The sequence below is a fragment of the Dendropsophus ebraccatus genome, chromosome 6 (genome assembly GCF_027789765.1).
Source record: "Dendropsophus ebraccatus isolate aDenEbr1 chromosome 6, aDenEbr1.pat, whole genome shotgun sequence".
Lineage (NCBI taxonomy): Eukaryota > Metazoa > Chordata > Amphibia > Anura > Hylidae > Dendropsophus > Dendropsophus ebraccatus.
This window is the reverse complement of record NC_091459.1, coordinates 108,839,027-108,967,463: the sequence shown is the minus strand read 5'-3', so window position 1 is coordinate 108,967,463 and position 128,437 is coordinate 108,839,027. Positions and strand designations below refer to the sequence as shown.

Below are 128,437 nucleotides of genomic sequence, written 5' to 3'. Positions count from 1 at the left end.
TAAGGGGCAATATGACAGTCACTGATCTGAGAAGTATGTCAGCGTTATGGTGGGCACTGTGAATATTAATGTCTGGGTTTGTCACATCATGTGATGATCATTGTGTTTTATTTCATTCATGTAACTTGTTTTATGTGTTTTAATTTACTGTTATATAGCTATGAGTAATGCTGCGTTTACATGGAACGATTATCGTTAGAATTTTTGCGATAACGATCGCATTTGAGCGATAATCGGCTCCTGTAAACACAGCGAAGGATCAAGCGACGAGCGAGAAATTGTTCATTTTGATCTTTCAACATGTTCTCAAATCGTCGTTGGTCGTTCTCAAAAAATTCGCAGATCGCTTCGTGTAAACAGTCTTTCACCGATTTACCCTATGTGTGAGATGGGCTAAAGTGATCTTAAAACGATGGCAATAACGATTTTTCCAAACGATATATAGTTCCGTCTAAACGCTGATTGTTATAAAAAACAAATTGTTACTTCAAAATCGTTAATCGTTCGATTGGGCGAATTACTTCTCAGTGTAAACTCAGCATCAGGATGACAGCGCTTAAAACATTGCTGACAGATGAAACCAATATAGTGACAGACGTCTTAACTGCTGCTGCCAGATTTTTCGATTCTTCTTTTGGATTTGCCTCTTTGCTTTTTTGGACCACAGGTTTATCCATACATTACGATAGTCCATTTTTGTATTCTTTTGAACCGTATGTAAACATATACAGCACTGTGCATATGTTTTAGGCAGGTGTGAAACCAATGCTACAAAGAAGGATGCCTTCCATCTAATTGGCTTAAAGTGTAACTGTTGTTAAAAATATTTTTGCAGAGGCTTGGTTTCACTGCGTTTGTAGCATGGTAAAGACGCTCTGAGACCATTATAGACCATTGCAGAAATCAATAGTACAAGCCTTTATTTGTTCATTCATTATCAGGCAAAGTCGTCTACTGTACAAAGAAACAAAGTGAAGACGGGTTCTGCTGCGTCCATTATAACCTATGGAGGGGGTAGGGCCGAGAGGGATAAGTGAGCAGGAAAAGGAGACAAACAGCCCTGGATTCACAAGACAGAAAGGAAAATGTGCTGTTTCGGGCTGCCTTTTCTCCTATCTGTGCTCACTCACCCCCATCAGCCCCTCCCCCCTCCATAGACCATAAGGGACTCAGAAATCCTGCTTCTTCTGGAGTGAGGGGGTAGGCTGCAAAACTGCTTTTTGAGTACAGAAGGAAACTCTATTGCTTAATAAAACCTATAACACAGTTTATTAAAATTGCTTGTACTACTGATACTTGATTGAAACGACTGATTTCTGAAAAGTTACATTTAAATGACAGTTACACTTTAAAATTTTATTCTGCAGCAGAACAACCACCCCAGATATCCAGCCAATGTCATTAAAGGGGTAGTGCGGCGCTAAGAAATTATTCACAGAATAACACACATTACAAAGTTACATACAACTTTGCAATAATGTATGTTATGTCTGTGAATCGCCCCCTTCCCTTCGTCCCTCCACCCCCGCACGTGTACCCGGAAGTGTGGTGCATTATACATACCTGTCACGTGCCGACCCCCGTCCCCGATCTTCTGTGCCACGACGCCATCAGCCGCGATTGGCTGAGCACAGTTATGCTCAGCCAATCGCGGCTGAGCATCTGATGACGCGGCAGAGGGCGGCCGGCAGAGGGCGGCCGGCACTCGGGACGATCCGAGAGCTTCGGCCGTGCGTCCGAAGATGACGTTGTGGCACAAGATGGCGGAGGGAGCGACACGGATCAGGTAATGTATAATGCACCACACTTCCGGGTACACGGGCGGGGGTGGGGGGACACAGGGAAGGGGGCGATTCACAGACATAACATACATTACAAAGTTATATAACTTTGTAATGTGTGTTATTCTGTGAATAATTTCTTAGCGCCGCACTACCCCTTTAAAGGGGCACTCTGGAGACAAAAAATGTTTTTAAATCAACTGGTATCAGAAAGTTACAAAGCTTTGTAAATTACTTTTATTTAATAATCTTAAGTCCTTCCAGTACTTATTAGCTGCTGTATGTCCGGTATTCTTTCCAAGCTGACACAGTGCTTTCTGCTGTCAGCTCTGTCAATGACGGGAACTGTCCAAATCAGTAGCAAATCCCCATAGAAGAGTTGGCAGCAGAGAGCACTGTGTCAGGTTGGGTTCAGGCTACGAATTCTGCGCGGATAAGTTCCGACAGATTCCATTGCTCGTACCCATTCACGATGGTGCACATATCCACAGGCTCCACAGACACCATTCTATGGCCGGGCGGATTCCACATTTCGCTGACAGAATTGACATCAATTCTTTCCGGAGAATGCGGAATACGCCTGGCAATAGAATGGTGTCTATGGAGCCTGCGGATATGTGCACCATTGTGAATGGGTACGAGCAACGGAATCTGTCGGAACTTATCTGCGCAGAATCTGTAATCTGAACCCAGCCTCAGACTGAAAAGAATACACCACTTCCTGCAGGACATACAGCTTCTAATAAATACTCGAAGGCTTGACATTTTTAAATAGAAGTCATTTATAGATCTGCAAAACTTTCTGATATTAGTTGATTTCAAAATAAATAAATAAATGAAAATTCTCCAGAATACCCCTTTAAAGGGGTACTCCGGCGGGGGGGCTTTTTTCGATCTGGCTGGGAAGGAGGTGGCTGAGGGCAACGAAGTCCACTCACCTCCCTGATTCCAGCGGTGGGTCCCATATCGTGGTGCTCCGATACCCGCTACCCGGCCGCTTCCTGGTCTCTGATGCAGGCTTGAGACGTGACGTTTCAAGTCCGCTCAGCCAGTCAGTGACTGAGGTGGGATCCCGCCGGAGTACCCCTTTAAGAACTATTATCAGTTTAAAGAAGAAATTAGATTAAATTAGAAAAGAAGAGATTATATGACCCCCATAGAGCCCTGATCTCAACATGCTGGAGTCTGGGATTACTTGAAGAGACAGAAGGACCTTCTCCAAGATGTTTGGAACAACCTCCTTGCAAGTTCCTTCATACTCTGTGTAAGTTACCTAGAACTGATGCTGTTCTAAAAGCAAAGGGCGGTCACACCAAAAATAATCTGATTTAGATTCTGTTCTATTCATTCATTTTTTTTTATACAAATTAAATTTTATTGTATCTGCCTAAACATTCTGCACAGCACTATACCATCATGCTTTTTACTACCTTCAAGTAAAAAGCATTTATATATCAATAGAAAGCTGTGGAAACGGTATGTCTTCCATAAAAAAAGACCCAAGATCTCCATCCTCCTTTCTATCCTTTGGATATGACCGGTGTTGAAGATGGTTCCTTATTCAAGCAGTTTCACATTCCCCGATGGAGTTAGTCATCTACATATTCGTCAGTCATCTTCTTAGTCAGTTTTAAGAAAAAAACGAAAGAAGAAAACATTGGCATTACCAGTAATGATCTGGTGACCAGGAGGTTGCAGGACACTTCCTAATGTCTTTAATACCAGGAAGTTGCATGATATAGGGACAGGGCTTCCGTCTGGGGGCAGGAGCACAGTACATGGGTCTTCTCATCAGTCAGTGACCTCTATGAGTCTGATTCACCTATAGAAACTAAGAGAAGGCAGATGGCTGTCATCTGCTGCTAAAAAAGGCTCACACTGTTCTATAGGCACAATTGTATTACTCAACTCGAGTACTCATGAATTGAGCAATGTTTTTCTGCTGATACATGACTGCCTGTTTCCAGTTATTTTTGTAGGGTACCGTAGCCCATTGCGCAATATTATAACATCACATAATTGGTGTATGGCAGTAATGCATCACTTTATGCAGTTACATGGGGCATTTGCAGTGATCTGGCGCACTAGTTGTAGGTGTTATGTGCAGTTGGTGAGCTCTGGTGTTTTGGCACAACTTGTCATGGTTGCCAGGAGTGGTAGCACCTACCCCCGGACACACCAGGCGGCAGAGATGACAGCACTTGAACAGGAGGTGAACTTTACTTAGGACAACTTCAGTGCAATACACAATACAATGGTAAAACTGCTCACAGGTGCTAGTGCAAAAATACAATACTTTAGATCCTTTGAGGAAGACTTGAGAGAGTAGGAAAAAGAGAAGACTTTTGTGCGAGGGTAGTAGTCCTTAGCAAATTAGTAAACAGTACTCTGCTTACTTCTCATACTCTCGTGTGTATATATATATATATATATATATATATATATATATATATATATATACGCCTTCTACCTACACAAGTCCAGAGACCACCATGTGAGTCCTATGCCTCCGTCTCTAGGTTGAGCTCCCACTGAAGATTTCCCTAAGTGGATGAGCGTGTATCAGTAAGGTGCTTCAGCTCTTAGCTTTTTTGCCTTAGGCCCCGTTCACACAGAGCAAGAGGGGCGGAATTCCCTGCCGCAGAATGCTGCCAGCCTCCGTGTCATAATGACATTCTATGGGAGGCACACACGATGCATCGCTCAGCGTATCTCAGCGCTGAAGAATGAACATGTTCATGTCATTATGACACGGAGGCTGGCAGAATTCTGCGGCACGGAATTACGCCCCTCTTGCTCTGTGTGAACTGGGCCTTACTGGGGATTAGTTTCTCTGCCTTTCCTTAGGGGGTGACTGTCTTGACTGAACAATTCTTAGCGTAGGCAAAGGTGGTCCTAGTCTTCCGGTTACCTCACCTCTAGTGTTTCGCACTGCCTTCTGACTGTTATGCTGCGTTTACACAAAACGATTATCATGCGAATTTGCACGATAGCGATCGAATTTGAACGATAATCGTACGTGTAAACGCAGCGAACGATCGAACGACGAGCGAGAAATCGTTCATTTTGATCTTTTAACTTGTTCTTAAATCGTCGTTCGTCGTTCGCAAAAAAATTGCAGATCGTTCCGTGTAAACAGTCGTTGTGCGAAAGTCCGGCCGCCCGCAACCCGGCCCCCGCCCACAGCCTGGCCCCCCGCTCATCCGCAGCCCCTGCGCCGGCTCGATCGCCACCCCCGCTGGCTCGATCGCCACCCCCGCCGCCCCGATCGTCACCCACGGCACCCCGATCGCCACCCCCGCCGCTCCGATCGCCGCCGCCGCTCTGATCGCCACCCCCGCTGCCGCCGCTCTGATCGCCACCCCCGCCGCTTGATTGGCTGAAGAAGGGAGCCGGGAATTTTAAATGGCTCCTCTTCAGCCAATCAGTGCACTGAAGAGCGGAGCCGGGGATTTCTAACACCTGCTACACGGAGCAGGTAAGGTATGCTCGTGGCCGGAGCGATCGGAGCGGTGGCAACGGCGATCAGAGCGGCGGGGGTGGCGATCAGGGTGGCACAGGGGGCTGCGGTTGACCGTGGGGCCGGGCTGCGGATGAGCAGGGGCCGGGCTGCCAACTGGGGGCCGGACTGCTGGCGGGCTGGGCTGCGGGTGCGCGATCTTAAAACGATCGCAAACCGATTTTTCCGTACGATATATCGTACCCTCTAAACGCTGATCGTTATGACAAAAAATCATTACTCCGACATTGTTAATCGTACGATCGGGCCAATTATCGTTTCGTGTAAACATAGCATTAGTCTAGCCTAGGGTACAGTGGAGGCACAACATACCCAAGCATTTACTCTGCAGCTGTGCACAGGAAGAAGTGAGACACCTAGTGGCTGGAGTGGAAACACAGCTTCCAGTACTTGGTGTGGCACCTGGGTTACATTTTTACAGGTGGTAAAAACTTAGTGACTCGTGTACTGGGACACTGCACATTGACACACTGGGGCTTATGCTTAGGTGACAGAGAAATCCTACTAATAGTGCCACCTGCAAGTGCCTTTCAGAGTTGCAGTCATAGATACCCCATAGTACCAGCCACCTATGACCTCAGTTAAGCCTAGTTCACAGATTTGGGTTTTTCTTTTTGTCCTATTTGTGTCTTTGTGTAGTACATTAGAGTCTATGGAAAATGCGCATATGTTATAAGCTGACTTACACACTGAGTGTTTGGGTGTCCACTTGGCAAATGAGGTTCAATGTGGATAAATGTAAAGTTATGGACCTGGTTACTAATAACCCACATGCATCAAATGTCCTACGGGGAGTTACTCTGGGGCAGTTGGTAGAGAAGGATCTGGGTGTACTTGTAGATAATAGACTACAGAACAGTACACAATGTCAGTCAGCTGCTTCTAAGGCCAGCAGGATATTGTCATGCATTAACACAGGCATGGACTCTCGGGACAGGGATATAATATTACCGCTTTATAAAGCTTTGGTGCGGCCTCATCTGGAGTATGCTGTCCAGTTTTGGAACCCGATTCATAGAAAGGATGTTCTAGAGCTGGAGATGGTACAAAGACGGGCAACTAAACTAATAGGGGGAATGGAGCATCTTAGTTATGAGGAGAGATTAAAAGAATTACATTTGTTTAGTCTTAAGAATTATTATATAAATAATGTTTTCATGGTCTACATATTTTTTTTTTACATTTTTTTCCATTTTTCTTTCTATATTATAAACTAATCCTGGTATTTTGCAGTTTTCATTCTCACCAGTGGGGATAAAACTCTAAATCATGTCCCCAAATTCCATGCAGTATGACAGGGCACATTTTTGTGCTGAAAGAGGCCCCTGCTATGAAAGAGGGTACCTGGTCTACAACAATATTTAGGTAGGTGGTACATGTCACAGAAACATCCAGTTACACATTGTGAGAGAGTTCCTACCATGTCATCTTCTGCTTGTTGCAATTTTTGTTGATGCTAGAGGACTGGATCCACGCCTGTTTTTTGCTTTGATCTGGCTTCGTGGTGTTACTGCTGATCCTTAATGGGCTTTCAGGTGCAATTTAGGCTATGTTCACACATGGCATTTACTTAGCGTTAATAAGCAATATTTTACCATGAATTGCGCAATTTGTGGCAAAATTGCCGTAGATAATGCTAATTAACCCCTTAAGGTCAAAGCCAATTTTCATTTTTGCGCTTTTGCTTTTTCATTTGTGCTGTCAAATTGAAAAAAAAAGGAATTTGTTTTCATTTCAGGGAGTTTCGTGTTTACGCCGCTCACCCCGGGGTAAAACTGACTTGTTATATATGTTCCTCAAGTCATTCCGATTACAATGTTATGTAACATGTATAACTTTTATATTATCTGATGGCCTGTAAAAAATTCAAACCCTTGTTAACAAAAATATGTTCCCTAAAATCGTTCTATTCCCAGGCTTATAGCGCTTTTATCCTTTGTCTATGGGGCTGATTGAGGCTGATTGATAAATTTTTTTATTACATTTTTTTCTGGATTTGATGCAACCAAAGATGCGATGCGATTACGTGCGCGGCAATACCAAATATGTCTGTTTATTTGTTTATTTATATTTATAAAATGGGAAAAGGGGGGTGACATTTATTAGGGGAGGGGATTTTTTTTATTAATAAAAAAAACATTTTTCTTTTTTTTTTTAACTTTAACTAGAAGGCCACAGCAGGCCATAGCAATCTATTGCCGAGCCGGGATTAGCGTCATTGCGACGCTGAGGCCCGACACGGGCAGAAGGACGGATGCGATCGCGGGGGGGAGATCCGACCCACTAGACACTAGGGATGCACTGAGCTAAGCCTCTAAATGCAGCTGCCAGGTTTGACAGCTGCATTTAGAGGCTTAATTAGCCGGCACAGCTAATTAGCCGGCTAATAGCGGCGCTCCCGGCTGCAGATCACAGCCGGGAGCGGCGCCGTTCAGAGCGGGGTCCCGCCGGGACCCCTCTCTGAACTCCCCCCGCGGCACCATGACGTATCAGATACGTCATGGGTAGCTAAGGGGTTAAACACTATGAGGGACATTAATTATGTGGCACACAGGCCATTTTCTGGAGCATAGGGCCCACCTGTGCATAAATCTATTCGCAAACGTTTGTTTTGTGAATAATTTATTCGCAAGTGGGCTCTTTGCACCACTTGCGCCAGAGGGGAGGGGGCATAACAGGGGGTGTGGCAGCACACAAAGGGGACACGGGGACACTGGAAAAATGTTAAGGAAACCTATTCCAGCTCTGAGTTGGCATAGATTTCACATTGAGAGCATGGACGGGCTCCGTTGCGTATAGGATTTATGTAGCAGCATTGCACCTCTACATAAATTCTTACTACCTTGGCACTGTGGGGACTTAAAAAATGTCCCCATAGGTGTGAACATATATAGTCTTTCTGCTTCCTTCTCTGTATCTGTCTGATTTTCTGTATGTTTATGTCGCACAGTTCAGCATGTAGTATTGGAAAGTGAATTATTTTTACTTTGTATTTTTCCCAGTGGATTTCAGTTTATTAAGTTCTCTGACCCTGGTGCCCTCAGCTTGTTCTCCTTTAGATAGTTTTGTCATGTTTCTCTGTTTCTCTTTCACTTTGTCCTCTATTTAACCAACCTGTGGACCACTACAATTTGTTCCTGTTAACTAGTGATCAGTTGCGATCTTGTACTATTGCTACTGACAATGAAACATACTTGTATGATTTTCATGTGCAACTCAATATCGACCAGCCTATTCTGCCCTACTATAATTCCTGAGGATATCTGAGTATCTGTGAGCCATCATTAGGAACAGAACATTGTGCAGAGTATCAACCTGCCTTTGTCTTCTTCCCAAAGTGCTTCCTGGCGCCATCTCTTCCTCAGGTATGCAACACACTCACACCCTGCCAACTACATATATAAAAGGAGACAGAATTCATCAGACCAGGCCATTATCTTATGTTGCGTTATGGTCCAGTTTTGAAGCTCATGTGTCCATTATAGTTACTTTACTAGGATCCACTGCAGACTGATAAGACCCCCCAAGACCTGCAATTTCTGAGATGCTATAACCTAGCTGTCTTGCCACTGCAAATTGGACCTTGACAATGTTGCAAAGATCCTTACGCTTGCCCATTGTTCCTGTTCCCAAAACATTAATGGAGAAGTCCGTCCAATTTTAAAATGTGGCAGTTGGCAGGGGGGGGGGGGGGGGGCGGGGGATTTTATCAGGAGTACGAACTTACCTCTCGGAAAGGCATTTTTGCCGGAAGGCATTTTTCCCTGAGTTGTAATGTCATGACTCGGGGGAAAATGCCTGTTCTGGCTGGGCTGATGGAATCAGTAGCTGGAGCGTTGTCCCGCCCAAGTCACTGAGTGGCTGAGCGGCCAGTCCATAAGCCAGGTCCTGACTTGTCAGCACCAGACATCTCAGAGCCCGGCGGGGGTCCAAAAGCCAGTCCCACCACTCACCGCGGGCATAGCAAGAGGTAAGTTCGTACTCTTGATCAAATTTCCCACTACCCGTCAGCTGCCAGATGTTAAAATCGACAATGGGGAATTCGGATGCGGACACGCACGGATGCGCCCGCATTTAAATTCAGCTGCAGTAAAGATCATCCGGCCTGTACTGCAGTATCGGCCAGGGTGATCTCTTCTGACACCGGCCGTTCCTTGGCCCGGCCGGGCCATGGAATGGCCGGTGTCTTACAGAGTGGGAACATAACCTAACTGACCAAGACATCCAGTTTCCACATTACACTACTGAAACTCCCTAGAGTGTCCATGTGATGTGTGGCAACTGTTTTTAACTGATCTGAAGGGGAATTCTCTCATTGTGGGAAAAGTTCAGTTCTGTTTTGATGTGTACGTTTCCTGGGCAAACACAGCTGGCTGGGTTCACACTATGTATATTTGAGGCTGTATTTGGTCCTCATGTCAGGTCCTCATAGCAACCAAAACCAGGAGTGGATTGAAAACACAGAAAGGTTCTGTTCACATAATGTTGTAATTGAGTGGATGGCCGCCATATAACGGCAAATAACTTCCATTTTTTCAATACAACAGCCGTTGTTTTAAAATAACAGCACATATTTGCCAATAAATGACGGCCATCCACTCAATTACAACATTATGTGAACAGAGCCTTTCTGTGTTTTCAATCCACTCCTTGTTTTGGTTGCTATACAGCCTCAAATATACAGCCTCAAATATACGTAGTGTGCGTTCACAGTAAAGGTAATGTTTATTGCTGATGGCTGATTCACTTTGGTGTAACCACAGTACTTCTCACTTGTCTCTCCAGCTGTGTACTGTGATTATTGTTTTATCGCAAAATATTATTTGTAGCAATAGAGAATTTCTTTATGTAGGGTGCGTTCACAAGTACAGGATCCACAGCAGATTTTATATCAATGTAACTAAATAACTGAACACAGCATTAAATCTGCACCATTAAATCTGATGCGGATCCTGTACGTGTGAACGCACCCTTAGGCTATGTTCACCCAACGTATGTTTTGTATAAATCACGGCCGTTGTTATAATTTGCAACAATAGCCGTGATTTATACAAAATGCACATAGTATACGCTCCGGCTTGGATTCCATCCGGCCACACGAAAAACTGACATGTCAGTTTTCTGCAGCGCTATTCATTGAATAGCGGCTGCACAGAACATGTCAGTTCCGGCCACACACTCCATTGTAAGCAGCGGTAAATTGGGATGCGGGTGCACACAGGTGCACCCACATCTGAATTCACCAGAAAGGAAGATTATCCTGCCGGTAGTGCAGTACGGTCACAGAACGGCCGATGTTATATGTAGTGTGAACCCGGCCTTAAGGGGTATTCGGGTATCAGAAAATGTAAATAAAACGATCACCTTAAGATCCCTAACTTACTAATATAGTGTTATTTCAAATAGTACTGACATCAGCGGCTTTTTCACGATTCACCCGACTAGAAGTTGAAAATAGAGGAACTACAAATTGCGAATTGTCTCCATCTCCCCATCTCCTCCTTCTCTCTGTAGACAAAACATCATCCTCTGATATCACAGGAGCCTTGGCTAGATCTTGCCTTTATTCAACAGGACCATTCACTGTTTGCAGTTGATAAAAGCTTATCCCGGTCACGTGATGAACATACCTCCATGGCTGATTGCAGTTAGGGCTTGGCAGCAGGTGATTTATTTAGGGGGTCTGTATAATTATGGTGTATAATTATGGGCTCAGTAAAGGGTCACAGATGTCTCTGCAGCGATCAGGTGAAGCTGCCACAAATGTCTGAGCTGGAGAGAGAACAGAAGTAAAGAAAACATCTACAATCACAGAAGACGTCACCTGTGAGTCACTATGTTAATACAATGTGCTGTCGGCATCCCTGACATGAGTCTTTTAGCAAACACCTGAATTATTCTCCATGGGATTACAAGTTGGGAGCATCTACTCCGTGTTGTGACATTAAGCCTATTTATGCTGGAAATGTCAAAATAACAGTATAAAAAAAGCTGAGACAAACAGGGGCAATGACAAGTGTAAACGACGGAGAAAAACTACAACATGGTATATACATTTTGTTGCTGTATACCTTCATTGAATAGTGCTGTACACGCTGACACTCATTTGCTCTTCCCGAAAATCCTCCCATTACCCTCTTTTTTTCCTCAGTCACATATTACTTGTGCTCTTCTAAAAATCTGTTTACTTGTCTTAGGGGTGTAATATGTCAGAGAGAAATTATTGTTGTTGCATACCTGGTAGGGGTGTCTGTGACCAGAGTTGCTGAGTTAGGGTATGTTCCCACTACCGAATATGCACAGAAACTTTTAAGTGAAGGCCATGCGGCAGACTCCGATAGAAGTTTCGCCTGTCCCATTGACTTTATAATATTAAAGTTTAATCCTTTGTGACATATCAACTCTTTGGGCGTACAGCGGATTGAGCTTCAGAATATCACTGAGTCATAGGAACAGGCGGAACTTAATTTTTTTTCAAAGAGTCTTCATAGCACACAATGGACAGTGCGTCTGGAGCTGCACTTTCCATTGTGTGAGCTGTCAGTGTTGTGCAGCTGCTATTTATGTCAGTTTTTCCTGGGGCCGCTAGGAATCCCGGCCAGAGTGTATACTATGTGTATATAATCCGTCCGGGATTCCCTGCAGTACAACATAAATTTTCTATAAATCATTGCCATTGTTGCAAATCGGCAACAATGGCCGTGATTAATAGAAAATTTACCTTGTGTGAACATAGACTAAGGGTCCTATTTCACGGGTCGAGGAGGGCCCGATCAACAATGTAAACGAGTGCCGATCTGCTAGATCGCTGCTCGTTTACTGGGCCTATTCCACGGCCCGATGATCGTTGAGCGAGGGATGCAGGGACATTGTTACCGATGTCCTTGCAGCATACATTACCTGTCAGGTCTTCTGCTCCGCTCTGTCCTCCTACCCGGGTCCGGTGCGCTCTATCTTCAGAATGGCCTGTGAGCTGACAGGCCACTCAGCCAATCACAGGCAGCGGGGGTCCCGGCCTGTGATTGGCTGAGCGCTCCGTCAGCTGACAGGCCATTCTGAAGCCAGAGCGAGCGGGACCCAGGGAGGAAGACAGAGCGGAGCAGAAGACCTGACAGGTAATGTATGCTGCTGCTTCTCAAATCGTCGGTCGCCCGCCATGCACCGCTATTCAACCGTAGCGATGCGCGTGGGGGAACGATGATTTTAGGTCTGGCCCTAAATGAACGATCAGCCGATGACACGATCATCGGCTGATCGTTCTCTCTATTTCACAGAGTGATAAACGGCCGAATAGGGCCGATCCGGCCGATTATCGTTACTGTGGAATAGGGCCCTAACAGCCAACCTTGATGCGAGGGACAGAAAAACACATCTGGTGTCCTTAAATTTTAACCTTCCAACAAAGCTACTTCTGTCTGAATATATTTTTTCCGTTTGCTGGTGTTTGCATCCTGAGTTTTGAAGGTTTGAACAATCCAGCGCCTAAGGCTACAAACCCACTTGGCGGGTCTGCAGTGAGTCCCCTTGCTGCGTATTTGCAGCGAGACTCGCTGCAGATCCCGGCCCTATACTTTTAATGGCAGACAAACACGCAGCAGGGATGTACATCCCTGCTGCGAGTTTGTCTGCAGCCCACCCCATTAATCCCCCGGCCGCCGAAGCTGATACTTCACCTGATCCCGGCTCTGGCGGTTCCCGATGTCTTCAGCAAGCCGGAGCGGGGACCAGGTGAAGTATATGCTCCAGCCAGCCGCCCGCAGGCCCGGCCGCGCGATTGCCCCCCCGCAGCACCGATCGCACGCCCCCCCCCCCGCAGCACCGATCGCACGCCCCCCCCCCCCCCCCGCAGCACCGATCGCACGCCCCCCCTGCAGCCCCGGCCGCTCGATCGCCCCCCGGCAGCACCGATCGCCCCCCTGCAGCCCCCATCGGGGGGGGGGGGGGGGGGGGGGGGTGATCGGGCGGCCGGGGCTGCAGGGGGGCGTGCGAGCGATCGGTGCTGCGGGGGGGGGGGGGAGATCGGGCGGCCGGGGCTGCGGGAGGTGTTAAAGGGGCTGCGGGCGGCTGGCTGGAGCATATAGTTCACCTGGTCCCCGCTCCGGCTTGCTGAAGACATCGGGAACCGCCGGAGCCGGGATCAGGTGAAGTATCAGTTCCGGCGGCCGGGGGGTTAATGGGGTGGGCTGCAGACAAACTCGCAGCAGGGATGTACATCCCTGCTGCGTGTTTGTCTGCCATTAAAAGTATAGGGCCGGGATCTGCAGCGAGTCTCGCTGCAAATATGCAGCAAGGGGACTCGCTGCAGACCCGCCAAGTGGGTTTGTAGCCTAAAACAGATTTTTTTTACAACGCAAGTAATAAACAGTTTATCAACAGTGATATAAGCTACAGGACTGAGAAAAAAGGAGTGCTACATGTGATGCCAGGTGTGTGAAGAACAGTTCAATTTGACCATGTAAACATAGGGGTGTTCCAGTTATTTAGTCGATCCCCTTTACACTGTAATAACAATTTTATTAAACTAGTTTCACACACATGGGTGGTGTCCGATGTGACCAACCATTGCACAACAAAATCACATGTGTTTTATTGGGATTTGCCCTGGTTTCCCAATACAGGTGAAATATGTTAAAAAGAGTTGAAAGAGAATGTACCACTAAGGATATTAAAAATTTCTTTTTACATAAACTGGTCAGTGCTAGTGCAGAGATCCCAATGGCATGGTCCATTTTTCAAATCATAGCCCAGTTCCCGCCATGTATGGTTTCAGTTTCTTTATATGCAAATTGAGCCTCTCTATGCACTAGAGGCGCCCCAGTACACAGATATCCCCTACCCTCGGTGAAACAGCCAGCCTTGATTATGAAGGAGGCGTGTCACTGAGGACAAGGGATATTGGTACACTGGGGGTGCTTGGCCCACCTCAAGAGCATAAGGCAGCACGGATGCCGGGAACCAGGCGGCCATTTGAAAAATGGCTCGCGCAACCAGGAACTCTGTGTTAGCGCCGACCAGATCATGTGAAAAATTTTTTTTATATCTTTAATAGTACATTTACTTAAACATTTACAAATCACTGAAAACTGCACTGCAACACTGTGACAAATTTCAGTAAAAAGCAAACTAACAAGGAAAAAGGGAAACTAACAAGAGAAGCATCTAACCTGCTGACATGTCCCTATAGTGCACAGGGTGCTGAGGATGAAGGTACTTTTCTTACCTTGATCCTCAGCAACATCTTCGAGAACTCTATAGTTTAGTGGATATGTAAATTAGGCGGTTTGGTGCACAGGGGGCGGGACTACCACCCTCAGTGCACTGATCCAACCTGTTTGGCCCGCCCCTTCTAATGAATATTTATCTGGTGCTCTACAGTGATGAGCACTGGAGTGAAATCACTGCAGAGCGACACCCCAATATTTATTAGGAAGGTATTGTATATATGTATTATATACATATATAATAAACTGCAAAGTTCCCCAAAACAGTGCAGAGGATAAAGGTAAGAAATCTTCTTTCATCCTATATAGGGATGGTCGTATGAACCCGAACGCTTGGCATCAGATTCCCTCTGTCTGCCCGCTCCGTGGAGCGGGTGGATACAGCGGGAGGACCGCCTGGAAAACTTGGATACAGCCTATGGCTATGGCTGTATCCCAGTTTTCCAGGCGGTCCTCCCGCTGGATCCGCCCGCTCCACGGAGCGGGCAGACAGCGGGAATCATTACCGAGAGTTCAGGTTCGTACGCACCCGAACCGAACTCGGTTCGGACCATCCCTAATCCTATAGAGAGATATCAACAGGTTAGCTGCTTCTAACCTGCTGATAGTTTCCCTTTAAGCAATGGTAATCAGATTTAAAGTTGACTAGGATAGGAAAAGAAGAAAGCTTTAAGAAATTCCACGACTGTTTAGTCTCTTTATGAGAAATGGAGACATAATAAAACAAGACAAAATGTAGGAAACAAATGAAAAAAATACTGACTAGTTAAAACAACATTTTATATTGTAATGGTCAAGACATTTTACTATTGCCACTAAAATCCTTTGCAGTGCTGAACAGAGTACTTTCTAGTGCTGTATTTTCATAGTGGTTGATATTTCAGGAATCTTCCAATACCATGGTCAATATGTTTTTTTCCTGTCTTGTCTTGTTGGATATGCAAATAGAAAACGGACATTCTCAGCTTAGGCCTCCAGGGCGAGATTTGGTCACCTGCAAGTCACTTTGAATTGTTACCACATATCACGCGTGACTACAATAAGAAATAAAATTACATGCAATTTGTGTTGCTCAACAAGAATTCCAAGTTGAAATTTGTTGTGAGTCCCCCCACCATAGCAAAACACTGTGTATGTGTTGTGGTAACGCTACCGTTTTTCTGTGATATGCAGACAACCAAACATTGCTGTGGAGCCCCAGCCCATCTAGGGACCATGACCCATGTGCAACAAAGTAAAGGCAGCATGCAATCACAGGAGAGACATGGTAGTGGCGTAATTTTACCATGATTTGCAAGTCACCAAATAAGAATAGTAGTGGTTAGAGTGTGTATTATGCATAAAAGTATAATAAAAACATTGTCAATAATCTGGAGCTTCATTATATAAACTTTCCTCAAAGTCTCTCTTACGTTCTTAGATACAAAAATAGGTCCCCTGAATGTTCTATGGTGCAGGGAAAGAAAAAATGTTATCGGCACTAGAACATGTGGCTAAGTGAAGCGTCCTATAAACCCTAAGATATAATCAAAAGTTGCAACTTAAAATACTGAACTACAAATCCCTTTATTAAAAACGTTGTTGTCTGATAGGGTGTTACAGTACCGGAAGGGAAATAGTTTTATGTAATTTGGAATGGGATTTCTGAATAAAATGTAGTGCGGTATTGTCAGTACTCCTAAAGAGATAGTGAGAGTGCTGTTTACCTTGCCTACACACAGTGATTGACAGCTTTCCCTGCATTAGTCTCTGTACAGAGAAGACTGTCAATCATGCAGTGTAGGTAGGGTAAGCAGGACACTCACAGTCTCTCCTTGGAGTCCTGTCATGTTTGCTCTGCTTTTTGCTCAGAAATCTTGCTATATATCACATCTTCTCTGTGTATATGGTATACAATATGGAAGCATAAATCACCTGACAGGTTCAATTTAAAGGAAGTTTATCGGTAGACTATGGTTCCCAAACCCTAGCTTCTCCTTACTGCCTGGCTCCTCTTGATTGACAGGTCTTGTGTATAGTGAAAGACCTGTCACTCAAGACAAGCTGGGTAGGGGAAGCTGGGGTGACCAACTCCTAAACTCTTCCCTGATGTCACGCTGTTATATTGAATTTTTTCCATTACACCCTCCTCTTCCTACTCTATAGCAAGCTCCCCACAGATCAAATAGCATGTTCATCATGACAGGTTTACATGGATAACTTGGCTTTACGTAAAAATTTATCCTCTTAAACCCTCAATGCCACTATTTTAGGATTAGGGTTAGGTTGTCTGGATAATTAGTTTTATGTTGACAAAATGTCATGGTGGATGGGAATACAAATAGTGGTACTTACCTGCCACTGATCCCCCACTGTGCTGGTCCCAACTGCGTAGCACATCCTGCTCACTACACATAGGACATTAGCCAATGACTGACTGAAGCAGGCCATGGTGATTGGCAGAGCAGGCATCTCCTATGTTTCAATATGGACAGCAGGAACCATTGAGCAACAGGAACTGGCACCGTAGTAATGCCATAAGCGGGGGATCAGCGGAAGGTGAGTATCGGCATTTGAGAACCTAAAATCTGCACTTTTAAACATAAAATTATACAGACAACGTATTTAAAACTATAGTCTCACCCCACTTCTAGCACCCCTCTGCTTTTAGAAACAGGGAACACAATAATTAAAGAAGGGGGCATTGGAATAGAAAGTGACCATCCCAAATTGGGGTCTGGCTTTATACAGGTGTCACAAACCTGGTGTTCACACAATAAAGCCTGAATTTCAAATCTCATAAACAAGGGAAGCCAAGGGATTTAAGGATTTGCTAAAATGTGCAAAAAAGCCTAGGCATAAAATATTAAAACACAAACAATGCAAAAAAGAAATATCCTTTGGTTGCATAGATAAAATTATCTTCCAATCTTTCTGATTCTTTCAGGCACAATCTTGAAAAAAAAAAATGCTGAAACAGTATTAACAACTAATACAACACCGTAGAATGTTATAGTCTAAACAAAGCATCCTATAAAGAAACAATGACAAGTAGTTACTTTGTGTTAACAGTATAATTCACTATAACATATTATGTGCGATTCCGATTTTGAAGATACACATAGTTCTCTCTTTAGTCTCGGCTGCAGTGAGCTGTTTCCTAAATAATTATACACTAAATACAATATAAAATATACTGTACAGTTTATACTAAATGTAGCATAATATATGGTATTAAAAGAAGCAGTCCACACAGTTATACCCTACAGGTAACAGCACTACGACATAAGAATGAGCTGGACGGCCGGGAGGAACTTACAGGAAAGTGCTGTCATTTAGTTTTGGTGCTACAGTCATCTCTATCCCACTATCACATAACATATACATAACAAGGAACATGGAAACCCCCAATTTGGTTTACAAAGTAAGAGAGGAAGGGGAATTTCTATGGGCTTTTATGGACCCAACACATTTATTGTGGGAAAAACACACTGACTGCTGCTTTAATAAACTTATATTATACTTTCATCTGCACAGAAGGTGGTACCTGGCAAACTGTTCTCAAAAACACATTATAAGCTGTTTTTTTTCTACACAGAACTGGTGCATGGATGTACAGCTCAGGAAAAATAACACATATTAACACTTAACTTTTTATTAACCTTGACTATTTTAACCATGGCTGCCTTGGCAGCAAGGGGGTTAACAAAATAGTTGCACTGCTTATTTTGAATTGTCCCGTCTCAACCCTTTACGGGACAAATGGGGTCTCAAAACTAGTCATTGTCTTTAATTCGGTGAAAGTTTTAGTACTCTCTTTTAAAGATGAATGATCAGAGTTCATGCTTTCCTCTAAGTTGTACTGTCTTGTTTTCCAGTGCTTCCAGCCCCTCGGGGCCTCGATCAGCACGCTGTTGTTTAATCCAGCTGGAGGTGGCGCTGGAGTCATGAAATGACTATCACTTTCTCCGATTTCATTTACATTCTCCACAAGGCTTGCAGCATTAACATTGTGGGGCATTACTTCTGTAACACCGTTGTTAAAAGACAACAACGGGGCTTCGCAGTCATCAAAGGATGGCGGAAAACTTTCAGGCACATTCAGGGAACTTCTTTCTTCAGCGATATTGGTTTCTTTGCTAGTACTACTGGCAACATTATTCCAGCCTGCTATTTCATCTGTAGATGGTGAAAAGTCTTTACGTTCTTTATGCTTTAGACCCTTGAGATAGTGCTTTTTTTGGTGCATCCCAAGAGCGGCAGCCGTTTTGCAGACTTTAGAGCAATGGAAACAAACAAATCCTTTAACACTCTGCTCTGCTAAATGTTTTTGCTCATGGTTCTTTTTTGTACAAAGGTATAAGAATTGCTGGGAGCAAAACTGACAGTCATAAGTTTTTTCTCTAGTGTGAATCCTCTCGTGCTTTTTCAGAGTTTCCTGTAACATGAATGACTTGCTGCAGTGCTGACACGTGAAGCTCTTCACTGTCTGGTGGATGCGTTCATGTTTGTTTAAGCTCCCTGAGAAGGAGAAGCATTTTCCACATGTCTTGCAGGGATAGGGCTTTTCCCCGGTGTGACAGCGCATGTGCACTTTTAACGTTGAAGGATTCCGAAAAGATTTTTGACACAGTTCACAAAAAAAGGGTTTGCTGTCCAGCTGCCACTGTGCAGTAGCCATTTCCACTCTATCTGTCTTCTCATGGTCTTTAAAATCTTCAGGCTCTGGAGATTCCTCCTGTTCATCTTCTTGATCTTTAACATCTTCCGAAGAGCATTTCATGTCCACTTCATCAACATCCTTTTCTACTTCAATGATATCCTCCTCGACTTCTCTAGGTCTACTGTGTTTTTTCTTTTTCTTAAGTTTCCTAAATTTCTTAAAGTGCTTAGATTTCTTTTTAGGTTTGTAGTTATAGTAAGGTCGCCAGGGTTTGTCGGACACGTCTTGGTCACTGGCATCATCGCACATCTCTTCCATTTGAATGCATTCTGATTTGCGAAGTCGATTGGAGCTCCTCTCTTTCCTGTCCTCATCGGAATCATGCCTAGTTTTCTCAGCTTTCTCAGAATATCTTGGTCTTCCATTTTTTCTGAAAAACAGAGATGAACCAGAGATCTGCCTTTTCACCAAAGCTTCGCTTCCGATTTTGACTGTGATCTGACAAAGAGGAGCAATGCCACTGTTTACTAGCGTTCCGGGTAATGCCGGTTTAGCTATATATGTTTCTGTTTTGTTTCCTTCCCGAATAACACTTTTGTTCTTTTTATATGAAGTGGCAGGTTGTATGAATTCTCGCCTCTCCTGATACGATTCTCCCGCCTTGCTCTTTTCTGACTGCTCTTCCTCACTTAAGGCCTTTGTCTGTGTAGCTTCAGCATTATTTCCCTGATAAGTATCTTCTCGTTCTGGTGATACAGTGGCTCTACTGTGATTCCATCCAATTCCATTTGTTGTTGTACCTGCGGTTACGGCATTTCCATGCACTATCACAGAAGATACCCTACTGCTGTGCATAATCACAGAAGGCGCTGACTTGGTAGTGTTAATAACAGAAGAAATATTTGAGTTATCAGTATAAGAAGGACAGGCTTCACTATCGGCCTCTTCTGGCATGGAGTCTAAGACTTCATTGGAAGAGCTCAAATTCTGAGTGGATAAAACATTTGCATTTTTATCGCACTGAATTATGTTAAATGGCCAAGAGTCCTGGTTTGTGGTTGTAGCATTTTGTGACGCTGGGTCTAGTGTACAAGAAAAGCTCTCCTGGTTTTCTAAAGGGATCGTATTAGAGATCACTGGATTTTGAACAACAGTGGCCATGCTAAATGAACTCTGTCCTTGGAAGTGGATGCTGGGGTGTTCCGCTGAGCCATTGCCCGAGCTACTGAGTGATGTTCTTTTACACTTCATTGGCAATAGTCGATATAGTTTGTAGGGATAGATACTAGATTTTAGACCTCTATTATTTGCTTTACTGCCAACCCCTAATCTTGGATCAATTCCATGAGAAGATTTTTGATGATTTTTAAGAATGTAATAAGTCATAAATGTTTCCAGGCAAAATATGCATTGATATCGCCGATCCCCTGTATGCCAAATTTCATGTTTAGTTCGATACTCTGCTAAGGCAAATACTTTGCTGCAATAATGGCAAGGATATGATTTCCTCCAGGAGTGGACATTAGAATGACGTCGAAGACTTGAAAGGGTAACATAATTTCTCTTGCATACAATGCAAACATAGAATATTTTACCATCCACTATTTTCACAAAATGATCTGATGCGGTTGAAGAGCCATTGGGAAGACCATTCTGGTCAGATGCTCCATCTGCCGAGGAAACCTGCGAAAGGCTGTTGGGTAACCTCATATCCTTTTCGGTGTGGACCACCTTGAAACAAATTTGTTCATGTCTCTGTAGGCGTTTAAAATGTGCAAACTCTTTACTGCAGTTTTTGCAGCTAAATGTCTCATGAGGCCTTTTAGGAAGCGGATAAAGTGCATTTTCACAGAAAGACTGGGGAGCAGGTGCGTTACTTGGAGGAAGTGGCAGTAGAAGACTTTCATTTTCCCTTTGGCTAAAGAAATCAGAAGGGTTGGCTGTTTGGTCAGTGGAACAGCTAACATTGGTCGTTGAAGAATTGCTCTGGGCTATAGTTTGGGGCATAAAACACTGAGGTTCCAGCACTGGCATGTTGCCAGCTGATGACGGCTCTTGGATACCGGGCACTGTGCCGGCTGTGGTGCTTTCACCATTCCCTAAATGATTAAGTTTATTGCTGTGATCAAACACAGAGTCTCTCTTGTATGGAGCATCCCCAGGAGACACTGCATAGGAATGCTCAGCCAAGGTGTTAACAGGCTCACCGTCACTGCAGACGCCATTATCACAATTACTTTTATCATTCTCTTCTTCAGAAGGGCCATTAGTCTTCTTAAAATTTGCTCTCAAGTCAAGAGGTGAAAATCCGTTGACTTCAGTTTCCAGAATGGAAAATGCATTGGTTATTCTTGGTCCATTAGCAACTGCAGGGTCTTCTCCCTTTTTATCTACAGTTTCTGATTTTAAACTATTCTCTCCTCGATAAAACACAGGTGGTAAGGTTCCCTCGGTTTCTGTTGAGCATTTGATGGATGAAAATTTTTTGGAAGTTTTTATATTTTCTAAAAAAGTTATTCCTAGTTTTTTACCTGCATCTGCGAGATCGGTCAGTGTCTCCTTTTTCTTCACCGCAATCTTAGAGCTGTAAATAAAATTCAGTATCTCTGTAAATGTATCTGCTTTAAAATCTGCAAGTTCCAACACATGTCCTTGTATTAAGATACTCTGGCTCCGAAACTGATTCCTAAAATAAAGACTTGAGGCGGCCAGTATATTTCTATGTGCTTTAAATTTGGTGTCTTCGACCACGATGGTGACATCACACAAGAAACCTTGCATACGCTGCTCATTTAGGCTGCAGAGAAGACTCTCTCCATGAAGACTATCTGCCAAGTCTTCTGAAGTGCACATTCTGATTTAGGCATAGAAATCTGTGAAGACAGAGATGAAATATTTTTAGATTCCATAAAAATGAATATTGACAAATTATTTGGTTAGTGTCTTAATAAAATGAAGCGTAATAGTTAACAAAAATTTAAATATAAATAAAATAGCTAAAAAAGCAACGACATGAATGATGCCGACACAGCTGCTCTTAGGACGGGCTTGCATACATTCAACAGCTATACATTACAAAAGTACAGACAGAAGACAAACAGAGTAAAGGCCTTGTTACACTGGCCAATCCACGCCTGTAAACTATAATCAACTATAATCACCAATAAACGACAATAATGTTGAATAAATTTCTGCACCAGGTGTCTATTGGGCTTTCATGCCCTTTTTCAATACTGTCAATAAAGGGGAAAAAACAATTAAGCAGCCAACAAACATTTTCTTCACTGGACCTTTGACATTTGGACGTTCACATATGGTGGGGCAAAATCATCACACAAATGGCAACATTTTTGCTATGTTTACCTAAATTGCGGTAAAAATGCAAAAAAAAAACAAAAACAACAACATATGATGTTTAAAGCCTACAGGCTTATTTCCTCATACCGTGAAAAACAGACGGCATGGACGTGGAAGCCATGTAGTGGAGTCTTTCTCTGCGCGGCATGATGTTTGAATATTTGTGTAGCTGTGTCATAACGCTGCAGCGAATATTTAAACACTTTGCCCCCTTCCGGCATAATGTATTGATAAATCAATCAGCGTGGGGAAAGACTCCACTACAGGGCTTCCATGTCGCTGTCATCCATGTTTCACAGAGTGTGGGAATAAGCCCTTAGGCGGTCTCAGCCAAAAACTGGCTTGTGCAAAGGGTCCTTGACCCCAAGCAATCCTTCCATGACTGTATGTAATTTGAGCCATGACAGCTAGGGCAAAATGCTCTAATTATGCTGTGCATAATGATGCCAGATATGTGTACATAATCTAACATTTGACGCCACTATACAACCAAAAACAAGGATCTCCTTTTACTGTTTACATACAGCCTCTACAAACAGTTCATATTAATCAAGGAACAAAAATGGCCTCTGTGCCAATCCACATTGTCTCCTGCTCCCTCTGCTCTCCCACCTTAGGATTCCATGCCTCTGTCTCACATTGTGTGTGTTTGCTGAGCACAGGCTGATGATGCAGTGAGGGGTCAGGGCGTGATGTAACAGGAGGCTTGGCTGGATCCCCCAATCCCCTGAGTGATCCACCATCTCTGAACGGCCAGAAGCAGGTGCTGCAGCCTCACTGATAAACAGCTGAGGGAAAGCAATGCATTCTGGAACCTGTAGTACTATGTACTACTCCTCAACCAGGAAGTACAGCCACACAATACAGAACAAAGACCCCCCAAACAAATGTATTTTTGGTAGTGTCAAAACTGGGTTAGACAGGTAAGTAATGCTATATGTTTCTTCAGCTAGTTTATTTTTTGTACCTCTACATGGAGTTCCCCTTTAAATTAATGCACTAAAATGTGCATGTACTAATAAATTAGCATCTAATGCTCATGCAGAACTCACCATCTTGCTGTAGTGCCTATAGTGCAACTCAGGCTCCCCATAGTTGAAGCATGTGAGATATGTAAATACTGCGAGCCGTAACTCGTATAAATGATGACAGTATCCACAGCTTCTTTAAAATTGTAGAAAACTTTTATTTGGCCTTCAACAGCAAACAGCACACAATTAAAAAACACACCGAAGCGTTGCGGAGATAGACTCCTTAATCATGACCACAGTTAAGGAGTCTATCTCCGCAAGGCCTCGGCATGTTTTTTAATTGTGTGCTGTTTGCTGTTGGATGCCAAATAAAAGTTTTTCTACAATGTTAAAGAAGCTGTGCATACCGTCTTCACTTTGGATTCTTTTTTAATGTATTAATTTATTTTATACTACTGTGCCAAATCCATAATAAAATTTTAACATGGTAAAAATAGTACAAGAATCAAAAGAAAGGGCATTAATGTTACATGCATAGATGAACAAATCTATAGCCCACATCAGAAACTGTCAGCACAGCAGAATAAGTCACTGAAGGACTTATTCTATTAGGACATCCTCCTTTCCATATGATATATTTGGACTGACTAAAACTGCAGTTTTTTTTCCCAATGGGGTCAGGGTGGCTTAAAAAATAAAAAAAATAATCCCTACTCACCTGCCCAATTCCAGGACCCAGGCACCATTGGAACAACAGCAGCTCAGCTGCCATTCATGTCAAGAGGAGCTGCAGTAACCTAGTACGGCCCTATACAATGTATGGATCTGTCTGTTTCCACCTTTGTCTACGGCTCTGGCAAACAGCTGATCATCGTAAATACTGGAAATTAGACCCCCGCCAATTGGATATCTGTGACCAATCATGAGGATAGGCCAACAACAATAAAAAAAAAAGTTCCTTTAATTTAAATAATATTATCAATGTTTTACTGTAGTAAATGTAGTTACAGGAACCCAACACTATATATATTATACATATATCAAGGTGTAGATTAATTCAGATGACTTGCATAAAGGAACGTACATACATTTTTCTATATCATGACAAGGGTAGACCACAACTTGAAAATACTAACTTGAAGCCAAAATGAAAGCTCCAGTAACTTGTACACTAGATGTTACCTGAGTGTGCACCTAATAATTACGTGCAGGACGCAGGCCCTACACTCACAGAGATTTATTTATTTATTTCTTGCATGGTGTACAGTTACATTGTGGTGAACAAAGGAGTTAAAACTGAAGAGTTGTACGTGCAACACCACAGTCCCTCCCCTGGGTGAATTAATCACGGTACAGGGTGTACACCCTGCTGATAAACCGGCTCCAGTCTCAAGCTATTGCTAGGGCTGACCTGATGCTGTTTTCTAACACTTTTCTTCGAATAGATGAAAGGAAACAGGTACTTTACACACCTTTTACATAGTTTACATACATGTAGTTTACATATATTTATACCCACATTAGAGATGAGCGAACCCTGTTTTCCAGGCAGCCTTAGGGCTGCATCCAACATCCAATAAAATGCAAAGTGTTCCATATCAGACAAACCCAAGCGTGCTCATGTTTCGCTCATCTCTAAACCATAGGATTTGCCATTATTTTTTTTTAATATACAATAAAAGCATTTAAATTGTCTCTGTGAAAAAGATTCCTTATTGCATCTTTTGTTTTTAAAGGGGTTGTCATTTTTATATCTATAACTGGAGGTGGTAAAAAAGAAAAAATGAAGATACTCCTAACCCGATCCCCGGCAACTTCCAGTCCCAGTTTTTCACCACTTCTCTGTGGTTCCTGTGATTTGTCACAGCCAATCAGTGGTCCCAGCAAAGTCTCATCTCGACCTGTGATTGGCTGAGCAGGTAGATCTTGCTTGGATTCCTTGCATAAGGATGAGACTAAATGCGAGAAACCAGCAGTAGTTGCAATGGGAATGGGGGACCAGGAAAGTTAAGTATCGCTTTTATTTTTACATCATTCCCAGTAACATATTATTTTGCTGGCATGTCCCTTTAAGGTTTTTTTTTTTTTTTTTTTACCCTGCTCTTAGCCTGTATGTTTTTTTAAACCACCGGAAAACCCCTTTAGGATATGGTGTGGTATAGTTCACACAACGGAGATCAGTTACAGGAAATCTAAAGCTAAAGAAAAGAATAATGTATTTAAAAATAATGCAAAGCCGATCCGCATTGTATGAACAACTACATCCTGGAACTCCAGGAGCGGAGCTGAACGTCAGGAAACATATAAAGGTAGGCCTTTTACCGCCCCCCTCATACCTATCCAAGGCTGCACACAAAACCTGCAAATACGAATCACTAAAAAATAAACCAGAACCGTCCAGTATGACTTTGTAGAGAGGTTATAATGGTGAATGCAAGCAGCACTGGAGGAAACGCCGACTAACAGGAATAAAAGGGTTAACTCCGGATCGAGGCCCAAAGATGGGCAGGACCTGCTGAGGATGAAGTATGGAGCGTGCAGTGCTGCCATGTCATGCCCCACTTCCTGACTGCGTATAATACGGAAGGCCTGGCGGAGAGATGGGAACCATAGCGCCCTCTATAACATCTATCCGGGATGCCTTCTCCATGAAAACATATGGAATATACTTACAGCAATGCATCTCACATATAATCCAGTGTCATACCCATCCCCAGTGCCACCCATCACCCACCCAGCTGCCATAGACTGACCTCTTCACATGCCATGCAGCAAGGCACCCTGACATATGGTCAGGGATGAGGTCTGACAACTTCTAAGCCACTAACATCTTGCACTTACCAAGCACAATACACAGCTACTGTAACTAGCACAGAAGTCAGCTGCAAAGCTTCCTCACAGCATCCCCAGCACGGAAAGCTGCCTGCAGGGTTCACTTTGCATTAGTTGTGACCCCTATTAACCCATTGTATGGTGGGACAAGGCCATGCTGAGCCTGGCTGAGCCTTACCTCCGTGCAGCCGGTGATGTTTACAGGCAGTGAGTTGTATGGAGCTGTGTGCGGCTCTCTGCCACCAGGTGGCGCTCGTGTACTGACTGGAGATGCTGTGCTGAGCGTCAAAGGCTCCTCCTCGCCTCCCAATGACCTAATGGCAGTGACATGCACGCTGAGGGGATGGATGGTGAGGGCCTGCTGGTGACGGTCTTATAAAGCCTCCATGATGGCTGGCCGAGGCTGTTAAAGGAGCCAAATACAGAAGCAAAACCTCAAGGTTATTTGAGACTATAGCTGGTAGTTGTAGTGGTTGCTGCGACTTGTAGTTCTGCAGTAGCTGTGTTGTATGTTATTTACCTGCTTTTTACTATCTTAGGCTATGTTCACACAACATATTTTTTGTCTATGTGTCTATGGGATCCTGGCTGGATCGTATACACATAGTATATACTCCGGCCGGGACCCCTAATAGCGGACGCAGAAAACCATGTCAGTGCACACTATAAAGCAAGCGGCTGCGGCCACATGCAGTGTGCTGTGGGAAGTTTTAATGCAGGCGCGAACGGATGCGCCCGCATCAGAAGTCCGTTACTGCAGTAAAGGCCGGGATGATCTTTTCAGAGACCGGCCACTCCGTGACCCAGCCGGGTCACGGAACAGCCGGTCTGTTACGCCATGTGAACATGGCCTTCATATGTACTGATACTAGTGCATAGTGTATGAGGTTGTAGTGCAAAGCATAGATCAAGAACGGGGAACCTTCGGCCCTCCAGCTGTTGCAAAACTACAATTCCCATCATGCCTGGACAGCCAAAGCTTTGCTTTGGCTCTCCAGGCATGATGGGAATTGTAGTTTTGCAACAGCTCGAGGGCAGAAGGTTTGCCATCCCTGGCATAGATGGATAGCACAGGTGAGGAAGGGCCGTGCACCCCTGGCTCTGGATCACTGAAGTCACAATAACACAGTTCAGACAAGTGCGGTTTTGTCCTGCAGATTGCTATCAGTTGTCAAAAGAACAGAATGTGAAATTGGGGGCTATACTAGAACATGCTGGGCCTTGTAGTCCAGCAAAGAATTCTGACAGTTAAAAGCGCATGGCTTTCCAGCTATAACCCCTAGAACTGGTTGGAGTCAGTGAAGCAGTAGCCCAGACACATCTTACTGTGAGGGTCACCTGGTCAGGGAGTATTCCTCTTATGCTTCACTGCACTCTGCGCCATTGTGGAGCCTATAGTAGCTACATGAATAGGCTGCAACCCCAGTATCATGGGCGAACAACCTGGGCGAGAAGACAGCTTATATTATATTACTGTAATTTGCATCTAAAGCCTTCCACTTATTAAAGGAACAGTGCATGCAAAATACAGGTACGATAATAAACTACAATAATATATCATAGATCTCAAACATTTACATTAATCCCAGGCCAAAGCTATAAAACATAGTCCCATGGCAGCAGTGAACTTGTATCCAACCATAAAGACTTGCTGGCGGCTAATCTGGGCCAGTGAAAAAGACAGTAAATTCCAGCCTAAGGGCCAAACAATACACATGATCTCCTAAAAGGGAGGAAACATTGTAAAACATTTAGGAGGGTGCCCTTACTATACAGCAGGCCCTACTCAGAAAGGATTCTAAAGAATAAAGGCTGGGTAGCGGCTGTCCCAGCAGACCAGATGGTACTGGTGGGTGGCACCAGGGGATAGGGCAAGTAGGCATAGTCAGCAGTCCAGGTCAGACACAGTGGTACACGAGAAACAGGTCAGTCACAGGTAAGAAGGGCGAGACAGGTGGCACAGGTTCTAAATCGACAATTATGGGTCGGTGACAGGAGGGAACAGACAGAGAAAGAACCAGAAACTTGGCAGAGGTCAATACAAAGGAAAGCAGAATTAAGAACAGAACACCTTCGGCAATAGACACTAAGAACACCAACAACACTCAAGCAGAAAGGAGCAGGCTTAAATAGGTTCTGCGGAACTGTGATAGGAAGGGGACATACTTTTGGTATGTGTATAGCAGGGGTCAGTGCTTGTGTACTACAGGCCAGGCTTGGAACTGCAGGAGGAAGAAGGAGCAACAGCATGGCAGGAGCACAGAGCGGGGCATGGAGCTATACCCAATCAGAGAGGTAAGTGACAGGACTTGGGCAGGAGCACAGGGCAGGATATGGAGCTATACCCAATCAGAGAGGTAAGTGAAAGGACTTAGACAGGAGCACAGGGCAGGACATGGAGCTATACCCAATCAGAGAGGTAAGTGACAGGACGTAGGCAGGAGCACAGAGGAGGGAAATGAAGCTTGACCCAGCAAAAGAGGTAAGAGATAGGACATAGGCAGGAGCACAGAGCGGGTCATGGAGCTGGAGCTGGAACCAGCAAGTGAGGTAAGTGACCTAGAGGTATGGGCCCTACAAGTGTAACTATATTCATTAAAATGGGAATAAGTTATTTCACATAATCTGATGCTAAATAGTACTGCTCAGTTTGTTATGCTGTGAATAAGCTTAATCCAGTAGGGCTCATCCGTGTCTGCCTACCAACATCGATTCTACAGGACATCATCGACTGAGAGTGATATTTCAAATCCTAAGTTAGAGCAGTGATTGCCATAACAATGGAAACATGGATTTTTTGGGGATTCTGATTTGGTATCTGCAGTGGAATTAGAAAAATTTGTAACAAATCCCCCTTCTGCACTTACCATGGGCTATTTGTAATACTGGTGTCTTGTTATGTGGGTTCCTTGCATAGCAAGAGTATGACTGGAATTCTATGCAGGGTTCCCCAATGCAGGGTTATCCAACCTGTGGTTCTGCAGCCGTTGCAAAACTACAAATCCCATCATGCCCTGACAGCCACAGCTCATTAGATCATATGCTTTGTATTGAACACAAGCCCACCACAAGCTCACCTAGAGGTCAATGTTGATTTCAAGTACAGCAAGGGAGATTAAGGGACACTTATAGTGTACCTGACGATATAACTTTAAATATCTAAATCAGCAGGGGATGTGACGAAAGCAAGTTTGCAATTTACATCAATTTTTTGTTGCTATCATGCTTTAAAGTGACTCTGTACCCACAACCTGCCCCCCCCCAACCCCCTTGTACCTTCAGGTAGCTGCTTTTAATTCAAGATCTGTCCTGGAGTCGGTTCGGCAGGTGATGCAGTTATTGTTCTAAAAATCAACTTTTAAACTGGCAGCACTGTGCCCAATGGCCGTGGCTTAGATTGTGTATGCATTAGGCTGGCACACCCTCTCTGTCCCTCCTCCCCGCCCTCCTCATCATTAGCAATGCTCCAGGCAGATTTTCTACTATTCCTCACCTGTGTCAGCACAGCACATGGGCTGGATTGTTAAGGCACCTTTGTAATGTTCAGACAAGAGAAAATGTTCTAGGGGCATTCCTAATGATGAAGAGGGTGGGGAGGAGGGACGGAGGGGTGGTGCAAAGTTAGGGCACAGAAATTTTAGGCCACGGCCATTGTTTTTTAGGACAATAACTGCATCACCTACTGAACGAACCCCAGGACAGATCTTGGATTAAAAGCAGCTATCTGAAGGTACAAATGGTTTGGGAGGGACAGATTGTGGGTCGCTTTAAAAGAAAGCTATACTTACCAGAAATCCATGTCTCCTGAAGCTTTTTAGTCTTGTTCTGGTTGAAAAAAGGAGACTAATTACTTGAAGTCTGGCCAGTACAGAGAGTCATGTAAATTGCAAACTTGCTTTATATCACACCTACTGTTAGTTTAGGCTTTGAAAGTTATAATGACAGTCACACTTTAAGGTGTTTTGGAAAAGCACAGCAAGAGATAGTTTTATGTGGTTCCCTAACTACCATGTAAAAATAATCTAGCTAAACACCCAAGTTACCAATACAACCACATCTAATGCCAAGGCTTGAATAGTTGCAGTGTGAAATGTGTGGGTATCTCGTAATATAGTGTCTGTGACTATACTATAACTAGCACAAATAAGAAGGGTAGATGTTAAAATCTGTCAGTAGTGCAGCCTCGGGCTTTCGGCCTGTAACCTCAAAAAATAATATCTCATTATAAAGAATACATGTAAATATATATATATATATATATATATATATATATATATAAAATTGCATTTCTGATGGGTTTTTGAATCCTTAATGAGATCTTCTTTAAGATGTCATAATTGGAAAAAAATAAAATAAATTAATTCTTTGCGTTCATTCATTGGTTTGTGGACACCAAAAAAAAGAATCCTGTACAGACAAATGAACAGCAAGCAGTACCAGGAAAGAGTACCGCTGCGATACATCTATGAGCTCTGAAGCCGTTGTTATTTTCCAGTCATTTGAAGACTGAACTCTAGAAGTACCTTGTAACTAATCTCCGTGTGTATGGCCGCTGTATACCAGCTATACGCAGATAAAGCAATGGCTCATAGCTAGAATATAGAATTACAGGCCTGCACTCAGCCGAGACGGGCCACAGTAAGCGAATCTGTGAATTTGGCATCTGACCAGATTGCTGAGATCAGCCTTGCAAAATATGACTGACCCACTTCCTGTCTTCTCAGAACAAGCTGTCTTGTGTGTATAGAATTTATTTCATGTAGCCCTGTACTGTACAATGACACTTAGTTTTGTGACATCAGTAAATCTACCCTATGTACAACATGTTTTAGTAAAATTCTAATGATTGTACAGTAGTACTATAAATAGAGGACAGTCTCCTTAAAGGGATTGTCCAGAAAAACATTTTTTTATTTAAAAAAGCAACACCACTAAAGTAAATGTACTAGACAATCTGAGGACAGGTATGGCACTGTGTCTTGGAAGGAAACTGCTATGTTTTTCTAAGTTCAGATAATCCCTTTAGCGGGGTTCCTGGATACTAAAGATGCAAAAAAAAAACTCAACCTGCACCCTCTGTGCTCAAAAAGTGACCTCAGGGACATTGCTGCAGAACTTCTTACAAAAGGCTGAAAGTTTTCCTGTAGTCATAACTATCTTACCAATGAGTAGACCGCACAGTGGAAACCCACACACAGCTCAGTGTTTCAGAGTGCCTGTTACCCGTCTTCTGTAGTGTAACGCCTGTATACACCAAATAGTCTGCCAATCCCGATGGAAACAGGAAAACTTTCCACATGTTGGAAAGCTTCCAAATCAACTTAATCAAATATGTATACAGTATATGTGAGCATACCCTAAAGAATTTGTCACCCTGATATAACTTCTCCATTGTGTCAACCCACACAGGCCAAAAGAAAAGCAACAGGTTCGGCCAGCTATATTGTAAAATGACTAACCACGAAAAGTACATCCCATAACGTTTCTTTATTTTTATTTTAAGTGTAAGGCTAAAACTAGTTGTAAGGTCAACACACCTGTGGTTCCACATCAGAGAGTATTGCTGGATGTGTATTTTTCCACTGTAGGAAAACTTTCTACATGTAGGAAAGTATTTTAATCGGGCGGACCGGCTATTCTATCTCTCAAGATTTATACTACATTTCAGGCATCATTATGGATGATGATAATATTCTTTATCACCAAAACAATTTTTTTTAGTTCTAGAGAAGACAAGGGATTGGGCAAAATATCATAGGATTGGGCCTACACGCTACTCTAGAAGGCGAAAACAGAACCTTTATGAGAACACATATGAATGGTCTAATGCCTACATACAAGATGCTCACTTGACATGGTTGTGTAACCTAGACAGTAAAGTTCTCCATTGGCCTTATACTTTTTTGGTGGTACCCACTGCTCGCATCGCTGGGGCATTCCTGACCACTGAGAGATTATGTCAGTATGGGCATGATGGAAAAATCACCGCTCAACCTCTTTGTTCTGAGCCGCAGTCAGAGCTCTTTGGCTGTGGCTTACCATTCCCCATAGAGAATGCTCGGCTGCGTTGAATGTTCCTGTGTATGGGGAGGACGGAGCCCGGATGGGAGAGATAATTTACTGCTGAAAGATAACTGGCTGCAGATTTGATACTGTGGATTTGATGAGTTCATCCACTTATTTATCTTGATCAATTTGTATGTGTGAATATACCCTAAGGAGGATTTGTCACACTGATACAGCTTTGACATTCTGTCCACCCACACAGGCCAAAAGGAACAGATGCAATGAGAACATTCAGAAATAGCAATAAAGGAGACAGAAAGTGAGCATATTCACTGATGTATTATCTGTACATATTATTTTGTCTGTGCCAATTACTAGCGTGTATATGCCATAACATATTGTATGCCAATTTACATAAATACCCTCTCATAAAGCAAGCAATAGCAGTAATCCAAGTGACGTGTGTCCTCCATGGATTGGACCTATTTTACTGACACATCCTATAGATGCTCAATTGGATTGAAATCTGGGGAATTTGGGGACCAAAGTTAACATCTTGAAGTCCTTGTTATGTTCCTCAAACCATTCCAGTAATATTTTAGCAGTGTTTAGAGCAGATTGACAGAAAAAAGACGGCTCACCTGGTCAGTGTAAACAGACCTCCAACACTGCAGGGAAAGCAGTATGAAGAAAAAATCCAGTCAGCATTTCCACCTTAAAACATCCTTTTATTGTAGAAATATTAAAATCCAAATGTGAACATCCGTCGAAAGTTTTCCTATGGATGTTCACATTTGGATTTTAATATATCTACAATAAAAGAATGTTTTAAGGTGGAAGTGCTGACTGGATTGTCCTGCTGAACAAGGCCACTGCCGTAAAGGAATGCTAGGACATAAAATTTGCCAGCAGAACATTGTCCAGAGCAACACACCACCTCCGCTAGCTTGCCATATTCCCAAAGTGGTCAAAATTAGTGCTACTCCTCAGATATACACCTAGGCACATCTGTCAGACTAACTAGCCTTCACTTCCTAAGTGCATCAGAGAACCTTTAGTGTTTATGACTCTGTCGCCATGTCCCTGGTTGTCCTTCTTTTGACCACTTTTGGTAGGTACCAACCATGCCTGCAACACCCCACAAGACCTGATGTTTTTAGAAAATGTTCTTACCCAGTTATCTAACCATCACAATCTAGCCCTTGTCAAAGTCACTCAGATCCTTAGGGTCTTTTTTTTTAGACACACGGATTTCTTGGCCGTGGGGGTCGCAGATGAGCACTGATCAGTGAAATGGGCACCTTGTGTGGGCTGTGCCTTTACACGGAATGATAAGCTGCATGAACGCTCCTTGTATCACTAGATAACAAGCAGCAGTCTATACTTACCAACCATGCTGGTTGTGATCCTGTATCTGGCTATCCATTGCTCTTGCAGGTGGTATCTTCAGGCTCCGCCTCCTCCCTTTGATGGCCTGAACTTATAGCAGCGGACAGAGAACCAGATGCTGGATTACAAGCAGCATGGCTGGTAAGTATAGACTGTGGTCTGGAAACTGACAGCACGCAAATATACATATCTGTTCTGTCAGTTTCTGTTTATCTTTCTTGGCCACCAAAACCATGTTTACACAGGCATATGTGTGGCCCATAAAGATAAATTTATAAGCAAAAGATGCGAACAGCCCTTTTGCTTCGACTGATCGCTGTCACTTTTACACGGGCTGATTATCGGCTGCAGGAGCGTTTCTAGCAACGTTACTGACCGATAATCAGCCCGTGTAAGGACAATTACTCTTGCTCATTTTTCCCACTTCCAATACATCAGCTAAAAGAACTGTCTGTTTACTTGCTGCATCATAAATCCCACTTCTTGACAGGTGCCATTGTCAGGAGATAATTCTTGTTATTCACTTGTCAGTGGTTTTAATGTTATATATGATTGGTGTATATTATAAATGATTGGATTTAGCAAATATGTAAGACGAAGCTTTGTCTCTAGCGTTCACTGAATAAAGCAAATAGGCTGTGAATTAAAAACCTTGTAAATGCATTACAGCATGATATACTTGTGTAATACCATATAGTCCCAAAAGATTGGATAAGTGACACTGCACAACACACTTCTTCTTGAGACATTAAAGATATACTGCATCTCACATAAAGATACAGCACATATTCTTGGGGTGTTATAGACTATGGCCATTCAGAATTTTTTTTTAACTCAAAGACCACCAATTACATTTAAAGGGGTTATCCACCTAAGAGCTAAAAAATTAAATGCTAGCTGCTCTTACTCACCAAGTCCTCTTGAGTATTTTGAGCCATCTCCTGTCTTTCTAGCTGCTGGCATTCCTGAGTTACAAGTTTTTCTAAAAAGCCAATCTATAACCATGATAGGAAACTACATTTCCCATCATCCATCTCCCTGATTGGTCCGTTTGCATACTTGCCCCCTTAGCTTTCTTTCCTGCCCACTGTTGTCATTACTATTGCACAGTAAACACAGGACTGTTTTTTTCACTGATTTTGTATCACATCACCCCAGTATGTATTCCATATTTGCTGATGATGTAGCAGAGCTGACGTGTGCATGGTGTAGCAGAGCTGATGCGCGCATGGTATAGCAGAGCTGATGCACGCATGGTGTAGCTATGCGCTTACATATTACAGAAACCTAGGCTCAGGGACACATGTAAGTCTATGGAAGCAGCACTTTCACTAGTGAACAGGTGCATGGAGATGATGTCTCCAAGTCAATAGACAGCCAACCCGGCCCCAGAGAGGAGATCACATGTCCTGTGACTACAAAGGGAGGGGGGAACAGGGAGCAATGTGTTGTCAGAGTGGACACAAAGGAGATGAATTTAGATCGGAGCGGATAAAAATGAGAAAAAAAACAGGGAAAGGTTGCAATATAGATTATACATGTATATTAGACATAGGGTGGTATTGGGAAGGGGGATTGTTTAGAATATTGTTTTAGTGACCTGGATAACCCCTTTAATAGCTGTACCTTCAGCAGAATTCTTAGGGTATGCTTACACACAGTTTAATTGCGTTAACAAAATAAAAATTCAATATTAATACTATTTTTTTTGGGGGGGGGGGGGGGAGAGCAAAATTCACCTGTTTTGTTTGTTTTTATTGTGCCTTTTTTTTTTTTTTTTTTTTAAAGAAACCAGGTTGATCTATAAGTAGATGGTATCAGGAAGAATGAGTGGTTGAAGCCAGATGTAATAGCAGAATTTAGGCTCCAGGAAGCAAGCTAAAGTATTGTAGTGTTTGTGGGCTGAAGGTCAGAACAGCTTGTACATCATGAGAGTCTAATGAGTAATGCGGTGTCAGGAGAGACTCTGAGTAATGGACCATCTAGTGTACTGTGAGGACCCATTGGTATTGTTGTATTACCAAGCACAGCCTGGAAATTGTCCTGCTTTACAGTAGTGGTCTGAGCAGGGCCGCTTTAACCAGAGGGCACATGGTGCACGTGCACCGGGACCACTGGTTAAAGGGGCCCCCCCCCGAGCAGGCCGGCCGTATCTATGTGCGACCAGTGCGGTCGCACAGGGCTCCGGCCACCAGCCTGTCAGGGGGAAGCGCCATGGATGTGTAATCTACTTACCCCTCCATGGCGCCCCCTGCAGCGCCCCCACGTCCGCCACTGCCCCCCTCCGCCCGCTGCGGCGCTTCAGCAGCAGTGATACTGACAGAGAGAGAGCCATTGGCTCCCTCCCTGTCAGTGACTCTTGTGGCCGCACTTTCTGCGGTCACAAGAGGCCGCACTCTCCCTATAGCGCCCGACGTCACTGGAGCGTCAGCGCGAGGGTAAGGGGAGTGCAGCCTCTTGTGACCGCAGGAAGTGCGGCCACAAGAGGGAAGAGAAGAGGAACGCGTGGACCTAGGTGAGTAAAAGTGTTTGTTTTTTTCAATGTTATATGGGAGGGGGAGCGCATTTACTATGGGGGGGCACAGGGGGTCTATATACTATGGGGGAGCACAGGGGGCTATATACTATGGGGGAACACAGGGGGGCTATATACTGTGGGGGAGCACAGGGGGCTATATACTATGGGGGAGCACAGGGGGCTATATACTATGGGGGAGCACAGGGGGGCTATATACTGTGGGGGAGCACAGGGGAGCTATATACTATTGGGGAGCACAGGGGGCTATATACTATGGGGGAGCACAGGGGGCTATATACTATGGGGGAGCACAGGGGGCTATATACTATTGGGAGCACAGGGGAGCTATATACTACTGGGGAGCACAGGGGGCTATATACTATTGGGGAGCACAGGGGGCTATATACTATTGGGGAGCACAGGGGGCTATATACTATCGGGGAGCACAGGGGGCTATATACTATGGGGGAGCACAGGGGAGCTATATACTATGGGGGAGCACAGGGGAGCTATATACTACTGGGGAGCACAGGGGGCTATATACTATTCGGGAGCACAGGGGAGCTATATACTATTGGGGAGCACAGGGGAGCTATATACTATTGGGGAGAACAGGGGAGCTATATACTATTGGGGAGCCATATACTATTGGGGAGCACAGGGGAGCTATATACTATTGGGGAGCACAGGGGAGCTATATACTATTGGGGAGCACAGGGGTCTATATACTATGGGGGAGAGCACAGGGGGGCTATATACTATTGGGGGGAGAGCACAGGGGGGCTATATACTATTGGGGGGAGAGCACAGGGGGGTTATATACTATTGGGGGAGAGCACAGGGGGGCTATATACTATTGGGGGGAGAGCACAGGGGGGCTATATACTATTGAGAGAGCACAGGGGGGCTATATACTATTGTGGGAGAGCACAGGGGGGCTATATACTATTGTGGGAGAGCATAGGGGGGCTATATACTATTGGAGAGCACAGGGGGGCTATATACTATTGGGGGAGAGCAAAGGGGGGCTATATACTATTGGGGGAGAGCACAGGGGGCTATATACTATTGGGGGAGAGCACAGGGGGGCTATATACTATTGGGGGGAGAGCACAGGGGGCTATATACTATTGGGGGAGAGCACAGGGGGGCTATATACTATTGTGGGAGAGCACAGGGGACTATATACTATTGTGGGAGAGCACAGGGGGGCTATATACTATTGTGGGAGAGCATAGGGGGGCTATATACTATTGGGGGAGAGCACAGGGGGGCTATATACTATTATGGTAGAGCACAGGGGGGCTATATACTACTGGGGAGAGTGCACAGGGGGGCTATATACTAATGGGGGAGCGCACAGGAGGGCTGTTTATAACTGGAGGAGCACATGTGGGTCTATATACTACAGGGACACCTTAAAACTATGGAGGCACAGAGGGGTGTAACTATGTAGGGGTACAGAGGGGTGTAACTACTGTATAGGGGTATAAGGGACCTAACTACTGTATGTGTTGGAGCCTAAAATATTTGTCTGGCAGATACTGGAGAGAAGATTTACAGCCAGGAGAAGACTTCAAGGTGGCCCAGGCTGGATGGAGAGAAAAAGAAAAGGTGACAGACTCTGATCGGAGAAGACGCCCCCAGTGAGTCACTGGATGTAACTGCACTCTGTTATAGGGTTGTAGTGTTAGGGGTCATGATGTGGCGGTATTATGTAATAGTATCATTGGTGATATCTTTCTGTTTTGTTTAGTGCAGTTTTTATGTAATATGTAATCACTGTATGGTGGAAATAGTGTTATAAGGTAACTACTGTATGTATTGGGGCTCTTGATACAGTGTGGGGGCAAATTCAGTACATTATACAATGTGCCGAAAGGGAAGGGGTGGGGCCCACTCTTGAGGGCTGTGCACTGGGCCCACCTATGTATTAAAACGGCCCTGGGTCTGAGAGTGCCTTCAACTAAAGGAGAAGGCAATTGGGGAAGCTCTGTATGGTCACTAAAGTAGTGTGGGTTAGGCGTTAACCCTGGGAGGCCTGCGTGGGCTGAGATATCAGCTCTGTGGGGAACCAATGTGTTGAAGCTTCATCTGGGATTAGGAGGGGTTAGCTTTAAAGCGACTGTGTACTCATAATCTGCTTGACCAAACCACTTGTACCTTCGGATAGCTGCTTTTATTCCAAGATCTGTCCTGGGGTCCGTTCAGCAGGTGATGCAGTTATTGTCCTAAAAATCAACTTTTAAACTGGCAGCCCCGTGTCAAACGGCCGTGGCCTACAATATCTGTGCCCTAACTTTGTACCCTCTTCCCCACCCTCTTAATCATTAGGAATGCCACTAGAAAATTTTCTCCTGTCTGAACACTGCACAAGTGCCTTAACGATCCAGCCCATGTGCTGTGCTAACACAAGTGGGGAATAGGAGACAATCTGCCTGGAGCATTCCTAATGATGAGGAGGGTGGGGAGGAGGGACGGAGAGGTTGTGCCAGCCTAATGCATACACAATCTAAGCCCCAGCCGTTTGACACAGGGCTGCAAGTTTAAAAGTTGTTTTTTAGGACAATAACTGCATTACCTGCCGAACGGACCCCAGGACAGATCTTTGATTTAAAGGAACTATCCGAAGGTACAAGCGGTTGGGGGTTGGGGGGGGGGAGATTGTGGGTACAGAGGCGCTTTAAAGATGTTAGCCAGCACTACAAAAACATGGCCACTTTCTTCTAGAGACAACATGACTCTTGTCTCCGTTTGGCTGCAGGTTTTGTAATTCCATTGAAGTGAATTGATCTTTATTGCAAACCACAGCTGAACTGGAGACAAGAGTAGTGCTGTTCTGTAGAAGAAAGTGGCCATGTTTTTGTAGCGCTGGATAACCTCTTTAAAGCACTGGTGACTGGTTCATACTAGGTGAGTGGTTGCCCTGTGATCTGTAATGTGGCCTAGAAACTTCAGTTCCGTAGTCTCAGTGGCCTGAACACAAGTTGAGTTGAGAAGTTCTGTGTGAAAGGAACACCAGTCTGAGGTCTCTGTTAATCTAAAAATTACCTGCCTAGAGTTAGGCTATGTTCACACTACGTAAGTTTCTGGCCGTAGCGCATTCCGTGAATAAGCGGCCGGAGACTTACGTAGTTTGCGTATAATGGAAAGTATACGAAGTACGGCTGCACAGTTCACACTACGTACGAACTTACGCCCGGATCGTACGTGGCGGCGTAAAAAATGAACCAGACCATTGTTTGCGGACGAAAATGCCGTAACTTACGCCCGTAGCGTTACATGCGGTCCCGTACGTAGTGGTGATTTCTTCATTTTTGCAGCTTTTTGTGCCGATCCAAAAGGTTCTGTGGGGTGTCCGGGGCTAGGCGAAGATATCCAAGTAAAAGACAGCTGTCAGATCGCTACATAGGGCGCTCGGGAAGTGTAAGTAGACTTCGGGCGTAAGTTCGCGGTCCGTACGTAGCCGGCCGCAAGTAGCGTAAATCTCCGGCCGGAGTTTACCGCGTATATGTATATTTATATGTATATTTTCGCGGCCGGACATATACGCAGTGTGAACATAGCCTAAGGCTTCATTTTCTATGGACAACAGTATCTACAGAGTTAAATGGTCAAAATCTGAGCAATATCCAATACTGGCTAAACAACTGGATGTCAGCTGTTAGTTACAGCTAGCCCCCACTAGTAAGGGTGTGTTCACACTGCGGAAAATACCTAGAAACTCCAAGCGGAACCCCCGCCGCGGACTCAGCTCGGAATCCCGCCTGCCTCACTGTCTCAGTGTTGTGTACAGGGTGCCTTTGCTTTCTGCAGCTCTCCGCTCAAAGAGTTGACATGTCAATTATTTTAGCAGAGATCCACACAGAGAAGAGGCTCCCTATACATAACATTGAGACAGTGAGGCAGGCGGGATTTTGGAGTGGAGTCCGCAGCTTGGATTTTGCTCAGAATTTCCGCCTGTTTTCAGGGCCGTATTTACCACTAGGCACCTGTGGTCCGTTGCCTAGGGCAGCACCTTGCAGGGGGGCAGCACCAGGGAGCAGGGGGGACAGAAAAAACTATTTTTTTATTTTTTAGTTTTTTAGTTTTCCTCCTTCCGTTCAGACTTGCCAATAAATCTGGTGTCTTTTCCAGGGGGGTGGGGGGTATGGTGGTATTGGTCAGGTCTGGTATCGCCAATAGGTGCATAAAGATGGCGTGTCTTCAGGTTTAGTGCCTAGGGAAGCAGCAGCTGTTAATACAGCCCTGCCTGTTTTCCTCAGTGTAAACGTACCCTAATGATGTAGGCACCAGTATATTTTCCTACACCTTGACCATGTTTATGGGAACAAACTACTTACATTCCCTACTGCCGTTATGGCTGAGAAGCGCAGGCACAAGCTTCTAAGGTTGGCTACACACATATAATTGTTAGCCAATAGATATCTGTCATGACTTTCCAATATACATGTATGATATTACAGTAGGTGGAACAAGATAAGCCTTTGCCAGACTTCTGTAGCTCTACGGCCTTATGCACACGTTCAGTATTTTTTTCTGGTCCTGAAACAACCCGTGAGAAATTGCGGATTGGACATCCGTATTCCATCCGTATTCCATCCGTATTTCCGTAATTACATTTTTTTACTACTCATTGCTTTTCAATGCACTTCATCCGGATTTTTTTGCGGAAATACGGATGCCAACATGTTACAATCCGTAAACAATCCGTAACCAATTGATTTCAATGAGAGGATCCGCAAAAAAATCTGGGTCCGCACCCGGTCCGCACTAGGACATGCCCTTTTTTTTTTACGGATTGATTTTCATCCATTTCTGCTACTGATCGTGTGAATAACCCAATAGACTTCAATGTGCACTAACTCGGATCCGGAAATACGGATCCGTAAATTACGGAACGTGTGAATAAGGCCTACTGATCAGTAAACAAAAAATGGACAAATCTGATGCTGGTTTTCAGCAGGGACATTTGCACTGTTCCCATGCACCTGGTGCAAGGGGCTGATGTTGGGATGGATCTTATCATCAAAACGAGACTGTCCAACATGTACGTGTGTGATATCATTCATGTCTGGCTGGTAGATTCATACCGCTCAGTTCTTGAGATGGTTTTTGAGTTTGGCTGAAAACCTTGCATTGCATTTGATTTCTGTCAAAGGTCAATGTCTACCATTAGGTACATGCATTCTTTTTTATTTTCCATGTATTGTAAGTAGACTTGTGAACAGGGCTGTAGAGTCGGTAAGCCACAGCTCCGACTCCAACTCCGACTCCTGAATTTTATTAGGACTGACTCAACTTCGACTCCCGACTCCGACTCCTGCTCCTTTATAAATGGCCAGTCATATACCAGGGGAGTTATTTATCACACTGGCTCAGCAGCTTCTCCCTAATGTCCTACATGATCCTGGGGCGACTTCTGAGGGAATAAAAGGAAAGATATAAAGCAGCTTCTCCTCTGTGTCTGCAGTGGATGCAGCCAGTCTCCAGCCTCTATGTCTTGAACAATTTAGAACTAGACTAGATGGAACAGGTGGTCTTTTCCTGCTGACAATCTTCTATGTTTCTAACTAATGTTCACCATACACTGAGAAACACTGATAACAATGCTAGATACCTGTAATATAGAGGTTTGGGGGCACGCCAAAGCGCACACACACAGCCTGCTACAGCCATAGCATATATATATATATATATATATATATACACACACACACACACACAGCCTGCTGCAGCCATAGCATACACACAGCTTGCTGCAGCCATAGCACACATACACACAGCCTACTGCAGCCATAGCGACTGAAGAAAAACACACACACAGCCTGCTGCAGCTATAACACACACACAGCTGCAGCTATAACACACATGCAGCTGCAGCCATAGAACACTGAAGAAAAACACCACATTGAGGACAAAGGTTACTGCTTCACTACTTCTCCTCCTCTATATTACACAGGATATCTTCATATTACACTGCTGCTCATATACAGTCATCCAGCATCCAGGAAGAGAACAGCACAGATCTCCCCCCACACAATGGACTCAGCTCAGAAACAAACTGCTAAATAGTGACCGACAACTTTTCCCCGACCCCCCTTATCTAATAGGGCCAGTGTCCTATATGAATGTTGCTCATAAAATATATTGATGAGCAAAAATTCTAAATTTGTTAAAGATTTTTTTTAAAGCTGGAGTTTGTACATTTTTTCCGACTCCACGACTCAGACTCTTACTCCACAGCCCTGCTTGTGAAGATAAAATGTTTAATAATTGATTGCTATCTGCTGTTTCATTTATAAAGCCTTGTCTGAACAAAAAATAGTTTATATTTTTCCAACTATATTTCGGCTTAGTCTTTCCTGCAAATTATACATATACTTATTAGCTGTGTAAAGCAGCGGTGGTGCTCCAAAGAACGCCATGTCCCCCACTTTTGTTTACAGTACACAGCCTGGTATTTTACAGCCAGTATGTCTGGTACTGGAGTTCTCTGCAATTTAGTCCTATTTAGGGTGCGTTCACACCTACAGGATCGGCAGCAGATCCGCAGCAGATTTGATGGTTCAGATTTGATGCTGTGTTCAGTTATTTAAATGAAATCTGCTGCGGATCTGCAGCAGAAAATACACTGTGGATCCGGTAAGTGTGAACAAACTCTTAAAGAGACCGTGTCGTCAGAAAATGACAATGCTTGAATCAAGTTTCTTTTTTTAAAGAATTTTTGATTTTTTTCATTTTCTATTTTACTATCTATGTTATAATAAATCTTGCAGTTTTAATCTAGCCACTAGGTGTAAAGCTAAACTGAGACTAGGTGTAAAGCTAAACCTGTTCTGTAGAGGCCATTTCCCAGTAGTGCCCTCCTTATCAACACAGATGGGAGCACAGTGAAAGGTGACACCTGTATATAGATAACAGAGGTACACACAATAGCTTTTCCTCACAACTTAAGGTGGCCATACACCTTCAATAATTGACGGCCCCCATCCTGCCCCTGTCCTCCCCATACACAGGAACGTTTGGCAGGGTCAAGCAATCCTGTGTTCTCCATAGAGAGGGGAGCGGTAAGCTGCAGACAGAGAGCTCTGGCTGCAGCTTTTTTTTTCAGGAACAAAGGAGTTGACCCCTATCTCTACCAACATCATCTGTCAGTGTTTGGAAGCGAGAGCCTAGGTGATGCATTTTCTTCAGAGAGGTTTTCTCATTAAGATAAATAGATCTGGGGAAGTCCGGTTTTAGAGATCTATACATATGAATTCTTTATGTGCCTGTTTTATTTAAATAGCCTGTTACCTTTGGTTATGACCCCCTTATAGCATCCACTAGGGTGGTCACACCCTAACAGGGCTTAGACCCGCCTCCCTCTTGATGATGTCATTGTCACAAAATGGCTGCCACAGAGCAGCCTGGGATCAACAGTCATTAGGTAAGAATGAGTTTACTTTATTTCCTGGTGGGAAGTTGAGGGGGGAAAAGATAGGGAAGGGGGGCAAATAGGCGATTGAAGCATATTAAAAAGTAGTTTAACTTTGTAATGTGTTTAACCTCTTAAGGACGGAGCCACTTTTCGTTTTGCGTTTTGTTTTTTTCCTCCTTGTGTTTAAAAGGCCATAGCACTTGCATTTTTCCACCTAGAAACCCAAATGAGCCCTTTTTTTTTGCATCACTAATTGTACTTTGCAATGACAGGCTGAATATTTGCATAAAGTACACTGCGAAACCAGGAAAAAATTCAAAGTGTGGTGAAATTGAAAAAAAAACGCATTTCTTTTATTTGGGGGTATTTGTTTTTACGCCATTTGCCCTGGGGTAAAACTGACTTGTTATGCATGTTCCTCAAGTTGTTACGATTACAACGATTTATAACATGTATAACTTTCATTGTATCTGATGGCCTGTAAAAAATTCAAACCATTTCTATCGGTACCTTGATTGCGCATATACGAATTTTTGATCGCTTTTTATTACATTTTTTCTGGATTTGATGCGACCAAAAATGCGCAATTTAGCATTTTTTGGCACTTACGCCGTTTACCGTGCGAGATCAGTAATGTGATTAATTAATAGTTCGGGCGATTACGCACGCGGCAATACCAAACATGTTTATTTATTTTATTTATTTATTTACTTTTATTTAAAACATGGGGAAAGGGAGGTGATTCAAACTTTTATTAGGGGAGGGGGCTTTTTATTAATAACAGCACTTTTTTTTTTTTTTTTTTACACTTATACTAGAAGCCCCCCTGGGTGACTTCTAGTATAAGTGCACTGATCTCTCATTGAGATCTTTTCTGTATAGCTATACAGCAAAGATCAATGAGATCGGCGCTCGGATGCTTTCGTCTGCTGCAGCCGAAAGCATCCGAGTGCCGAGTCGGGATCAGCGACATTTTGGTGGAGACCCCGTTCGGAGCAGGATGCGGCACCCGGGACCCGGGACCGCGGCGGTTCAGAGCGGGGTCGCCGCGCGGCCCCGCTCTGAACACCTCTTGCGGACGCATGGCGTACTGGTATGTAATGCGTCCTTAAGAGGTTAAATTACTGGAAAAAAGCGTTTCCCCAGAGTTGTCCTTTAACAAACTGGTGTAAAGTAGAATTGTCTTAGTTGCCCCCAGCAACCAATCACATTCCACCTTTCATTTTTCAAAGAATCTGTGAGGAATGAAAGTGGAATATGATTGGTTGCTAGGGGGAACAAAGAAAATTCTACTTTAAACCAGTTTGATAAATCTCCCCCTTAGTCCCTATCGTGCATAGGATTATGGGAAAGTGTTTGCACTGTTGAATGCCTAAAGCACAGCATGCCTATACTCCTTTTCATTATGTCTGTGGTACACAGATTTTACCAACTTTGCTTAGGGGGGAAACCCCTTTAAGTGAATGGGACTGACACGGCTGCTACCAAATGTAGCTTGTTACCCAGTGTAGGACATGTGGCTGTGGATGAATAGGACCCTCATTGAACTGATATTGATGGCCCATAGACCATCAATATCTAAGTCCCAGGAGACCCCTTTAAGTAATTGTATATATAATAAACAGTGTTTTAGAAAGACTAATAATAATAAACATAAAAATATAAATATATAGTATAAAAATGTATGTATGTATATTTTCAAATTGAGGAAAAATATGCAAATGAGTAATATATAGAAAAGCGACCTGAGGGATATATAAATATAAGTATATGAGATAGAGAGAGAGATGTATAGATAGATATAACTATATTAGATAACTAGATAGATAGATGCAACATAGCATTACGGGTTGAGGAGGCAAAAGAATCGCATTATGTTGGATGGCCGGTAGATTCCCTGCATCATACTAGAGCAGCAGCCTATAAAGTGTTGAGGCTCAGTGATATTTCACGCTATCTGTGCTATAATTTGATTATAATAGACAGAGCTATCATGTTATGCAAATGAATATCTTTTCGTTACTCTATAGACAGATCACGTCTACATACACAGACACACATTAGTTGCGCTGATACCCTGCTATCCAACCCCAAAAAAGCACAATAATATTCAATGATTCTCCTCCAGCTTAATATATTAAGGCTACAGTAACAGCAAAACATGGCTTCTATCGATGCGTGAATTATTTATTATCCTGCTATGCATTGTTTTCATACGTGCTATGAAAAGAAAGCATTTCCAAATCGGTAGAGGATTTCTAAGCAACTGATGTCCCTTGAGAGTTAAAGGGTTAACTCAATCGTACTTAGCGACCTTGGTTGATTAACACATTATATGATATAACGCTGGCAGAGCAGCGACACAATAATAGATTGCTGCATCATGTTAGATGTGTCAGCAGACTAACGTTTCAGCCATTTTGCAGCAGTAGCTTAAAATGGCTCCTGCAGGGGAAATAAAAGAAGCTGGTGAGGAATAGAGCCGTATATATCTGTCCTGACATCACGATCAGAACAGGAAACTCAATGTAACATCAAATGCCTGACAGGGCTGCGGTGCCCAACTCTACATCAGCGCTACATGCAAATGTATAATGTCCCCTGCTTTACAATACTTCTAATAGATTATAAGACAGGCTGCCCAGTTTAACTACCAAAGACGCCATTTTCTTTCTTTTTTACTTCCTGGCAGCCATTTTGAGGTATGCAAGCTGACTCAAAATGGCCGTCGCTACAGATTCGTTTCCCCTTTTGTCCACAACATAAACAGGTTCAAAATAAATGACTGCGGCGCAATGAAGATGGCCTTCATAAAGTGCAGCTGATATATTAGATTCAGCGACATGTATTTAGAATAAAATCCTTATTAGAGTCCGATAGTACTACGCAGCCTATACGCCCATTGTTCCTAGCAACACAGAAAACATCTGGCAGAAAAAGTGTTAAATGCAGCCTGCGGATAACATACCGCTTTTTTTTTTAGCTGCGTACATATTGTTGTTGATACATTTGTATGAGAACGCATTATGCATATAATAGGAATCATCGTCTGCCATAGGCTTGAGAACGCACAGCACGCAGCTATGTCTGCACACGGATGAAAACAATAAATCATTTCCCAGAAGACAAAACAACAAGCAGAAGAAGAAGAAGAAGAAGAAGGAATATGCCTTCTGTGGAAAGCATTTTCTACTTGCCTGGTGGAAATTTTTCTAGAAATAACATTATCTTCCACGGTGTTAAAACCATTTAGCGAAAAATTTTCCGTTGCCACAGTAACAAGGCAAGGGCCCAGTCTAGAGAGATCATCACAAATGCAGAATCTCCGTCTTAAAGGAGCTTTGCAGCAAACACGCACACACACACACACACAGCAAGACAAGGAATGCGGGGGGAAAAAAAGAATAGAAAAACACCCCGTTCTGTCCGGATTTGGATGCACGACATCAAACCATCCTGCGTCAGTCTAGCTATTAACCCTTCCACCCCCACAGCGGCCTTTGCAGGCCTCAAATGTTATTCAACAGACGCAGGCAGTGCTTTGCACAGAACAACAAGGCAGGACCAGTAACAGACACATCCTATCTTCATCAACAAACAAAAAAAAAACATCTAATTTCTCCTTTTTCTCAAAATATCTAAATTATTAACCCCAAAATGTAAAAAAAAGTCATGCCATTCGGTTTTAGTGCAGATAGCCATTGTAGCGAAGAGCAAGCAAGGGGTTACTGTCACATAAAGGCCTCACTTGATCTTTTTTACTTGACTGTTTTAATAATAGAAGGGAACGGCTGAGATCTGTTTCGGTTTACAGAGCACAGCTCATTAGAATTTCCTTCTCTAGTTTTTTTTATTAAATTTTATGTTGTCATTCAGTCATTTTTTTCTTATATCCGAACAATAGGCAATCCGAGAAGTAACCGGAAAGCAGTGAACAGTTAACATGTGTAATAAGCCGTCCGCCATACTGTGGCATACACCTTTCACACAGAAATTCATTTTAAGGCAATAGAGCAAAAGAGAGATGAGGTGCCTAGAGGTCATTTACATAAAATCCATTTCCTAAAGGCAGATGGCATCTACGTTATATCATCATCACCCAGTACAGGTGAACCATACAGTCAAGTATGTCGCCTGCCTGCTGCTGGTGTATGTGTGATAACATACAGCTATCTACTTGTGTTCGGTGTTCTAGCCCAGTTCCTATGAAAATTAGACATATTCAGAGTTGGCGCTGTGTGCGGACGGTAACGACAACAACATGCACTTTCGACCTACCTCTAAGAACCATTTAAGAGACTGTTAACACGTAAAATACTTTCAGCCTTCCTGCGTGTCGCGCAGTTATGGAAGAATAAAAATAAAACCTGTTTTGTTTTGTTTTTTAATTCGGTCCACGCTTCATGGATAAGAAGAGCTGTCGTCGGTAGAATCAGCTGTACAGCAGCTCGGACGGCTGACATTCACGAGAAGTGGATTTTCCATTGAGGGAATGGATCTGGCTAGCAGTGATAATCCACCTCCGGGTTTTCTTCATGCTGTGTCCCATTGATCCGCAGCTTCGTATAAATAACGGCAGGACTGACCACTGCAAAGGGCCACTTCTCTGTTCCCCTGGAGAACCCAGCGTTTACCCATAACTTCCGCATAAGAGAGGCGAGCTACAGTGCTATGCAGGAGTTAAAAATAGATTTTTTTCCATTCCTCCTACTACCTGCATTGCAAGCATATTAGTTTTCAAGCGCTTTAATTTGATATTCACATTAATTAACAATACAGCATACATTATTTAACCGGGCACATACAGCACAGGATTAAAAGCAAGATTAATACCATCACGCAGCCTTTCACCATCTATGATTAATTTTTTTTTTTTTTTTTTTTAAGCTGGTATTTTGCATGAGATGACGGTGATAATGCCGGCTGTAAGATGGTTAGAGATGGAAGTGAGAGACAGGAGGGTGCAGTATGTTATGTCAGGCAGAGTATTTACATACTGACAGCAGTGTATAATGGATTCAGAGCACAGCATGCAGAAGAGAAGGCATTAATCCTTGCTGCCATTTCAGCCTTGCAAGACATGCATTCTGCAGCATCGCTTATGAAGGAGGAAGGATAGAGCCAGCTCACCTTAAACGCTGTATGTGACTAACGGTGCGGATGATCAACAAGCCATCGGCAGCTCCGGATTGAGGAACGGAAAGCAAGAAATGCAAAAATAATAATAGGAAAAAAAAAAGAAAAAACAACCTTTTACTCAGCTGGCAGTTCCCCAGATGTTATGTGACAGGCTTCTGAAAGACAACAGCGTCATCGCCTTGTACAGCCGTGCATATGACCATTCCGGAGCTGATGCAGGATGCACACATATTATGTATGACATCCTTCTTCTAGCTGCAAAATAAAGCCCACTGCTTGAACATGTTCTTCGGGAAGGGGTGATGTCCTCTTCAGGCAGGCTTCACAACACCGCCCTGCATTCACAATCTTTTGCTCCCTTTTTTTTTTTTTTTTTGGTTTAGAAAGCTGCCGTTTAAGTTTTATTAAAAGCCATATCCTTTCCACAGTTTGCAAGCCACAGAGATCCAGTCATCTGACCGGCTAATTGTATTTAGGCAACACCCTACTTACCACAGGCTCGGCAAGTGCTAAATATATCAGCATTACAGCTGCTCAGTCGCACAGGAAAATACGTACTAAAGAATTGTTATTTCCTCTTGTGATAAAAAAGAGCGATTCCTTCAGAACTGGACTCGGCTCAAACATTGAGTAATCCATTGGCGTTTTTTCGCTTGCATAATCCGAGTACTCTGACCCACATAATGCAAACAAGTCATAGCCGAACACATACTAAACTGTACGCACCTACTGACTGGTGGCTGTATTAACCGTCTGGCTGCCTGCTCTGCATATTTTACTGCACTGTGACCAGGAGCTCGTGACGGCGGAAACCAGAGAATACATTCTTTCAGGGCATTGTACAGGGATAATGCTATAATACTTTCATTTTCATGGGGTTGGCGGCGGTAAATATGTTTTTATTTTATACCACTTGCTGTGTTTTAGAGGAAACAGGCATGAGACTGAATACAGAAATTTAGTAAGTGTTTCTGTAGATTTTTAAATAGCAATCTATTTCCTTTAACGCTATAAATAGTCAGATATCAATGTAAACAGTATACAGTATGGTTTTAATTAACACATAAAGAGCTTAAAATCTTAATAGTACTTAATGGGTGCAGCAGCCACTAAATTATCCCTCAAAGTCTCAATAGTAAGACCACTCTGTATGCAAAGTGGTGTATTCCTCTTGACTGATTGGCTGTCAGGCGTCACGACTCCTTTATAGGAAAGTGACATGGAGCCTGCTGGGTGACAGCGGACTGCAGAATAATGCTTTGAATTCAGCACTGTACATGCTGCTTTATATTCAGCACATGTTGACCAAAGTACATAGCTCATAGGCACCATTTTTTTTGCAATAAGAGAGATAGGGCATTCCCGAGTGTGTAAAATATGTGTAAATCATATCACTCCTATTAAAAAATCACAACTAAGAAAGATTTGATAACAGCACCAGCAAAGTGTACTGTATACTTCTATATACAGTAATAGCAGTACAGTTACCATTTAATTATGAGCCACAAATCTGTTTTGACTTTGACTTGGCTGACACATTGACCATACACAGTGTCGCACTGGGGTGTGTGGGGCCCACCAAAGGAAATGATCCTGGGGGCCCACCAATGAAGAACCAGTGAGAAAAGACATTCAGTGTTAGTGCATGTTCTAAAGCTGGGGGCCTACCGGAGGATCCTCCGCTCCTCTGGTGGGTCAGTCTGACCATACACAAGATGATTGCTAGGAGATTATCAGACACTAGTGGGGAATACATCTTACCAAAAGGCGTACCATAACTCTACCAAGCCCAAGTGAATTGTTACATGGCCAGTGTGGAACTGCCAGATATGGCACAGCATGACTAAATGGGAGTCTTTATTGCATTAAATTTTGAAATTACATATAAATGGGCCTGAATTTACATAATCTACCTACAAGAGAATCTGTTCTCTTTAGAGTATCTGCAGCTATAAGGCTCTATGAGCCCATAAAGTTCTGCAATGCAGCAATAATAGCCAATATGACCTTTGTTGCTATAATCATTATGAATATTGTCACTGTAACTTTAGACTACCACTATCTCCTATGATGAGCGTGATGACTGCTTAGGCTACCACTAACCCCTATGGAGGATAAAGAGAAGTGTGTGTCTAAAGCCACTGTCAGGGACTGTGCTGACAACTAATATCGACAGTGACTGGTGAATTTATTCACACCTCTTGTATGGATGGTTTTTTATATAAGTAGTGAGTTTCGGATGTAGCTCAAGCTGTGCACTGGCCCACTTCATCCTGAATTTTAGAAGTGATAGCAGCAAGGAAAGCAGGTAGTCTGACAGCAGTCGTGTACCTAACATAGAGCCAGGCTACAAAGTCGATATAGGGCCCAGCGGACAGGGGTACCCAGTAAGGGACCAAAAGGCCCTGCCCAAATCTGCCTAGCAGATCGGAATTTAGGCAGTTCTGTCCACCACCCCACATATGGGGTAGGACTCCCTGCATAATGGGGGAACTACCTACTTAAGGACATATCTACCTAAGGGGGGCTATCTAACTGCTGTGGGGGACATAGCTACTTAATGGAATACCTATTTACCTAATGGGGCACTTTTATGCTATGTTCACACACTGTCTTAATGACAGATATTTTAGTGAACGGCCATAATTTTACAGCAAATAACGGCCATTATTTTAAAACAACGGCAGTTTGTTTCAAAATAATGTCTGTTTTCTAAACAAAGGACGTTATTTGCTGTTACATGATGGCCTGCCACTAGAAACGACCATCATTATGATGGTGTGTAAACATAGCCTTACTGTGCAGGAGACCAAGTGGGGCATTATTGAATGTATAGCGGTGGGATGGTTGTTGGAAAAGAGATGTCTTTCTGTCAGATTATGCAGAAATGAGTCATGGCAGTTTGGGAAAAAAGGAAAGAGAATGACTCTAAGAAGATGTCACCTGTGAGTCACTGAGTAACTGTGGCAATATTATTCAGTCACTATGATGGTAGTATTTATTAGATAGGCTGGTATTACTGTCCTTAGTACAGTGGTATTATTAGTAATAACAGTCTGTCTACAGTGATTTTTATTTAGTAACAGTATGATGGTATTATTCTCTCCTTATGTAGGGGGGTAATATGTGGTTATGGTGTGGTGGTATTACTCGTCTCCTGTATAGTGCTAATATTGGTCTCACTATTTGGGTTGGTCAGTAACAATATTATGGTAATATGTTTGGTGATAATGTTTGCTTCTTGTAGACTGGAGGCACCCCCTGGAAAAAGGCTAGGGATATCTGGCTATTGACGTGTTTTGAGACTCGCAACCAAGGCTCCACGGACTCTTGTTTTGCATATTTAAATTTTTGGGGGCATCAGTGGAGTTCAGTGATTACTGTGTTTTGTTGGTAGATTTGTCATTGCCCCAACAAGCCAGCATCCTGCTTCACACTGATGAGGGGCAAATACCCCGAAACGACTGTCTGTGGATAGATGCCTGCCTTGGCAAGCCCTTGTCATGTCGCAATACTTGCACCATGAGTTAGACTTTGACACAAAAGGGGCCACCCTGTTGTTTCTCTATTTATGTTCCAATACTCGCAACCGAGTGGGACTTAAGGGGCTACCTATCAGGGTGGTGTGGTGCTCTCCCCATCATGGAGGCACCCCGTGGCAACAGGCTAGGGATATCTGGCTATTACCGTGTTTTGAGGCTCCACTGACTCTTGTTTTGCATATTTAAACTTCTTGTATACTGGTCTTATTTTGTAACTGACTATTGCTTTGTCGTATACAATATACATGTAGAAAATAGTCTTTAGCTTTAGTCGTGTTGTCTTGGAGATACAAATAACTATGATAAACATGCACCATTGTCTAGGAGTCCTAAGCCATGATTATGTATTCATGTTTGTATGCCACAGAACACTAATTTTATTTGTAACCTGAGGTATACAGTCCATAGATTAGGTTCCCAAAATTGCACTAATCTGTTTCATTGAGGTTTGAGGTTAATCAGGTCCAGAATTTACCCTAAGACCTATTGGATTCTAGTTAACGCTCCTATCTGACAGGTTCTTTCAGGGCCGATTCTAGATTTTCTGCTGCCTTGAAATAGCGACCCCCTCCTCAAGTTTTACATGAAGAAAATTACCATCATACTGCTCATGAACAAAGCCCACTATACTGAGATAAACATTATATAAACACCAAATAATACTGCCATACCCCATAGTGACTGTTAGGACTCGAGCCATGCATTCGGCTCAGCGTCCATAGCAGTCGGACTGCTTTTCATGTTTCTGCTCAGCTCTGTAATTCCTGGTTGTAGCTGAGTCCAGTATTGCACTCCCCTTGCTGATCAGCATTAAGTGTTTGGGACCAGAGTATTGTGCCGAGGGACTGGTGTAAGGCAAATGTAGTGCCAATCTGTGGATATAGTGTACCTGGATTTTGCAAAAGCGATTTTGCCTCATGGGGGTCTGATGGGTAAGTTAAGGTCCATGAGTTCAGAAAGTTTAGTCTGTAACTGGATTAAAAACTGGCTTAATAATCGTACCCAGAGAGTGGTAGTCAATGATTCCTACTCCGAATGGTCCCCGGTAATAAGTGGTGTACCCCAAGGGTCAGTACTGGGCCTCCTTCTGTTTAACTTGTCTATTAACCCCTAGACAATCTAGGACGTACCAGTATGTCCTGGAAGTCTGTGCCCAGACGACCCTGGACATACCGGTACGTCCTGAGCTATGAAGCGTGCTCCGGAGAGGAGCGCGCTTCATAGCAGGTGGGGACCGGGTGCAATCAGCAGCCGGCACCTCACCGTTAATGACACGCTGCAGCGCGATCGCTGACATCAACTCGCGGCTGCAGCGTTTAAGTGTGCTGTAAGTGACAGGGGGAGTCCCCTGTCACTTACCGATCGGGACCCCTGCAGTGTGACTGCGGGGGTCCCGATCGTTAAAATGGACCGCTGGAGGTCTCTCACCTGCCTCCGCGCGGTCCGATCGGGGATCTGTTCACTGAGCCTGCACAGGCAGGCTCAATGAGCAGCGTGCCGATAACACTGATCAATGCTATGCCTATGGCATAGCAATGATCAGTGTATAAAATGAAAGTAATGTATGTAGAAGTCCCCCAAAGGGACTTAAAATATATATATATAAAAAAAGTTAAAATCACTAATACACTACCCCAAAACCCCTCCCCCAATAAAAGTTTAAATCACCCCCCTTTCCCATTATATAAATAAAACATATATAAATAAATAAACATATAATATACCGTAGCGTGCGTAATTGTCCAATCTATTAAAATATAAAAAAAAGTCATTGTGAGCGGTGAACTGCGTAGATGAAAAGAGGGAAAAAAGTGCGCGGATTACAGATTTTATGTTATATTATATATAAAAAAATGTAATAAAAGGTGATCAAAACGTCTGATCTTCACAAATATGGTATTAATAAAAACTAGAGATCATGGCAGAAAAAATTACATCTCATACAGCCCTGTAGGTGAAAAAATACAACCGTTATAAGCGTCACAATAGGCCCATTTTAATAATAATTAATTGCGAAAAAAAAGGATTTTATTAAAAAAATATATATAACATTAGAAAATCTGTGTAAACCTGCATATAGTTGTGTTCGGACTGACCTATAGAGTAATAGTATCACGTCGCTTTTACCATATAGTGCATTATCTAGAGTTACCATATTGCATTCTTTTTTACGATTTCACCTATTTATATTTTCATAAATAATATATTTGGGATTCCGTCATACATGTTATGGTAAAATGAAAGACGCCATTACAAAGTACAACTATTCCTGTAAAGAACAAACCCTTACATGGCTCTGTAGATAGAAAACTGAAAGTGCTAGAGCTCTTAGAAGGGGAGGAGGGAAAAACAAAAGCGCAAAGATCAAAATTTGCGCGGTCCACTGGGTCATTTTGGGCCTGGTCCTCAAAGGGTTAATGATATTGAGAATGGAAATAAAAACAATGTTTCTATCTTTGCAGATGACACCAAGCTTTGTAGTACAGTCTATGGAAGATGTGCAGATGTTACAGGATGACTTAGACACACTTGGCAAATGAGGTTCAATGTGGATAAATGTAAAGTTATGCACCTGGGTACTAATAACCCGCATGCATCATATGTCCTGGGGGGAGTTACTCTGGGAGAGTCACTGATGGAGAAGGATCTTGGTGTACAGCACGGCACACAATGTCAGTCAGCTGCTTCTAAGGCCAGCAGGATATTGTCATGTGTTAAAACAGGCCTGGACTCTCGGGACAGGGATATGATATTACTGCTATATAAAGCTCTGGTGCGGCCTCATCTGGAGTATGCTGTCCAGTTTTGGAACCCGATTCATAAAAAGGATGTTCTATAGCTGGAGAGGGTACAAAGACGGGCAACTAATCTAATAAGGGGAATGGAGCATCTTAGTTATGAGGAGAGATTGAAACAATCAAATTTGTTTAGTCTGGAGAAGAGACGTTTAAGGGGAGATATGATTAAATATATAAATGGCCCCTAAAAAAAATATGGGGAAAAGATGTTCCAGGTAAAACCCCTTCAAAGGACAAGAGGGCACTGCCTCTGACTGGAGAAAAAAAGGTTCAATCTCCGGAGGCGACAAGCCTTCTTCACCATGAGAACTGTGAATCTGTGGAACAGTCTACCCCAGGATCTGGTCACAGCAAAAACAGTAGAGGGCTTCAAAACAGGCAGAGACAAGATTTTAGACCAAAATAACATAAATGCATATGTATAGAACCTATCATCATCCGAACCCCTTCCCTGTATCCATCCCCTCCTTGTATATCCCCCTTCCCTGCATCCATCCCCTCCTTGTATATCCCCCTTCCCTGCATCCATCCCCTCCGTGTATATCCCCCTTCCCTGTATCCATACCCTCCTTGTATTTCCCCCTTCCCTGTATCCATCCCCTTCTTGGTTGAACTTGATGGACATGCGTCTTTTTTCCACTGTATAAACTATGTAACTATGAGTGATTGTGACTGACTACTGACACTCCCAATCAGCTGTCAGTATCTCGGCTGGGACTTCTAGACCTATAAATATCCTCACTTGTCTCATGTTCCTTGCCTGTGATAGTACCTGGTTCATCCTAGAGTTACTTGACCTAGCATTTCCCTGCATTTGTATTCTGGTTACCTGACTTCTCCTATTAACCCTTTGACTACCGCTTTGGACAGGATTTTGTACTTTGCTGTTAGGTTGGTTTTGACTTGGACTCCTGATTTTCCCTTTATTGTGATGTGTATTGTCTTGTTTTGTTCTGTGTTCCACTTAGTGAGATCAGGGTCTGCCGTCCAGTTGTCCATTTGCCATTTTAGGGCATCTGAGGCAAGTAGGTAGGGACTGTGGAGTGGATTCCAGCTTCAGGGCTCACTTGTCCTTGTGTTTCCCTGTCTCTAGTCTAAAAGTGACTAAATATTACCACTACACAAGCAAAAAATAATGCCGCCACATCTTAAACACACTACCACTGCTTAATGATTGCACAAAAAACTGTACAGAGTCCAGCATTACCACCAATGACAGTATAATGATCAGGGTGCAATTACATTCAGTGACTTAGAAGTGATGTCTTCATTCACTTTCTCTTTTCTTCTCCATTCAGTCTAGGCCATCATAAAGACTTCTGTTAGCGATGACTTGTCCATGCAGCACCTATTAGACAAACATTTTTGGCTGCACACTTTTTTAGCACCCTCATGTGTCCTTATAGTCCCCCTGTAGTTTCTCTCCTGTGTCCTCATAATCCCCCTGTAGTTCCCCTGCTGTGTACCTCTGTAGTCCCCCTCCTGTGTCCTCATAATCTTCCTCCTTTATCCCCCTGTAGTTTCTCTCCTGTGTCCTCATAATCCCACTTTAGTCCCCCTGCAGTGTCACCCTGTAGTCACTCTCCTATGTCCTCATAATTCTCCTGTAGTTCCCCTGCTGTGTCCCCCTCATGTGTCTTCATAATTCCCCTCCTTTGTACCCCTGTAGCCCCCCATCTCCTGGATAAGTAAAAAAACAAACAAACCACTTGCCTCACCAATCGCTGTCATGCTGCTGTGGCCTCCTGGATGGTCCTGGTTCATGCTGCTTACTGATCTCATGGAGCAGCCTGACCAGGAAAACATTACTGGCTGCTCCAGATAACGTCTAGGTCGCAGGCCGAACACAGCCTGCGATATAACAGTGAATGGCACAGAGCAGAGAGCTAAAGGCTCCCTGCTCTGTGTCTCCTGTCAGCTGTGTGTGTGCCCTTATCAGGACACAGACACAGCTGGCCGCAGCAGCACCCGTACAGTGCAGGAGCAGGGAGTCTGGTGCCAGACTACAGTTCCTGCTTCACTGTGGATGCTCACTGTGTATGGACCCTGAAAGTTCTTATGATCTGCCGCAGGGCCGGACTGGGACTTAAAATCAGCCTTGGCATTCAAACCCCAGCAGCCCACATAACATATTGTCCCCACATATCATGGATAGCAGTATACAATAAACGCTGTAGCAAATTCTACTTCAATTCTTGCAAAACCAGTGCCACCCCTGTCTCTGGGTTGTAAAATGAGCTGAAAAGACTCCTTAATTGAAGACAAGAGTGGTGCTGTTTCTGGAAAAAAGTATCCCAGTTCCATGTTTTTCTAAGCCTGGATAACCCCTTTAAATATCCGAACACCCCTCGTCAAAACATAAAAACATAGATCTAACATAATCCATTGTAGAATTGATGCATATTTATTTAAACTGAACAAATCAGCAGAATCAAATCCACAATGGATTAGGTATTAAAGTACCCTTAGGGTGTGTTCACACTATGGAATTCTCGCCGATAACATCCTGCTGCTCGCTCCTGTGCTCCCGTCCCATAGACTCCATTCTATGCTCAGGCAGATTCCTCAGATTCTATGCTCTGGTACAATCTGTGAGGTCCACGCCAGGCACTGAGCTGTAGTTCTTGGCATACAGGTGTTGGGGAGATATAAATGACAAGATCTTTAGTCCAATGTAAACTTTTATTTTCATCCTTTTCATTACAAGTAGAAGTGTCATAGCGACAGAACCTAGCCACAGCGGCAACTCCTGTCTCCACCCCTTCCTGCGCTGACTGATTGACATACAGGGCGATGCTGCTGCTATTGCTATGACACTTCATCTGGTAGTGAAGAGGACGATTATAAAAGTTTACACTGCTGGGATGTACAGTTCTGTACCTGGTATGAACCTCACAGATTCCCTTTATGGTGCGTTCACACCTACAGGATCTGCAGCTGATTTTCTGCAGCAGATTTCATTTAAATAACTGAACACAGCATCAAATCTGCTGCAGATCCTGTAGGTGTGAACGCACCCTAAAGGGTACAAACACACACAGCAGATACGCAGCAGATACGTAACAGATACGCAGCAGATACGCAGCAGATTTGATACTGTGTTCTGTTATTTAGATCTAATCTGCTGCGTATCTGCTGCGTATCGCAGCGGTAAATACGCAGCGTATAAGCCGTGTGTGTTTATACCCTAAAGGGGAAAAACATGGCCATTTTCTTCCAGAAACAGCACCACTCTCTTCCTCGGGTTGGCACTGTTATTGGAGGAAAATAACTATTTTTGAATCCCCTTTCTTTATCCTGACTATCTCTGCTTACATATAAAGGCCGTATGGGTAATAAGCTTTTAGTCATTACAAGACGTGAGCTGGTTATGTTCCCATGTTGGGATTGTATGTGCAATCCAAGATACACAATGATCTGCTAGATATCTGTTTCAAACTAGATCTGTCTATCTATCTCCTATCTACAGTATCTATCTCCTATCCATCTATCTATCTATCTCCTATCTATCTATCTATCTATCTATCTATCTATCCATCTATCTCCTACAGTATCTATCTATCTATCTATCTATCTATCTATCTATCTATCTATCTGTCTGTCTGTCTGTCTGTCTGTCTATCCATCCATCCATGTGGCTACAGGCTACAACTGTGATCAGAGGTGTAAGTATGGCCCTGGAGCCCATTTTAGAATATATATATATATATATATATATATATATATATATATATATATATAAAAACACAAAACACCACAATTTAAAAAAAAAACAAAAAACAGTAAAAACATATTGTATGTCAGGAGGCCGTGATGTAACAACGCCCCTGATGTGATGTACAAGAGACCCTGTGACTATAACACCTTCCAAATAGAATAGCCCCCACCCCAGGGGCTGGCAAACTTTGGCCTGGGGAGCAAGCACACAGCAGTGGCCCATGAGTAGCGGACAATCGTCAAGGCAGATATACTCAAAGGAGAACTCTTGTCGAACCTACACATCCCAAGAAGGCAGGGGGTGAGGGGAACATGATAAATAATCCATACTTACCCGTTCCTGTGCCCCCGCAGTGCAGCGTCACTGCTCACAGATTTGTTGCTGCAGCTCCTGGTCCTGCAACATCACATACTGGGGCAAGTGGGTACATCCCGCCGGGACATGACAATGCAGGAGTGGGAGAAACGGGACAATGGCAACTGTGAGAGAGGTGGTTACTCCGTGCTGCAGGGGCATTGGGATGGGTAAGTAAAGATTTTTTTTTTTTTTACGTTCTCTTCACCCCTGCCGGCCCAGGATTTTTATATAAGACCATAGTTTAATCTGCTCTGGATTGGATTGTACCTGGTATGGACATGGAAATCATACTATTACTGACCAAACCCTGTATACTAATATAACCAATAATACTAGTATACAAGGGACCAATAATACCGCCACACCATGACCACATACTACAATCACATAGTAACTACATTATAAATAGTTACTTAATAATACAGTCACACCACGAGCACTACTACTATACTGGTACTACATTCCACTGTCCTCTTTAATGTACTGTACCACTCTCCTCTCTAATGTACTGTACCACTGCCCCCTCTAATGTACTGTACCACTGCCCCCTCTAATGTACTGTACCACTGCCCCCTCTAATGTACTGTACCACTGCCCCCTCTAATGTACTGTACCACTGTCCCCTCTAATGTACTGTACCACTGTCCTCTCTAATGTACTGTACCACTGTCCCCTCTAATGTACTGTACCACTGTCCCCTCTAATGTACTGTACCACTGTCCTCTCTAATGTACTGTACCACTGCCCCCTCTAATGTACTGTACCACTGTCCCCTCTAATGTACTGTACCACTGTCCTCTCTAATGTACTGTACCACTGTCCTCTAATATACTGTACCACTGTCCTCTAATATACTGTACCACTGCCCTCTAATATACTGTACCACTGCCCTCTAATATACTTTACCACTGCCCTCTAATGTACTGTACCACTGCCCCCTCTAATGTACTGTACCACTGCCCCCTCTAATGTACTGTACCACTGTCCTCTCTAATGTACTGTACCACTCTCCTCTCTAATGTACTGTACCGCTGTCCCCTCTAATGTACTGTACCACTGCCCTCTAATGTACTGTACCGCTGTCCTCTCTAATGTACTGTACCACTGTCCTCTAATGTACTGTACCACTGTCCCCTCTAATGTACTGTACCACTGTCGACTCTAATGTACCGTACCACTGTCCTCTCTAATGTACTGTACCACTGTCCCCTCTAATGTACCGTACCACTGTCCTTTCTAATGTACTGTACCGCTGTCCTCTCTAATGTACTGTACCACTGTCCTCTCTAATATACTGTACCACTGTACCCTCTAATGTACTGTACCACTGTCCTCTAATGTACTGTACCACTGTCCTCTCTAATGTACCGTACCACTGTCCCCTCTAATATACTGTACCACTGTCCTCTCTAATGTACTGTACCACTGTCCTCTCTAATGTACTGTGCCACTGACCCCCTAAATTATTGTTTCCCAACCAGTGTCTCCTCAGCTGTTCCTAAACTACAACCTTCATTATGCCAACAGGACATGATGGGAGTTCTAGTCGTGCAGCGACTAGAGGGTCACATGTTGGAGAACGCTATACTATATAAACTATCCCCTAAATTATTGTTTCCCTACCAGTAGCAATACTACAACTCCCATTGTACCCTAGTAGCAGGACGTAACAGCTGAGGAGACACTGGTTAGGAAGCAATAATTTAGGGGTACAGTTTATTAATGTGGAGTTATCCAACATGTGACCCTCCTAATGTTCCTAAACTGCAACCCCCATTATCTCCTGGTGGCAGGGCAAGATGTGAGTTGTAGTTTGGTAACAGCTGAGGAGCCACTGTTAGGAAGCAATGATTTAGGGGTACAGTTTAAATATATTAATGTAAAGTTCTCCACCATGTGACCTTCCTGCTGTTCCTAAACTATATTCCCTATTATCTCCTACCACCAGAGCATGATGGGAGTTGTAGTTTTGCACTAACTGAAGAGTCACATTTTGGAGAATGTTACTAATACCACTGTACCCCTAAATCGTTTCTTCTTAACAGTGGCTCCTCAGCTGTTACCAAACTACAACTCTCATCATGTCCTGTCAGCAGGGTACAATGGGAGTTGTAGTTCTGCAATAACTGGAGTCACATTTTGCAGAATAAAGCAAAATGCCCCCTCCTCCCCAACATACTCACTAGATGGTCCGTGCTGCTCTGCTGTTCTGGCCTCTTCCTGTCAGGTCTGGCCACAGCAGAGGGATACAAGCAGTGCGAATCACACTGTCTGAATCACATAGGAGAAGCTGGCCGGACATTACAGAGGAGATTGGCCGGACAGGGAGGTGAGTGTCCCCTGCTCCAGCCAGTCCTAGGCTATTGTATAGTGGTGGTGTCTTACAGACCCCAGTACTATACAGTTACCCCCCCCCCCCCCACACACACACACACACACACCCCAGATACCAGTCAGGACAGTGGGCGGCTCCTCTCCTGGCAGTCCTCTTCTCTCTCCTTCACCCTCCTCCATGTGCTGTGCACTGCTCTTTACTCCTTGATGGAACAGGCTGCCTGCTCCACCAATGAGTGACAGAAGTGTCAGATCAGAGTCTGGAGGGCTTTCTGTCACCGCTGCTGACTCTGGGAGTGGCAGAACGGCATTTATAACATCCGGCCGCCGTGGCCCTTCAGTATACTAGGGGGAGACTGTCCCAGGGGGCATATGCAACCCTGTCCCCGGCCCAGCCCGCCCCTGCCGCACCCCCTGTAATAGGCCACCCTGCTCTGCAGTCCCATGTTAAGACAAACAAAACAAGAACATACTCACCATCACACATCCCCAGCAGACTCTTCCTCCTTCCTGAGCTCCGGTCCACAGCAGCTGCGATTTTGCCTGTGCGCTCTCCTCCTCCTGGATCCTCAGTGGAGTGTCTGCCGGAAGTGACGTCTGCCACCGGAAGTGATGTCTGCCACCGGAAGTGACGTCGCGGTAGCAGACGTGCCAGCGCGCGGCAGGTCTGCTTGTAATAGAGGCTGCACTGCCTTTCAGTGTTCTGTGCAGGGGAGCGGACAGGGGGAGCTTAGCAGACGTGCTTGCGCACGGCACGTCTGCTAATGATAGGAATATTTTAAAGGGGCAGAGCGGCAGTAAAGGCCGCGGCCCCTAAATGTCCGGGGGAAGGAGGCGGGGCTGACCGACGCGGCCCGGCAGAGGCTGAGCGGATAGCGCGGCGGCCGGCCGCGCTGTTCACTCAGTCACTGCAGGTGTCTCCGCTGTATCAGGCGGCCCAGTGACTGGTAATCCGGGCGGCCCAGCGGGCATTTGCCCGGTCCGCCAGATTACCAGTCCGGGCCTGATCTGCCGCCTGAAGCGAGATCTTCACTTTACCTCATGGCAGATGCAGCCCTGGATTATGCCCTCCTGCAAACTTTTTTGGTGGGAAATACAGACAAATGCAATTTCCTTAGATTTAATTTGAAGTGAATATACCTTTTCAATCAAGTTTCTGCAGCTTTTCAGCACCTGTAATAGTGAAGCTTTCTTTTATATTGTATCCAGTGGGGGGAAAAAACCTGAAACCTGAGACCCAGTATAATTAAAAAAGGGAGGATGTCTGATCTGTCAAACCAATTATAATGGATTCTAACAAATTATAAGAGATTAACGATATCTGTCCCAAGTCTTTACAAAATAGAGGCTGCGATTCTGGTGTAAACCAAGACTTAAGGTCCTATTACCCAGAGAGATTATCTGCCAAATCAGGCAGATATCTTCCTGTGTAACAGAGCCAGCGATCAGCGGACAAGCTCGCTCTTTGGCTGATCTCAGTTTTTCAACATGCTGAAAAATAATCTGCTGCCAGCCGCACATCTCTCCGTGTAATATGAGATGTGCAGCAGATGGCTGATTACAGAAAAGGGCTGCATGGATATCACTAGCGATGTTAATGTTATCAAGCCGTGTAATAGGCTCGGTAGGTGAGCGCCTCTCTAGCAGATCTTTTATTGTAAGCCAAAACCAAGGCAGAAGCAAAAAAAGTATTGCAAATTCTATTGTATATATGTTCTGGTATTGCATGTTAACAGATGCAAAATACTGGTCAAAATACTGTGCTTATGCATGTTCAACTTTAGACCGAATTTCCAGGTTCCAAAAGGACTGTGAACTCCTTTTGTGGTAGATGTCATGGCAGATGAAGATCGGATAGCTACATTTTAAAGGGGTACTCTGGACTGGCCATATTTTTCAGATATGGCCAGGGAGGGGGTAGTTATGGATGGCGGAGGTCACTTACCTCCCCGGTTCCATCGCTGGGTGCCGGATTGCGGCGCCCCGTACCACCGTCCTGTGGCCGTTTCCTGGTATGATCTGCCGCACAAGATGCGACGTCTCCAGGCAGCTTAGCCATTCAGCGGCCAAGGTGGGACTCCGCTACCCGGGACCCGGTGCTGGAATCAGGGAGGTAAGTGACCTCTGGCATCCATAACCACCCCCTCCCATCTGAAAAAAATGGCTGGGCCGGAGTACCCCTTTAAGTGCCTGATCCTTTTGTTGTCAGCAAAATAAGCTGAAGTCCGAGCAGTCTGGCAGCATTTTATTCCCTCGTCCTCCAATGGAAAACTCAAAAGGCCAAGCATTCAAATATATTTGTGTGCTAAAAACTGTCTAGTGTATATGGCCAGCCTCACAGTATGAAAGAAATGTATACACTATAAACAGCTCTGTAAACTGATCTCACATAAAGATAGAAAATCAGTTTCTTTTGCTGGGGGATAGGATATATGATAAGATGTAATATCCGGGTCTGCAGAAGTAGTTGTTATCAGGATCACTGCACTGCCCCCATGTAGGAGGAATCCATGGGTCAAGGTGTAAATTACCTGTAAAATAGCTTATGTAGACTTTAGAAACGGAGTAAGAAATCACATATAAGTACTCCCTATTAAATACATAAAAATTACATTGAAATCAAAATAAATTAAACATTAATTTTCCTTTTTGAAATACAGGTTATCCTGTCTTCTTCTTTTCAGATTTGGACTTCGTGCTTCGTGGATGTCTGACCCTTTCTGACCCCAGTGAACTCCGGCCTCCACCAGAGCCTGCCGCAAGGCTGGACTGATTTTCGGCAGCAGGCGACCCCTAGGTTGGTACGCCTGGCTTGGCTTTCTAGCAGTGATGGGCGAGATGCAGCTGGAGACACATACACATGCTAGCAGGCAGGAACACAGCAGAAAGCTCAGGCAGGACTCACAGATAGAAAGCAGGGAATGCTTGTGTGCAAGTAGCAATTAAGGGCGTACTGCCCCTTTAAATCTCACTGAGCCAGCGTGTGCCCTAGGAGGTGGAGGGATGGGAACGGCGCTGGGCAGGAGCATGGACAGGTAAGGCACCCCGAAGGGCCGAAGAGGGGAATACTCTGAAAAACCTCATGTGTCATAAAAGACATGCTGTACAAAGGGTTAGGCTTTGTAAGGGAGTCCATGTACAGTTTGCTTTCTCCTGTTTTTCCATTTTTATTTAAAGTAGAAATGTCTTCTCATGCACTAAAGGCAGTCTTAGGCAAAACTTCCTAGACTTTATACAGTTCTGTCTTAGGTTAAGGTAGCAACTTGAACAGAATCTTTGATATTTCTGTAGCATACAAGTTTTTGGTTACTTGCTTATAGCATGTGTTACTTTGATCTTGCGGTGGGTTTGGCTGTCCGCATAAGTTCAGTAGGGCTCTCTTGACTTTGACTTTCCACCAACAGATGATTGTTGTGGAGATAGGGGTTAAGAATGGTGAAAAATCACTGCCCGACCCCACTGTTCTGTGAGAGACAAGCTGGAGTCAGAGCTCTCTGGCTGTGGCTTACTCCTTCCCTCCTAAAAGAGAACATAGAATTTCTTGCCCAGTTCCTGCTTCACTGTGGATGCTCACTGTGTATGGACCCTGAAGGTTCTTATGATCTGCCGCCTGAAGCGAAATCTTCACTTTACCTCATGGCAGATGCAGCCCTGGATTATGCCCTCCTGCAAACTTTTTTGGTGGGAAATACAGACAAATACAATTTCCATAGATTTAATTTGAAGTGAATATACCTTTTCAATCAAGTTTCTGCAGCTTTTCAGCACCTGTAATAGTGAAGCTTTCTTTTATATTGTATCCAGTGGGGGGAAAAAACCTGAAACCTGAGACCCAGTATAATTAAAAAAGGGAGGATGTTTGATCTGTCAAACCAATTATAATGGATTCTAACAAATTATAAGAGATTAACCATATCTGTCCCAAGTCTTTACAAAATAGAGGCTGCGATTCTGGTGTAAACCAAGACTTAAGGTCCTATTACCCAGAGAGATTATCTGCCAAATCAGGCAGATATCTTCCTGTGTAACAGAGCCAGCGATCAGCGGACAAGCTCGCTCTTTGGCTGATCTCAGTTTTTCAACATGCTGAAAAATAATCTGCTGCCAGCCGCACATCTCTCCGTGTAATATGAGATGTGCAGCAGATGGCTGATTACAGAAAAGGGCTGCATGGATATCACTAGCGATGTTAATGTTATCAAGCCGTGTAATAGGCTCGGTAGGTGAGCGCCTCTCTAGCAGATCTTTTATTGTAAGCCAAAACCAAGGCAGAAGCAAAAAAAGTATTGCAAATTCTATTGTATATATGTTCTGGTTTTGCATGTTAACAGATGCAAAATACTGGTCAAAATACTGTGCTTATGCATGTTTAACTTTAGACCGAATTTCCAGGTTCCAAAAGGACTGTGGTAGACTTTTGTGGTAGATGTCATGGGAGATGAAGATCGGATAGCTACATTTTAAAGGGGTACTCTGGACTGGCCATATTTTTCAGATATGGCCAGGGAGGGGGTAGTTATGGATGGCGGAGGTCACTTACCTCCCCGGTTCCATCGCTGGGTGCCGGATTGCGGCGCCCCGTACCACCGTCCTGTGGCCGTTTCCTGGTATGAGCTGCCGCACAAGATGCGACGTCTCCAGGCAGCTCAGCCATTCAGCGGCCAAGGTGGGACTCCGCTACCCGGGACCCGGTGCTGGAATCAGGGAGGTAAGTGACCTCTGGCATCCATAACCACCCCCTCCCATCTGAAAAAAAATGGCTGGGCCGGAGTACCCCTTTAAGTGCCTGATCCTTTTGTTGTCAGCAAAATAAGCTGAAGTCCGAGCAGTCTGGCAGCATTTTATTCCCTCGTCCTCCAATGGAAAACTCAAAAGGCCAAGCATTCAAATATATTTGTGTGCTAAAAACTGTCTAGTGTATATGGCCAGCCTCACAGTATGAAAGAAATGTATACACTATAAACAGCTCTGTAAACTGATCTCACATAAAGATAGAAAATCAGTTTCTTTTGCTGGGGGATAGGATATATGATAAGATGTAATATCCGGGTCTGCAGAAGTAGTTGTTATCAGGATCACTGCACTGCCCCCATGTAGGAGGAATCCATGGGTCAAGGTGTAAATTACCTGTAAAATAGCTTATGTAGACTTTAGAAACGGAGTAAGAAATCACATATAAGTACTCCCTATTAAATACATAAAAATTACATTGAAATCAAAATAAATTAAACATTAATTTTCCTTTTTGAAATACAGGTTATCCTGTCTTCTTCTTTTCAGATTTGGACTTCGTGCTTCGTGGATGTCTGACCCTTTCTGACCCCAGTGAACTCCGGCCTCCACCAGAGCCTGCCGCAAGGCTGGACTGATTTTCGGCAGCAGGCGACCCCTAGGTTGGTACGCCTGGCTTGGCTTTCTAGCAGTGATGGGCGAGATGCAGCTGGAGACACATACACATGCTAGCAGGCAGGAACACAGCAGAAAGCTCAGGCAGGACTCACAGATAGAAAGCAGGGAATGCTTGTGTGCAAGTAGCAATTAAGGGCGTACTGCCCCTTTAAATCTCACTGAGCCAGCGTGTGCCCTAGGAGGTGGAGGGATGGGAACGGCGCTGGGCAGGAGCATGGACAGGTAAGGCACCCTGAAGGGCCGAAGAGGGGAATACTCTGAAAAACCTCATGTGTCATAAAAGACATGCTGTACAAAGGGTTAGGCTTTGTAAGGGAGTCCATGTACAGTTTGCTTTCTCCTGTTTTTCCATTTTTATTTAAAGTAGAAATGTCTTCTCATGCACTAAAGGCAGTCTTAGGCAAAACTTCCTAGACTTTATACAGTTCTGTCTTAGGTTAAGGTAGCAACTTGAACAGAATCTTTGATATTTCTGTAGCATACAAGTTTTTGGTTACTTGCTTATAGCATGTGTTACTTTGATCTTGCGGTGGGTTTGGCTGTCCGCATAAGTTCAGTAGGGCTCTCTTGACTTTGACTTTCCACCAACAGATGATTGTTGTGGAGATAGGGGTTAAGAATGGTGAAAAATCACTGCCCGACCCCACTGTTCTGTGAGAGACAAGCTGGAGTCAGAGCTCTCTGGCTGTGGCTTACTCCTTCCCTCCTAAAAGAGAACATAGAATTTCTTGCCCAGTTCCTGCTTCACTGTGGATGCTCACTGTGTATGGACCCTGAAGGTTCTTATGATCTGCCGCCTGAAGCGAAATCTTCACTTTACCTCATGGCAGATGCAGCCCTGGATTATGCCCTCCTGCAAACTTTTTTGGTGGGAAATACAGACAAATACAATTTCCATAGATTTAATTTGAAGTGAATATACCTTTTCAATCAAGTTTCTGCAGCTTTTCAGCACCTGTAATAGTGAAGCTTTCTTTTATATTGTATCCAGTGGGGGGAAAAAACCTGAAACCTGAGACCCAGTATAATTAAAAAAGGGAGGATGTTTGATCTGTCAAACCAATTATAATGGATTCTAACAAATTATAAGAGATTAACCATATCTGTCCCAAGTCTTTACAAAATAGAGGCTGCGATTCTGGTGTAAACCAAGACTTAAGGTCCTATTACCCAGAGAGATTATCTGCCAAATCAGGCAGATATCTTCCTGTGTAACAGAGCCAGCGATCAGCGGACAAGCTCGCTCTTTGGCTGATCTCAGTTTTTCAACATGCTGAAAAATAATCTGCTGCCAGCCGCACATCTCTCCGTGTAATATGAGATGTGCAGCAGATGGCTGATTACAGAAAAGGGCTGCATGGATATCACTAGCGATGTTAATGTTATCAAGCCGTGTAATAGGCTCGGTAGGTGAGCGCCTCTCTAGCAGATCTTTTATTGTAAGCCAAAACCAAGGCAGAAGCAAAAAAAGTATTGCAAATTCTATTGTATATATGTTCTGGTTTTGCATGTTAACAGATGCAAAATACTGGTCAAAATACTGTGCTTATGCATGTTTAACTTTAGACCGAATTTCCAGGTTCCAAAAGGACTGTGGTAGACTTTTGTGGTAGATGTCATGGGAGATGAAGATCGGATAGCTACATTTTAAAGGGGTACTCTGGACTGGCCATATTTTTCAGATATGGCCAGGGAGGGGGTAGTTATGGATGGCGGAGGTCACTTACCTCCCCGGTTCCATCGCTGGGTGCCGGATTGCGGCGCCCCGTACCACCGTCCTGTGGCCGTTTCCTGGTATGAGCTGCCGCACAAGATGCGACGTCTCCAGGCAGCTCAGCCATTCAGCGGCCAAGGTGGGACTCCGCTACCCGGGACCCGGTGCTGGAATCAGGGAGGTAAGTGACCTCTGGCATCCATAACCACCCCCTCCCATCTGAAAAAAAATGGCTGGGCCGGAGTACCCCTTTAAGTGCCTGATCCTTTTGTTGTCAGCAAAATAAGCTGAAGTCCGAGCAGTCTGGCAGCATTTTATTCCCTCGTCCTCCAATGGAAAACTCAAAAGGCCAAGCATTCAAATATATTTGTGTGCTAAAAACTGTCTAGTGTATATGGCCAGCCTCACAGTATGAAAGAAATGTATACACTATAAACAGCTCTGTAAACTGATCTCACATAAAGATAGAAAATCAGTTTCTTTTGCTGGGGGATAGGATATATGATAAGATGTAATATCCGGGTCTGCAGAAGTAGTTGTTATCAGGATCACTGCACTGCCCCCATGTAGGAGGAATCCATGGGTCAAGGTGTAAATTACCTGTAAAATAGCTTATGTAGACTTTAGAAACGGAGTAAGAAATCACATATAAGTACTCCCTATTAAATACATAAAAATTACATTGAAATCAAAATAAATTAAACATTAATTTTCCTTTTTGAAATACAGGTTATCCTGTCTTCTTCTTTTCAGATTTGGACTTCGTGCTTCGTGGATGTCTGACCCTTTCTGACCCCAGTGAACTCTGGCCTCCACCAGAGCCTGCCGCAAGGCTGGACTGATTTTCGGCAGCAGGCGACCCCTAGGTTGGTACGCCTGGCTTGGCTTTCTAGCAGTGATGGGCGAGATGCAGCTGGAGACACATACACATGCTAGCAGGCAGGAACACAGCAGAAAGCTCAGGCAGGACTCACAGATAGAAAGCAGGGAATGCTTGTGTGCAAGTAGCAATTAAGGGCGTACTGCCCCTTTAAATCTCACTGAGCCAGCGTGTGCCCTAGGAGGTGGAGGGATGGGAACGGCGCTGGGCAGGAGCATGGACAGGTAAGGCACCCCGAAGGGCCGAAGAGGGGAATACTCTGAAAAACCTCATGTGTCATAAAAGACATGCTGTACAAAGGGTTAGGCTTTGTAAGGGAGTCCATGTACAGTTTGCTTTCTCCTGTTTTTCCATTTTTATTTAAAGTAGAAATGTCTTCTCATGCACTAAAGGCAGTCTTAGGCAAAACTTCCTAGACTTTATACAGTTCTGTCTTAGGTTAAGGTAGCAACTTGAACAGAATCTTTGATATTTCTGTAGCATACAAGTTTTTGGTTACTTGCTTATAGCATGTGTTACTTTGATCTTGCGGTGGGTTTGGCTGTCCGCATAAGTTCAGTAGGGCTCTCTTGACTTTGACTTTCCACCAACAGATGATTGTTGTGGAGATAGGGGTTAAGAATGGTGAAAAATCACTGCCCGACCCCACTGTTCTGTGAGAGACAAGCTGGAGTCAGAGCTCTCTGGCTGTGGCTTACTCCTTCCCTCCTAAAAGAGAACATAGAATTTCTTGCCCGTGTCAAACATTCCTATGTATGGATGGGCTTTATGGAGAATAAAGTGTTTGGCCACCTTAAGGCTTTCTACAGGGATTAGCACTGAAGTCTACTCACATCCAACGCTGGCAGACACTTCCTCGTAATTCTCAAGTCAGGGCCAGACTGACTAGAAAGTTCCAGCCCTCTGAGTAGGGAATTGGACCACACTCTCAGTGTCTGAGAGAAGGTCATGTAACCAAGTTCTTTACATCCATGACATGTGACCATACTAGGAGTGACCAATACAAAGCAGTGTATCATAAAGTATTATAAATATCTCTTAAACCTTGTATGGCAGAATGTGACGCAAACTAATACATTTCCCTCAGTATGTAGTAAAGATGGTGTTATATATTTCAAAAAAAATTTAATTTCATCTCAATTTTTTAATAACCCAAAGGCCTTGCCTGAATTTTTCCGTGGGAGCCCATATCTGAGAAGAATGTATATAAAAATACTTATGGTGGAAACCAAGGTCCCGTAAGCATTGCCTGAGATCAGACCGAAGCTGAAAGCTTCACCAGAATAATGTGTGAATAAATCTCACTCACAGCCCTTATTGCATAGCTCAAAGGGAACAATAGGGGGTGAGCTGAACCTCCTATTCACAACTAGGTGCCTTTACTACTTTGATCTGTCTTAGATTTAGCTATGAAGACTATTACATAATTTGAGGACAAGAGCACAAGCCACAGGCCCAAGACCTCCATCTTGCTGAGAGGCAACAGTTCACTAATCCCCTTTACACCACTGTCTACAAGAATTCACATAACCTTTAACGCAGACAAGACAGACACACAATAAATAAGGGTCAGTAAGCAGAGTCAAAATAAATAGTCTGGTCTCAAGCCACAAGGTCAAGGCCTCGCAATAGGGGCTTTATGCCTGTGCAGCTGGCAATAAAACTACCAATATTTTTTATTCACAGACTATGCCATAAAGTCGTATGACTTAATCTCCTAGGATGTTAAAGACTACCTGTCATTAAAAAAACTTTTACTGTTTGAGAAAGACATATCAGAGTATTCAGACCTTGACCTGACAGTAGAACAAACAGGGAGATGACTGCGCTACCGTCCTCTCCTCTCCCATCTCTGTGTCGTATCTGCAACCTAGACAGACCTCTTAGACTAAAGGCCCTATTCCACGGAACGATTATCGACCGCTACGGCCGATAATCATCCCGTTGAATAGGAGGCAACGATTAGCCGACATTGTTCATGTCGGCTGATCATTGACGTCAACATGTTGAAAGACAAACGACTTATATAGCAACGATCTGCTGCTGTCCCCCTGTGTAATAGGAGTGGCGGCAGCAGACCGCTGCTATATCCTATGGGCTGCCCGGACGATCAGCGATCACCCGGGCAGCCCCCCCCGCAGCTCCCCCTGGCCCTCCCCGAGCTCACGCGCTTGCTGCCGCCGCGTGGAATGGCTGCGGCAACGAGCGGGGAACGAGGAGCAAACAAGCACTAATAGCACTCGTTTGCTCCTCTCAGTGTAATAGGGGCTGTACTTTTGAAATTCGTTTCGGTCACATGACACGGAGTCGGGAGTAAATGTGTGTCCTCCCAATTCGTTCTCCTAATTGGTCGTGAATTGAATGCTCAGACACAAAACCCGAACGCTCTGCAATATTGCTCATCACTAAGAGCCATATTATTCTTGAACCAGTTTTTTCCATATTTGCTTTTCTTCTGCTTAGTCTGCTACTATTTACAATCCCAAAATAGATCTTTTGCAAAGTGGTTTTATTCATGTGTGTACAAAGCTTAGGTGGAGTTTTCCTCGGTTGACCCTTTGCTAAAAAGAAATACTCTCCTGCATTTCTAGAAAGCTCCCAGCAAGACTGAGCCATGAGATAAGAACTACAAGACACTCTGCTATAGCTGTGTTCACACATACATGCAAGCACATGCTAGTGAAACCAGGCCCCCTGGAGTTCTCCAACAGCCGTGCAAGTGAAAGTCCTCTCAACATTGGAAGACCATTGGGGAAACCAAGTAGCAGGGTTTCATGCGCGTGCATTTGGGATCACAGCCACATGGAAGTTGGCACAAAATAATGTTAAATAGAAGGCTATAATTATATATATGTATATCAGCAGAAGCCAAGCAAAAGCATGGACGGCACTACCAACGGCAGAATGTCCACCAGCACTCTTAACTCAACAAGAAGTAGTCTCTCAGATAAAGTATTCCAGCAGAAGAACTCTCCAAAAATTATCTCAGCCAACTTAATTTTTTAACCCCTCCATGACCAAGGTCATTGGGGCCAGGATGTCCGGGTCAAATTAATGCAATGTTCCTCCCCGCCTTGGTGTTTTTATTTTTCTGCCTACTGGGCTGGTTGGGGTGTAATTTTTTGGAAATTTTGATCAGTTTTTAATATTTTTTTTTTCTGATATAAAATTTAAAAAAATCAGCAATTCTGGTATTTTTTTTCCGTTTACGACGTTCACTATGCGGGAACAATAATGTTATATTTTAATAGATCGGACAATTGCGCACGCTATGATATGTAATATGTTTATTTTTTACATATTTTTATTTTTATAATGGGCAAGGAGAAATATTAAACTTTTTTTGGGGGGGGGTTATATAAGGTTTTTTTTATACTTTTAAAACCTTTTTTATTACACTTTTTTTAACACTTTTATTTTACTGTAAAACATGCAATAATTAGATTGCATATACTGATCATATAGTGATCGCAGCTGCCTGTCATTATCTCCGGCCCCGGACACACTGATGTGTGCTGGGCCACTCTTACTGGATCAGTCCCGCACTCATCAAAATCCCCTTACTGTCAGGAACGTATATATACGCTCCTTCTGCATGGGCATGTGCATCAGGAACACATATATATATACGTATGGCTGACATGAAGGGGTTAAATAGGGTCACAGGGCACAGACACAGGCAACAGGCATTTCCCTGCACACGGTACTTCCTCTTTGCCAAAAGGAAGTGCTGTGTGAAGTGAAACAGGCGGACGGTTTGAATCTTAATCTGAACTTTTTTTTTTTTTTTACTGTTCATTATTTCCTACCTTGAAGCAACTTAGATAGCCTTCACTCAGATTTCCATACCATTTTGCTGCTGCAGGCTGTCTTCAACCCCTTCAGATAGGTGTCTTATGTATCATTGGTGATGAATAGTGTATTGGAGACTGGTCATATCTCCTCATTCACACAGAGATTTGGGGTCTTAAAGGGGTGCATTTTTTAATTAACTGGTACCAGAAAGCTATACCAATTTCAAAATTACGTCTATTTAAAAAATTCAAGTTGTCCAGTACTTATCAGCTGCTGTATGTCTAGGAGGAAGTAGTGTATTCTTTACAGTCTGACACGGTGCTCTGTGTTGCCTCCTCTGGCTGTGAAAGGAACTGTCAAGAACAGTAGGAAATCCCAATAGAAAACCTTTACTGCTCTTCACAATTCCTGTTACAGAGGTGGCAGCAGAGAGCACTGTGTCAGACTGGAAATAATACACCACTTCCTGCATGACATACAGCAGCTGATAAGTATGGAAGTATGGAGTTTATTGTAAAATACAAGTCTCTACAACTTAAAAACTATTTTTCCCCCTGGATTACCCCCTTAAGACCCCAAATCTCTGTGTTTAATGAGGAGATCTTAATTGTGCTTATTTTTAGGTGTTTTTTTTACCTTAGCAAGTCTTTAACATTTTTTTTTACTGGAAAAAATGTTAATACACTATCAGAACAATGCTACAGACCAATAGGAGTATGTGCATAATAGGTAAAATCTACATGTATTATTTTGAAAAACGTCTAAAATTGTACATTTCACCTACAGAGAGTAACAAATGCACATAGGAACAAAACAATTCTCTTCATTCCAACTGTAGATTCACTAATTTCTAATTGACACCCTTCAGGATTTTTTCTGAATGGTGTCCGTTCAGGAAAATAGATCAGGAAATTATAGAACCTGTCCTATTTTCATCAGGATTTCCTGAACGGATGCCCCTATAGAAATCTATGGGAGCTCAGAAAATCCTAATGCTTTCCTGATGTGCATGAGGAAATCCTAAAGACAGTCCTGATTGTTTCCTGAAGCCTCCTGAAGGCCTTGTGATCAGGATTTCTTGACATTAAAAACTGACACAGACATGTGAAGGGGGTCTTAGGGCCATTTCACACGGAGTAAAAGCAGCAGAATTCCGCCTACCTCAGTGTCATATAGTGTGTCTATGGGAGGGCTCTTGCATTCGCTCTCTGTGCCTCTCCGCCCAGAGAATTGAAATGTCAATTCTAAAACTGAAACTGAACTGGCCCTTACTGAATGTAATAGCTATTAGTGTCAGGAGTCTTATCATACATTTATTAGTTTTAGTGTCTTTATTGCCCTAAATAAAACTTCTTTAATGTGTGAAATAAATGTAGCCCAGGGGTCTACTGTGGCCGCAACACCTCTCCCCTGTGATGTTGCACCCACTACCTGTTTGACACACAAGCAGCGACCCATGAGGGAATCCCCATGCACTATAAGACTATGTTCACATGTAGTATGAGATCGGCCGTTCCGTGACCCGGCCAGGTCACGGAGCGGCCAGTCTCAGAAAAGATCATCGAGGCTGGTACTGCAGAACCGGCCGGATGATCTTTAGCATTGCAGAGTTCTGATGCGGGTGTATTCTTGCACGCCCGCATCAGAACTCCCTACTGCACACTATGGAGCGTGTGGCCGGATCCGCTGGCTCCACAGTGTGCACTGACAGGGTTCAATGAATTGCGGCCACAGAAAATGGACATGTCAGTTTGTTACGGCGCCGCTAGCACAACATAAGTTCCGTACCAATCACAGCCATTGCAACAACGGCCGTGATTACTACGGAACTTATGTTGTGTGAACATGGCCTCAATGGTTATATTAGGTGTAATGTAGCTCAGTATCTCAGAGGCAATTTTCATTTACCAGTTTCTCTAAGGTTGGATTCACACTGCATTTTTGCTATCCATTTTTTTTCATGTTTTATGCAAAAAATGGATGAAAAACAAATGAAAAAAAGAGGCATTTGTGTTCATCCCTTTTGATCTGTTTTCCCGTTGACTTCCATTAACCCCTTAAGGTCAAAGCCAATTTTCGTTTTTGCGCTTTTGCTTTTTCCACTTTATGTTTAAAAAGCCATAGGACTTGCATTTTTTCACCCAGAGACCCGCATAAGCCCTTATTTTTTGCGATACCAATTGTACTTTGCAATGACAGGCTGAATTTTACCATAAAATATGCTGCGAAACCGTAAAAAAATCATTTGCGCTGTCAAATTGAAAAAAAAGGAATTTGTTTTAATTTCAGGGAGTTTCCTGTTTACACCGTTCACCCTATGGTAAAACTGACTTGTTATGCATGTTCCTCAAGTCGTTACGATTACAACGATATGTATAACATGTATAACTTTTATATTATCTGATGGCTTTAAAAAAAATTCAAATTATTGTTAACAAATATATGTTCCTAAAAATTGCTCTATTCCCAGGCTTATAGCGCTTTTATCCTTTGGTCTATGGGGCTGTGTGAGAAGTCATTTTTTGCGCCATGATGTGTTCTATCGGTACCTTAATTGTGCTCATGAGACTTTTTGTTCGCTTTTTATTAAATTTTTTCTGGATTTCATGCGACCAAAAATGCACAATTTTGCACTTTGGATTTTTTTGCGCTTGCGCCGTTTACCATGCGAGATCAGGAATGTGATAAATTAATAGTTCGGGCGATTACGTGCGTGGCGATACCAAATATGTTTATTTATTTGTTTATTTATATTTATAAAATGGTAAAAGGGGGGTGATTTGGACTTTTATTAGGGGAGGGGATTTTTTATTTATAAAAAAACATTTTTACTTTTTTCTTTACATTAACAAGAAGTCCCCCTCATAGAGATCAATGCTGTGTATATACACAGCAAAGATCGATTAGATCGGTGATAGATTGCTTTGGCCTGCTGCAGGCCAGAGCAATCTATTGCCGAGGCGGGATTAGCGTCATTGCGACGCTGAGGCCCGACATGGGCAGAAGGACAAATCTCCCCCCCACAATGAGATCTGACCCACTAGACACCAGGGATCCACGGAGCTAAGCTTCTAAATGCAGCTGTCAGGTTTGACAGCTGCATTTAGAGGCTTAATTAGCCAGCGCGGCAACGGGACCCGTGCCGGCTAATAGAGGCGCTTCCCGGCTCTACATAACAGCCGGGAGCAGCGCCATTCAGAGCAGGATCCCGGCGGGACCCCTCTCTGAACTCCCCCCGCAGCACCATGATGTATCACATACGTCATGGGTCGCTAAGGGGTTAAACAAAAAAAGATCAAAATGCATCCTTTTTTAGTGCGCACAAACACGTGGTCTACCACGTTTTTGTGTACATCAAAAAAAGGGTGTGTTTTGATTCACTTTTTGATCCGTTTTCTTATAATGGAAATTAATGGAAAAACGGATCAGAAACAGTAAATAGGTGCGGCTCACAATTGGACTACTGAATGGGTCGAGGTTAAACCTAGATGGGCCAATAAAGGGAAAGATACTATAAAAAGTTTTTCCAGTCCTCTAGACCACAACAGCCCTATCTTTCAAAACAGGATAGTTTAATGTTAAAAAAAAAAAAAAAAAAAAATAGCCACTTTAACCACTGTAGACATTGAATTACTGTCAATTTACTATGAATTGCTATTTTTTATTTATTTTTTTTTTAACATTAAACTATCCTGTTTTTTAAAAAATAGGGCTGTTGTGGTCTAGAGGACTGGAAAAACTTTTTATAGGATGAAGAAAACGGATTACAAAAACACAGTGTGAACCCAGCCTTACACCGGAATGGGCTCTGCTTAATATACAGTAGTTAGCTATCAGATTTTAATTTACTTGTATAATGCATGGATAGCACGTGTTATTTGTTTGACCAGCAGCCACCTGGAAGAGTACAGTACTAGGCACAAGATGTAACACCATCTTATCCTGAATGCAGCATTGATTTTCTTTTTAGGATGCAGTGAACCTATCCATTACTTGATAAAGAAAAACATAAGAGATATTTTTTACCAGGTGGAAGATATTTATTAATGCGCCAGATCTATTGACCAGCGTTGCTTTGTTTCATTGTTTTTAATTTAATGAATGGTTTATTAAAAAAAAAAAAAAAAAAAGCTTCCATATACAATGCCCATATAATGAATGAGAGAGGATTTGTCAGATGTGTTCTTCAGTAAAGAGCTGATCCTGTACATTGTGCTGAGGCAGAAGGTCAGAAATTAAGCCCGGTATGGACAGATGGCTCAGCAGCATACGACCTGTACATTAGAACTTGATGCATACACTGTGATTGTGGCTTTCAGGTCTCGACTATTCCTTCAGTGGCGCATAGGTTAGTCTTGTTACTATAGTAATAGTAGGAACCTGCTTCATACAGAGATGCAATTACAGATACAAACTTACATAATTCATGGAAGTCAATAATAGGGCAAGTCTGATCAGAAATAAATAGTTAATAAAGGGGTTGTGCTATTGATAACAACTACTGCTGGTACAGGTACAGCCTCATAAACATGTCAATCATACACTTTTCTGGCAGTAGCCACTTAAAGAGGCTGTCCAGGCGCATTACATTTATATATGATTGGGGGTGAATTACACATAAAAAGTTGTCATACTCACCTACCCTGATCCCCACAGCTGCCATTCCATCTCCTGGTCCCTGCTCTTCACTACTTCTTCCTGCTTTGGAGACAAACCATCTCATCTATGTCCAGTGATTGGCTTAGCGGGACACTTCCTGCTGAAATGGCTTATCTCAAGAAACGGGGGAAACAGTGATCAGTGGGATCTGGAAGACGAGGGGCAGCAGGGAATCAGGGTGAGTATTTTTTATGTTTAACAAACCCATGGCCATATATACAAAATGTAATTTTACATCCTTTCTATTCAAATAAAATGCTACTCACTTGATAGACTGACCAGGTCCACCTGAACCAGCCGGGGACCATCTTTTAAAGGGCACATGGAAATGGGTTTACTTAATGAGATGTCATGGGCAGGCATATTGTTCTTTCTATGGAAGTTAGACTTCTATATACTGTAAAAGCTTTCTAGTTTTCTGTCCTGCTTCCATATATGAATGCAACTCAATATTACAAGAAAACAGTCAAGGCATGAAAATATCAATTGTTTTTCCTGTTGTATCTGACCACCAGTATCATTCAAGTGACTGATGTGTTCGCACAATCACATATGATAGAAAGCCACAATTGTCGGTGCAGAAGTACAATGGACAACACTGAGGATATGATGAGAACATCTGACAGCAGGCTTGATAGGAGTCTCTTACCACTGATATCCACAATGAAATACACAGCCTCGATCTTTTATTTAGTCCTCAGGTCTTTATGCTTTGTCCATTCTGAAAACTTTCCACACTATATCTGTCAAATGCTCCGCAGCAATATCGTCTTTCGATAAACTTTTGTCTGAGTTCACTACTTCTCAGTCCATATACAACAGGGCTGAGACACTGAGCTAAGGAGAAGATAATAAAATTAAACAAATCCAGAATAAAATAATCGCCTTTCCCACTGATCCAAATGTTCATGAGCGTTGGCAGGATGTGCAGGGCGCTCTGTAGTCCATGGATCAGGATGGTTCTTTTGGCTTGGCGGTTGGATTTTGTAAAATGCCCGGCTCGTTTTCCTTCTCTAAACATAATAATGTAAGATCCCAAGATGACAAGGACCAGTATGATGATGAAAACTATTCCAGTTATTCTCTGTGATGTACTTGATATGGTATTCGGGCAATTTTGATCCTTTTGAACAACATACTGGTGACCTTTCTGTATGCCTTCATAGACGAGTGACACCACAGGGTCCAGCAAAGCAATAATCCATAGACACACAATTAGCTTATACTTCAGAGAATGAGCCAATCCTAAGTATTTAAGAGGCCAGCAAACAGCTATGCAAGTGTTCAATGCCATTAAGACTAGAGTCAATAGCACCGCCCTTCCAACTATTATCTGGACTGCAAAAAGGATCCAGCAGACAATGACTGGGGCATTGACCTGGAAAGCTCGCAAGTAGCTAGTTATAGTTCCGAAACCAAAGAATAAAGTCAAGAACACCAGATGGTGGCACAAGAAGAAGTATCGCACTTCCTTCTTCAGTACGCTGTCTTTCCACACAGTTTGAGTTATCAAGATGGTGAAAACAGAGCAGATAAGGAAATCCAGCAGGAAGAAGGAGCCTTTTAATGTGTGGAGTAATCGATTGGAGCTGGAGTCATTGGTGCTGTTCATAGTATATAGATGATAAATGCAAATCTACGAAACAAAGCAGATATGTATCTCTCCTTATTAAATAAGTTATACCAAATGCTATTAACACTATTGCCTATATATATATATATATATATATATATATATATATATATATATATTTATAGCAATGTACTGTTTCGAACTTTAATTACAAGATTTAAATCATAAATACATTTCTGATTAAATATTCAAATCTTTTGATTATCAGAAGAATAAATGGAAAATAAAATATATAAAAATATATTCACACAACAAAAGTATACTGTGTATAACATCAGAGACATCTACAAATAAAGGCATAATAGGTTATCATCAATATAGCAAATCACGGTTTACATCAAACCTATCTTTTTTTTTAAGGAGAGCACCTTACAGTCCCAGGGGGTCCTTGCACACTTCTTTATGGACTTGTTTCAGCCTCCTTACAGGTACAGCCGAATGGATATCTTAGTACAGCTGAGGCATCTCACCGGGTATTTCTGGTAAGTGTCTATAACTATATTCCTGACATAGATCTCTTTATAAAAGTGAGATGAACATAGGAATGAGGCACACTCATTACTAAGAAACCAATATATAGCTCCAGGAAGAGTATCCAGGCAGCCTGGTTTATCTGACTATAACATCTTGACCCTTTCCTGATTAATTGCAGTAAAAAAGGTGTTAGAAATGAATTGCAGAGGTGGTTCTGTGTCACTTGCTGCCAAGGCGAGTAGAAAAACATCCATCAAAAATACCACAATCTGTATTTCATTCTAAAAATACATGTTTATCTCTCTAATGTCCGCATGGTCATCATGGATATACAATCTGAGGCAAGAATGGACTGGTATGAAGAGAGCTTAAAGGAGAAGTCCAGCGAATTTTAAAATTTGGCAAGGGGCGGTGGGGGACATAATTAACCACTACTTACCCCTCCCCATGCCTCTGCAGCTATTGCTGCTGCTCCGGGACCCCTGCCAGGCTTCAGGATTTCCTACGGCTGGAACGTCACAACCCGGTTAATGGACTGCCCGCTGGACTGGGGTGGGGCACCGCTGCAGTTACTAGTTGGCTGAAGGGGCAGTCCATCATCCAGGTTAGGTATGTTCCATGAATCATGAGAATCGGGGAGAAATGCCTTCTGGCGCGGGTCTCAGAGCCTGTGATGTGGGATTTAGGGGCACGGGGAGAGGTTAGTAGTGATTCTTCTTTAAAACTTCTTTTAGTCTAAATATATATTACTAATAGTAACAGCGAGGGGTCAAAAAATTAAATTGTGCTTTCCTTGATTTTATTTACTAACCCCTAAGACTGAGCCCATTGATGCACAGGGCAGGTTGGGGTGTAATTTTTTGCTCCACGATTTTTAGTTTTTATTACTATTATATTGGTTTTAAAAGAAAAATTATGGGGGGCATGTACAGATGCCGATGAGGACGGACGTGTGAGTCCTGAGATCCTGCAAGCACCGGCTATACAGCAGCTCAAACAATCTCCTGTGACCCAAACTAACAAGTTTACGGGTTACGGGTACCTCTCTTGTTACTCTGAGTTCCTACATGACCCGGTCCAAAAAGAAGAAGGGGCCGAAGAAAATACCTGACTTTATCTCCGCCGCCGACAAGATCCAAGATGGCGCCGGCCACAGTAAGTGCGGCGCTGCAGGGCCGTCTCATCACATCCCTCTGCGACAAACAGCACAAGCCGCCTCAGCCATATCCCCAGCAGCAACGGGATCAGAGGTAAATAGAGCACCAATCTCACCAGCTCCTATGCTAGCGTTGGAATCATCTCCTGATAACGCTTCAGAGGCGAGCCCTTCTCTGCGCCACACAGCAGAGAGGTGCGCGACCACCATTGTCTCCCGGGCCTATAGCTCCAGCACCTTCCTAGAGGTGGACACCCCTTCCCTCCCACCCACGCCGCTATCGTGGAAAGTGTCCCACTCTCAGAGACCTATGCATACCCCATTGACTAAAGAAGGGGCCCCCATGCAATATGTATACACTGGCCCAGCAGCTACTGACAGGCCAGTCACTGAGTCTGTGATGAAACTCCTGCTGCAGGAATTGAACATATCCATAGAACAAAATATTGACCGCGCCATCTCTAAGGCCCATAAAGAAATAGATGCTATTGGGTAGAGGACCTCCCACATTGAATCCAAAATGGGCGAACTCACTAAGTCACATAATGAACTAGTGAACTCTCATAACGCATTGGAGGATGAGGTAGAGGCCCTGAAGTTAAAACTCGCAGACGTTGAAGATAGGTCTTGACGTAACATGTGAGAGGCATACCAGAGTCAGGCAAGCCAGACCAACTAAAAGAATTCATAACTGACTACTTTGTGCAGCTACTCCCTGATGCTGTTGACAGGGATCTGTTTATAGATAGGGCACATCTGCTACCCAAGCCAAGGAGCCTGCCCGCAGCTACACCACGAGACGTGATAATCAGGATTCATTTTTATCACGTAAAAGAACAGATTATGGAAGCAGCAAGGAGAGCTACAAATATTCCAGAATGGTTCTCATCTATCACGCTCTTTGCTGACCTCCCTGCCGCAACTCTAGCACGCAGACGAGAATTTGCACCTAGTACCAAGATCTTCAGAGACCAGGGAATCCTGTAAAAATTGGGTTTCCTATGTTAAATTGATTCTCTCCAGGAATGGAACCACCATCATCGCCAATACCCTGGAAGAAGCAGCCAGATTATGCTCGGAATGGGACCTGACCTCTCGCAATGAAGAGTCAAATGGGGGGAAACGCCCGCCACAGTGCCCTCTCTCACCTGAATGGTCTACAGTGAACTATAATAGGAAACGTCCACGTTAAAGACCGTCCTAATCTTTCTTCTCCAGATACTGGGAACTCTTACTCCGACCTTATATCCTTTTTTACGGGGAAATGTTGTCTTCTATACCAGTTGCAATTATGGGTTGCGGTACCATACTAACTGTATGCCGGTTGGACATAGAAACTTCAGCCTATTTTTTTTTTCTTTCTGCCTGTTCGATACCCTCCAAGGATGGGACTCTTCACCCCACCACCGACTTCTTTTTTTTGTTGTATACATGGTTTTTTACGTATTCTTCGTCCTCTGTTGATGTTCTTTGGATAATATGAAAACTCTAATAAAAAATACGTTGTAAAAAAAAAAAAGAAAAGAAAAATTATGGTTGCTTTTTATAAAAAATGTTCTGATATATAATTAAAAAAAATCAGTAATCCTGGTGTTTTCTTTTTTCCGTTCACGCTGTTAACCATGCGGGAACAATAATTTTATATTTTACTAAATTGCACACGCTATGATATATAATATGTATATTTTATTTTTGAAAATATTTTTATTTTTATAATGGGCAAGGAGGAATATTAAACTTTTATGGGGTTTATAGGGGTTTTTTAAAATTACACTTTAAAAAAAAAAACAAACACTTTTATTCACTTTAACCCTTTGAGGATCAGGCCCAAAATGACCCAGTGGACCGCGCAAATTTTGATCATTGCGCTTTCGTTTTTCCCTCCCCCTCTTCTAAGAGCTCCAGCACTTTCAGTTTTGTGTTACAGGAATAGTTGTACTTTGTAATGGCGTCTTTCATTTTACCATAACATGTATGATGGAATTCCAAATATATTATTTATGAAGATATAAATAGGTGAAATCGTAAAAAAGAATGCAATATGGTAACGTTTGGGGGGTTCCTGTGTCTACGTAATGCACTATATGGTAAAAGCGACATGATACCATTATTCTATAGGTCAGTCCGAACACAACCATATGCAGGTTACACAGATTCTCTAATGTTATATATATATTTTTTTATGAAATCCTTTTTTTTGGCAATTAGTTAATAATATAATGGCCCTATTGTGACGCTTATAACGGTTTTACTTTTTTCACCTATGGGGCTGTATGGGGTGTCATTTTTTTGCGGGGGTCCCGATCGGTAAGTGACAGGGGACTCAATACTTCATTGGGGAGCAGAGTGTATTAACCCCTTGCCTCTGCAACCTGTTTTGGCCCTAATGCTTGGGGGCCCATTTTTTAAATCTGACCTATCCCACTTTATTTAGTAATATTAGGAATCCCACTGTAGATCCCCCTATGTCATGGCAAAAGAACAATTCTTTTAATATTAGCCCTTTAGTTATCTACATAACCCAAGTTTAGATGAAACTATTCAGCGGTTTTATAGTTTGCTGTTTACCAAATATGATAAAAGGAAGTGGTTATTATTACTGCTTACGACTGCCTCTGATCCAGGCAGAAAAAAAGTTACTGCTATATCTTCCTTATTAAAGTGATGATGAAAAGAAGGGAAAACAGGGGGCGCTTCCTCGTGTAGTGAAGAGTGGCCAGGTGGATGGAAAGAAAATCTGACAAGGATCCACTCACCTGGATGAGTTGTGCGAATATTAGGCACAACTCTAAATGCAGCATGAAGGGGTGTACTCCGCAGCTATACTGGGGGACATCACCACCAACGGTGGGAAAGACAAATGCAGATGTGTAGTCAACCGACTACAGGACCGAAGACCAAATCCACACCAGAATACGATGCGCTCCTGCGCTCATCGTATTCTGGTGTGGATTTGGTCTTCGGTCCTGTAGTCGGTTGACTACACATCTGCATTTATTAAAGTGATGAGTTCCAAACAATGAAAATTGTAATCATATATGACTTGTTACAAATATTTCCTAACATTATCTTCCTAAAATCTAGCAGTATTCATAATACCCTAGATGCTACGCATCTCCAACATTATTTAAAGGGGTACTCCACTTAAAGGACAAGTGCCATGAAAAACTTTTTCCCAGTAATTGAAGCACATTACAAAGTTATATAACTGTGTAATATGCTTCAATCACCTATCTGCCTCCCTTCCATGTCTTTCCCCCCCTCCACCCCCCACCAGGAAGTGTCCTAACTCACACAGACCTAATTACTGTTGTCACCGTCACCAAGCTCTTCTCTCAGCTCCTTCTCCTGTTACACTAGCCTCCCCCCTCCCCTGCCTTGTCAGGTGACAGGCTTGCTCAGCTCCCATTGGCTGAACAACTGCAAGCCATCACTTGGACTGGGGAGGGGGGGCTGCTGTAACACGAGCTAGAGCAGCCCTCCTGCTGATGACTCATCCTCACAAGAAGGAGCTGCCTGGTGACGGTGACGGCACTAATCAGGTCTGTGTGAGTTAGGACACTTCCTGGTGGGGGGTGGAGGGGGGAAAAGACAGGGAAGGGAGGCAGATAGGTGATTGAAGCATATTACACAGTTATATAACTTTGTAATGTGCTTCAATTACTGGGAAAAAGTTTTTCATGGCACTTGTCCTTTAAGAAAGTTGGGCTATTTGTCTGCAGCACATCCTGACTTACACCCTGAAGCTGCAGAAAATCCACACTTCCTGGTCCACACTGTCTCCACTCCCCTTCTTTCTGAGACCCAAGTCACATGATCTCTGTCTCTTCTGTTGCCAGGCAAGCTCATCCACCAATCAGTGAATACCGGGCCAATGGGTGGGAAACAAAAGATCAGTGACAGCCTCCTGAGCAGAACAATATAGGGAAAAGGAGACACAGTTGTTTCATCTCTTTCTCTTTCTAATCTATCTATGTAGTCAAGATAGATAGATAGATAGATAGATAGGAGATAGATAGATAGATAGATAGATAGATAGATAGATAGATAGATAGATAGATAGATAGGAGATAGATAGAATAGAAATGGATATCTAGCAGCTGATCACTTATCTAGGATTGTACATACATGTATGATCACCACCAACTCACCCCTTTTAATGTCTAAAAGCTTATTACCTATACCACTATTATTTTTAGGCAAAGATAATCTGGTTAAAAGGGTTCTCCAGAATTAAAAAAACAAAAAAAAAGCCATAATTGTTTTCTTCCAAAAAAACAGCGCCACCTCTGCTTTTAGGTTGTGTGTGGTATCACAACTTGGCTCCATTCACTTTAGTCGAATACCACACACAAACTGAGGACAAAAGTGGTGCTGTCTGTGGAAGAAGACAGCTATATTTTTCTAATCTTAAGCACTTTTACTTTTTTGTGGTTCTATATTCCAGATGTAGAAGCCTCTTACACTGCTCTTTATCCTTATTCACTATAAGAAATGTAGAAGAATATTCCCTTTATTATTCAGAAAGCCTTGTCACCTGCTGGGGTTCCCTATGGGTAATGTTGGTTGGGGGCCCACTCAGACTCACTCGCCCCCCCCTAGGCTGAACCCCTAGCTACGCCCCTGGATATACACACTTTCAATCAGAAGGGTCCAAGTATAGAAATTGGGTATATATATATATATATATCACTTTTTTTAAGATATAATGCTTACACCTGCACCAGGTATTTTATAAGATGGATGTGATATACACACTATCAGAAGTATAGGACTTGTATATCTGTACTGCACGTTTTTGGTTCCATGCACCCTTTTCCAATGCCTAATCTATCTATCTTTTGCCCTCTCTATATAAAGGACATCATATTAACTATGTACTTGGTGCTAGGACCTGCGTGTCCTAATTGTTATTATTACTTTTCTGGAAGATGTTCTTTTATTTTTTTTTTATCACAATAAAAAATTTGTTTAAAAAAAAAGATAGATAGATAGGAGATAGATAGGAGATAGATAGATAGATAGATAGATAGATAGGAGATAGATAGATAGATAGATAGATAGATAGATAGATAGATAGATAGATAGATAGGAGATAGATAGATAGATAGATGTTTACACAGTAAGGGCCGGTTCACACTGAGCAAACACGGCGCAATTCCACGGCGGAGAGCTCCTCCGCGGAATTGCGCCGTGTTTGCTCAGTGTGAACCGGCCCTAAAGCAGAAGCTGTTTAAGCCAACAATGGGCACATACTAAAAAATGAGGCAGATACTTGGCAGTTGGTTTTGAGGTGCAATGCATGCTGGGAAATGTAGTTTCCCAGCAGGGTGCACTGATGTAAAACTGGGATCATTTGTAAGGGTAGCTTCACACACAACGTATCACAGTGAATACACAGCAGATTTTATGTAAATAACTGAACACAGCATCAAATCTGCACCATCAAATCTGCTGCTGATCTGCTGCACATCGGACGTGTGTGTTAGCACCCTAAAAGTTTTAATCCGGGGCTAGGAGCAGTGTAGACAAGCAGGAATATGTCCAATGATTTATAGGGGATCGGTGAGTGCACCTATTTGTTTTTTTGTGCATTTTATTTTTGGGGGGATTGCTGGAGTTCCCCTTTAAGGTCACTTCTCTTTTCAGACAGTTTAGATAGCTAAACGCCAACAGCTAATTATCCCAGTCCCCACCCCATACACTTTGCTGTGTAAGACATATATGTTCACATAGGCTAAATATACTCTTGTTGTGCAATCTGCCACTTTTGACACCTGCCCTTCCCCACACCCTGTGCTAGGTAGTAGATAGAGGTTTCATGATTCTAGATAGTCTGTAAACTTGGTTCCAGTAATGGATACCAACATTTATAGCATGAATTTGAGTTGCATTATCTCCAGAGTGGAGCAGAATAATAGCATATAACTAATTTTTAATTGTGGTGTTAAAGCAAACTGTTGCCCATTAAGCAATAACAGCGGTGCTCCATCCTTGTATTGCTCCAATCAGGTCTATTCAACGCTAGGATAAAAGGTTTTGTAGACATATACATGATGGAAGATAAAGCTGAGTAAGCTGTTTGCTCAGCCAGACAGAGCATATTGTGGAAACAAATCCAGATAACAATATTGGCAAACACACAAATCAAACGTGGAGGCCTAGCTACTGTAACTTGTCATTTCACCAATCAAGCAGTTGTTTCTATGCCAATGTACAAAGCAGATCATCAACACTACAAAGTAATGTGCGAGGATGACGGAGAATGCATTAAAGCCTTAAAGGGAATGTGTCATCAGAAAATGACGTATTCTTTTATTAATGTTTTTATAATTTTTGGTGACATTTTTTCTAATTTTTCATTTTTCTATCTATATTATAAAATAATCTTGATCTCACAGTTCCCTTTCTTACCACTAGGACTAAAACTAAGCTGAGACTTCCTGTTGTGTCTGTAGTGATAAGAGGAGGCAGCTGTTAAGTGATCTGCTCAGCACCGCAGCCACATGTGACACCAGTAAAGGAGAAAATAGCAAATCCCTGTGGAATAACCTTTTCAAAGGTCACAGAGCGCTCTCAGAAATGTTTTACATTCATTTCAAGGGGACATGAATATCTGTTGTCGTCTATGTCTATGAGTCTTGCTGTAAAGCATGTCACTAAGTGCTCAGCTCCGGCATATGGCACCCATAACAATGTACAAAAAGTAAATTAAAAAAAATTACAGTCAAAAAAGAGAAACGGATTGGAATAAAAGTACGTGTTTTAGTATCTGATTCTAAGCAGTAAAAGAAAATTTAGTTGACACATTTCCTTTCAGGATGTTTTCTTGCATTTACTCAAGTATAAAGAGTTTTGATACTGAAATGGAAATTTGGTCTGCGACAGCGTGGTGTTAGATATACTTATGTTTTTTTCTTCCTCGTGCTTAAAAGGCCATAGCACTTTTTTCACCTACAGACCCAATTTTTACACCAATTGTACTCTGCAATGACTGAATTAATTTATTCATAAAATATGCTGTGAAAAAAATATTTGTGAAAAAAAAAAAAAAAATCGTCTTTATGCTGTTTGTCTTGTGGTAAAACGAACGGATTATCTATGTTCCTTAATGGTGCGTTCACACCTACAGGATATGCAGCTGATTTTCTGCAGCAGATTTCATTTAAATAACTGAACACAGCATCAAATCTGCTGCAGATCTGCTGCAGATCCTGTAGGTGTGAACGCACCCTCATGAGTCAGTATGATTACAATGATAGCCAACGTATATAACTTTTTTTTTTTACTTTACTGCTTTTAAAAATTATACTTAAAAATAAATAAATAAATAAATGTGTTTACAATTGCTCTTTTCTGATCCTTAATATGCTTTTATTTTTGGTCTATGGGGCTATTTTGCGCCATAATCTCTACATTTTATTGGTACCTCAGTTGTGATCACTTTTTAGTGGCGAAAAATCTTCAACTTTGTACTTTTTGCCGTTTTTTTGCGCTTACGATGCTTGTCGGCAAGATCAGGGAGATCAGTTGATTTTGCGCAGTCATATTAAATATTTATTTTTTTGTTAATTCTTTTTATTTAAAAAATGGGAAAAGGGGGTGATTTAAACTTTTATTATGGGATGGGATTTTTTATTTTTTTTATTTTCTTTCACATTTATTTTTTGTCCCCCTAAAGGGGACTGTGAGCAATACCATGATTGCTGAGAGATCATAGCAGTACTGCATTGATCGATCTTATCTACACTCGATTGCTACAGGCTGCTGACATGATCCCTATCTGTATCAACAGAGCAATCCTCCTTGCCAGCTACTTAAAGGGGAACTCTGGATAAGAAAAACTTGTACATTAAAAGTTATATAGATGTGTTTATTCAATGTATTACTGTATATGTAGGTTTCTGCCACACTGATAGAAGCTGACAGAAATCCAGGAAGTGAAAAAATGGCCCCTGAGCCAAATAACATTGTCTCCCGCTCCTGCTGCTATCCCCCCTAGGAGAAAATCTTCCATGCATCTGTCTCACATTATGTGTGTTTGCTGAGATCAGGCTGATGATGCAGACAGGGGGCAGGGTGTGATGTCACAGGAGGTGGGGCTGGATAACCCAATCCCCTGACTGATTCACCATCTCTGACCGGCCAGAAGCAGGTGTTGCACTAATTTTACTGATTGTAATGGATGGGGGCTGTGATGATCACATGAGGGAAAGCATTGCATTCTGGAAAATGCCAAACCAGGAAGAACAGAAACTTAAAACAGAGCCGCCCCCCATCCCCCCCAAACAAATGGATTTTTGGAAGTTTCAAAACTGGGATAGACAGTTAAGTAATGCGTTATGCTTCTGCAGAAGTTTATTTTTTTTTAACCTCTACCTGGAGTTCCCCTTTAACTATTTAGATGCCACTGCCAAAATTTACAGTGGCATTTAAATAGTGTTAGAATGCCTTCATTGGTGGTGTGGGGGGTTCGCTTCCCGCAAGCGTATTATTTACGAGAACACAATCTGTTACACAGACAGCCCTAGGCCTAGCAGAGGTGCTGCCGTGGCTTGATGATTGCTACAGGCTGTCTGAGATTGCCTTTGGCAGCCTGTAGCAATTGAGTGCTGAGAGCATCGATCAATGAAGTACATAGGTATTGCTCATAGGGGACTACAAATAAGTATAAAAAAAGCTAAAAAAAAAAGCCATAGAAACATAGCTAAAAAGTTTTAATCGCTTTATTTTGCTATTTTTTTAAATAAAAAAAATATTTAAAAAAATTATAAACATATTTGGTATTGCTGCGTGTGGAATTGCCCAAACTATTAACCCCTTGATGTCAGCAATCCATATATATATATATATGCTTCTACTGCACATACCCCGTGCAGTAGGAATGTATATATACATTCCTGACTGAAGGGGCTTACTGATGTGTGTGAAACCGCTGCAGTGAGAGCGGTCCCGCACACATCAGTGTGTCTGGGCTGAGGATAATGAGAGACAGCTGCAATCCCGCAGCTGCCTCTTATTAATCCCGTAAACGTCCTGATCTAAATAGATCACAGCGTTTAAGGTACTCAGTGACAGGAGAAGTCAGGACCCCCGTAGCCATGATCGCTTGTTCCGATGGGTGGGGGTAAGTCACTTACCTCCGTCCTGTTCGATAGGCCATCCATGCATAGAGTCTGCTCTCAGGCAGGATCTATGCATAGATCGCCTATAACATGGATCTATGCTATGCTATGGCATAGCATAGATCAGTACATGCAATCTGATTGCATGTTTTACTGTAAAATAAAAGTGTAAAAAAAAAGTGTAATAAAAAAAGTTTTTAAAAGTATTAAAAAACCCCTTATGAAACTAAACTAACTAAATGCCCATTATAAAACTAAAAATATGTTAAAAAAAATAAACATATTATATATCATAGCGTGCGGAATTGTCTGATCTATTAAAATATAACATTGTTCTTGCACGGTGAACATCGTAAACAAAAAAAAAAAAGATTGCTGATTTTTTAAAATTATATATCACAAAAAAATGTATAAAAAGTGATTCAAAATTTTCTGTTACTCCAATATGATAATAATAAAAACTAGAGATCATGGCGCAAAAAATGACTTTTCAATCAGCCCTGTTGCTGGAAAAATAAAAGCCCTATGGCTCTTAAAAGGCAGGGAGGAACATTGCATTAATTTGACCCAGACATCCGTGCATCAATGGGCTTGGTCTTGAAGGGGTTAAATTTTCACATTTCTCATCTCGCACAGCAAATGTTGTATGCACAAAAGAGAGTCAAAGAGAGAATGCAAGTTAACCGAACCAAACCTGCAAACCTACAGCTACAAAAAAAAAGGAGAAAGTAGTGCAACAAGAACCCAACAACTCTCTTAACCCTAGTTCCAATAGAAGTGTGAGTTCTAAAAACATTCCAATAATTTAGGGTATCAGGGAGCCCCCACCAAGGCTACTAACCACGGGTCTTACGCATCAGATAGTGCTAACTAACTGTCAGGAATGTGCAGTGAGCCTGATGTGAACTGGGTCTGTTTTCACTTTTTATCTGACACACCCGCTTGCCTTTCAGCCTACTGGCAATGCAAGTAGGTAGGTAGTAGGTGGGTTCAGGCTCAGGGCCCACTGTCTCTTGCCCCTACCTCCCGGTCCTGACAGAATAGCCAGCCTAACTGTTTTGTGCCTCATGGTCACCATGAACGCCATGACCAACATACTGGACGAGATGCAGCAGCTCAATACCATGGTACAGAAGCTGGCTGAAAGAGTCCAGGAATAGGAGCCGGTCCACCTGACAGCTTACCATGACCTCCTGGCACCTCCTGAACCTCCCGTCCAGCTCCTAGAGAAATTGAAGGGGGACAGGAGAAGCTTCCGTATCTTCCGGGAGGGATTTAAGCTGTTCTTTAGACTACGTCCTCGCTCCTCTGGAGACGAGGCTCAGAAAGTGGGCATAGTTATGTCCCTTATCCAGGGGCCACCTCAGGAATGGGCCTTCTCCCTGTCTCCTGACTCCACGACTTGCAGACAATCGACCGGTTATTTTCCACATTAGGCCTGCTATATGACGACCCTAACAGTGCAGCCAATGCTGAGTGACGCCTAACTCTGCTACGGCAGGGTAAACGTCCAGTTGAGGACTACTGCCCGGAGTTCAGGCAGTGGAGCGGCCTTTCCTTTTGGAACGACTCCGCCCTCCGGTTCCAGTTCCGGGCTGGGTTAAGTGACCTTGGTCATTCAGGTGGACCGACAGTTGAGAGAGGGGTATCCCAGACCATACCAGAACCTCCTTGTCTCCGACCTCCTTCTATAAAACTTCCCATCCTGACACTAACCCTGCAGTTGACAGGATGTTGGAACCACAACTTAGCTTGGAGAGTGGGACACAAGGGGGTCATAGAAAAAAACCCTCTTACACAAATGAGAATTTAAATAAAAACCCACCATTTACACAATCCCAAACATCCAACTGGGGTAACATGACCTGCCCAGAGCAAGCCGAAGGGGGCATAGTCACAGGGGCATACCTACAGTATATTAAGGTCCCTACTGAAATCACAGTGATAAAGGACCACACGAATTGCACGAATGAGTTAAAAATGACAGTATTAACTATCTGCCCACAATGAACCAGTAGACACAACAAATAATATAACAAATGACATAACTGCAATCAAACTAAAAATTGCTGACATGGAACATCTCAATAATGTTCCATTTTGAGGTATCCCTGAATCAGTGAAAGGCGAGGATCTGGAAACCTTCTTGATTGACTTCTGTTTGTGCTTTCTTCCCGACACCTCATTTGTTGACTTAAAGCGATTGTACCAGCAATACATCGATTTTCTGTTTTTACCATGAATAGACCACAGCCTATACAGCCTATACAGTGCCGCAGTCCTTTTCTTGAACCACGGCCCGATTTCTGTGCACTGTGCTGTTCTATTAACGAACACTAGCCTGGCCTGAAGCACTGGAGGTGGGCCGGACCATCCCCAGTGGGAGGAAACCCCTTTCCCTCTATGAGGGGGCTCAATTGATTTTAATGGAGCTGCGTCATAAAGTGTAGGGGGTTTCCTCCCACTGGGGGCAGGCCAGTCTGCCTGCAGTGCTTCAAGCCTGGCTAGTGCTCAGTAATATACCAGCGTGGGAACCAGGCCATGGTTCAAAAAAGGACCACGGCACTGGCATCCCCGTGCCAGCGCCGGTCTATTTATGGTAAAAACAGAAAATCAATGTACATAATCAACAAAGCACATAGGCTACCGAAACCCAAAAATTGGGGGCATCCATACCGAGAGATGTCATCACTAGGCTACACTTTTAAGGCACCAAACAAAGCCTTTTCTAGACAAATAACAGAAAATAACCCTTTTTTAGATTTTTCAGCAGCCACATTGTCTAGGAGCGGAGAATTTGCCAATAGCACAAATATCTTGAGACAGAACTCTATTGCGTATAAATGGGGGTTTCCAGTATGTTGAATCACTTTCTATAAAGGGAAGAAAACAGTGGCCAAGTCATCAAAAGAGGCTTGGATCTTTTATAAGGGGGAGAATCCACTAATTTTAGAGGGCCTGACTGCACTCCAAGGGGAGTAGATTTTATGTGGGGACATGGTTATGTACACTATTAAAATTTGTTAATCTAGGATATAAATTATGTTTGTGTGTTGTTGTTTTTTTTTGCCCAGGCAGATATGTAAATGGGTATAAAAATACCTCTAATCAGGGGCGAATTAACTTTACCATAGGCCAAGGCTGTTCATCAAGTTTGGGCCCCCCAACCCCACTGTAACTATGGCAGCACTAGCGTGGTACTAGGCTAGATTGTTTTTTGCAAATCATATCAGAACTGTAGCTAGTAGACAATACACCACTGGAAGTATACGTCTGTTTGAGTGGCCATGGGCCATAGGGGAGGAGGGTGGGGGGTTATCTTCTTATACATAAATTCTCTATGCATATTATCTGGCTGCCTGGCTATACAGTCTAATTTAAACCTAAGTATTATCTTTTCAGTAAGCAAAATTGTAGGTCTTCCTCATGGTCCTTACATTTATATTACTTAATGTTAAAGGTCTGACCTCTCCCTATAAAAGATCAATGTTATGGAAGTAGGCCAAGATTAGTGGAGCAGATGTGATCTGTATACAGGAAACCCATCTTGCCTTAAAAGACATACACAGACTATAGGCCCTATAACACTAAACGATTATCCTTTGGTGTAATAGGTCATATGAAAAGACTATGATCAGCCAACATGCATGGTGTCGACTGATTGTGGATTTTTAACATGTTGATATGCAACAATCAATCCAGCGATGGTCTGCTCCTCACCGATAGGAGTGGCAGCAGCAGACCACCGCTGACTTCAATGGGCAGCCTGGTGATTTAAGGATCATCCAGACAGGCCCTCCTGCTGCTCCCTGTGGGCCCTTCATCTCTGTACCATTTAGTTCAAAGGTACAAAATGTTTGGTGCATGAAGGCCTCAACAACCAACAGATAGGGACTCTACGTTTTTCTCCAACCCACAAAAAATATATACATGCATAAATACTGGTCTTGAACAGACAGGTATAGATTAAGGCCATGTTCACACAACATAAGTATTATGGTGCGTTTACACGGAACGATTATCGTTTGAATTTTTGCAGTAACGATCGCATTTGAGGGATAACCGTTCTGTGTAAACACAGCAAACGGTCAAGCGACAAGCGAGAAATCGTTCATTGTGATCTTTCAACATGTTCTTAAATCATCGTTTGTTGTTCACTAAAAATTTGCAGATCGCTTTGTGTAAACAGTCTTTCAAAGATTCACCCTATGTGAAAGATGGGCTTAAGCGATCTTAAAAACGATCGCAATAACGATTTTTCTTAAGAATTTTCTAACGATTTATTAATCTAAATGCTGATCGTTATAAAAACCAAATTGTTGCTTCAAAGTCGTTAAACGATCGATTGGGCAAATTATCTCTTCATGTAAACGCAGCATTAATCATGGCCGTTGTTGCCAATTTGCAACATGGCCGTGTATAATACTTTACTTACAGCTAGAGGGAATCCCGGCCGGAGTGTATACACATGGCTAGCAGCCGCACAAAAACTGACATGACAGTTTTCTGCGGCCGCTATTCAGTGAATAGCGGCCGCAGAGAACCTGTCAGTTCAGACGGCAGTACCGGCCGGGATGATCTTCAGTAACCCCAGCCGTTCTGTGACCCGGCCGGGTCACAGAACAGCCGGTGTTATATGTTGTGTGAACATAGCCCAAAACAAAAAGCACAAAAAGTCACATATACACAAGTGTAATACTGATTAAAAAAATGCAGATTATGGCACAAAATGAGCTTTCAAATAGCCCCATAGACCAAAAAATAAAAATGTTACGAAAGGATAAATAGGATCAGAATAGAGCAATTTTAAGCACATTTATTAACTTTTACAAAAACTTTTTAGGGTATATTCACACGGACGGGCTGCGGCTGGGCAACACACTGATTGGCCGGACAGGAGAGCAGGACGCTGGACCCGTGCAGCGAGGACAGGTAAAGTATGCTCACAGCGGGGGAGCAGAAGGGGTTAAGAGCGGTATAATTACATACTCGCTGCGGTCGTTTAGACCGCAGCAAGTATGTAGTGTATGGGAACTGCCAGGACCTGCCGGGCTCGCAGCGAGAATCTCGCTGCGAGCCCACCCGTGTGAATATACCCTTAAAGTGGTAAAATGAAATAGACATCATTGTAATTATTTGACTACACGGCAAACAGTGTAAAGACAAACCTCACGCAGACATCAGACATTTTGATCAGACTGAGTCTCTTTTCATGGTCAATTGTATAAAATATATAATATAAACTATAAACTTTAGATCTGACTCTAAAACTGCTCGGTCTTTCATACACCTTCATAGGTACTAATGTATAGCTTTCTATACTATATGTTTTTGGTTTTAACAGTGCACTTGATTTTAGGCAAACTATAGCCCACAGTCCCATTAAGTTTCTGGAGTATTAGAATATGTAAGCCAGCCTCTGTTTCCAGCAGGATTATTCGCTTCTTCCAGCCATGTGCAGTGGTCTGTTTTACAGCAATGAAGGGAGAGGTAACATGGGGAAACTGATCGTTAGACAGGCAATCAGCCATAGCGTACACACCTGTATGTACAGTATATAGCGAATATTGGGTCTTAAAAATCATGGGCGAATGAATGTGCAGTTTCAGAAAAGTAACAGGGGTCATCAAAAGTCTGATGCAAAATGTAAAAAAAATATACATATAATTACACCCTCCCCCCCTTCATTTCTTCAAACTGCCATCAATCATTTTGATCTTACCATGAACTCTAATCACTTGCAAATCCAACCATTTTTGCTAACATTCCTATGCTTAGAGTTTTCACTTTTCACTTTGATTTTACTACGTACATCATCATTGTTAGCATTTCCATTCTTCTGATCTTTCATAGGAGAATAAAAATAATGATAGTGGCATATGATGGACCCCATTGACTATAATGGGTTCTGTTAAGTTTTTAGCATGGTGCCCACCATTTTACTGGACCCAATAGTGCTGGACGTATGACTGTAATAAGAATAGGAGGTAATATAATAAACATTGCCTACTACTTTTCTATAATGCTGGAAACACAAACTGCAGTTTTTGGGGAAATCTGCTAGTGCAGTTTTTGTGCCACAACCAGAAGTGTATTCAAATGGGCTGGAAATATAAAGGGAGGATTTGGACTTCTCTTTTTAGATGGATCCTCTTCTGGTTTTGGCAGAAAAACAAAAAACAAAAAAAAAATACAATGTGTGTTTCAAGCCTAATAAACCAAGAAAAGCTACCTATAACATTTTGATGCCTGGTTAAGTGGTTCTTAGTTACATATATAATTTAGCCACCAAATCTTTATCCCTGCAGCACAGTAGTATACCACCTGTAGCTGTCCAGCTGTGGTGAGACTACAAATCTCAGCATGCCCTGAAGAGTGACAGTCTCACCAAAGCCATAGAGCCACAGGTTGCCGGTCACTGATCACACACAAATAAAGCAGATTTAATCAGACAGCAAGTGCATTGCACATACCATAGTCCCAATAGTCAGGAAGATACCTGTCTATAAAACTTTCACATACGGCAAGTGTGTCAATAAATAAAGTGTTAGAAGAGAAAACCATTGCAATTCACGTACCTGGCTGCAGCGATCTGACCATTCCTTCTCATCACTGGCCTGTGAGATTATAAAGCTTGTGTTTTGCTAGTTCCTGCTGCCCCATATTCTGTAGTGTTCTGTGTGTAGAAGAGGTGGAGGAGGAGCGCTGCTTGCACATAGCTAACAGGAGAGTGACACTGTTAAGAACAGGATGCTGTGATCTCTGAAACTGACACATGGTTGAAATGGTAATCCCTCAATGAGCCCTTTGTAGTCAGTGCATGTAGTATTTAATTATGGCCCATTATTTTGTATTGCTGACCCTGTAGCATTATGCACATCACATGGGCACCAAACAGAAATAGTGCCTCCTTCAGTAATAATGCTTCTTAGTGCCCCCACTCAATAATAGTGCCTTTTCAATGTGCTTATTCAACATTGTTGCTCCTTAATGCTCTAAAAACAGTATAGTGGCATGCTACACTCAGCAGTGATAGCCCTTTGCACCCCCATTCAAGGAGGGGGCCCCACTCAGTAATGGCATCCCCACTGATCCCCCATTAGAGCCCTCACTTGGTTAAAAAAAAACCTTAATGCTCTTTAATCAGTAATGGTGCCCTTTAGTGTCCCTACTTAGTAATGGTTCGCCTTATTACCTTTACTGAGTATTGGTGACCCTAAATGTCCTCACAAAGTATAAGTGCACCTTAACCCTTTAAGGACATGGCCCATTTTCGTTTTTACGTTTTCGGTTTTTCCTCCTTGTGTTTAAAAGGTCATAGCACTTGCATTTTTCCACCTAGAAACCCACATGAGCCCTTATTTTTTGCGTCACTAATTGTACTTTGCAATTACAGGCTGAATTTTTGCATAAAGTACACTGCGAAACCAGAAAAAAATTCGAAGTGTGGTGAAATTGAAAAAAAAAACGCATTTCTTTTATTTGGGGGAAATGTGTTTTTACGCCATTCACCCTGGGGTAAAACTGACTTGTTATGCATGTTCCTCAAGTCGTTACGATTAAAACGATATATAACATGTATAACTTATATTGTATCTGATGGCCTGTAAAAAATTCAAACCGTTGTTAACCAATATACGTTCCTTAAAATCGCTCCATTCCCAGGCTTATAGCGCTTTTATCCTTTGGTCTATGGGGCTGTGCGAGGTGTCATTTTTTGCGCCATGATGTGATCTTTCTATCGGTACCTTGATTGCCCATATACGTCTTTTTGATCGCTTTTTATTACATTTTTTCTGGATTTGATGCGACCAAAAATGCGTAATTTTGCACTTTGGGATTTTTTTGCGCTGACGCCGTTTACCGTACGAGATCAGGAATGTGATTAATTAATAGTTCGGGCGATTACGCACGCGGCGATAGCAAACATGTTTATTTATTTATTTATTTGTTTACTTTTATTTAAAACCTGGGAAAAGGGGGGTGATTCAGACTTTTATTAGGGGAGGGGGCTTTTTACTATTAACAACACTTTTTTTTTTTTTTTTTTACACATATACTAGAAGCCCCCATGGGGGACTTCTAGTATATACACTGTGATCTCTCATTGAGATCTCTGCAGCATAGATATGCTGCAGAGATCCATGAGATCGGCACTCGTTTGCTTTCGGCTGCTGCAGCCGAAAACGAACGAGTGCCGAGCCGAGGACGGCGCCATCTTGGACGCGTCCCCGGCCGGCATCAGTAACGGAGATCACTCCTCCGGGACAAGGTCCCGGAGGAGCGATCTCCCCCACTAAACCCCAGGGAAACGTTGCCTCCGGTAATCGGAGGCAGCTGTCAACTTTGACAGCTGCCTCCGATTAGCTAATTAGCGGGCACGGCGATCAGACCGTGCCCGCTAATAGCGGTGGTCCCGGGCTACACGCGGCACCCGGGATCGCGGCACTTCAAAGCGGGGCCGCCGCGCGGCCCCGCTTTGAAGTGCAAGTGAGGACATAGGACGTACCGGTACGTCCTATGTCCTTAAGAGGTTAAAGCGTAACTGTCATTTCAGGGTCATTTTTCTGAAAACATTAAATATCAACAGTACAAGCGATTTTAAGAAACTCTGTAATAGGTTTTATGTACTAAAAGAGTTGTCTTCTGTACTGAAAAACCAATCTCCCAGCCTCCCCCCTCACATCAGATGAAGCAGGATTTCTCTCTCCATTATGTGGCTATGGAGAGGGGAGGGGCTGTTAGGAGTGACTGAGCACGGAGGATTTCTGCAAAGCACTCTGCAATCTTCTCTCAGTAAGTCCATAGATAAGCACTGACCTTTCTGACCCCAGAATCCTGCGGTTTAGATGCCCAGAGAGTCTACAAACAGCTGACCTTCATGTCACCTCTTCCTGCTCCCTCATCTCCCTCAGCCCCTCCCCCCTTCATAGGCTTACAATGGAGAGAGCAGAACCTGTCTTCACTGGCTTCTCTGTAATGAAGACGTGTTTGCCTGATAATGCACAGATAAGAAGTCAGGGGGGGAGGCTGGGAGATTGCTTCTTGAGTACAGAAGGAGGCTTTTTTGGCTGATGAAACCTATTACAGAGTTTCTTAAAATCGCTTATACTACTGATTTCTGCAATAAAAAAAAAAACATGACAGTTACGCTTTAACCCCTTAGGGACCAAGCCTATTTGGGCCTTAATGACCAGGCGCATTTTTTTTTTTTTTTTAATTTCTTTTTTTATTTTATATTTCACAAAACCAAACAATGTGCAGGGAAGCAACTCCCAACAAGAGAAAATAACATAGGGTACAGATGAAATTACTCAAGTTCTCAGTTTGCGCCGGATATGTCAGCGCCAGGCAAGCTATAGTAGCCCAGTTCAACCAGTCCAAATCATAAAACAGCCTTTAACCCACATAACCCACCTCCCCCCCTCCCCTGAACTTCCCCCCTCCCCCCCATGCTCACAGTCCCCCCGTCCAGCGCAACGGCCCCTCCTTCCATCAGGTCAAGTAGCCCTCTACTATTATTGTGTGGCTGCTGGTATTTTCAGTTTTCCTAGAGTACCCGCCACATCCCTCCTCATGTACCACAATGTGTCCTTAAATGGTAACATAATTTTCGTGATGTCGTCTTGGGGGAGAAAATTGCAAATGAACGCTGACCATTTCTTAAAAAAGCCCTGAGTTGACTTTTCCTTATGTCGCAGGACCTCCAACTGGTCATATCGCATGTAACGAGTGACCTGGAGTATCACATCACTCTGAGTGGGCATACGAGGAACCAGCCAGTTTGCCAGAAGGCACCTTTTGGCCACTAATAAGAAAATATGGGTCAGGGACGTAAGGTGTACATCATTTTGTGGCACATGAAACAGGAGTGAGAGGGGCTCCAGGGAGAGGTTGACCTTCAGTGTGTGTCGTAAAGCTCCTTTAACCGGACCCAAAAGAGCCTCGTCAAAGGGCAAGTCACTAAGCCATGCACCAGGTCCGTTCTCATTTCCTTGCAATTCGGACAGGCCTCTATGCGCTCCGGATTAGCGGGAGTTCTAGGGAGAGTAAAGCCGTAAACGGCGTTATGCATGATTTTAAAATGAGTTTCCCGCCATGTTTCACTTATTATCGCCTTGCGAATGGCGGTCCATGCGTCTAAGATCGGTTTGGAGAGGTCTGTCTGGTTAAAATACAACTCCCAGTGCCGAAACACCCGTGAAGCCGCGCGCACCGAGTTCTGTCTCCTCAAAGCCCATGATAAGTACGATAAGGAGTGTATAGGACTCTCTACCCGTAATACATCATCTAAAAAGGAGAACTGATATAGGGGATCAAGAACTCTTAATCTGGGCTGACCAGGCTCATTTTTCAAAATCTGACCTGTCTCACTTTATGGGCTTATAGCTCAGTGATGCTTTAACGTATGCTAGCGATTCTGAGATTGTTTTTTCGTAACATATGGTACTTTATGTTAGTGGCAAAATTTGGTCACTGTCTTGTGTTTTCTTGTGAAAAACATCAAAATATCATGAAAAAACACTGTATGGGCACACAGCGGGGCTCAGAAGGGAAGGAGCGACAATTAGCATTTCCAGTTCAGATTTTGCTGAAGAATTTTCTGAGAGCCAGGTGCATTTGCAGCGCCCCTGTAGTGTCAGCAGAATAGAACCCCCACAAAAGTCACCCCATTTTGGAAAGTACACCCCTCAAAGAATACATCTTGGGGTGTGGTGACCATTTTGACCCCATAGGTATTAGAGGAAAGTATTCAAAAGAAGACGGTAAAAATGACAAAATAGAATTTTTCCAATAATATGTTTGTTTAGTTTGAAATTTCACGAGGAACAGGGGAGAAAACTCACCCCAATATATGTAACGCAGGTTCTCCTGAGTAGCACGGTACCCCATATGTGGGCATAAACCACTGTATGGGCACACAGCGGGGCTCAGAATGGAAGGAGCGCCAATTAGCATTTTCAGTGCAGATTTTTCTGAAGAAGTTTCTGAGTGCCAGGTTCGTTTGCAGAGCCCCTGTAGTGTCAGCAGAATACCCCCCCCCCCCCCAAAAGTCACCCCATTTAGGAAAGTACCCCCCTAATAGAATTCACCTTGGGGTGTGGTGACCATTTTGACCCCACAGGTATTGGAGGAAAGTATTCAAAATAACACAGTAAAAATGAAAAAATTGAATTTTTCCATGACATGTTTGTTTAGTTTGAAATTTCTCAATTTCACGAGGAACAGGAAAGAAAACTCACCCCAATACATGTAACACAGGTTCTCCTGAGTAGAACAGTACCCCATATGTGGGCATAAACTACTGTATGGGCACACAGCAGGCCTGAGAAGGAAGGGAGTGCCAACTAGCATTTTCAGTGCATGATTTTGCTGAAGTTTCTGAGCGGCAGGTGCGTTTGCAGTACCCCTGTAGTGTCAGCAGAATAGAACCCCCCCAAAACTCACCCCATTTAGGAAAGTACACCCCTCAAAGAATACATCTTGGGGTGTGGTGACCATTTTGACCCCACAGGTATTGGAGGAAAGTATTCAAAACTAAACCGTAAAAATGAAAAAATTGAATTTTTCCAATAACATGTTTGTTTAGTTTGAAATGTCTCAATTTCACGAGGAACAGGGGAGAAAACTCACCCCAATATATGTAACGCAGGTTCTCCTGAGTAGAACGGTACCCCATACGTGGGCATAAACCACTGTATGGGCACACAGCAGGGCTCAGAAGGGAAGGAGTGTCAAATTAGTTACAGGCAATATGTGGGTGTTTACTGGCTATCTGGGGTGGTAATGGACAATCTCTGGGTGTTTACTGGCTATCTGAGGTTGCGAAAGGGAATCTGGTGTGGTTATGGGCAATCTGGGGTGGTTACGAGCAGTATGTGCCAATCTGGGTAGGTTACGGGCAATCTGGGGTGGTTACGGGCAATCTGGAGGGGTTACGGGCAATCTGGGTGGTTACATGCAATTTGGGGAGGTGATGGGCAATCTGGGGTGGTTACAGGTAATCTGGGGTGGTTACGGGTAATCTGGGGTGGTTACAGGTAATCCGGGGTGGTTACAGCTAATCCGGGGCGGCTTTTGACTTTGGTGACAGGGGTAAAAAAGTGGCGGCACCATTTGGAACAAGCAATCAGTGGTATATAGTATATACCGCTGATCACTTGTACTAGGACCACATCGGGTGGTCCCCGATCATTGCCCCATGCTCTCTGCTACCTCCGGTGATGGAGAGAATGAAGCTTTGATCATTTTTAGGAATCCATTACTGTGAACAGAGTCTGTTCACAGAGATGGCGGCGGCCATCTTGGATCAGATGGCCGCCCAGTGAGGGGAGGGTCAGTGACCAGGTCACTAGGGTTAATTCTAGGGACAGGGGGGGGACATGTTTTCATCTCCTCTCACTGTGGATTCACTGTGAGAAGAGATGAAAGCGTTCAGCTGCGCTGGCAATGCCCATTACCGGTGGCCGTCGTTATACTGGTAATAACGGCGATCGCCGATGAGGGGACTGGCCGGGACTGACCCCACATTCTACCCCAACCCCTCAGCTACCTCCGATAGCTGAGAGGAGGGGGCTGCATGCATTACCGGCGCTGCTGCACTATTCTGCGCCATCGCCATAAAGAGCTGATGGCAGCAGAATAGAGCCCATTAGTGATCGCCGTAAAAATCCGTATTGGCGGTCACTAATAACATAATACATGTATTCTCTGCGCTTTGGCGCAATAGAAACTATATTCTACACAAAAACTGTAGCCACATTGCAAGATCCATAGCGTTCTCATCTTTTGCGCGACTGAGCTGGTTTTGGGCTTATTTTTTGCGGGAAGATCTGTAGTTTCTATTGATACCAAGTTTTTTATGTATATGACTTTTTGATCTCTTTTATAACGTATTTTCTAAAGCAGATTGATAAAATACTGCTATTCTGGTACTGTTTTTTTTTTTTACAGCGTGTGTCGTGCGGTGTAATTATTGATATAGTTTTATAGATTGGGTCGTTACGGACGTAACAATACCAAATATGTATATGATTTGTGTTTTTGATCACTTTTATGTCACGTTTTATTGTGTATGGGGAATGTAATGCATCTTTATAATTGGGGGGGGGCTGTGTTGTGTTTGGTGCACACTTTTTTCACTTTTTTTTTACTTTTACACTAGTGTACATTACTGTACACTAGTGTAAAATACTTAGATCACTGTTACAATACACTGTAGTACCTGATGTACTGCAGTATATTGTATCATGTCTCATGCTGACAGGCAATAGCCACAGCCACCCCTGTCAGCATGAGGCATCTCCATGGTGACCCCGGGGGCCTTTATTAGGACCCCGGATAACAATGGAGACCACCAGGACATTAGACGGCGCCGCGGGACATCATGATCGCATAAGTGACCCGCGGCGCGGCCGGGACACACCGACACCCGTTAGATGCCGCTGTCATGGTTTGACAGCGGCATTTAACGGGTTAAACTGCCCGGGCAGTTACAGGAGGGTGTCAGCGGTCACACTGACCGCTGATCACCCGCTCTGCAGCCGCCGCCGGGCGGTAATTTATTCCGATGCGCTACGTTAAAAGGCGTACGCATCGGAATAAAGCCCATTAGTGGCCGCCGTGAATATACGTGCGACGGTCACTAAGGGGTTAATATCCCACTCCATATTGGATCCCCTTAGTGCCCACCCTCTTAGTATTGGTACTGCATTCAGAAATGGTGCACCGCTAGGGGCCCCTATTCAGTAATGGGGCCTCCTTAGTGCATCCACTTAATATTGCCTTGCGGGTGCAGATGTAGATGCAAGTGGTGGACACCCAGATATCACGTGGTGTTAGTGACACCCTGATACACACAAAGTCATGAGGCCTTGCACACAGGGTCTTACATTATAAGTTTCATTCATGCAGATAAAGGCTATAGCAAAAAATGAGGAAAAATCACATAGCCTTAGGGCTTTATCCAAGTTCAGCTGCCAACGTAAATTAAATGCCGAAAGTTCGGGTTCGGATGGACGCGAGCATGCTCGAGGTTCGCTATTCTCTAGTAAAGATCTAAGCTTTATAGGGATATGTTACTTTGATTAACTCTAACCCCTGATCTTTGTGCTGTAAGGCTATGTTTACATTACGTATATCACCGGCCGTTCTATGATCTAGCCGGATCACAAAACTGCCAGTGTTACTGAAGATCATCCCGGCTGGCACTACAGTATCGGCCGGATGATGTTCACTTCTGCTGAATTCGGATGCGGGGGAACCAGTTTGCGCCCACATCTGAATTCACCGCTACACGCAATGGAGCGTGTGGCCAGAGCCGCATGCTCCATTGTGTGAACTGACAGGTTCTCTGCAGTCGATATTCAATGAATAATCAGGTTTTTGTGTGGCTGCTAGCGACCCTGGCCAGAATGTATACTATGGGGGACATTTATCATTTGTACCTTTTTTTGAGAATATTTTTTATCACTGTGCACTGGCTTATATGTTTGCAGCCTAGTAAGGTATTTATGAACATTCACATGTTGGTTCATAAATCACCTGCTATAGCTTCCCTGGCGCTGCACATGTTACTGAAGTTCAGTTTTAATCATGGCCATTGTTGAAAATCGGCAACAGCGGCCGTGATTACTACTGAACTTACGTTGTGTGAACATGGCCTAAAGCTGTAACTACTCTGTCACTCATTTTTAAAGGGTTTATCAGGCGAAAAAATTATTTACTTAATAGTAATTTAAGTACTTTACTTCTATTTAAAAACCTTAAGTCTTCTTATACTTATCAGCTGCTGAATGCCCTGCAGGAATTTTTTTCTTTCCAGTCTGACACAGTGCTCTCTGCTGCTATCTCTGTCCGAGACAGGAACTGTTTAGAGCAGGAAAGGTCTTCTATGAAAATTGTCTACTGTTTTGGACAATTTCTGTCTTGGCCACAGACGGCAGCATAGAGCACTGTGTCAGACTGAAAAGAATACACCACTTCCTGTAGGACATACATCAGCTGATAAGTATGGGAAGACTTGAGATTTTTAAATAGAAGTAAATTACAAATCTATATAATTTTCTCAAACCAGTTGATTTGAAAGAAAAAGATTTTCACTGGATAAATCCACAATGCATACACACAATTCTTTCAGTTTATACTGATAATTAGGCTGTCACATCAAAAAAAGGATTACTTCATTAAAGGAGAACTTTGTAATGTGTGTTAATAAGCTATCTGGCCCCATCCCCCCCACTGGAGGCATGGTAAGTATATCGGCTGTGTGTGTCTATGTTGTTTTTTTTTAGGGGGGGGGCTGCCAGAGTACTCCTTTAAGATTTGACATTGTACAATTAAATGTAACAATGCAAAAAAAATGATAATCATGCGGCAATTAAGTAACTGTGATGGTGAGGGGGGCACATACTTAAAGGACGAATGGGATAAAAAGTAGGAAAATCAAGGGATGAAAGCGACTCTGTACCCACAATCTGACCCCCCCAAACCACTTCGGATAGCTGCTTTTAATCCAAGATCTGTCCTGCGGTCCGTTCGGCAGGTGATGCAGTTATTGTCCTAAATACAACTTTTAAACTTGCAGCCCTGTGTCAAACGGGAGTATCTGTGCCCTAACCTTGCACCACCCCTCCGTCCCTCCTCCCCACCCTCTTCATAATTAGGAATGCCCCTGGAACATTTCCTCCATGCTGAACATTGCACAGGTCCTTAACGATCCAGCCCATGTGCCGGGCCGCCACAGGGGGAATAGGAGGCAATCTGCCTGGAGCATTCCTACTGATGAGGAGGGTGGGGAGGAGGGACGGAGGGGTGGTGCAAAGTTTGGGCACAGATACTCCCGTAGGGCACGGGGCTGCAAGTTTAAAAGTTGTTTTTTAGGACAATAACTGCATCACATGCCGAACGGACCCCAGGACAGATCTTGGATTAAAAGCAGCTATCCGAAGGTACAAGTGGTTTGGGGGGGGGGGGGGGGGTCAGATTGTGGGTACAGAGTCGCTTGAATTCTCCCCATAATTTCTTTATCATTACTTTTAAATTGAGGAAACTTTCTTCTTACTAAATACCCAAACAAAAGACACAAGTCACAAATTATATGTATCACAATTGATTGAATCTCACGTCATTCAACTCTGGACCTTTCTTACAGTGGGTTAAATCTTCTCACTATTCTCAAAAATAAATAGAACTTGACACCTGAAGATGCTTTATACAGGGGCCATCATGGCATGACACACAAAAAGGTGCTCATCTGGGATGTAGCTGTAGGCTCATCAGCCATGATGCAAACATTCAGTTTCAGGGTGGAGCTTCTGTAAACTGTAGTTGGGGGGCTCTGTAAAACGGTGGAAGGAGGAGGGCTCTGTAAACTTCTGAGAGGAGGGGAGTCTACACTGGTCCAGGGACCAGTCATTGTAAACTACTGGGAGAAGGAGCTCTGTAAACTATACTGCCTCAGAGAAGTACAAACAAGAAAGAGAGAAGATTCAGCTCACTGATGCCGCTGTGTGCTGTCACAGTGCTTACCAAAAAGTAGTTAGCCTAACTTGGTGAGGGGGAACCCCTTCCCACAGTTTAGGGGTCCAGTCACAACTTCTTGGGTGTCCAGTTTAGTTTAGGGGTCTAGTCACAAGAAGGCTAAGGCTCTGATAGAAACACTAAACTTATTTAAGACCTTTACACCTCCACCAAATGGATAGGCTTGCTACCTCTAATTGTCATAGATGCAGTGGGGAGGAGGTGGATTTTATGTGAATTTATCAAAGTTGTGTTTCAAGGTCAGACATGAAATTGTTGCAAAAGTTTTATGGTTGCTCAAAACTTTTTTGTCACCAGTGTTACAAGCATCTCACTTGGAAGTATAACTCAAGCATAAAGCATTTATGCAAGGTTTTTAACTTAAAGTGTACCTGTAGTTATAACTTTCAAAATCCAAATCAACAGTAGATGTGATATAAAGCAACTTTGCAATTTACATTCATTATTTTTTTGTTTTATTATAATGGAAAACACTGCACTTCCTGTTTTCTGACTTTTTTTTTCTCAGGAAACAGTCAGAAAACAGGAAGTCCTGTGTTTCTCAGGCCATCTGAGCGGTCACAGAGAGAAGGAAGTCATGTGACTGATGGACACACTGAGCCGTGACTCTCTGTACTAGCCGGATGTCCTGTGTTTAATCTGTCTTTTACAACCAGCACAAGTCAGAAAATCTGCCTACAGGAGACTGGACCTGGATTTCTGGTAAGTTCAGCTTTTTTTTTACATGATAACAACAAAAATAATGAATGTATATTGCAAACTTGTTTTATATCACATCTACTATTTATTTAGATTTTGAAAGTTATGACGACAGTGACACTTTAAAGGCATAGATTTTGCACAGGTTGATTCCAGCCTGGAGAATATAAACCTTATCACATAGTTGCAACAAATTTATTATACAATGTGCAACAATCTGATTTGTCACATGTAAGCAGGCCAAAAACAGACCTGTAAACAGGACATACTCTGCAAATAATGCATTTCTCAATTGTTGTGGACATGTCCAAGTGATTTCTGGAATAATACTGGGAAAACCTTAGAAGGGATCCTCTAATGCCGCCTACTCTGGCAGGTCATTTGTTGGGCATTTTAAATAAGGAAGAAAAAAGCCTCATCATACTGGAAATCTCATTAGGGAATCCTCGGACTTAAGGTGGTGGATGGAGAGATGTCCTCCTAAGATATTTCACTGGCTACATAAGGAAAACGGCTGTATAGCCTATAAAAAAATAATGTACTTAAGGCCCTCAAAACTAAGAACAGAAGGCATGTGGTGTAAATCACCAATTACACATAACCCTCAGACTTGGTGAAGTCAACGGCTTAGATGTTGTTGATGATAAGTCTACTTTCAGGATCCAGGCTTGTAGACTGTATTTCTTTAAATTGCTTACATCCCATACAAATTAGTAAATTGCTTCTATTTAAAGATCTAAAGCCTTCCAGTACTTATAAGCTGCTGTATGTCCTGTAGGAAGTGGTTTACTCTTTCCAGTCTGACACGTGCTCTCTACTGCCACCTCTGTCCATAAAAGATATTGTCCAGAGTAGCAGCAAATCCTCATAAAAAACCTCTCCCTGTGACAGCAGAGAGCTCTGGAAGGAAAACTCCACTACCTACAGGACATACAGCAGCTAATAAATACTGGAAGACTTAAGATTTTTAAAAAGTAGTAAGTTACAAATCTGTAGAACTTTCTGACACCAGTTAACTTGAAAACTTTTTTCACCGGAGTACCCCTTTAAGTATCAGGTTCCAATGAAGTCAATGGAAAAACATCTGGTAAACGCATTCTGTAAAACTGGATGATTGAACTTTACACCTGTAAAATTAAGCGCAATGGACTGGATCAATTGCTTTAGTGTAATATTCAATTAAGTAGATACTGCTAAAAAGTACATGAAAGCCTTTACCTCTTAGTATTTTTTGAGTATATACTCTAGTAGTCTGATCTCCTATTAAAATAATGACGGAACATCAATGACAATAAAATCTCTAAACCATATCAAGGGAATATGGTAAAATACATACAGAACATTCTTTATGATCTGTTTTTTTACTAAATTAATAAGTATAATTTTCTCAGCACTTACCTTTCATTGCTCAGTGCATGGTTCCCCTTGAATGTGGCAACTGTGTCTAGTCATTGAAAACTTGTACAGTGTGTTCTTTTCTGCATTAAAATAGGAGAAGTATCAGTTTCATTAGTGTCCTCATCCCATTATATTACACAATACATGGTGTGTTTCTGCTTTTGATCACAATGATGTTTCATCCTATCCATATTAAAAGTATTAATAATTAACAGGAATTGTGCTGTTTGCTGAGGTGATTGATGGAGTAGCAACCTTGTGTTTGATATGGCAATCAATTGAGGCATGCAAATATCTATTTGGAAAAGCAGCCTTTATTTTTTGGCTTTGAAATTTTTTATAGCATAGGAGAAACATAGGTAATGTATGATCGACAATAGGAAATGGACAGAAGGAACCAGGACAAAGCAGGGTTAAATAGTTTGTATTAATTAAAGGGGTTGGCCACTTTATAGTAAAATAGTCCAGTGTACAGTATTAAGTGTAATCACATTATTAACTGACAGCAGCCCCCTGTGTATCTCATAGAGCTAAAAACAGACTCCCCTCCTCCAGGTTGTGCTGCCATGCTCTGTGGTGAGTCTGTCCATAAGATGGCCGACATGGAGGAGCATGTGATCCCAGTGTCCTCCGTAGGCATATACAGATTCAGTGGTGGACACTGGGGGGTGGGGCATGGTCACATGCTCCTCCATGTCGGCCATCTTATGGACAGCCTCACCACAGGGCAGGACAGCCCAGCCTGGAGGAGGGGAGTCTGATTTTAGCTCTATGAGGTACACAAGGAGCTGCTGTCAATAAGTGCAGTGAATACACTTACTAATACTGTACACTAAATTATTTTACTATAAAGTACCCCCCCTGGAGCAGGTGTAGATCTGTGCTCCTGCCGTGCCCCTCTTAGTAAATCTGGCTTGGAAATGGGGACAGGGCCCTTTTTAAGACTGGCGTACGAGAATACCGTTCTTAATAAATGCCCCCCTCAATGCACATATGCCCACTAGTGCAACCTGCTCAGAATTACCCACTTACACACAAGGCTTCTTAAAGGTACCAGTTATATATACGGTGCAGTGATGCAATTTATGGAGCAAAAGGTCTCAATTAAAGTGTTGCCCCAATAGCTACAATATCTTATTTTTTTATAAGTTAAAAGAAATCTAATTTTTTTTTTATTGGGACAAGATTGCCCTTTAGTGTGTTCTGTTGGTGTAATTTCCTTATTTTCATCATCTACTGTTTTGAAATGTTAAAAAGGGAAATTGAACAGTTTTATCAGATTCATACAGAAACAATATGTGTCTGAAAAAAAATCAATGTGGTAATCAATACCACATAATAAATGCATTTACAGGATCTCTTAATGTGTATGTCATGACCATACCTGTGTCGTGCCAGTAGCTGAGCTCGACACGACCCTCAGCTCGTGGTGTACGGCCGAGACTGCGCAGGTAGTGAGGTTTGTTGCGGTTGTATCATGTATTTGCATTTGTCTAAACACTGTACTATTCCTTCTATAGTAATTGACTTTACCACACAAATCTGTTCCCTGCATAGTTCCCTCTGGTCACTTCATAGTTAACTTTGTTTTGCCTTGGTGATTTCTGTGACTGGCAGATCTCCCTGCCAGTCAGTGTGTTTTCTTTTCAGGTGTCTGTGTTTAGAGATCAGGGGGATGGTCCAATCCCATTCTGGACCAGATCACTGACCTCCTATAAATCATGTCCAGAGTATTAACCCCTCGCTGGCTATTGAGTCTAGTTCCGCTCTAGCAAGCTCAGTTCTCCTGTGGCTTTTCCTGTGTGTTACCCTTAACTTTTCTGACCCTTGCATCTATACCTAGACTATCCTTGTTTTCTGCCTGCTCTGACCTTTTTGGCTGTGACGTGGCAGCTCTTGTTGGATTTTATTTTTGTACGTCTGCTGCCCACTCTTAGTGAACTATACCTCTGGGAAAGCTGTGCTGCACTGCAGCTGCAACATGTAACCTGCCTAAAATGATAACGATAATCGTAACTATAACGCAAAACATGGTATAATTTGTATTACTTTGTATTGCAGGAAATACAGTATATTCTCCCCCAGAGTCAACTTGTGTGGGTGATTAAAGCGAAAGTACCACCAGGTACATGGCTTTAGGTTTTTTACATTAACAGACTGGCACTGGGATGGCATTTGAGCGGTCCTTTCTTTGAACCGCCACCTGGTTCCCACGCACGGCGCCAGTCTATTTCCAAGCGCTGGCCTATCCTAGTGTGATTATCTCCCCTCTCCTTTGAATCAATGGAGCTACGTCACAAATCAATGGAGCTGCATCACAGAGGGGAGGGGGGTCCGTCACCCTGCCCTGAGTGCTCCGGGGCAGGCCGGTGCTCGGGAACAGACTGGTGCCGTGCATGGGAAACCTAGCAGCGGTTCAAAAAAAGGCCCACGCCACTAACATCCCCATGCCGGCACCAGGCTGTTAACGGACAACTCCCACAATTTTTTTACCTTATTTAACACACATTACAAAGTTATATAAATTTGTAATGTGTTAATAAGGTATCTGGCCCCCTTCCCCCACTTTCCGACCCCCCGACACCCCACATGGAAGTTAAGTAAAGTATACAATACCCTATTACTCTCGACCCCCATCCTCTTCTCCCGGGCGCCATCTTGTGACTATTTCATCAGAGCCGGAGGGCGGGCCAGGTTTTCATCCTCCTCGGCGTCTTCTAGTAAAATGAATGGGGAAGGAAAAGGCTGCTGGTGCACTTGAGCCCTGATTGGCTGAGCTTGCTGAAAGCCATGTGATGCGCTCCAGCCAATGAAAAGGCTGCCGGTGGTGAAGTGGTGCCGGAAGTGAGGGAGATCGCAGGACGGCAGCCGGAGGTGACGGAGACAAGGACGGCGGGCGATTCAAGTGGGGATCGTCACCGGAGGGATGGTGAGTATGGTGTGTGTGTCTGGTGTCTGTTTTTTTTTTTTTACAGGTCCCGCCGGAGTTGTCCTTTAATGTAAAAAACCCATAGCAATGCACCTGGTGGTACACTCACTTTAAGTACATATACTTACATGTACTAAAGCTGAAGTAGTGCCACTTGGGTGTAAAGGGCTGACAGGCCGATGTCAGAATGGCTTGGCACTAGAGGGAAGTGTCAGCATCAATGTGGGCTTAGGCAGAGTCTGACACTTATGTAGTGGTGAGCATTATGGCACTGATCACTGCTCAGCAACACGGGGTGTAACAACTGCGGCAGGGAAGTATGCCCCTACAGCTTCTGTATCAGACACACAGCCTGTATCCTGTACTATTGCATGAAAATAAAATAAGATGTCAGAAAGCGATGACAAATACTGGTCTTAGTATATTTGGCAACTATTGTAAGTGCCACTAAGCAATGCTCAGAAGCGCCATAAAAAATGAATGCCTGCTTCCATTCTATTGACCCTTACTCTCGGAATTAGTGGACACTCCAGCTTTCCGACCCCCCACTGATAAGCTAGTTATTCTTGATTTTGTTAACAGGAGGTAACTTTTAATCTTGGGATAGCCCCTTTAAGGTTAACACTGGGACAAACAAAAACAGCAATTGAGTCTTTTTCATGTAATCTAATGGACAACAGATTGCACTGGTATTAGCATTAGGCCCCCTTGTCTGCTGGTACACAGGATATACAAATAGTGTGTCAACTGCAGGGTTATGGTTCCTAATACATCCTGGGTCACAGTCTTTCTCTTCTCTATAGACTGTCTGTTATATACTGAGCTCCTCCTCTGACCCATCTGCATTTCTACTTCCCATTCCCTTTTCGTTCCAGTAAGATTTCTCCAGCATGACACAAATGTTCTCCAGTGCAGAATTGCAGACGCAACAGAGATCAGCGAGTACACGGGCACAGGAAGAGATTGTACAAGACCGTACTGTTATTCATGCCGGCAGACAATAATTGAATGTTACGTAACATGGCCCTTCACACATTATTGTTTTCACTGTGATGTGACATCAGAATTGCTGGCTTTTCATAAGAAACTGTTATAATGAAAATATAAGGTTTGCATTCTATGTGGCTTTTTATGAAATACAGCATGTACAGTAAAGTGCATGGGTTTTCTATGGCAACCAACATTGCAGCAGTACAGTTCACAAATGTAACCCGCGAACATGGGAAATTTGTGCTTATTCTAGTTTTTATAATTGAACATTTTTGCTCAGATGGGGGGTGCGTTCACAAGTACAGCATCCACAGAAAATTTGATGGTGCAGATTTGATGCCCTATTCAGTTACTGCTGATCTGCTGTGGATTTGTTGCGGATCCACACCATCAAATCCGCTGCACTACTGTATGTGTGAAGCTACCCTAAAAATGAAGTTTAAATCAAAGTGAACACTGTGCTGATTTGTGATAAATAGTGCGTCAGTGTACAGACACAGATCCTGGAAGCAATGGAGCAGAGGCGCAGCCCTAGTGTAGTGCGGCTTAACTCAGTTGAATCAGGCTGCACTAGGCTGGTTTGTCATTAGGAAAAAGGGTTAACTGGTCAGGGTGGAGAAGAGAGAGTCACGTGGGAGGAGGAGTTAAGGGGGGTATAAAGGCTGAGGCGGGCGGAAATACGTCATTGCCCGCCTAGTCAGGAAAGTGAAAGTCCCACCCTCCCTCCTTTATTTGGTATTAGGTTGTTTATAGTGGTCAGGGGTTGGCGGGGTAGAAGTGGGCCCCTTGGAGGCAAATTGTAGGTGCATGAGTGGGAGACATGCATCCAACTGCATTTATGGTGGGTCCTGTCGGGCAATAAGCCCACAGGGGAACTGGTGCCTTTGGGTGCTGTAGTAGTATTAGTGGTAGTGTGCTGCTGTAAGTAGTATTTTTCTGACAGTGTCTGACACTGCTCTCTGCTGCCACATCTGTCTGTGTCAGGAACTGTCCAGAGCAGAATCAAACCCTATAGAAACCCTCTCCTGCTCTGGACAGTTCCTGACACCAACAGAGGTGGCAGCAGAGAGCACTGTGTCAGTCTAAGAAGAATACACCATATAAGACATACGGCAGCTAACTATTAAAGGTTTGAGTTCTTTATTAAAAGGAAGAAATTTACAAATCTGTATAACATTCTGGCATCAGTTAATTTGTGTTTTTTTCTCCAGAGTACCCCTTTTCCAAGACTTCTAACACCCTCATAGGGTCCATTTAGACAAAAAGATTATCTGACAGATTATCTGCCAAAGATTTGAAGCCAAAGCCAGGAATGGATTTGAAAAGAGGAGAAATCTCAGGCCTTCCTTTATAACCTGATCTCTGTTTATAGTCTGCTTCTGGCTTTGGCTTCAAATCTTTGGCAGATAATCTGTCAGATAATCTTTCTGTGTAAATGGACCCATAGATGAGTTTATTTCAACAACCCGTTCACTTAGGGTCCTATTAGACGAATGACTAACGATAAATGATCGCAAGCGAGAGCTACCTAAAATTGATCACCGTATAAGCGTCCATTTACACAGAAAGATTATCTGACAGATTATCTGCCAAAGATTTGAAGTCAAAGCCAGGAATGGATTTGAAAAGAGGAGAAATCTCAGGCTTTCCTTTATGACCTGATCTCTGTTTATAGTCTGTTTCTGGCTTTGGCTTTAAATCTTTGGAACATTTTTTGGCATATCCAAGGGATGTACTGTAAATTTCTAATATATATGCAGCTCCCTCCTCCTTGACCAGCATATGCTTGCTTAAAGCCTCTGGAGATGATGAGAAGCCAAAAGCAGCTGAACTGGCTGCTTTATGCAGTTTATGTAACTCCGATGTAGGTTGATGAAAGTTACGTAAACAGTTAAAATCAATTAGTGTTATGGGTGACAGGGGACTCTACTACCCTGTTGGACACCTCTAGCCTGGATACAAGATAAGATATGGTTTGATATAGAGGATACAAATTCTGTATGGCATCATGCTGCACTTTTGCCCACAGATGTTGCTGCTAGGCCTGTAGATCCTGTATACTTGTAGGTTGCCGAAGCTGACAAGCCTGCTGCTCCCATAGATGCTCGAATGGCAATAGATCTGGTGAGGCGACGGGCCAAGAAATTGTTACAATCTGGAGGAGATATCCCTGGAAACCCTTGCTGAGTGTTCAGCAACATCCTGCTGAAAAAGAGACAACACATGTTGCTGCAGGATGTCCTGTACATATCACTGAGCTGTTAGTGTCCCTCATATCACTACTAGGTGTGCAGGTCATTGTCATATGGCCTAGATTTTGGTAAATTCTAATTATTTACATATCTGGATAGCACTGATCTCATAGATTGTTGCTTACTTACAGAATCTGTTACAAGGCTCCAGCAGCGCGCAGGGAGGGCTGCATGAGAGATCACTGGATCAATTGCAAACACATTTCTTACTGTGCAAATGGTCCAAATTGCTCATCCCCCCACCCAGTGTAACAGTATCCCCATCCCCCACTGCATTTCATATTTAAACATGCATAGATCCTGGCTGCTGACTGGCTTATTCACCTTCCTGTGTACTAAAACATGGCTGGACCACTGTACACGTAAAGCACTTTTTACCCCTTATCCCTGTTTCCCCATGGATTGTAAACTCTTATGAGCAGGGCCCACACTCCCGGTATTTGAATTGCTGAATAGGTTGTTACTCTGATATCAGTATATATACCCCTGTATTGGGAATATAAATAAAGACTACTGTATATTGTTATTGTTATTATTATTATTATTATTATTATTATTATTATTATTATTATTTAAATTGAACTACTTATATATCATATAATCGCAGTTTACATTTTTTTCCATAATGGCCCCAAGATAAAATACTTTCCAATAGTCATCTTCCAGGGTATTGAAATACTTCCGTGACTGAGAGGTCATGGTGGATTTTTCCTACTTCGGGACTATATAAAGTGTGACATTAGCGACCTCTAGTGGCAGATACAGTAAATATCACTGACATTTTACGTCATTCTCAAGTGATGATAAAAATCAGTATAAACTGATAACTGTATGGGATAACTCATTAATGGCAATATCCATCACATATATACTGTATATACAGCGTTGTCCCCAAGAGGTTGAGGCAGTATAATATATATGTGCAGAGCTGATCCTCAGTGTCATTTGCAGCAGGTGTCCACTGTATTGTATGAATACAAAAGACATGATCACAGGTAACTCTGATCATGACTGTATAACCTATATGCCATGGACAATATGGTAACTAAGAGGGTTAGTTGAGAGAACCATCAGCACCCAAAGGGCAGAATTTATCAAAGATGTGTAAGGTCAGAGACATACAGGAGGTGTGGGCAGCGGCATGACGTGTTAGCCGCACGCAGGACCCGCTCATGAGCTCCAGGATGAATCCTGATCAGCCTCTCCGGGGGAGTTGGACCTGGCTAGGGGATCATGACTACAGTAGACTATGTGGCTTACCTGAGGCACCGCCACAAAGGCTAACATGAAGTGGGATACACAGTTTGCTTTATAGCTCTGTTGTCTTGGAGATTTGTATGTGTGTTTCGGGGTTGATGTTATTTGCCTCATCTGCCTAGGCCACAAATTTACCTTGTCCTGGCCCTGCCAGTATGCTTCATAGAATCCCCGGTGAAATAAACAATGGAGGTGTGAATAGAAATACAACATCCACATCATATCCCACATGGATGAACATATATGTTTTCTTACAGTGGGTAGACAAAAGGAGAGCATATGTGATTCCTTAAATTGTTCCTATTATTTACCTAAACACTGCAGAGGTGCCTTAATGACTCATAGTGTGAGCTACAGATAGAGGCCTAGACAGTGGCGTAACTACCAGGGTCGCAGCAGTCGCCGCTGCGACCCGGCCCGCCACAAGGGGGGGCCCGCGGGGCCCGCTCGGCCCCTGAGGCCCCCCTCATCAATCACTCTTGTGACCGCAAGCATTGTGTTGCTTGCGGTCACAAGAGGCCGCCTCCGTCTGCCCCGGATCATGCGCTGCTGCCGGGGGTGTTGCGTCCTATCCCCGGCAGCGCGCGCATCATAGAGTTCACTGCTCCGGCACAGGGAGCGCACATTAGAGACGCTCCCTGTGCTGGAGGTCCCAGCACAGGGAACTCTATGATGCGCGCGCTGCCGGGGATAGGACGCAACACCCCCGGCAGCAGCGCACGATCCGGGGCAGACGGAGGCTGAAGAAGAAGAGGATCGCCGGGGGAGCGCGTTGTTAGGTGAGTTGTGTGTGTTTTTTTTATTTATTTTTATTTGTTTTAATAAAGGAAAGAGGGGGCTATCCAGTGTCGGACTGGAGTGCCTTGGCCCACCAGGGGAAATCATTCTTGGGGCCCACCCTTCTGCCACCGCACTTATCTATGGTAACATTAATAAGGGTCCATTAACACGGCGTGATATGGGGCAGCATAGGGCTGCAAATGATTGCTAATCAGCAGGGCAGGTGATGTGCAGCCGACAGCAATGATCTTAGCCGCACAAAAGATCAAATCAGTCGACTATGGGACATTTGCTTGCATGTCAGCAGATCTCTGGCACTTTTACATGGGCCGATCATCGGCTGAATAGACTTCCTAGGAGCGCTTGTTACCGATTATTGGCCGGTGTAATTAGGCTATAAGACAATTTTTTTGTATGATAACGCTGTATACTTAGATACAAGTCATACAGCTACCAATAACACCAGTATACAAAGAGCAAATATCCCCACACATATTACCGCTATATAGTAACTGACCAAATCCTGTCTATCAAGACCGATATTACCAATAAACCAGTATACAGGAGGGAAATAGTATCACCATACATATTACCGCTATACTGTTACTGACCAAATCCTGTATACTGAGACCAATATTACCAGTATACAAGGGGGAAATATTACCGCAACACCACAACCATTGCTACCATATTGTTACTGACCAAATCTGGTATACTAAGACCAATGAACACCACACCAGATTACAAGTAACAAATAATACCCCCACATACTGACTAACACCACCACATACTGACTAACACCACCAAATACTGACTAACACCACCGCTGCTACTGAATAAAATCCTCTGAACAAAAGATCAATATCCCCTCATACAGTCATATAGAGGTAGCCCCAGCTCTACACTATATACGTTACAGTGCACATAGATTTAGTGACTCACAGGGGACGTCTTCTCTGATCAGAGTTCTTCCCTTTTCATCTTCTTCTCCATCTGCCCTGGGCCGTTATGAGAACTTCTCCGAGCCACGAATCCACAGAATCTGCCAGAGAAATATATTAGGCTCCTCACTCTGTCACCATCCTCATCTCTCTACAAACTGCACATCTGTACTGTCCCCTTTACACCTTCTCTCAGTGATTAGCCCTGACTATTTGTAGCGTGTGTATATGTGTGTATATATATATATATATATATATATATATATATATAGTGTACACACCTTGTAGATGGCCCCTTTTCTCCATATAGATGGCCCTGTGTGCCTCTACTATAGTAGAGATCCCCCTCTGTGTAATCCCCTTACAGTAGATGACAACCTCTGTGCATTCCCTATATCAGGGGTAGGGAACTTCTCCAGCTGTTGCAAAACTACAACTCCCATCATGCCTGGACAGCCACAGCTAAAGCTGTAGTTTTGCAACAGCTGGAGAGCCAAGGTTCCCTATTCCTGCCCTATAGTATATGGCCCCCTCTGTGTAGTCCCCTTATAGATGACCCCTCTGTGTAGTCCACTAAAGTAGATGCCCCTCTCTGTGCATGCCCTATTGTATACACACCGCACCCAGTATAGTTACCCTTATACATTGTTGTCCCCCTCTGTGTAGTGCCCTTTATAGATGCCTCCTCAGTGTTGTCCTCCTTATAAATTGCCCCCAACCAGTGTCCCTTATAGATGGCTCCCTGTGTTATCCCCCTTATAACTGGCCCGCTTGTGTTATCCATCCCCCCATATAGATAGCCCCCTTATGTTGGCCATCCCTACCCCCCATATAGCTCCTTATGTTGTCTATTCCCCCGTATAGCCCCCTTAGGTTGTCCTTGCCCCATATAGCCCCTTATGTTTTCCTTCCCCTGTATATAGCCCCTTATGTTGTCCTTCCCCTGTATATAGCCCCTTATGTTGTCCTTCCCCTGTATATAGCCCCTTATGTTGTCCTCCCCCTGTATACAGCCCCCCCCTTATGTTGTCCTTTCCTGTATACAGCCCCCTTATATTGTCCTTTCCTGTATATAGCCCCTTATGTTTTCCTTCCCCTGTATATAGCCCCCTTATGTTGTCCTTCCCCTGTATATAACCCCCTTATGTTGTCCTTCCCCTGTATACAGCCCCCCTTATGTTGTCCTCCCCCTGTATATAGCCCCCCTTCTGTTGTCCTCCCCCTGTATACAGACCCCCTTCTGTTGTCCTCCCCCTGTATACAGACCCCCTTCTGTTGTCCTCCCCCTGTATACAGACCCCCTTCTGTTGTCCTCCCCCTGTATACAGACCCCCTTCTGTTGTCCTCCCCCTGTATATAGCCCCCCTTATGTTGTCCTCCCCTGTATACAGCCCCCCCTCATGTTGTCCTCCCCCTGTATACAGACCCCCTTATGTTGTCCTCCCCCTGTATATAGCCCCCCTTATGTTGTCCTCCCCCTGTATATAGCCCCCCCCTTCTGTTGTCCTCCCCCTGTATACAGACCCCCTTCTGTTGTCCTCCCCCTGTATATAGCCCCCCTTATGTTGTCCTCCCCCTGTATACAGCCCCCCCCTAATGTTGTCCTCCCCCTGTATATAGCCCCCCTTATGTTGTCCTCCCCTGTATACAGCCCCCTTATGTTGTCCTCCCCCTGTATACAGCCCCCCTTATGTTGTCCTCCCCCCTGTATACAGCCCCCCTTATGTTGTCCTCCCCCTGTATACAGCCCCCCTTATGTTTTCCTTCCCTGTATATATCCCCTTATGTTGTCCTCCCCTGTATACAGCCCCCCTTATGTTGTCCTCCCCCTGTATATAGCCCCCCTATGTTGTCCTCCCCCTGTATACAGCCCCCCTTATGTTGTCCTCCCCTGTATACAGCCCCCCTTATGTTGTCCTCCACCCTGTATACAGCCCCCCTTATGTTGTCCTCCCCTGTATACAGCCCCCCTTATGTTGTCCTCCACCCTGTATACAGCCCCCCTTATGTTGTCCTCCCCTGTATACAGCCCCCCTTATGTTGTCCTCCCCTGTATACAGCCCCTTATGTTGTCCTCCTCCTGTATATAGGCCCCCCTTATGTTGTCCTCCCCCTGTATATAGCCCCCCTTATGTTGTTCTCCCCCTGTATACAGCCCCCTTATGTTGTCCTCCCCCTGTATACAGCCCCCCTTATGTTGTCCTCCTCCTGTATATAGGCCCCCCTTATGTTGTCCCCCCCTGTATACAGCCCCCCTTATGTTGTCCTCCCCCTGTATACAGCCCCCCTTATGTTGTCCTCCCCCTGTATACAGCCCCCCTTATGTTGTCCTCCCCTGTATAAAGCCCCCCTTATGTTGTCCTCCCCCTGTATACAGCCCCCCTTATGTTGTCCTCCCCTGTATATAGCCCCCCTTATGTTGTCCTCCCCTGTATATAGCCCCCCTTCTGTTGTCCTCCCCTGTATATAGCCCCCCTTCTGTTGTCCTCCCCCTGTATATAGCCCCTTATGTTGTCCTCCCCCCTGTATATAGCCCCTTATGTTGTCCCCCCTGTATACAGCCCCCCTAATGTTGTCCCCCCTGTATACAGCCCCCCTAATGTTGTCCTCCCCCTGTATACAGCCCCCCCCCCCTTATCTTACCCCAGTGTCCCTTATAGATGGCTCCCTGTGTTATCCCCCTTATACCCCCCCTATGTTGTCCTCCCCCTGTATACAGCCCCCCCCCCTTATCTTACCCCAGTGTCCCTTATAGATGGCTCCCTCTGATAAAAAAACAAAACAAAAAACACAAGACTACTCACCTAACCACACGATCCCCCGTCGGACGCCGGCCTCCTCTTCTCTCTTCTCCTGACAGGTGAGCAGCTCCGTTGCGAAGTGCCGCCAGCGCCATCACTGACCTCAGTGTGCGCCGCGGTGGCTGGGACTTCCGGTATTCGCTCCATGAACCGGAAGTCCTAGCCACCGCGGCGCACACTGAGGTCAGTGATGGCGCTGGCGGCACTTCGCAACGGAGCTTGCGACACTCTTGTGATCGCAAGCAAATCTCTGCTTGCGGTCACAAGAGTGATTGACAGGGCGGGAAGCCTACGGCTTCCCGCTTTGTCAATTAGAACACTTCCTTACATTTAACTGGAAGCGATTGTTGCGATCGCTTCCAGTTAAAAAGGGAGGCGCGGCCCCCGGCCCCCCTAGGAGCGGGGGGGCCCACTCCAGCTCGGGGCCCACCGGGGGTTTCCCCGGCCCCCCGGTGGCCCAGTCCGAGCCTGGGGCTATCTATAGGAGGGAAGGGGCCATTTATAAAGGAGGGGGGAGAGGTGGCCATCTATAAAGGGGGGCAAGAGAGGGGGACCTTCTAGAGGGGGGGTATCTATAAGGGGGGGGGGAGGGGGACCATCTATAGGGAGGGGGGGGAGGAGACCATCTATAAGTGGGGGAAGAGTGGGACCATCCATAGGGGGGGAGGGGACCATCTATAAGGGGGGGAAGAGGGGGACTATCTATAAGGGGGGGAGAGGGAACCATCTATAAGGGAGGGGGGAGAGGGGGATCATCTATAAGGGGGGGGGGGAGAGGGAAACATCTATAAGGGGGGGAAGAGGGGGATCATCTATAAGGGGGGGGAAGAGGGGGGCCATCTATAAGGGGGGGGGAGAGGGGGACCATCTATAAGGGAGGGGGACCATCTATAAGGGGGGGGAGGAGAGGACCATCTATAAGGGGGGGGGAGGGGACCATCTATATAAGGAGAGGGGAGAGTGGGCCATCTATAAGGGGGGGAAGGGGCCATCTATAGCAGAGGGGGCCATCTATAAGGGGGGGAAGGGGCCATCTATAGGAGAGGGGGCCATCTATAGGAGGGTGGGAGAGGGGGCTATCTATAAGGGGGCAATATATAAGGGGGGAAGGGGCCATCTATAAGGGGGGGCATCTATAAGGGGGGCAACATGGGGGGGAGAGGGGGCTTTCTATAAGAGGGGATATACAGAGGGGGCATCTATAAGGAGGCTACATAGTAGGAGGCATATACTATAAGGGGGGATACACAAAGGAGGCATCTATAAGGAGGCTACATAGTAGGAGGCATATACTATAAGGGGGGATACACAGAGTGGGGACCATCTATAAGGAGGCTACATATAGGGCATACACTATAAGGAGGTCACATAGTGTCAGGGTTACCCACTAAATGAGGCCAATACAAATGTGCAGTTTGTAGAGAGATTACGATGGCGTCAGAGTGAGGAGTCTAATATGTCTGTCTGGCAGATTCTGTGGATTTGTGGCTCGGAGAAGTTCTCATAATGGCCGAGAGCAGATGGAGAAGAAGATGAAGAGGGAAGAACTCCGATCAGAGAAGACGTCCCCTGTGAGTCACCTGATGTAACTGCACTGTAATGTATATGGTGTCTAGAGCCTGTGTGGAGCTGTGTCCACCTCTATATGACTGGATGCGGTGATACGTGTACAGTGGATGTTATTCAGTAGCAGCGGTGGTGTTAGTAGGTGGTGGTGTTAGTAGCAGCGTTGGTGTTAGTCAGTATGTGGTGGTGTTAGTCAGTATGTGGTGGTGTTAGTCAGTAGCAGCGGAGGTGTTAGTCAGTATGTGGTGGTGTTAGTCAGTATGTGGTGGTGTTAGTCAGTAGCAGTGGTGGTGTTAGTCAGTATGTGGTGGAATTATTTGTTACTTGCTATCTGGTACTATGTTTTATTGGTCTTAGTATACAGGATTTGGTCAGTAACAATATGGCGGTAATATGTGTGGTGATAATATTTTCTCTTCCTATCTTAAGATCGTTATTCGTAATATCTGTCTTGGTGTATATATATATATATATATATAATATACACATATACCAATAGCATCACTTGGTCGAGGAAGGGGGGGGGGGGGCCCAAGTTGACCTCTCGCACCAGGGCCCAGGAATCATTAGCTACGCCCCTGGGCCTAGACAATGTGCACAGCAAAGATTCCCATACATCTTAGACTTAAGTCGGCCGAACCCACCACTTGTGGCAGATTTAGCCGTTGGCTGTCAATCACTCTGGGTAGGCAGGGTCTGCACATACAGCCGATGGTGGAGGATGGAAGACAGAGGCGGACACAGACTGCAAAGGGCCCCTGTGCAAAAAATGTGTTTCGGTTCCCATAACCTATTTGTTTCTCCACCTTTCTGCCTTAAGGGTACAAACACACACACCGATGGGATACATGTCCTGTATGTGGCTGCACAGGTGGGATACATGTACTGTATGTGGCTGCACAGGTGGGATACATGTACTGTATGTGGCTGCACAGGTGGGATACATGTACTGTATGTGGCTGCACAGGTGGGATACGTGTACTATATGTGGCTGCACAGGTGGGATACGTGTACTGTATGTGGCTGCACAGGTGGGATAAGCGTTCTGTATGTGGCTGCTTAGGGGAGAGAGGAAAGAGAAAAACAACCATGCTAAAGGGGAAGGGGGGCACAAATATTGGCAAATAAGGCATAAACTTACAATCAAACATCAGCATCAGAGGGAGGGGGGGCTCTGTGCTTTCTCTTCCACAGCCCACCCTCTATCCTACAACTTTCAGCAGCCTGACAGACACACTGACAATAATCACTCACTGTCAGAGCTGCTGCCGCTGCTCCCCTTCACAGTCCCGTCCCTGGCAGTCATTACCCTGAAGGATCCCTCCAGCCCCTGCTATCACATGTTCTCTGTCCTCTCCTCCTCACACAAGGCATGCAGGACAGTGGAGTACAGAAGGGGCTGTCAGCAGCAGCAGCAGCGTGCAGGAGGAGAAAGGAGAATCAGCCCCAGCCGGACAAAGCATCCAGTCACTAAGTGGGCCCCACAGCAGCAGGGGGCTCGCACGGGTGCTAATACCGCCTGGGGGGCCCATTACAGACATGTGCCATGCTGAGCTGACACTTTATAGTCTAAGCCTGTGGGCCCCTCTACGGGCCTGGGCCCCTGTGCAGCCGAACAGGCTGCACAAGTGATAAGCCTGCCTCTGATGGGAGACTTGGATGCCAAATCACAAGCAGTATGGATCTAAGAATACACTGCTGCTTGTGATCTTTAAACTGACAGAACAGATATATATATCTTATATACATACTCTTGCTGTCAGTTTTCTGTTATCAGCGTCACATCCCCTGTTAAACAGGAAGATGTAAGGCCGTCAATGACAAATTTTAAAGCCTGCACTAAAGACCTAATCAGTGGATGATCATGTGTTTTTCCCCGTCCTTGGCTGATTGTTGTCACTTTTAGGTGGGTTGATTATCGACGTCAGGAGCGTTTCAACATTTAAAAGGCTGTGGAGGAGAGTTGCTTCCAGAGACCATTAGTAGTTGAGTTCACTTTCCAGTAACCCTAGCCCGGTCGACCTTTTTCGGCATCTCATGGTTCCCAGCTCTGGTAAAAGGAGAGCTCAGAATTTTTTCACTTGTTTAAACTTATTTAGTCTGTTCTCCAACCACAAAGCATATTGTGCTACTAATTACGTAACAGAGGTACAGCTTTGAAGACTTGCTCCAAATTTGCTACTTTTTAGCTGGGTCTGCATCTGGTTTACCAGGTGGGTGGGCAGATGAAGAGGCAGGCATAACTTGTAGTGTAAATTTACACCACAAAACAGCCTAATATGCTGGATTCTTTAAGAGGTTTGCCCTCTCAAAAAAACAGCATGGGTGAGAAGAGTAGAGCTTTAGTTAAAGTTATGGATAGCGGATAAGTGTTACACGCTTAATAAGACAGCTGCCATTCTGTGACACGGCCGTGTCACAGAATGGCCGATGTCAGTAAAGTTCATGCCAGCGGGTTTGGCTGTACCTTCCGGATGAACTTCACTTCTTTTGATTTGGAATGCAGGCACAGTCGGATGTGCCCACATTCCAAATCACCATAACGGACAATGTAAAGTGCGGCCGGAGCCGCACCATCAATTTTGTGTGGCTGCTAATCAATGAATAGCGGCCACACAAAAATGATATGTCAGCTTTCTATGCGGCTGCATGGAATCCCGAGCCGGAGTGTATACAGAGTGTATACACTCCGTCTGGGATTCCATAGGACACAATGTTATTTTAATTTTCAATAAATAGCGGCTGGTGTTGTTATTTATTGAAAATTTACGTTGTGTGAACTTAGCCTTAAGCTGGAAAATTCCTCTTACTTAGAGAAGCGTAGACCTGGTGTTACTTTAGAACAAAACATATTTTGAAAACCTAGGTTCAGCATAGCAAGACCATTCCCTGGAGAACATACCTCCCATCTAACTGACCCAAAGCAGAAACAATGGGTTATCCTTAAAGAGGTGTTCCTACTTAGATGTATTTGGCTACTTTCTTCTGATTTGTGAGGGTCCCAGTGGTTGTGTTTACATTATTGGGAGGCAATGCTTTGTAAGGGTTTTTTCTATGTATAGATATATGAATATATGGATGTAATATTATTTTACAGCTCAGACTTTATTTTTCTTGCAGGCTGTCTAAACCCGGTTACGTCATGAACAGGAAAACTTAACACGGCAAAGTAAAATAATCAGCTAGAGAAGATACCATGACCAATAACTCTTGCTGTTTCCTTTACAAATATTTGCACTTGTTTTCTGTGGGTCACTGCAAGGTCTCACTCTGGTAATAAAAATAAGGAGAACCTTCGAGTAACCATCTGTGTGTACTCTTCTCACAGCCATATATCGATAACCTTGTGGCATGTATCTTATAAACAGGACGTAAACCACCTTTAATTCTATATCCTGTTATGATAACCTATGGAAGTGAGTGTTGTGTGGGGCCGGGGACAATATTAGAAGGATATTGGATATAGTCCGTAGTCTAGATGTCCATAGTCCAGGGAAATAGCTTATAGTGTGTGTAGGTTTGTGTGCTTTACAAAAAGGACAGAGGCCAATAAGGTGAAAATATTCCTAAATAGAATAAGTGAGTTTCATGTAAAAAAAAAAAAAAAAAAGTAAGTGAATTTTTATAGAAATGGGAACATTCTACATTCAAAGAATTAAATCTGCACAGATGCAGTCTCAAAGAGACCATATAGCCTAGATTTGTTTTTTTATTTGATTAAATTCAGATACTGAAAAATATAATGGAGCAGCCTTCTTCACTGAGCCATTTTAACAGCGATATGCTTTATGGCAAGCCTCATGGACATAGACACAATGAACATGTACAGACCCTATTCTTTGTATTAAACACATTTGTAAGCATGCTCTGTAACATCTATGACCTACACTTTTCACTGTATTCTGTACCGGTCATTCTATAGCAGCTTCCTCCTTATCACAGACAGAACAGGAAGTGTTAACTTTAAGCCTAGTGGCCAGAATGAATATTTAAAGGGGTACTCTGGAGAATGAAAAAAATGTTGTTTTTTGCTAATACTGTACATTGCTATAATAAAAGTGCAGTATTTTTTTTTCTTTATATAGCCACTTCAGTTTCTGCTGCAACCAACATTTGTGTGAGGGTTAGGGTTAGGGTTAGCCCTGCAGTTACTGATCCCCTGCTCCAATCAAGTGCTGCCGCACAGCAATGTCCCTTTTTATTATTATCCTAATGCCATTATGGCAGCTGTCCAATCTAATGATTGCAATTATACTGTAAGTCCCCTGGGGGGGGGGGGGGGGGGGGGTTATAAAATGTAAATAAAAATAAACAACATTTTTAAATATGGTAAAGGTTGAAATCCCCCTCTTTTCCAAAAAATAAAAGTGTTATGGCTCTAAGAAGACAAGGAGGAACACTGCTTCGTTGTGATGTGGACCGTCAGTGCGTCAATGACCACAAAGTGGTTAAGAACCTTTAAAGGACAAGTGCCATGAAAAACTTTTTCCCAGTAATTGAAGCACATTACAAAGTTATATAACTCTGTAATATGCTTCAATCACCTATCTGCCTCCCTTTCCTGTCTTTTCCCCCCTCCACCCCCCACCAGGAAGTGTCCTAACTCACACAGACCTGATGACTGCCGTCACCATCACCAGGCAGCTCCTTCTTGTGAGGATGAGTCATCAGCAGGAGGGCTGGTCTAGCTCCTGTTACAGCAGCCCCCCCTCCCCAGTCCAAGTGATGGCTTGCAGTTGTTCAGCCAATGGGAGCTGAGCAAGCTGAGTCACCTGACAAGGCAGGGGGGGGGGGGCTGGTGTAACAGGAGAAGGAGCTGAGAGAAGAGCTTGGTGACGGTGACGACAGTCATTAGGTCTGTGTGAGTTAGGACACTTCCTGGTGGGGGGTGGAGGGGGGAAAAGACAGGGAAGGGAGGCAGATAGGTGATTGAAGCATATTACAGAGTTATATAACTTTGTAGTGTGCTTCAATTACTGGGAAAAAGTTTTTCATGGCACTTGTCCTTTAAAGCGTAACTCATGTTTTTTTTTATTGCAGAAATCAGTAGTATAAGCGATTTTAAGAAACTCTGTAATAGGTTTCATCAGCCAAAAAAGCCTCCTTCTGTACTCAAGAAGCAATCTCCCAGCCTCCCCCCCTGACTTCTTATCTGTGCATTATCAGGCAAACACGTCTTCATTACAGAGAAGCCAGTGAAGACGGGTTCTGCTCTCTCCATTGTAAGCCTATGAAGGGGGGAGGGGCTGAGGGAGATGAGGGAGCAGGAAGAGGTGACATGAAGGTGAGCTGTTTGTAGACTCTCTGGGCACCTAAAACGCTAAATTCAGGTGTCAGAAAGGTCAGTGCCTATCTATGAACTTACTGAGAGAAGATTGCAGGGTGTTGTGCTGTGCAGAAATCCTCCGTGCTCAGTCACTCCTAACAGCCCCTCCCCTCTCCATAGCCACATAATGGACACAGAAATCCTGCTTCATTTGATGTGAGGGGGAGGCTGGGAGATTGCTTTTTCAGTCCAGAAGGAAACTCTTTTAGTACATAAAACCTATTACAGAGTTTCTTAAAATCGCTTGAACTGTTGATATTTAATGTTTTCAATGGCCCTGAAATGACAGTTTCGCTTTAAGTGCATATTTGTGTGTTTAACTGTTTTTTTAGGGGACTTGGATACTGACTGCAGACATCCTTCCTTTTGTTCTCTTTTGCCTGACTTGGTGTACTCAATTTAAATTGCTTCTATCTATTTTTTTTGTCTTGGGGTCATATAAATTTTTGTAATGAGGTTTTCATAAAATACATAATATTGTAAGTGTGCATGTCTGTAGATGGTTTTGCTACTGGCCCCTTTCTTATTCTATAGATTTTTAATCCCTAACACTATTAAGAGCC

General features: G+C 43.6%; 2 protein-coding genes and 1 long non-coding RNA gene across 14 annotated transcripts; 1 reads left to right on the top strand and 2 right to left on the bottom strand.

Moving 5' to 3' along the window:
* Window positions 1–15,281: 15,281 nt before the first annotated feature.
* ZBTB38 (zinc finger and BTB domain containing 38) lies at window positions 15,282–49,330 on the bottom strand. Of its 10 annotated transcripts, XM_069975602.1 has the most exons (6): window positions 49,292–49,330; window positions 48,791–49,054; window positions 47,939–48,374; window positions 30,113–30,149; window positions 26,503–26,727; window positions 15,282–22,037 (listed from the first exon to the last, which is right to left on the bottom strand). In XM_069975602.1, exon 6 carries the CDS (start codon window positions 22,015–22,017, stop codon window positions 18,253–18,255), a length of 3,765 nt encoding a protein of 1,254 aa, XP_069831703.1. In that variant the 5' UTR covers window positions 22,018–22,037; window positions 26,503–26,727; window positions 30,113–30,149; window positions 47,939–48,374; window positions 48,791–49,054; window positions 49,292–49,330; the 3' UTR covers window positions 15,282–18,252. The 10 variants fall into 10 exon arrangements, with proteins under 10 accessions (XP_069831703.1, XP_069831700.1, XP_069831702.1 ...); XM_069975599.1 differs by lacking the exons at window positions 26,503–26,727; window positions 49,292–49,330 and having other exon boundaries at window positions 48,791–49,281; XM_069975601.1 differs by lacking the exons at window positions 47,939–48,374; window positions 49,292–49,330 and having other exon boundaries at window positions 48,791–49,281.
* Window positions 26,548–125,816, top strand: LOC138795896 (uncharacterized). Of its 2 annotated transcripts, none has more exons than XR_011363683.1 (5): window positions 26,548–26,764; window positions 64,233–64,345; window positions 66,829–66,941; window positions 69,425–69,537; window positions 125,669–125,816. It is a non-coding gene; the product is annotated as an uncharacterized lncRNA (long non-coding RNA). The 2 variants fall into 2 exon arrangements; XR_011363684.1 differs by lacking the exon at window positions 125,669–125,816 and adding an exon at window positions 72,143–72,681.
* On the bottom strand, window positions 77,462–111,733 carry LOC138795895 (odorant receptor 131-2-like). 2 transcript variants are annotated; one of them, XM_069975610.1, is made up of 3 exons: window positions 111,649–111,733; window positions 109,033–109,112; window positions 77,462–79,641 (listed from the first exon to the last, which is right to left on the bottom strand). In XM_069975610.1, the coding sequence occupies exon 3, from the start codon at window positions 79,615–79,617 to the stop codon at window positions 78,703–78,705; it is 915 nt and encodes a 304-aa protein (XP_069831711.1). In that variant the 5' UTR covers window positions 79,618–79,641; window positions 109,033–109,112; window positions 111,649–111,733; the 3' UTR covers window positions 77,462–78,702. The 2 variants fall into 2 exon arrangements, with proteins under 2 accessions (XP_069831711.1, XP_069831712.1); XM_069975611.1 differs by lacking the exons at window positions 109,033–109,112; window positions 111,649–111,733 and adding an exon at window positions 96,972–97,058.
* Window positions 125,817–128,437: the final 2,621 nt, after the last annotated feature.

Bases quoted from the DNA above. Each gene is read 5' to 3' on its own strand.
- ZBTB38 (XM_069975602.1), bottom strand. From the start codon at position 22,017: ATGTGCACTTCAGAAGACTTGGCAGATAGTCTTCATGGAGAGAGTCTT.
- LOC138795895 (XM_069975610.1), bottom strand. From the start codon at position 79,617: ATGAACAGCACCAATGACTCCAGCTCCAATCGATTACTCCACACATTA.